This window comes from Oncorhynchus clarkii, chromosome 29 (assembly GCF_045791955.1).
Source record: "Oncorhynchus clarkii lewisi isolate Uvic-CL-2024 chromosome 29, UVic_Ocla_1.0, whole genome shotgun sequence".
NCBI lineage: Eukaryota > Metazoa > Chordata > Actinopteri > Salmoniformes > Salmonidae > Oncorhynchus > Oncorhynchus clarkii.
In genome coordinates, this window is record NC_092175.1 from 3,493,583 (window position 1) to 3,615,478 (window position 121,896).

Genomic DNA, 121,896 nt, shown 5'->3' on the forward strand with positions numbered 1-121,896 from the left:
GGACTTTGACTTGGCCATTCTAACACCTGGATATGTTTATTTTTGAACCATTCCATTGTAGATTTTGCTTTATGTTTTGGATCATTGTCTTGTTGGAAGACAAATCTCCGTCCCAGTCTCAGGTCTTTTGCAGACTCCATCAGGTTTTCTTCCAGAATGGTCCTGTATTTAGCTCCATCCATCTTCCCATCAATTTTAACTATCTTCCCTGTCCCTGCTGAAGAAAAGCAGGCCCAAACCATGATGCTGCCACCACCATGTTTGACAGTGGGCATGGTGTGTTCAGGGTGATGAGCTGTGTTGCTTTTACGCCAAACATAACGTTTTGCATTGTTGCCAAAAAGTTCAATTTTGGTTTCATCTGACCAGAGCACCTTCTTCCACATGTTTGGTGTGTCTCCCAGGTGGCTTGTGGCAAACTTTAAACGACACTTTTTATGGATATCTTTAAGAAATGGCTTTCTTCTTGCCACTCTTCCATAAAGGCCAGATTTGTGCAATATACGACTGATTGTTGTCCTATGGACAGAGTCTTCCACCTCAGCTGTAGATCTCTGCAGTTCATCCAGAGTGATCATGGGCCTCTTGGCTGCATCTCTGATCAGTCTTCTCCTTGTATGAGCTGAAAGTTTAGAGGGACGGCCAAGTTTTGGTAGATTTGCAGTGGTCTGATACTCCTTCCATTTCAATATTATCGCTTGCACAGTGCTCCTTGGGATGTTTAAAGCTTGGGAAATATTTTTGTATCCAAATCCGGCTTTAAACGTCTTCACAACAGTATCTCGGACCTGCCTGGTGTGTTCCTTGTTCTTCATGATGCTATCTGCGCTTTTAACAGACCTCTGTGACTATCACAGTGCAGGTGCATTGATACGGAGACTTGATTACACACAGGTGGATTGTATTTATCGTAGTCATTTATTGTAGTCATTTAGGTCAACATTGGATCATTCAGAGATCCTCACTGAACTTCTGGAGAGAGTTTGCTGCACTGAAAGTAAAGGGGCTGAATAATTTTGCACGCCCAATTTTTCAGTTTTTGATTTGTTAAAAAAGTTTGAAATATCCAATAAATGTCGTTCCACTTCATGATTGTGTCCCACTTGTTGTTGATTCTTCACAAAAAAAATACAGTTTTATATATTTATGTTTGAAGCCTGAAATGTGGCAAAAGGTCGCAAAGTTCAAGGGGGCCGAATACTTTCGCAAGGCACTGTACATAGATAACTTTCCAAGTCAAATTTGATCTCATTCATTGCTGTATGGTCCTGCCTGACAAAAATGAATACAGTTACAAGTTTTTTTTAATGTTGTGGGCATTGTAATCAGCTCTAAGGCAACTGGGCCCAAACACTGAAAACTGAAATTTTTTCCAGTCAAAGGTTTCTCTGTGGATTTTATATGTTCAGCCTCTACCGTTGCAATTACGTTACCCCCCCCCCCTTCCCTAGATTTGACTCCAAATCCAATATGGCTGCAACAATACAATTAAATGGTAGTTTAATAAACTGTATTATGTACACATTTTAAGTGAAATACATTTTTCAGATGTATGTACTGCACTTACGACCTAGTACGACCTAGTACTCTAGGCTATTTTTGTGTACTTCAACTATGTTAGGAATCCAATGTGCCCACCATATACACTAGAACACTTTTGTCTGGATATATAAAAAGGCAGCAGACTGCTTAGATTGGCAACACCAAGAATTCCAATTCACCCTCGCTCTAGCTCTACAACTTGCCTCCACTGTGGTATAACTTGCGCCTTAAAGATTGGGCTCTTCAGTCACCTTATCAAAGTAAGCTTTGATTCATTGCTAGTCCAATACTCCTGCCTGAATCCAATATGACCTTCTGCTGGATCACTGTATTTGTGATGCATATTGGGATGTTCAGGTGCACTCTTATCCTATTTGAGTTGAGCTGGCACATTGTTTCTTCCAGACAATCATGTCCACCAACCTGGCTGTCTGCCCCGGAGTTGCCTTATACACTATATATACAAAAGTATGTGGACACCCCTTCAAATTAGTGGATTCGGCTATTTCAGCCACACCCGTTGCTGACAGGTGTATAACATACACAAGCTTAAGATCACCATGCACAAGCATCAGCTGGGGTTGTGTAAAGCTCGCCGACATTTTAATCTGGAGCAGTGGAAACGCTTTCTCTGGTGAGATGAATCATGCTTCACAATCTGGCAGTTTAACGAACAAAGCTGTGTTTGACGGATGCCAGGAGAACGGTACCTGCCCCAATGCATAGTACCAACTGTAAAGTTTGGTGGAGGAAGAATAATGTTCTGGGGCTGAACTTGACTGGCCTGCATAGAGCCCTGACCTCAACCCCATCGAACACCTTTGGGATTAATTGGAACGCCGACTGCAAGCCAGGCCTAATTGCCCAACATCAGTGCCCGACCTCACTAATGCTTTTGTTGCTGAATGGAAGCAAGTCCCCACAGCAATGTTCCAACATCTAGTGGAAAGCCTTCCCAGAAGAGTGGAAGCTGTTATAGCAGCAAAGGGGGGGACTAATTCCATATTAGTGCCCACGATTTTGAATGAGATATTCGACAAGCAGGTGTCCACATACTCTTCGTTATGTAGTGTATGTTGACTTGGTGACATTAAGGTGGATGCAACCACACATGACAAGCTGGGGTGACTCATGCATTGGTCTGGGAAACTGTGCTTATACATTCATATAAGGACATATGCCATTTTGGCAAACAAAAGGCACCTTAGGATGGTAAAACTCAAAATCAAATTGTATTTGTCACATACACATGGTATGCAGATGTTAATGCGAGTGTAGCGAAATGCTTGTGCTTCTAGTTCCAACAATGCAGTAATAACCAACGAGTAATCTAACCTAACAATTTCACAACAGCTACCTTATACACACAAGTGTAAAGGGATAAAGAATATGTACATAAATATATATGAATGAGTGATGGTACAGAACGGCATAGGCAAGATGCAGTAGATGGTATCGAGTACAGTATATACATATGAGATGAGAAATGTAGGGTGTGTAAACATTATATTAAGCGGCATTGTTTAAAGTGGCTAGTGATACATTTTTTTTTTTTACATGTATGGCAACAGCCACTCAATGTTAGTGGTGGCTGTTTAACAGTCTGATGGCCTTGAGATGGAAGCTGTTTTTCAGTCTCTCGGTCCCAGCTTTGATGCACCTGTACTGACCTCGCCTTCTGGATGATAGCGGGGTGAACAGGCAGTGGCTCGGGTGGTGGTTGTCCTTGATGATCTTTATGGCCTTCACCACATCGGGTGGTGTAGGTGTCCTGGAGGGCAGGTAGTTTGTACCCGGTGATGCGTTGTGCGGACCTCACTACCCTCTGGAGAGCCTTAGGGTTGTGGGCGGAGCAGTTGCTGTACCAGGTGGTGATACAGCCCGACAGGGTGCTCTAGATTGTGCATCTGTAGAAGTTTGTGAGTGCTTTTGGTGACAAGCCGAATTTCTTCAGCCTCCTGAGGTTGAAGAGGCGCTGCTGCGCCTTCTTCACGATGCTGTCTGTGTGGGTGGACCAATTCAGTTTGTCTGTGATGTGTACGCCGAGGAACTTAAAACTTACTACCCTCTCCACTACTGTTCCATCGATGTGGATAGGGGGGTGTTCCCTCTGCTGTTTCCTGAAGTCCACGATCATCTCCTTTGTTTTGTTGACCTTGAGTGTGAGGTTATTGTCCTGACATCATACTCCGAGGGCCCTCACCTCCTCCCTGTAGGCCGTCTCATCAAGCCTACCACTGTAATGTCGTCTGCAAACTTGATGATTGAGTTGGAGGCGTGCATGGCCATGCAGTCGTGGGTGAACAGGGAGTAACAGGAGAGGGCTCAGAACGCACCCTTGTGGGGCCCCAGTGTTGATGATTTCTGGTTGGGGAATGTTTTAATAGTTGCTGTGGGTACGACATCGCCAATGCACTTGCTAATGAACTCGCTCACCGAATCAGCGTATTCGTCAATGTTGTTGTTTGACGCAATGCGGAACATATCCTAATCCACGTGATCGAAGCAATCTTGAAGCGGGGAATCAGATTGGTCGGACCAGCGTTGAACAGACTTGAGAGCGGGAGCTTCCTGTTTTAGTTTGGTGGAGTCGTGGTCAGCTTTTTCGAAATGAGGGCGGGGGAGGGCCTTATATGCGTCGCGGAAGTTAGAATAACAATGATCCAGGGTTTTACCAGTCCTGGTAGCACAATATGCTGATTGAATTTAGGGAGTCTTGTTTTCAGATTAGCCATGTTAAAATCCCCAGCTACAATGAACGCAGCCTCAGGATATGTGGTTTCCAGTTTGCATAGTGTCAAATAAAGTTTGTTCAGGGCCATCGATGTGTCTGCTTGGGGGGGGAATATATTCGGCTGTGATTATAATCGAAGAGAATTGTCTTGGTAGATAATGCGGTCAACATTTGATTGTGAGGAATTCCAAGTCAGGTGAACAGAAGGACTGGAGAAGGACTTGAGTTCCTGTATGTTGTTATGATCACACCACGTCTCGTTAAACTTGAGGTATGTGATCGTTTATGGTGGCTGGGGATAGACTGTTAGATAGTGGTCTCTGTGCAACATGCTTGATCAGCTCTATCTCCTCTGCAACCCTTTTACTGTCCATCAAAGCCCAAGGATGTGTGTGCCGGCGCGGCAGGGTAGCCTAGTGGTTAGAGCGTTGGACTAGTAACCGAAAGGTTGCAAGTTCATATCCCCTAGCTGACAAGGTACAAATCTGTCGTTCTGCCCCTGAACAGGTAGTTAACCCACTGTTCCTAGGCCGTCATTGAAAAATAGAATTTGTTCTTAACTGGCTTGCCTAGTTAAATAAAGTTAAAATAAATAAAATAGTCTATGACCTAGCTACACTAACTAACCTCTAAGTAACCTGAAGTCACCCTCACAGGTTCTGTCACTCTTTACAACTCCTGCATGCAACTCCTGCATGCGTGCCCCAGTCCATTATCAATGCCAACCACCCACAATTAATATTGGCCAAATGATCATCCAACCCGACTTCGAAAGGAATATAAAGAAATATATAGGACGTGACCTGTAGGAGTTTTTGCCACATTCAACATACAACAGTCATCAAAATACAACAGTCATCAAAAATGTTTAAAGGTTTTAAAAACAATCATAATAAAAATGGAACAGTTGGACAAAGATATTCAAAACTTTTTGAATTTTTATAATCCATCAGATATTGACCTAAGCACCTAAAAACATTTTACTGGCATGTACAAAATAAGTTCAAGGATTTTGGTGGGAATTCAGGTATTACATTAATTTTTTTTCTTAGAATACACTCCTAAATGTTAAATGTTAAACATAAATGTTAACATAAATTAACATAAATTAACATATGTTCTTTATTTTATCAGGTATTAAATATTTTGTTCAAATTAATAAAATTATATATGACCTATTTGCATAAATATGTTGGCTGTATTTGTATATACAGTTGAAGTTGGAAGTTTACATACCCTTAGGTTGGAGTCATTAAAACTCGTTTTTCAACCACTCCACAAATTTCTTGTTAACAAACTATAGTTTTGGCAAGTCGGTTAGGACATCTACTTTGTGCATGACAAGTTTTCTAACAATTGTTTACAGACAGAATATTTCACTTAATCACAATTCCAGTGGATCAGAAGTTTACATACACTAAGTTGACTGTGCCTTTAAACAGCTTGGAAAATTCCAGAAAAGGATGTCATGGCTTTAGAAGCTTCTGATAGGCTAATTGACATAATTTGAGTCAATTGGAGGTGTACCTGTGGATGTGTTTCAAGGTCTACCTTCAAACTCAGTGCTTCTTTGCTTGACATCAGAAAAAAAATTGTAGACCTCCACAAGTCTGGTTCATACTTGGGAGCAATATCCAAAAGCCTGAAGGTGCCACGTTCATCTGTACAAACAATAGTACGCAAGTATAAACACCATGGGACCACGTAGCCGTCATACCGCTCAGGAAGGAGACGCATTCTGTCTCCTAGAGATGAACGTACTTTGGTGCGAAAGTGCAAATCAATCCCAGAACAACAGCAAAGGACCTTGTGAAGATGCTGGAGGAAACGGGTACAAAAATAAAACTGCCAGTTATATTTTTGATGAAACAAAAATATAACTTTGTCCATAATGACCATCGTTATGTTTGGAGGAAAAATGGGGAGGCTTGCAAGCCGAAGGACACCATCCCATCCATGAAGCACAGGGGTGGAAGCATCATGTTGAGGGGGTGCTTTACTGCAGGATGGACTGGTGCACTTCACAAAATAGATGGCATCATGAGGAAAGAAAAGTATGTGTATATTTTGAAGCAGCATCTGAAGACATTAGTCAGGAAGTTAAAGCTTGTTCGCAAATGGGACTTCCAAATGGACAATGACCCCAAGCATATTTCCATAGCTGTGGCAAAATGGCTTAAGGACAACAAAGTCAAGGTTTTGGAGTGGCCATCACAAAGCCCTGACCTCAATCCTATAGACAATTTGTGGGCAGAACTGAAAAAGCGCAAGTCAGTTACACCAGCTCTGTCAGGAGGATAGGGCTGAAATTCCTCCAACGTATTGTGGGAAGCTTGTGGAAGGCTGCCTGAAACCTACTGGGAATGTGATGAAAGGAATAAAAGCTTAAATAAATCATTCTCTTTACTATTATTCTGGCATTTCACATTCTTAAAATAGAGTGGTGATCCTAACGGAGACAGGGAATTTTTACTTGGAATAAATGTCAGGAATTGAGAAAAAAATGGTTTTAAATGTATTTGGCTAAGATGTACAGTGAGGAGAACAAGTATTTGATGCACTGCCGATTTTGCAGGTTTTCCTACTTACAAAGCATGTAGAGGTCTGTAATTTGTATCATAGGTACACTTCAACTGTGAGAGACGGAATCTTTAAAAAAATCCAGAAAATCACGTATGATTTTTAAGTAATTAATTAGCATTTTATTGCATGAAATAAGTATTTGATACATCAAAAAAGCAGAACTTAATATTTGGTACAGAAACCTTTGTTTGCAATTACAGAGATCATACGTTTCCTGTAGTTCCTGACCAGGTTTGCACACACTGCAGCAGGGATTTTGGCCCACTCCTCCATACAGACCTTCTCCAGATCCTTCAGGTTTTGGGGCTGTCGCTGGGCAATACGGACTTTCAGCTCCCTCCAAAGATTTTCTATTGGGTTCAGGTCTGGAGACTGGCTAGGCCACTCCAGGACCTTGAGATGCTTCTTACGGAGCCAGTCCTTAGTTGCCCTGGCTGTGTGTTTCGGGTCGTTGTCATGCTGGAAGACCCAGCCACGACCCATCTTCAATGATCTTACTGAGGGAAGGAGGTTGTTGGCCAAGATCTTGCGATACATGGCCCCATCCATCCTCCCCTCAATAGGGTGCAGTCCTCCTGTCCCCTTTGCAGAAAAGCATCCCCAAAGAATGATGTTTCCACCTCCATGCTTCACGGTTGGGATGGTGTTCTTGGGGTTGTACTCATCCTTCTTCTTCCTCCAAACACGGCGAGTGGAGTTTAGACCACATCTATTTTTGTTTCATCAGACCACATGACCTTCTCCCATTCCTCCTCTGGATCATCCAGATGGTCATTGGCAAACTTCAGATGGGCCTGGACATGCGCTGGCTTGAGCAGGGGGACCTTGCGTGCGCTGCATGATTTTAATCCATGACGTCGTAGTGTGTTACTAATGGTTTTCTTTGAGACTGTGGTCCCAGCTCTCTTCAGGTCATTGACCAGGTCCTGCCGTGTAGTTCTGGGCTGATCCCTCACCTTCCTCATGATCATTGATGCCCCACGAGGTGAGATCTTGCATGGAGCCCCAGACCGAGGATGATTAACCGTCATCTTGAACTTCTTCCATTTTCGAAAAATTGCGCGAACAGTTGTTGCCTTCTCGCCAAGCTGCTTGCCTATTGTCCTGTAGCCCATCCCAGCCTTGTGCAGGTCTACATTTTTTTTCCTGATGTCCTTACACAGCTCTCTGGTCTTGGCCATTGTGGAGAGGTTGGAGTCTGTTTGATTGAGTGTGTGGACAGGTGTCTTTTATACAGGTAACGAGTTCAAACAGGTGCAGTTAATACAGGTAATGGTTGATTTCAACGTTTTACTGCTAACCTACAAAGCATTACATGGGCTTGCTCCTACCTATCATTCTGATTTGGTCATACCTACACGTACGCTACGGTCACAAGATGCAGGCCTCCTTACTTTCCCTAGAATTTCTAAGCATACAGCTGGAGGTAGGGCTTTCTCCTGTAGAGCACCATTTTTATGGAATGGTCTGCCTACCCATGTGAGAGACGCAGACTCGGTCTCAACCAAGTCTTTATTGAAGACTCATCTCTTCAGTAGGACCAGTAGGTGAATTTAAGTATGCTCTCTTTAATTCTCTCTTCCTTTCCTCCTTCTCTTTTCTTTCTTTCTCTCCCTCGGATAACCTGAGCCCTAGGACCATGCCTCAGGACTACCTGGCCTGATGACTCCTTGCTGTCCCCAGTCCACCTGGCCGTGCTGCTGCTCCAGTTTCAACTGTTCTGCCTGCGTCTATGGATCCCTGACCTGTTCACCGGACGTGCTACCTGTCCCAGGCCTGCTGTTTTCAACTCTCTAGAGACAACAGGAGCGGTAGAGATACTCTGAATGATCGGCTATGAAAAGCCAACTGACATTTACTCCTGAGGTGATGACCTGTTGTATCCTCAACAACCACTGTGATTATTATTAGTTGCTGACCCTGCTGGCCTTGCTGGTCATCTATGAACATTTGAACATCTTGGCCATGTTCTGTTATAATCTCCACCCAGCACAGCCAGAAGAGGATTGGCACCCCTCATAGCCTGGTTCCACTCTAGGTTTTTTGTTGAGGATACCTGTTGTAACCTCGACAACCACTGTGATTATTATTAGTTGCTGACCCTGCTGGCCTTGCTGGTCATCTATGAACATTTGAACATCTTGGCCATGTTCTGTTATAATCTCCACCCAGCACAGCCAGAAGAGGATTGGCACCCCTCATAGCCTGGTTCCTCTCTAGGTTTCTTCCTAGGTTCTGGCCTTTCTAGGGAGTTTTTCCTAGCCACTGTGCTTCTACACCTGCATTGCTTGCTGTTTGTGGTTTTAGACTGGGTTTCTGTATAGCACTTTGTGACATCAGCTGATGTAAGAAGGGCTTTATAAATAAATAAATTGAGAGTCACGTGATTTACATAAAATATGAGCAGTCCCTGCTCACTTATTGACGTATGCCTAAATAGTGCGGTCAGATAACGTCCGCCAACTCCAAGCCGATTGGACGAATGCCAGGCAGGTAGCTAGCTAGCTAACTTTGTAGCCAGATTCGTTCTTACGTTATTCTTAAGTTGTGTAGTCAATAGCTGCAATAATGAGTGTAGAGAAGGATACAAAAAAACTGAAAACTTATCATTTCCACAAGAATTGGGAGGATAATTATTTTTGTGTCAAACTCAAAATGTGTGTGCCTCATCTGCCACAATAGCATCGCTATTCCAAAGTAACATAGAACAACATTTTAAAACCATACACAAAACCCAGGAAAGAGATTTTCCAGCAAAGACTAAATTACAAAGAAGAAATGTACAATAACTAAAAAATCTAATCGCAGCGCAGCAGTCAATTTTCACAAGGCCTGTATTATTACTTTATTGAGGCTGAACACAAGCTGTTTAAGAATAAGACCGAAATTATGGCTGCCATCAATGACAGTCAGTTGTCCAGAAATACGGTGGTAAGAAAATGTGAGGGAATAGTGGAAAACCTCGAGGATCAACTGAAAAAGGATATTGACAACTGCAAGTGTTATTCCCTCCAGTTTGACGAGTCCACAGATATGGTAGATGTGGCACAGTTATGCATTTTCATCAGAATGGTATTTGACAACATGAGTACAATGGAGGAACTACTCGCCATTTTGCCACTGAAAGGACATACAAGGGGCAAAGATATTTTTCAAGCTTTTATGGAGTTTGCTAACAAATTCCAATTATCCTTTTGTAAGTTTGTCTCCGTTACTACCGATGGAGCACATGCTATGGTAGGCCGCATTAGTGGGTTCGTTGCATTGTGCAAACAAGATGATTCTTTCCCAGACTTTCTTAGTCATCACTGCGTAACTTATCAGCAAGCTTTGTGCAGGAAGATGTTAAACATAAAAGAGGTGATGGATGTTCAGATGAAGATTGTGTGATCTATTCAAGTAAGAAGCCTACAGTGGAGGCTATTTCGTCTCTGAAGCGGAGCACACAGACCTGCTGCTCCACACGGTATGCGGTGGCTGAGCCGAGGTACATTTTTAGGGAGATTCAGTGAGACATTGCCTGAAATCAACAGGCTGGCAAATGACAAAGTAGATCTCACGTCAAAGATGGTTTGGCACACCTGCTTTATTGGTTCAAACAGCAGACCAACAAGCAGCCTGTTATTGGTGCTTAGTAAACTTTTGGAAAAAATTGTGTTAGAACCAAATACAATGTTATTTTACAGAAAACAAATCAACAACAGACTTTCAGCATGCTTATAGGGAAGGGCACTCAACATGCTCGGCACTGACACAAATGACTGATGATTCGACTCCTCTGACGTCAAAAACTACAGACCGGTAAACCTACACTGAGCACGCTGTCTCTGACCAACTTTCTCGCTATCACTCTCAGAACAACAGGTCAGGCTTCAAGACATGTCACTCAACTCGTCTCTGTGTCACGGAGGCTCTCCGCACTGCCAAAGCTAAATCTCATCCTCCTAGATCTATCTGCTGCCTTCGACACTGTGAACCATCAGAGATCCGCCCCACTACTCTCTCAGGGTTGGGAGTCTCAGGCTGTGCACACTCTTGGTATTGTATCCTACCTGGCAGGCCATTCCTACCAGGTGACGTGGAGAGGATCTGTGTCTGCACCACGTACTCTCAAAACTGGTGTCCCCCAGGGCTTGGTTCTAAGCACTCTCCTCTTCTCTCTATACACCAAGTGACTTGGCTCCGTCATATTCTCGAATGGTCTCTCCTATCATTGCTATGCAGATGACACTCAACTACTTTTCTCCTTCCCTGTTCTGGCACCCAGGTGGCGACTCATATCTCTGCGTCCCTGGCAGATATCTCAGCTTGGATGTAGGCTCACCACATCAAGTTCAACCTCGACAAGAAGGAGCTATGTTTCCTCCCAGGGAAGGCCTGCCCGCTCCAAGACCTCTCCATCACGGTTGACAACGCCACAGTGTGCCCCTACCAGAGTGCAAAGAACCTTGGAGTGACCCTAGAAAACATCCTGTCGTTCTCTGCAAACATCAAAGCAGTGACTCACTCCTGCAAGTTAATTCTCATACATCAGTAGAGTACGACCCTACCTCACAAAGGAAACGACGTAGGTCCTAATCCAGGCACTTGTTATCTCCCTTCTGGACTACTGCAACTCACTGTTGGCTGGGCTCCCAGCTTGTGCCATTAAATCCCTGTAATTTATCCAGAACGATACAGCTCGCCTGGTGTTCAACCTTCACAAGTTCGTCCATGTCACCACGCTGCTCTGCACACTCCACTGGCTTCTTGTCGAAGCTCGCACCCACTACAAGACCATGGTACTTGCTTACGGAGCAGCAAGAGGAACTGCCCATCCCTACCTTCAGACTATACTCAAACCCTACACCCCAACCAGAGCACTCTGTTCTGCTACCTCTGGTCTCTTGGCCCTCCCACCCCTACGGGAGGGCAGCTCCCAAGCTCTTTTCTGTTCTGGCACCCCAATGGTGGAACCAACTTCCCCCTGGAGCTAGGACAGCAGAGTCCCTGCCCATCCTCCGAAAACATCTAAAACCCTACCTCTTCAAAGAATATCTTAAATAATCCCATTTTGCCGGGAGCTACATCATTGATGAAAAATCTACTTACTATGACTGTGATATGTAGTTGTCCCACCTAGCTACAGTGGGGCAAAAAAAGTATTTAGTCAGCCACCAATTGTGCAAGTTCTCCCACTTAAAAAGATGAGAGAGGCCTGTAATTTCCATCATAGGTACACTTCAACTATGACAGACAAAATAAGAAAAAATACAATTTCTAATTTTGTCTGTCATAGTTGAAGTGTACCTATGATGAAAATTACAGGCCTCTCTCATCTTTTTAAGTGGGAGAACTTGCACAATTGGTGGCTGACTAAATACTTTTTTGCCCCACTGTATATTAAGATGAATGCACTAACTGTAAGTCGCTCTGGATACGAGCGTCTGCTAAATGACTAAAATGTCAGTAGATTAATAAGAAGATTGTGGGAGCAGTTTTGTTAGACTTTAATACAGCCTTTGATATCATTGATCATAACATATTGCTGAAAAAACTTAGGTTTTATGGATTATCTTCCTCTGTTTTATCATGGATTGGCAGTTACCAAAGTCAAAGGAGAGATTGACTGCTTCTCTATTTGTATTTGTGCGAGGTGTTGAAGGTACCAAACTGACACTCATCGGTATCACACAGTCCCCAAGTACAGAAAAGAGGCTGGGAAACACACAGTATTAAATCGAGCCATGACTACATGGAACTCTCTGCCACCCCAGGTAACTCAAGCTAGTAATAAAACCAGATAAAATAACACCTTATACAACCCAGTGGAGACAGTGAAGAGAAGCACAGACATTTTTGTGCATTTTGCATTGTAGTATGTGTGTGATACGTGGTTGGGATACAACTTTAATATGTGGTTGTCTCACCTGGCTATTTTAAGATTAATGCACTAGCTGTGGGTCGCTCTGGATGGCTAAATTGTAATGTAAATGTAGTGTTATGTATTTTTATTGAACCTTCATTTAACTAGGCAAGTCAGTTAAGAACAAATTCTTATTTACAATGACGGCCAAGCCCTAACCCGGACAACGCTGGGCCAGTTGTGCGCCACCCTATGGGACTCCCAATCACGGCCGGTTGTGATACAGCCTGGAATCAAACCAGGGTCTGTAGTGATGCCTCTAGCACTGAGATGCAGTGCCTTAGACAGCTGCACCACCTGGGAGCCCGAGTGTATGTATGTATGTGTATTTATGTATATTATGTATTTAATTTATTTGATTGTTTCCTGTTTGGACCCGGAGTACCCGTTGCCTCTGCAGCAGCTGATTCGGGATCCTAATAAAAATGAAATATTAAATACGTCACGATGAACGTGGGTTTCAAAGTGAAAGGACTGTCTGGCATCCACATGGTGGGTTTATACACGGAACTAAAATATGAATGCAACATGTAAAGTGTTGGTCCCATGTTTCATGAGCTGAAATAAAAGATCCCAGAAATGTTCCATACTCACAAAAAGCTTATTTCTCTATAATGTTCTGCTCAAATTTGTTTACATCCCTGTTAGTGAGAATTTCTCCTTTGCCAAGATCCTCCAGTCACCTGACAAGTGTGGCATATCAAGAAGCTGATTAAACAGCATGATCATTACACATGTGCACCTTGTGCTGGGGACAATAACAGGCCACTCTAAAATATGCAGTTTTGTCAGACAACACAACTCCACAGATGTCTCAAGTTTTGAGGGAGCATGCAATTGGCATGCCTTTTTTTAATAAGGTATCTGTGACCAACAGATGCATATCTATATTCCCAGTCATGTGAAATGGATAGATTAGGGCCTAATTTATTTATTTCAAATTACTGATTTCCTTATGAACTGTAACTCAGTAAATTGACATTTTTGCAAGATGCGTTTATATTTTTGATCACTATAGTTAGTTTACAACTGCACATTCATATTAGTACAGCATTTTGCTTTATTTGAACCAACAATAGCTACCAAGCGGCTGGACCAGTTTTCCCCAAAGTGACTGATGTGTAACGTAAAGTTTTGCTTACTAGCCAGCAAATAACATCAATGCCTGTATCAGGCCAATACTACTAAGTTTACTTTAATGAAATATATGAAAATTATCATGACTAGATTTAATCTCATTTCCATGTCATTGGTTAGTCAGCATGCAAAATACCTGTATTGTCACGCCATGGCCATAGAGAGGCTTTTATTCTCTATTTTGGTTAGGCCAGGGTGTGACTAGGGTGGGCATTCTAGTTTTTTTATTTCTATGTTTTGGCCGGGTACGGTTCTCAATCAGGGACAGCAGAAAGCACTGAGCTAGGCTGAAACACATTATGAGTTTAATACAACCTAGCTTATGAAAGAAAGTTTACAACGTAGGTGCACCGGCCGAGAGAAATTTGAGTAATCATGGTGACAGACATTGAAACATTCAATACCTTCTTGCACACTCTTACCTGCATCTAGTTGATCTAGGCTGTAATCATTAGTCCAACAGTTGCAAACAAGAGTTTCTATTGGACAAATTCAGGTATGTTTATCCCCATTTCATTCCGTTTGCTTCCGTTTAAGAAAAGTTTTTCAACAGAATCGGCGGAATGAATACACCCCTGATCACAATAAAACACAGTTCACTTTCATAAGCCACATACTAACAGCATGATCCCTTTGATCGTTGTATAATTACTACTTCTGCACGCTCTCCTCCTTTTCCCTCCTTTTCCCTTAGCTTGTGGACTTCAGTGCACAACGCATCAGCTGTCTGTGACCAGGCAAAAAAAACTTTCCACGCCAAACTATCATATCATAACCACTAACGGCTACACACAGCCTACATCGTTGCCCCCATGTCAATGTCATAGTAAACATACTACTACAACTAACGCATTAGTAAACCCGCTACAATCATGCAGTACAGTGTACTGCAAGCAGTTTAGCAGTTACACCGGCGGGCACCAGTGGCAATAAATTAATAAAACCAAAAGCTTACCTTGACTAAGAAGCGTTCCCGTGTTGGATAGCCATAGCCAGCTAGCTAACATAGAATCCCTCTCTGTTGAGCAGGGTATTTGAGTAGGCTAAACTACCTGTCTGCATTCGCTAGCTAAGAATGTGAAAATGAAAAAAATACAACTAAATATAAATAAAATTAAAGCTCTCGCTTGCTTCTCCTTCATTTTTTAAGAAATGTATTTGTTCAAAACTGTTCAACTATTGTCTTTCTCTCTTTGAGTTAGCTACTCTTTGAGTCAGCTACTCAGCTACTACCTTTTACTGCAGTGCTAGCTAGCTGTAGCTTATGCTTTCAGTACAAGATTCATTCTCTGATCCTTTGATTGGGTGGACAGCATGTCAGTTCATGCTGCAAGAGCTCTGATAAGTTTGAGGACATCCTCTGGAAGTTGTCATAATTACTGTGTAAGTCTATGGAAGGGGGTGAGAACCGCGAGCCTCCTACGTTTTGTATTGAAGTCAAGGTACCCAGAGGAGGACGGAAACTAGCTGTCCTCCAGCTAAACCATGGTGCTGTTGAGGATACTGTAGACCTTCATTGCAAAACACACCCATTGTCATTACTTTACGTGAATTGATATCTCAGAATTTTTAAACAATGTAAAATTTGAATACAAAATCATTGGTTTAGCTTCTATCTATTCTGTGGCTGCATGAAATAGCAAACATAACGTGAATTCAGTGAAGACATCACCTCATCTTTGTGGCTCCCTGATGAAACGGTAACATCCATGACTGTAGTTAGGCCACAGATAGACAATGAATTAGTTAATGGGTTAGTTATAAAAAATCTTGAGTAAGTGTTTGGCTCCTTCTCGACGCTGTGTGCACACATATACACGCTGAAATCTGCGCCCATTGTGACGTATGGCACCGCCCGTGACAAGAGTATGTCCCTTGCCACTAGCCTAGCCGAGCAAGGAGTTTTTGTATGGAGGTCAATGAGAGAGTGTCGAATTGTATCAACAAAAAAATGGATGGCTTATCTGCTATGTGAGGTTTATTTGGTCGAATAGAAGTTTCGTAATGCTTAATTAAGTTGTTAGGAGTGCACTGATATAAGTAGGACATGTGACATCCTGGCAACTTTGAGAAAAATTGTTTATATCGGGGCCGCCTCAAGATGGCTATGCATATTCATGGCATGAGGCTAGTAGCATAGCATCTCTATCTATTGAATACAGGCGGTTGACGTCAACAACCCTCATCAAATATTCAAACAAATTATTACAATAATGTCATGTATCCACCAATCCAAAGAAAAGATAGGTGGGAGCTAGACAGCCCGCCGTGCCGCTTTGTGGACAACATATCCCATTGTTAGGGCGTAGAGACATGCATCCTGTCAGTATATACATAATACTTGGCCAAGAGGATAATAGGAATTTACTAAGTGGGAACCTGAGGTGGGAACTGTGGGAACCAACAAATCACAGCTTGTGAGATATTAACGTCATGGCAGCAACGTTACTGTCCTGGCAGAAACATCAAGACTTCCGGTTTTCAGATTTTACCATCAAAATAAAAGTCTGTGGTAAAACACTGTGTATGATACGAAATCAATCATTTTTTCAGCTTTGTCCATAATGCATAATGTTAAAATAATGTTACAAAAAATCTAAACCAAAGATAATTACTACTTAATACAAGATAAATCATATTATAAGGTGGAGCACATTGATAAATGGTTGAATGTAAAGAACATAATACTCTACAGACCCTATTGACGTAGCACTAGTGTCTACAGTGCCTTCGGAAAGTACTCAGAACCCTTCACTTTTTCCATATTTTGTTAGGTTACAGCCTTATTCTAAAATGGATTCAATCGTTTTGTTTTCACACAATACCTCATAATGACAAAGCAGAAACAGGTTATTAGAAATCGTTGCTAATTTATGGTAAAAAAATAACGCAAATATCACATTTATATAACTATTCAGCCCCTTTAATCAGTATTTCTTGAAGCACCTTTGGTAGCAATTACAGCCTTGGGTATTCTTGGGTGTGATGCCACAAGCTTGGCACACCTGTATTTGCGGAGTTTCTCCCATTCTTCTCTGAAGATCCTCTCAAGCTCTGAAGGTTTGGATGGGGAGCATCGCTGCAAAGCTATTTTCAGGTCTCTCCAGAGATGTTCGATCGTGTTATGTATGCAGCATTGTCTGCAGCATTGAAGGTCCCCAAGAACACAGTGGCCTCCATCATTCTTAAATGGAAGAAGTTTGGAACCACCAAGACTCTTTCCAAAGCTGGTCACCCGGCCAAACTAAGCAATTGGGGGAGAAGGGCCTTGGTCAGGGAGGTGAGTTCCTCTGTGGAGATGGGAGAACCTTCCAAAAGTACAACCATTTCTGCAGCACTCTACCAATCAGGCCTTTATGGTAGAGTGGCCAGACGGAAGCCACTCCTCAGTAAAAGGCACATGACAGCATGCTTGGAGTTTGCCAAAAGGCACCTAAAGGACTCTCAGACCATGAGAAACAAGATTATTTGGTCTGATGAAAACAAGATTGAACTCTTTGGCCTGAATGCCAAGCGTTACTGGAGGAAACCTGGCACCATCCCTACAGTGAAGCATGGTGGTGGCAGCATCAGGCTGCAAGGATGTTTTTCAGCGGCATGGACTGGGAGACAGGATCGAGGGAGTGTTATAGTGTTATACCCAAGAAAACTTGAGGCTGTAATAGCTGCCAAAGGTGCTTCAACAAAGTACTGAGCAAAGGGTCTGAATAGTTATATAAATGTGATATTTGCATTTTTTTATTTTAGTAAATTAAACTTATAAAAACCTGTTTTTGCTTTGTCGTTATGGGTATTGTGTGTAGATTGGTGAGGGGGGGAAATTATTTAATCCACTTAAGAATAAGGCTGTGACGTAACAAAATGTGGAAGAATTGAAGGGGTCTGAATACTTTCCGAATGCACTGTATCTCAACATGACTTTGTCAGATAAAGACCCTGCTTCAAAACTCAAAAGGACAGACAGTGTCTGCTCAGTTTCACCACGCTCGCCACCGGGTCTGTGTATCACCAAACAGTGGGCGTATTGGGGAATCTTTCATTTCATTTGCGTCACCTCAACGCCACCCCATGAATCACTCCTTTCGAAGGCGCTCTTCTCCGTAGAGCAAAGCATATCACAGGACTTGTCGTGACGAGCAACTCCCTCGCTTTAGGCAGAAGTAACACAGAAAATCTTCACAAGTCCATTTGAAGCTACCTTCACCTATTTAACAGTACCCACATTTTTTTGGTTTTAGCATTATTTAACTAGGCAAGTCAGTTAAGAACAAATTCTTATTTACAATGACGACCTAGGAACAGTGGGTTAAATTACGAGCCTAGTTGGTTTAGCCACAGATTAGCCATGATTGGCTGAGACATGCCGAGAGATGAGTTTGGATTGGTGCCATATCGCATGCTTCTGTCTATTTGAGCTGGTCAGTATGTGTAGGTAATCCTGTCTAACGCAGCTTTAAATTTTTTTTATTGCGTAGTAAAACTGCAGAAGCGCTGCTCTCCACTTTCTGGAGTACTGAGTTTTGAAATCAGTAGAATTCGAGTGATAGCTAAGGAGATGGAAAAAAAACCTGTCTCCAGATTAAGTCTTCAAACTAAGGGCAACCATGGCATCCGTGACAGGAGACGGATCCATCTATGATGTATACGGACGGGTAAGATAGTCTAGCTAGCTATATTTTAAGATATTATGCGTTTCTAATTTTGAGTGTACTGTTAGCTAGCTAATGTTAGCTGGCTGGCTCGCTAGCTAACGTTACTTGTATGATCTTATTATTCTTATCTCAGAGCCATTTGCTTGGCTAGTTATAGCCTAATGTTAGCTAGCTAACATTGAATTTGTTTGGTTAGCTACCTGCAGATTCATGCCGGGTAGTAACGTCATGAGTTGGGATTATGGTTCATTATTTAGCTAGCTGCATGTCACTATGCAAGTAATCATTTCGGGTGAGTTTGTCAATTAAGTCTGACCATCTACTCCGATTTCAGAGCACACTCGACTGAGTGTGCCAGAGCACAGAATAACTAACAAATTTACGGACGCTCAACAAACATTGAATATGGCCGGTGTCAGTAAACGTCAGCAAAAAAGTGTAAATAAATTGTTGCCAGCAGCACAGTTAGTAACCAACGCTCTGGATAACATGAAAACAGTCTAACCAGCTCTGCTAGGGCGAGTAGAGTGGTCAGAGTTTGGATGGGGGCTAAAGCTTAAGAGGGTGTGAACGATGATGAATGGGTGTAGACAAAGAAAAGCTCTCCAGTAGGTACCAAAACATTCAAAGGCCATTTTCTCAAAAGTGAGGTTATAAGTTTATCAACTTTCAAAGCAGAATTACTTTTCCATTGTTCCTCAAATGCAGTGTATGATATACCACTTTGCAGCTCTGAGTCTCTGCTTTTATCCAATGTAAAAAACACAATTTCAAATGTTGCTACATAAGACTGAATCAAGGCGGTCGGTAGGTCACATATGCAATTTAGCAGACACCTTTATCCAAACCGACTTAGTCATGCATGCGTACATTTTACGTTTGGGTGGTCCGGGAATCAAACTCACTACCCTTGCGTTACAAGTAGAGGTCGACCGATTAATCAGAATGGCCGATTTAATTAGGTTTTCATAACAATCAGAAATCTGTATTTTTGGTCGCCGATTTGCCAATTTTTTTACACCTGTTTTACACCTGTCCGGGGGTGTCCTCGGATGGGGCCACAGTGTCTCCTGACCCCTCCTGTCTCAGCCTCCAGTATTTATGCTGCAGTAGTTTATGTGTCGGGGGGCTAGGGTCAGTTTGTTATATCTGGAGTACTTCTCCTGTCCTATTCGGTGTCCTGTGTGAATCTAAGTGTGCGTTCTCTAATTCTCTCCTTCTCTCTTTCTCTCTCTCGGAGGACCTGAGCCCTAGGACCATGCCCCAGGACTACCTGACATGATGACTCCTTGCTGTCCCCAGTCCACCTGGCCGTGCTGCTGCTTCAGTTTCAACTGTTCTGCCTTATTATTATTCGACCATGCTGGTCATTAATGAACATTTGAACATCTTGGCCATGTTCTGTTATAATCTCCACCCGGCACAGCCAGAAGAGGACTGGCCATCCCACATATGCTCTCTCTAATTCTCTCTTTCTTTCTCTCTCTCGGAGGACCTGAGCCCTAGGACCATGCCCCAGGAATACCTGACATGATGACTCCTTGCTGTCCCCAGTCCACCTGACTGTGCTGCTGCTCCAGTTTCAACTGTTCTGCCTTATTATTCCTAGGTTTTGGCCTTTCTAGGGAGTTTTTCCTAGCCACCGTGCTTCTACACCTGCATTGCTTGCTGTTTGGGGTTTTAGGCTGGGTTTCTGTACAGCACTTTGAGATATCAGCTGATGTACGAAGGGCTATATAAATAAATTTGATTTGATTTATTTAACTAGGCAAGTCAGTTAAGAACACATTCTTATTTTCAATGACGGCCTAGGAACAGTGGGTTAACTGCCTTGTTCAGGGGCAGAACGGCAGATTTTCACCTTGTCAGCTCGGGGGACCCAATCTTGCAACCTTACAGTTAACTAGTCCAACGCAATAACGTTCTGCCTCTCTCTCGTTGCACTCCACAAGGAGTGCAGTAAGCCAAGGTAAATTGCTAGCTAGCATTAAACTTATCTTACAAAAAACAATCAATCATAATCACTAGTTAACTACACATGGTTGATGATATTACTAGATATTATCTAGCGTGTCCTGCGTTGCATATAATCTGACTGAGCATACAAGCATACAAGTATCTAAGTATCTGACTGAGTGGTGGTAGGCAGAAGCAGGCGCGTAAACATTCATTCAAACAGCACTTTCGTGCATTTTGCCAGTGGCTCTTCGGTGTGTGTCAAGCATTGCGCTGTTTATGACTTCAAGCCTATCAACTCCCGAGATGAGGCTGGTGTAACCGAAGTGAAATGGCTGGCTAGTTAGCACGCGCTAATAGCGTTTCAAACTTCACTCGCTCTGAGCCTTCAAGTAGTTGTTCCCCTTGCTCTGCATGGGTAACGCTGCTTCGATGGTGGCTGTTGTCATTGTGTTTCTGGTTCGAGCCCAGGGAGGAGCGAGGTGCGAGGAGCGAGGAGAGGGACGGAAGCTATACTGTTACACTGGCAATACTAAAGTGCCTATAAGAACATCCAATAGTCAAAGGTTAATGAAATGCAAATGGTATAGAGGGAAATAGTCCTATAATTCCTATAATAACTACAACCTAAAACTTCTTACCTGGGAATATTGAAGACTCATGTTAAAAGGAACCACCAGCTTTCATATGTTCTCATGTTCTGAGCAAGGAACTGAAACGTTAGCTTTCTTACATAGCACATATTGCACTTTTACTTTCTTCTCCAACACTTTGTTTTTGCATTATTTAAATCAAATTGAACATGTTTCATTATTTACTTGAGGCTAAATTGAGGGAGAAGAGACGGGTTGGTACTGGAACTAATGACGTCATTTTCAGTTTATAACCTGTGGTAAACTGTATCGTGTTCAGTACTCTCGTGAATAAAAGCTGCTATTTGACTTTAAGACTGGGCTCTGTCCATTTTTATAAAATAAGGGTCATACAAATCCTTATGAATTGACAGAGTGTTTAATTTTAATTGGGTGTTAAAACATAGAGGAATTAAATTCCTGTAACACCAGGTCCACAAGTTGAATTACAGCAGTGCAGACACCAAGTTGGACACCCAGCAACAAAGTAATGTAGCGACCCGCACAGACAGCTGTATGTTATGTGTTAGGCTATTCGTTGGTTGTGTTGTACTTACCAGTACCCAGTGTTCGCGGCGTCCGACATGCCAATCAACGTGCCGGGCATCCTGGTGGTTGGCGGAGTGGCGTGGAGGGGGGATGGGCAGGGGGATGGAGCATTGGAAGTTAAGACCAGGTTTAGCCATTGTTCTTTCTCTTACATCTGGGTTTCACAAGAGAAGGTCACAGGTTGGTTTGTAGGGTATCTTTCATTTATTTGGCGTTGTCTACGGCCAAACAGTAGCCTGTGTAAAGTTGGGTTAATAAACCGTCAATTCATAAGCTCAATCCTCTGTCTGGACAATTGTTCCTTTATGATCTAGTAAGGTCATTACATTGGTCAGAAGTAAAAATGTTGATAAAAGTTAGCCAGCTAGCTAGCTGACTTCTGTGGCTAGCTACCGTAGGTCAGAACGGGGGTTGAAAATGCTTCGAGAGGAATCCAAAAGTGAAGGTGGAGGTAGGGGATGATTATGGCAAAGGAGGTTTGTGTGCATGGACGTCGGAGGATCTGGCTGAGGAGATCGTCAAGGCGTCGGAGCCCAGAGGTCGCTTGAGGGAGGACATTAGAGTGATGGCAGCTGAAGCAGGCATGAGTGCTTCTTCGACTGTGCTTCACGCGGATTCTGGTGGGCGGACCGAAGGGGTGATGTCGACACGGCGGGATGGGGAATCTGGGGCTCAGGATGTAAACAAACATGGCGGAGCCCAGTTCCCGGCTGCGTATTCCGGTGAGGCGGATTGGGAAGGTTTTTCATGCTCAGTTTGAACTGTTAGCTCATTTTAGGGGGTGGTCGGATGAAGAAAGGGCACTGCAGTTGGCTTTATGCCTCACGGATGATGCTCTGGCCTGTTTGATATTGATTAGCCCCGAGGACAGACATGATTATGGTGCTTTAGTGGGAGCGCTGAGGAGGCGCTATGGACAGTGTGTACAGCCCGGGCTGCTGCACTCCGAACTAGGTAATAGACGCAGGCAGCCTCGAGAGCCTCTACGGGTGCTAGCTAATGACATTGAGAGCCTCTCTCGGCGGGCATATGCTCACAGGCCCCCCTCTGTGCAGAGCGAGCTAGCACGGGACCAGTTCATACAGGCTCTCTCTCCTACGGAGCTGCGCATACAGACCCAGCTGGCTCATCCTGAGTCATTACAGATAACCTTGGAGATGGCTTTGGAGAGGGAGCTGGTGTGGGCTGGGGCTTCAGCTGGGGATTTGGTGGGGGTGAAGGGAGACAGACCCTCTGTGCGGGCTGGGGGGCAGAGCAGCCGAGCCGGAAAAGCCTGCATGGGTGGATGAAATGACAGAATTCATTCGTGCTGTTTCGCTTCAGGCGGCACAAAACACACGCCCTGGTCCCAGGGTCTGCTGGGGTTGTGGCCAGCCAGGCCATCTGCGCCGGGATTGCCCCATGTCCCCCAGAGCTCAGGGAAACGGCTCAGGGTCCTCATAGACCGGGTAGTGCGGACCCCTGGCTTTCTTTCCCAACCACCATCATCTTCAGGAGGAGCCCACCGGCACAGATGGGGAAGCAAGGCTCCACTTCCCCCACAAGCTGATGGAGTTGTGGTGGGCCGGACCTGTGTTGGGGACTTTTGTCATCTCCCTGTCACTGTGGAGGGGGTGCCCTGATCTGCCCTGGTGGACACTGGGTCCACAGTAACCCTGGTGAGGCCGGATATTATGCCAGGTTGGACTGAAGTGCCAGGTGAGCTGGCACCCATGAAAGGGAAGGGAATAAGGACTCTGGCAGTAGGGGGCAGGTCTATGCGTCATCCTGTGTGGGTGGCGGCTGTGCAGGACCCTTGTATCCTGGGGTTGGACTTTATTTTTTTATTTTTTAATTTTGACCCCTTTTTCTCCCCAATTTCGTGGTATCCAATTGTTTTAGTAGCTACTATCTTGTCTCATCACTACAACTCCCATACGGGCTCGGGAGAGACAAAGGTTGAAAGTCATGCGTCCTCCGATACACAACCCAACCAAGCCGCACTGCTTCTTAACACAGCGCGCATCCAACCCGGAAGCCAGCCGCACCAATGTGTCGGAGGAAACACCGTGCACCTGGCAACCTTGGTTAGCGCGCACTGCGCCCGGCCCGCCACAGGAGTCGCTGGTGCTCGATGAGACTTGGATATCCCTACCGGCCAACCCCTGCCTAACCCGGACGATGCTAGGCCAATTGTGCGTCGCCCCACGACCGGGAGGGTCGCGGCCGGTTACGAAAGAGCCTGGGCACGAACCCAGAGTCTCTCGTGGCACAGCTGGCGCTGCAGTACAGCGCCCTTAACCACTGCGCCACCCGGGAGGCCCTAGGGTTGGACTTTCTTAGGAGCACAGGCTGCCAGTTAGACCTAAATGGGGGCACACTGAGCTTCCAGGGAGGGCCGGCAGTCACCATGGCCCCCCCTAATGTCACATTCACTCAACCCAACAAACCCTTCACTCCAACAGTTAAAGCAGCAGAGACTCATGGCTGCCCCCCCCCCCCCCCCCCCCACATCTGTCTGTGCCTTTTCCCCAGCCCCTCTGTCACCTAGGGCTGTGTGTTACATTCCCCCAGCTACCTCCACGACACAGCCCTCTGTGAGCCCGGGCCGCACCCCCCCCCAGCCCAGCTACCCCAGATGGGAGAGGACAGGACACTGTCTGCAGTGAGGGAGATATGGGGGAGGAACTGTGTTGGTCTTGACCCCGAGCAGCAGGAACGGTTGTGGCAGTTGCTGTTTGAATTCAGAGACAGCTTTGCGCTGAGTGAGGAAGAGGTGGGTCAGACTCATCTGGTGCAGCAGGAGATCGACACAGGTGATGACCCATCAAGATGCGCCCCCGCCGTATCCCACTGGCACGCCAGGAGGCGGCAGACAAGGCTGTGTTGGAGATGCAGCGGGCAGAGTTCATCGAGCCCTCAGACAGTCCCTGGGCGGCGCCAGTCGTCATGGTTCCTAAGAAGGGGGCAAGCTGAGGTTCTGTGTGGACTACAGGAGGCTGAATGAGGTAACCAGGAAGGACTCATACCCCATACTACGTATCGATGAGTCGCTGGACCTGGTTAGGGGGTCCTCCTGGTTCTCCTCACTAGACCTCCGCAGTGGCTACTGGCAGGTTCCCCTCTCCCCAGAGGCCAGAGCCAAAACTGCGTTCTCCACTAACAGAGGACACTGGCAGTTCAAGGTCCTGTGCTTCGGTCTGTGCAACACTCCAGCTACTTTTGAGCGTTTGATGGATAGGGTGCTGGATGGCATCCCCCTGACAGCAGTGTCTGGTATACCTCGATGACATCCTGGCACATAGCAGTGTCGTGACGTTGTATTAGTTAATGTGACGACTGTTGTTCATTGAATAATCAAAAGTTTCTAATTGCATGATTAACTGAATCAAGCAATTATTAACCTGGGGCACCATGGGAAAACTAGTTTTTATTGAGTTTCTATTTCCCAAATTAACTCAAAGAATATCAGAATACCGATTTTACAACAGCCGCTAATTAACCAGTTACCTCTACAATCTCGTTCTGAACGTCGTATAGTCCGTGAATCTGCACGGACCCAGGTCTCACCAATGAGTTCGTACCACACCAATCTTAGTTGAATATTTATTTACTAAAAAGCTAAAATGATGATATAAGATACACATAGACAAAACACAGTATAGGCTATTGATTAGAACTTAGTATAATGGGCTAACACACTATGGCGCGTGTTACCCAAAAAGGGGGATTTCAAAGAGTGAGAGAAAAAATAAAGTACACGAGATAAATATACATTTGGGTGAATTTGTCAGCTATGCTATTCTAACCCTAGCCTTGCCCCAAACTGCCGCTCTTATGGGTCAGAATATAATGATGTAATTACGTGGGGAAGGTCTCCGGCGCACCTCTCTGATCGTCCTCCCGATGTCAGTGTCCTTTTGGCTTAGGAGTCTGTTCCCTCACCCTTGCTCTGGAAGGGGTCTTCTGAGGACAGACAGCTCTGTAGCTCAGAGCTCACAGCGTTGGAATGAAACAGTGTCGATACCACGATTCGATGGGAGATGGAGGCTAGGTGGTTCGACTTGAATTCTCCCGCTTAGACACAGCTACTCATCCGTAGCTTGGGTAGAAAATTATTTTTTTGTCTTCAAACTTGCGTTGCGTTTTGGGTTCGTTGACTTTTTCGACCTTGGCTGCAGCTTGGGTCACGTGGTCTTCTCTATAAATTCTTTACTCACGGTTTTATACCCTTGGGTCAGAAGTGGGCATAACCGCCTTTAGGGCAATTCTCTGGGCGTACCAAGGTAAGAGCAAGGTCTAGGTTTTTCTCAAATCCAATTTTAGACAACTAACTTCACATTTCATCTTTACCAAAACATTCCCTTTGATTTGGACATTTTCCACACAACGTACAATGTATAAACATCAAACATATTCTAGGAAAACTGTTGATGTTACAATGTTTTCGTAATAACGTCATCTATTAACCTTTAATAACAAAACAAAAATGACATACATTTTCATATTCCATCTATCGTCATGACCACCATTGTGGCTGACAGAAACCATTGTTCCAAAGTTCCTTTATTTCATGTTTAATTAATGTTCTGAGGCTGGTTCTCCATAGTAACAGGACAAAGGAATTTGTCTGTAGCCTGAGATTTACCAGGGGCATGAGGGGTTATAAAACCCCCACATCTTCAGACCCCTATTTCTCTCCTCCTCTGTTGGGTTTGAGAGATAATCTGTAGGGTTGTGGTCTCCTGTAACCTGACCTGATCAGGACAGTCATGACAGCAGCTCCTTCCAGTCAGCCCTGGTGGCGCTAGGGCATGAGCTGGAGCGGGTGGCTGCTGCAGGTCTGAAGCTCCACCCCGAGTGCCACTTCATGAGGAGAGAGGTGTCCTTCTTGGGCCACCGAGTGGGGAAGGAGGGGATCACCCACACCGACCAGCGTCAGCTGAAGAGCTTCCTGGGCCTGGCCTCGTACTACAGGAGGTTTGTACGGGGCTTCTCAAGCGTCGCTGCTCTCCTGAACCGCCTGCTGCCAAAGGACAAGGCCTTCACTTGGACAGTGGAGTGTGACGAGGCCTTCAACATCCTCAAACGTGCACTGATCGAGGCCCCCGTGCTCGCCCCCCCTGACCTCACCTTGCCCTTTATCCTGGACACAGATGCGAGCAATGTGGCCATGGGTGGGGTTCAGGCCCAGATGGGGCCAGAGGGGGAGAGAGTGATGACGTACTTCAGCAAAACATTTGACAAACATGAGCGCCACTACTTTGTCACCTGGCGGGAGCTCCTGGCTGTTGTGGCTTCCCTCAAACACTTCTAGTACTACCTGGGTGGCCTGCCCTTTACTGTACGGACTGACCACTATGCTTTCCAGTGGCTCATGTCTTTCAGAGAGCCAGAGGGGCAGGTGGCTCACTGGTTGGAGGAGCTTCAGCCGTATGACTTCACAGTGGCGCACAGGGCAGGGGCACACCCCTCCAACGCCGACGCCATGTCCCGTCGGCCCTGTACTGCAGACGGCTGCCGCCACTGTGAGCGGAGAGAGGGACGGGAGAGAGCGCCGTGTGCAGAGGAGGGGGTCTGTGCCACAGTGTGTCGGGCCAGCAGGCCCGTCTGCTGTGAGCTGCAGACTGTCGACGTGGGGGGGCAGCAGCAGGGACGGGACACAGACCTTACAGCCAGTGCTAGAGTGGGTAGAGGCGTGAGGCCATCATGGGAAGAGGTGACAGCACTCTCACTTGCGACCAAAGTGTTGTGGTCAAAGTTTGAGAGACTGCGGCTGGCTGATGGCGTGCTACAGAGGGCATGGAAGGAGTCAGCTACGGGAGAGGAGATGTGGCAGGTGGTGGTCCCAAAAGCATTGCGGGAGGCTGTGCTCCAGAGTACTCATGGGGGGATGGGGACTGGACACTTTGGGGTCCCAAAAACACTCCGCCGCCTCCGCCAAGGCTTTTACTGGGGGCAGCACAAGAGGGATGTGGAGGACTTTTGCCGCCGCTGTGACAACTGCACAGTGAGAAAGGGCCCCCCAGGCCGCTCTCATGCTCAGCTCCAACAGTTCCCAGTGGGGGCTCCCATGGAGAGAGTGGGAGTGGATGTAGTTGGGCCATTCCCCACCACAGACAGTGGAAACCGCTGGGTGTTCACGGCCATGGACTATTTCACAAAATGGCCCGAGGCCTATACTCTGCTTGACCAGGAGGCAGAGACCATTGTCGACACCCTGACAGCGGGGATGTTCAGCAGGTTTGGAGCTGCAGAGTCCATCCACAGCGACCAAGGCAGAAACTTTGAGTCCCGTGTGTTCGCCACCATGTGTGAGAGGCTGGGTATGCACAAGACCCGCACTACTCCTCTCCATCCTCAAAGTGATGGCCTTGTGGAGCGCTTCAACAAAACGCTTGGACAGCAGCTGGCCATCGTCTCTTCCAAACACCAGCGTGACTGGGACAAGCACCTGCCTATGGTCCTCATGGCATGCCGCTCCGCTGTCCAAGACCTCCTGCACGCCTGCCCTCCTCATGCTGGGAAGAGAGATCCGCACCCCTGCAGAGATGGCGTTTGGTCGGTCCGTGGATAGCCCTCATGTTCCCCCAGGGCCGGAGTATGCCCGGAGACTCCAGGACCGCCTGGAGACAGCCCACAGCTGGTGAATGCAGGTGTGAGGCAGAAGAGGAACTATGACGTGCACACCCGGGGAAGGCACTTTGTGGCTGGGGAGCTGGTCAGGGTCTACAGCCAGCCCCCAAAGGAAAAAAGGCAGATGCACCAACTTGGACAGTCACTGCAGTGTCCTGGAGAGGGTAGGGGAGGTTGTTTACCGGGTGCAGCTTCCTCCCAAGGGGGGGAAGGGTGGCACTGCACCGGGACAGGTTAGCCCCATACAGAGGGGCCTCTTCTCCCCAAACCCCAGGGACCCCCACAATTCCCCTCTCTGGCAATGACATTCTCTAGGCACCCACCCCCAGGTGCCGCAGACAAAGCTCCAGACAGCCCACTTCCCCTGTCTCCCTCCCTGTGTCACCGCGTGGTTCCCCTGAGCCACAGACTGTATTCCCCGTTCCCGCTTCCTTGTCCCCCATATCCCTGACTTCATCCCCTGGGTCCCAGAGGGGCAGCCCCCTGCCACGGACGGAGCCCCCTGTTTCACATCTGGACACTGCGACCATCACGGCCATGCAGGCAAAGGAGACCTCTGGGTCGCTTCAGAGACTTTGTTTGTTCCCTCGGGGATGAGGGACTTTGTGGTGGGGGGGGGGGCTGTGTAGGGACCTGCACAGACTGCTGTGTGTTATGTGTTAGGCTATTGGTTGGTTGTGTTGTACTTACCAGTACCCAGTGTTCGACATGCCAATCAACCTGCTATCTGCCAATCACGGGAATGCCTGGAATGCTCTGATGCCAGGCATCCTGGTGGTTGGCAGAGTGGTGTGGAAGGGGGTTGGGCAGGGGGATGGAGCGTTAGAAGTTAAGACCAGGTTTAGCCATTGTTCTTCCTCTTACGTCTGGGTTTAGCCATTGTTCTTCCTCTTACGTCTGGGTTTCACAAGAGAAGGCCAGGGTTGGTTTGTGGGGTATCTTTCATTTATTTGGCGTGGGCTACAGCCAAACAGTAGCCTGTGTAAAGTTGGGTTAATAAACCGTCAATTCGTAAACTCAATTATCTGGACAATTGTTCCTTTGTGATCTAGTCCGGTCATTACAGTAATAAACCCCGTCTAACCTTAACCTCACTTCTAACCTTACACCTAACCCTACATTTTTGTTTTCATACATTTTATGATCTAGACCAATTTGGCTGTTGTAACTAGTGGAAACCGGTAAACACTTCCTCGAGTGGAAATTATGCGATTAGTCGTTCTGTCTGGGGCGGAGTTTTTTCCTACTTTTGGAAGGCGCGTTCTGGCGACCGTGTGTGTGCATGAGCAAAGCCTCTCTTGTTCACGACACGCGCGTTATTCGCACTCTCCACCGTTGAAGGTGGAACGTAACTTTTCTCTTCCCCGAGGAGACATCTGAACAACTGGGAATATATATTCTGTCTCAAACATCTAAGGTGTTCGAAAATCATGTCAGCCTCGGCGGCGAAAGTCGGTAGAAAGGAGAACTCGAATCATGATGGAGCGGACGAGACCTCCGGTAAGAAATGGCGGCCTCCTGTAATGTTACAACGCCATTTTCAGTTGTTTTTACCTGGCAATAGCCATGGCGTATTCATTTGTTTTTAGTTATCACCCGTTTAGTTAGCCTGCCACTAAATGCTTCTTGATGTAGGTTTTAGCCAAATAATTTTGATTGCTCGCACAGTGAGAATGGATCTGCGACCTAACGTTAGCTTACTGACTAGCCCGCTATGCTAACGTTACAACGTTGGAGGCCATGTTGTGCTTTGCACAAGCTCATTGTGCCACGCATGTTTGGGAGGGATTCGCGTTTACTTACAAATGAAAGTAACTAACTTGTTAAGGTTAACTACATTGCACATGTTACATTGTTTTACACGTTTTTTGTTATCTAACGTTAGTTGTTTACGAACTAGCCAGTTAGTAAACTAACATGCGCTAACTAGATAACATTTGTTTTCGTGAGGCCCAACATTCATTGTTGCTCCGCCATTGCGATTTGCACACACGAATGGAAATAACTCAAGAAATTGCAGTATTAGAACTGGCACGGAATGAAAGATAACAGCTAAATATTGCGTTCGTAAGATACATTCTGGCGGATGATACTAGTAACAGGCATGTCGGTGAGGGGCGAAAACAGTCCCAAGCGTGCCCCCTTCATTCAAACCACGCGGCCTTGAGAAACTGCAGGAAGCTGCATCAGTGCTTTGGCTACCTTAGCTAGCGAGCTAACTTCTTGATAGCTCAAGATACTACGAAATATGTTGGAATGCATAGCTACTTATCCCATGGGTACCTCATGCTGAAGTGTTTATGTACCGGACGTGTTTACACTGTTTATTTACAGCCAGCAATATTTTCTGCATAGAAATGCACATCCAATTTCGTCATTGTCTTTTAACAAAATTAAGACCGTATTTCATCTCTCTTCAGAAAAAGAGCAACAGGAAGCTATTGAACACATTGACGAAGTACAGAATGAAATTGACAGGTGAGTTAATTATCCTCACACATTTTCAAGACTGCCCATGTACCTTATGACTATGATCTAATAATATTTTGTGCGTGATTTTCTCCCCTTTAGATTGAACGAACAGGCCAGCGAGGAGATTTTAAAAGTAGAGCAGAAGTACAATAAATTACGCCAGCCATTCTTCCAGAAGCGGTCAGAACTCATAGCAAAAATCCCCAACTTCTGGGTCACAACATTTGTTAACCATCCACAAGGTAAATGCAGATAGTATGCTCTTCTACTACTTCACGTTCTTGATGAATGAAGACTTATTGTAAATGGTCGGATTCTGCACATATATTTTTGTATATATGCCAACCACCATTATCACAGTCTGATGGTTAAGCTGTTGGTATACAAACTGCTGCTGTCCATTGACTAATCTATGGTTGTATTTGTGTTGTCAGTTTCAGCCCTTCTTGGTGAGGAGGATGAGGAGGCACTTCATTACCTTACCAGGGTGGAGGTGACTGAGTTTGAGGACATCAAGTCGGGTTACAGAATAGATTTTGTGAGTTTTTTAATCTTTGTAGGAATTGTGCATGTTATATAATCAGAACAGTGCATTAGTTAACCAGATTCTTGCTTTATTTCTCAGTACTTCGATGAGAACCCGTACTTTGAGAACAAAATTCTCTCCAAAGAGTTTCACTTGAATGAAAGTGGGGACCCATCTTCAAAGTCAACTGAAATCAAATGGAAGGCTGGAAAGGTATGTTTACACATCTACAACCTAAAGTAAATGGTCTATAAAAAAAATTTGAATTTCAATTGCCGTCTGTCATGCTGCAGGAAATCAAAGCAAAATGTATGGTCTTACTGCTTGTGATTATTTTGTAATTTCCTTTGATCTCAGGACTTGACAAAGCGTGCCAGCCAAACGCCAAACAAAGCGGGTAAGAAGAGGCAACACGAAGAACCAGAGAGCTTCTTTACCTGGTTCACAGATCACTCCGACGCAGGGGCAGACGAACTAGGAGAGGTCGTCAAGGATGACATCTGGCCCAACCCGTTACAGTATTACCTGGTATGATTCCATGCTATTGTCTATAGTTCTTTGTTGACTCCCATGGTGTCTTGCTCTGGTAGGCCAGGTAAAGTATTTGCTGTGTTTCTTAGTTATCTAAAATCTATTTGCATTGGGGCCATGGCATTAGACCAAGGGGTCATCTGTAATAGGGTTCTAATGAACATGACTGACAACCATATCCAGCCACCTAGACAACTCAACTGGATGCCTCAATTTCAAACTGAAGATCAGCTCATGCCTACATCGTTGTTAGTTTGTGCTGTGTTTGGGACTCATTAATATATCATCTCTCAACTCTACCAGGTCCCTGACATGGATGATGAGGAAGGGGAAGGTGACGACGATGATGATGACGAAGAGGGCTTGGAAGACATCGATGAGGAAGGAGATGAGGATGAAGGCGAGGAAGATGATGAAGAGGATGGAGAGGTAACTTCCGTTAAACATTTTTTCCCACTATTGTAAAACTGTCCCTGCCTTTTTTATAAATGTTTATGTAGTGGAAGACTGTCGCTTGTAATGTAAGGTGTCTGTCACTTGTCTGGAATGTTAGTCTTTATAGGCATGTGGGTAAATGTGTATCTCTTCTACAGGAGGACGGCGAGGATGATTAAGGTTGAAAGGAACATTCCAACCTACACCTTTCCCTGTTCTTTCCTTTCAATCATCCTTCAACCCTTGGGAGCAAGAATATTTGTTTTCATTTTATTTTTGTATTTTGTGCTCTCTCCTGTTCTACAAGTGTCCGCCTGTCCATACCATGTCTATAGATGCGTTAATTTCCACACCATGCCCATATCAGAAAGCTAGTGGCAATCTGTCATAAAACTACTACACGTGTCCCCGAAGACCAATAAAATTTAAGTACTGGCATTCTGCACGTCATCGTATAGACCAATAATTTTGAATAACAATTTATATATGTATGATATATAAATAAGGTTTCTGTTAAAGTTGTGAGTTGAATAAAGAGGAGTCATGGTGCAGTGATAATAGCATCTCTAGACACCTTTAAAAAAAAATATATATATATATATACATTTTCTTTAACGCAGCGTTTGGGGGGCCTCCTGGAGTTGACAGCTTTTTTTCTTTGTCATGTGTTGTACTAATGGAAAGCATCAGCTTCTTCCTGTCAACTGTTGTAAATGTTTTGGGGTCGATATCTTGGTATGACACAGTTATTGTAGATCGTTAAATGGGGTTTGGTGGGTCGAGTGGGCATTTGGCGCATTTGGGTTTGTTGATTGACTTTTCATTGTAATGTTTTACAGACACCCATGAGGTTTGGAAAATTAAATTTTTAATAAAAACAAAACAATTTCCTCTTGTAATTTTGAGCTTGGCTAATTAACAGGTTATTTATAGAGAAAATAAAGACCATGTATAATCTCATATGGAATCTACACTGGTGTTCTTCTCCACCTTTTCTACTGGAAAACTGTTCATGTTCACATTTAAGTGTACCAGTTGCTTTGTAACGATAAATAAATGTAATACATTCATGTGTAGGGTAGTGTCTGAGTGTATTGACAGTGTTGTGTAGGAGTAAATATCCACTTTATGCTGATCGGGAAAGAATTGGGCGGTAGGTAGCCTAGCGGCTAAGAACGTTGGACCTGTGGTTTAAAGTTGACCGGTTTGAATCCTGGGCCAGGCGTAATTGATCTGGCAACTAGAGGGCTGCTAGGTTCACTTAGGACATTCACCTACCGTTTGGGCCCTTGAGCCAGGTCCTTAAATGGGAAGTTCACTATTACAGCTTGATGTTGGATGTTCTTCACCCAGTTTTCTTTAAAATGCCATTATAAACTTCATCTAACATTAGCTACCACTGGCAAAAAAATGTATGGAGGTGATGTGAGCATGTATAAAATAAAAAGTTTAAATCAACTTCATATTTGGTTTGTTCATCTGGCCATTTTAACCAAAAATTATAAATATGCTCACATGCCCCCATCACTTCTAGCGGAGTTTGTAATGGCTGTTAAAATAACTACTATGGATTACAGTTTTTCATGGCTCAAGACTATTTTCAAGGTGAAGAACCATCTAATATCAAATTGTGACATGGTGAACTTTAATAACCCCACAACATATTCTCCATACAGGGGCAGCTTGTCTCAACAAATGTGTTGTATTATGTGACTGACTGTCTACCTTCTACTGATAATCATATATTTTCAAGATCGTTCTAACCATGAAGATGCCATTTCAAGCATTATTATATAGTTAAAAGACAGCCAGTTTGTCCACTTTAAAGGGTACCTTTTAATACTGGGTTTGAATGGGGGATTCATTCATTTTCAATAGGATCTTTGTCTACTAAAAAATATTTACTGGGGGGGTCCAGAATAGAGGGTTGTCAAACTTATTTTATTTATTTTTTGCTTTGGCGGGGGACCCTTAATGTGTTTTTTCCCTGGTTTACATTTGTTCTTCTGCTCATATTTTCCCTATAAACAATGGCTTGACTTTTTATATTACCCTAATAAAGTTTAGAAAAGTTTGTGAGGTTATGGTGTGGCTATTATTAAGCTTTAGCTAATGCAGCCTATGATATGAAGGCATTGTGCCCCGGTGCTCCAACTGACTCCGACAGTTGAGTTTGAGGTGAGGAAGTCTGTTTCTAGCCTACCAGAGTTACTCCTATAATCTAAAAATATTATGCTTATCTTTATCCAAAATATTCAGCTAGAAGATTTATGAATTTACCCTCCTGTACGTCTATATTTGTATAGCAGACGCAGTAGCCATCTGACAAAGAAATGCATGTTGGAGTCATAGCATGCCACTGGCATATATCTATCTCTCTGGGGTTAGGCCTAAGCTTTTCTCCCATTATATAGGCTATATGTACTGAACTAAAATGTAAACACAACATGCAACAATTATACTGAGTTACAGTTCATGAACAGTCAACTGTGTTTATTTACACTTAACGTGTAAATATTTGTATGAACATAAGATTCAACAACTGAGACATAAACTGAACAAGATCCACAGACGTGACCAACAGAAATGTAATAATGTGTCCCTGAACAAAGGGGGGGGGGGTCAAAATCAAAAGTATCAGTCAGTATCTGGTGTGGCCACCAGCTCCATTAAGTACTGCAGTGCATCTCCTCATGGACTGCACCAGATTTACCAGTTCTTGCTGTGAGTTGTTACCCCACTCTTCCACCAAGGCACCTGCAAGTTCCCGTTCATTTCTGGACGATCCAACAGGTCCCAGAGGTGCTCAATGGGATTGAGATCCGGGCTCTTCGCTGACCATGGCAGAACACTGACATTCCTGTCTTGCAGGAAATTACGCACAGAATGAGCAGTATGGCTAGTGGCATTGTCATGCTGGAGGGTCATGTCAGGATGAGCCTGCAGGAAGGGTACCACATGAGGGAGGAGGATGTCTTCCCTGTAACGCACAGCGTTGAGATTGCCTGCAAAGACAACAAGCTCAGTCTGATGATACTGTGACACTCCACCACAGACCAAGACAGACCCTCCACCTCCAAATCGATCCCGTTTCAGAGTACAGGCTTCGGTGTAACGCTCTTTCCTTCGATGATAAACGTGATTCCGACCATCACCCCTGGTGAGACAAAACTGTGACTCGTCAGTGAAGAGCACTTTTTGCCAGTCCTGTCTGGTCCAGCGAAGGTGGGTTTGTGCCCATAGGCGACTTTGTTACCAGTAATTTTTGGTGAGGACCTGCATTACAACAGGCCTACAAGCCCTCAGTCCAGCCTCTCTCAGCCTATTGCGGACAGTCTGAGCACTGATGGAGGGATTGTGCGATCCTGGTGTATCTCGGACAGTTGTTGTTGCCATCCTGTACCTGTCCCGCAGGTGTGATCATTAATTGTTTATGGTTCATTGAACAAGCATGGGAAACAGTGTTTAACCCCTTTACAATGAAGATCTGTGAAGTTATTTAGATTTTTACGAATTGTCTTTGAAAGACAGGCTCCTGAAAAAGGGATGTTTTGCTGAGTTTATAAAGAAATCAGTCAAATGACATGAATTCATCAGGCCCCAATCTATGTATTTCACATGACTGGGCAGAGGCGCAGCCATATCAGAATGAGTTTTTCCCCACAAAGGGGCTTTATTACAGACAGAAATACTCCTCAGTTTCATCAGCTGGTCAGGTGAAGAAGCCGGATGTGGAGATCCTGGCTGGAGTGGTCTGCGGTTGTGTACTGCCAAATTCTCTAAAACGCCGTTGGAGGCAGCTTATGGTAGAGCAATTAACATTAAATGATCTAGCAACAGCTCTGGTGAACAGGAGAAATGCTCACTAATGGGGATGTAAACAAATTTGTGCACAAAATGGAACATTTCTGGGATCTTATCTTTCAGCTCAAGAATCGTGGTACCAACACTTTATATGTTGCGTTTATATTTTTGTTCAGTGTATATATATATATTAGTATATTTATTAAAATATGAATATCATACAGTGGACACCAACGCCTTTTCATAGGTTGCACCTTTGTCACTCGATCTCGTCATGCCATTGTTATGAACGTTCTCTCTCTACCGGTGGCGCAATAGTCTAATAAGCTATAGAGGCTAACGACTGTTTAGTGTAAGTTACACTATAGTGCTTGGAAATACGATGACATTGCTAAAGTAGTCAAATGTTTAGTAGGAAACAACTTTGACAGTATTATCATGTCGTCAAATTTACTTTAGACAGCTGGCAATGTCATTAGCTAGCAAAGTTATGCTAACGTTAGCTAGTTAAAACCAGGTGACCTCCCCTCAATTTTAGCTAACTAGCTAACGTTATACTGTAAAGTCAATATGGTGATATCAAGATAATGACAAAAGGTTTTCCTTCAAATTATTTGCCTCCTTTTGAATGGCATTGTATCTCCAAGCCACTGTAATGCACTTTTGATGAAATCTTCATCAGCGCTCATTGATGATGCATTAAGTAGAATGCTCAGTTGGGTGTCAGTACAACACTAAAGTTCAAAACAATATTGTGACGAAACATGCAACCCATGAATAGGCCTTTGCATGCAATGCCCTGATACATTTAGTGCTCAAATGTCTGACAGCAGAATCGTGAGGTGGACAATTATTGTTTTAGGAAAGTAGCATAACCCCCCCCCCCCCAAAAATAAAAATTGTCTATAAAGTTTTGCATATGCTATACATCGAAACACAAGGAACAGTGTTTTAGTCATTTGTTATAGGCTGTTTTTAAGGGCACATAAATGTGGCTCATTTGGCCAACATCCCTCATTTATTGATTGTGCTGGCTGCACCAGGTTGGATCTGAATGCATATGGATGTCCATAACATTTCTCAAATGTCTGGTAAATTAAAATCTTCCAGGTCATGTTGTTCGGTGTCAAATTTTCCTAAAATAAATTTTGAAATTGCATATTGTTTTTATGAAGATATTAGAATAATCACATGAAAATCTGTCGCCAATTGGATGGAAACCTAGCTATAGACACCCTAAAGACTCTGGCAAGTGCACTAGTCCAGTGTCACTTTGATTATGCACATCATGGATCACCAGCAGCCACAGACATCTAAAGAATAAGCTACCAGCCAAACAAGCTTGTAGGAATTGTACTTAAACACACCCCTCATACTCATCTGGAGGTTGAGCTTATTTTCATCTCTTGCTCTGTAATGTGTCTGTATCTATGTAATTGTATATGACTATATGTTTTAAAAAAAATAGGGACCACAATGGAATTAAGTCCCCGACTTTATTGTTCAATGTTGGTCACTTTAAGAAATATATTTCTGTGTGTATCATTTTTTTACTGACATGAAATCAATCAATCCAAACTGTGCAGTGGCCAACATCAGACCGGTTCGATCCCGGACTGTTTCACAACCGGCCGTGATCGGGAGTCCCATATGGGCAGCGCACAATTGGCCCAGCGTCGTCCGGGAAAGGGGGGGGTTTGGCCAGGTGTCAAGCCAAGCTTGGGTAAACCTGGGTAAGCCTGCAAGGTAGGGAGGGATGTATTTGTTTGTGTTTGTTTGAGATTTACATAGTCTATATTCATTGCTGTGTTGAAAACGCAAACCATGATATTGAAGTGCCCGAAGTCGGTATGCTTTGTTTATGGTTATGTGGCGCATTGCCACAGAAACTTGTTGGTGGAAAATTTGTTGCATATATTCTATATAATTATAAATATGCATGTATTTATTTATTTGAAATGTAACCTTTATTTAACTAGGCAAATCAAATCACATTTTATTGGTCACATACACATGGTTAGCAGATGGTAATGCGAGTGTAGTGAAATGCTTGTGCTTCTAGTTCCAACAGTACAGTAATATCTAACAAGTAATCTAACATTTCCCCAACAACTACCTAATAGACACAAATCTAAAGGGGTGAATGAGAATATGTACATGAGCGATGGCCAAGCAGCATAGACAAGGTGCAGTAGATGGTATAAAATACAGTATATACATGTGATATGAGTAATGTAAGATATGTAAAGTGACTAGTTATCCATTTATTTAAGTGGCCAGAGATTTGAGTCTATATGTTGGCAGCAGCCTCACTGAGTTAGTGAGGGCTGCTTAACAGTCTGATGGCCTTGAGATAGAAGCTGTTTTTCAGTCTCTCGCTCCCAGCTTTGATGCACCTGTACTGACTTCGCCTTCTGGATGATAGCGTTGTGAACAGGAAGTGGCTCAGGTGGTTGTTGTCTTTGATGATCTTTTTGGCCTTCCTGTGACATCGGGTGCTGTAGGGGTCATGGAGGGCAGGTAGTTTGCCCCTGGTGATGCGTTGTGCAGACCGCACCACTCTCTGGAGAGCCTTGCGGTTGAGCTCGACAGGATGCTCTCGGTTGTGCATCTGTAAAAGTTTGTCAGGGTTTTGGGTGACAGGCCAAATTTCTTCAGCCTCCTGAGGTTCTTCACCACACTGTCTGTGTGGGTGGGCCATTTATTTTTTATCTGTGATGTGTAGGCCCAGGAACTTACAACTTTCCAGTGCTAGCAAGTCAGTTAAGAACAAATTCTTATTTATAATGACAGCCGACACTGGCCAAACCCGGACGATGCTGGGCCAATTGTGTGCCGCCCTATGAGACTCCCAATCACGGCTGGTTGTGATACAGCATGGAATCAAACCAGCATGTCTGTAGTGACGCCTCTAGCACTGAGGTGCAGTGCCTTAGACCGCTGTGCCACTCGGGAGCCCATCAAAATGTTGAAAATCTGACTTCCCCCTAGCTAATCATTGTCTGCAGCCGGCTCTGATCGTAGTGTAATGAAACATTCAGGGAGAGTGAGCTTGTCTGCGGGTGGTCGGTGAACCCTCAACCTTCTGGCCCGTAGCCCTGCTTGGCATCGACTGTGCCACAAAAGTATGCTGAAGTGGCAAAGTCGATATCCACTTTTATAAACACAGTGTTTCTACAGTTATTATTTGTGCTCCTAAACATTATTTTAAGTTCATTCTGAGGGGTTAGGGTGTTCAATTTATTTTACAGTACAAGGGGACGGTCATGTGAAAATATATGTAACTTTGGGGAGTGGATGCATTTTTTTATGACACCTTGAGTTGGACCAGCCCCTCCCCCCAGTACATTTCGATCTGTCCCTAAGCAAGTTCTGTCACAGCTTTCAATATCCAGATCTGGCATTTCTTCAAAGTAGTCAAATCGAAGTTTATTTGACATACACACAGGATACAGTAAAGTGTACGTACACATCGTACAATGAAATTCTTACTTGCTAGATCTCTCAAACAGTGCAGCAACTTCGGCTGACTCGTGGCAGTTGAGAATTCTACCACTGAATACATATGAGAAGGTAATAGTATTCGAACACGGCCCAGAGAATGTGACCCTCTTAGGTCAGATCTAGCTTGCGTGCAAGTCTCCTTGTCACTCGTTTGTCATGACAAAAAATTGTCTTGACAATCATGTAAGTACATTTATATGCACACTAATAATTAAAGTGATTATGGCAGTAGGCCAAGTATGGCATCAGTCATGTAAACACCTTACTCTGCTTATCTTAATCTGAGTACGGTCATAATCTAAGTAAGCATACGACGATAAAAAAAACAGTTTTTTTGAGCAATCTTTCGAATTATTAGGATATGTAAACACCTTAAAGTGGCACTCCAGTCTCATTTTCACCCTGTTTAACACCTGATTTACATAACAAAAGGCCCATCTCAGTAGGTGGTCCAGGGAAGTCATGACATAGCACAAGGGGGGTGGGGCTTTCCTCTTTAGTTATCAATTGTTCCTCAAGCAAGGGAGAATGACGACATACACTACCATTCAAAAGTCTGGGGTCACTTAGAAATGTACTTGTTTTTGAAAGAAAAGCAATTTTTTTGTGCATTGAAATAACATCAAATTGATCAGAAATACACTGTAGACATTGTTAATGTTGTAAATTACTATTGTAGCTGGACATTTTTTTTAATGGAATATCTACAAAGGTGTACAGAGGCCCATTATCAGCAACCATCACTCCTGTGCTTCAATGGCACGTTGTGTTAGCTAATGCAAGTTGATCATTTAAAAATTCAAATTGATCATTAGAGACCCCTTTTGCAATTATGTTAGCACAGCTGAAAACTGTTGTCCTGATTAAAGAAGCAATCAAATTGGCCTTCTTTAGACTAGTTGAGTATCTGGAGGATCAGCATTTGTGGGTTCGATTACAGGCTCAAAATGGCCAGAAACAAATAACTTTCTTCTGAAACTTGTCAGTCTATTCTTGTTCTGAGAAATGAAGGCTATTCCATGTGAGAAATTGCCAAGAAACTGAAGATTTCGTACAACGCTGTGTACTACTCCCTTCACAGAACAGAGCAAATTGGCTCTAACAATTTGGGGACGAACAATGCCTTTTCCAGCATGATGGAGCACCTTGCCATAACGCAAAAGTGATAACTAAGTGGCTCGGGGAACAAAACATCGATATTTTAGGTCCATGGCCAGGAAACTCCCCAGACCTTAATACCATTGAGAACTTGTGGTCAATCCTCAAGAGGCGGGTGGACAAACAAAAACCCACAAATTCTGACAATCTCCAAGCGTTGATTATGCAAGAATGGGCTGCCATCAGTCAGGATGTGGCCCAGAAGTTAATTGACAGCATGCCAGGGCGGATTGCAGAGGTCTTGAAAAAGAAGGGTCAACACTGCAAATATTGACTCTTTGCATCAACTTCATGTAATTGTCAATAAAAGCCTTTGACACTTATGAAATGCTTGTAATTATACCTAAATACACTGAAGCAGCAAACTTTGTGGAAATTAATATTTGTGTCATTCTCAAAACATTTGGCCACGACTGTACATTAGAGTGTCTTGTTTGAGAAGCAGATGCCTCACAAGTCCTCAACTGGCAGCTTCATTAAATAGTACCTGCAAAACACCAGTCTCAGCATCAACAGTGAAGAGGCGACTCCGGGATGCTGGCCTTCTAGGCTGGCCTTCAGCTATTTCCAGCTACATTAGTCATTTACAACATTAACAATGTCTACACTGTATTTCTGATCCATTTGATGTTATTTTAATGGATAAAACATGCTTTTCTTTCAAAAACAAGGACATTTCTAAGTGACCCCAAACTTTTAAACGGTAGTGTACATCGGGTTAGTGCTGGTTAGAGCCTGTTTTTCATCAATAACTAGGGTACGGTAGTGCTCGGGTATCACAAAATGTATTACTAACATTTTGAAGCTGAGCATTTGCTCATGCTCTGTTGCGTAGTACAGTCATATCTGACTAAGATCTTAACTTTGTGTCAGAAGTGCTTCAACCTCGTCAATTATAAAACAGGAGAGATTCTTTTTCAGAAAATAATGTTCCTTGAGTTCTAGAGTGACGAAAAGTAGTTAACAGCTCACTACTCTCTCATGTCTTGTCATTGAGCAGAGCAGCCCAAGTGGAGCTGTTGCTATGGATGGATACTCACCAACTCAGAGCTGCCACAGTGTACCGCAGTATGAGTCACAATACCCATAAAACATAGTGGTCAAACAAGGAAGTATTTCCAATCGTTTCTCCACAATTCTCCACATTTTTCCCCGTAGGGGATTTTAGAAACACAATAAGTGCTTGACATTTTGATAATTGTGTAAATCTCTCTAGAAAAAGTTGACTTTTATCAATATATTCTTGAACTGTCTTGTGCAAGTTTTAAATTGACACAATACCTGTTAGCAAAGGTGTCAGCTAGAGATGATGTGCAGGAGCTTGCAGGGATTTGTCGTCTTGCATGATGTCTACTTTGATGCTAAATAGCATTTACGAATCTGAGGGTAAATATAGATGAATGTATTGATAAAAGTCACCTTGTCCGAGAGAGATTTACATGGTTATCAAAACATCACACCAAGGTGAACCTACACAAAACACACTCCTTAATGTAAGTGTTTCTAAAATTCCCCCTGGGTAAATGAATGGTGGAAAAACAATTGGAACCATTTCCCTGTTTCCCCACTAGGTTTTCGGGTATTATGACACCTTCACTGTGGGGCTCTATGAGCAGGAAGCGAGTGACAGGCAGAGAGGAGCAGCTAATGGATTTACTAACGAATTAAGTTATTTCTGATTTAGGGCAGGATGTGTATTCATGGATGCCAAGGGAATCCAGGCTTCCCCCAATCTGTTGTCTCTGCGTTTCATAATTGTCCTTACATTCACCAGAGGATGATTATATTTTACCGGAGAAAGCATCCGAGAGAACAAAACAGCACCCCTCTGTATCTGTATATGTAGGCCATATATCTGATGGTGTATGGTCCAAAAGAGTAGGACATTGTCGTAGCATTGAATGCAAGGGAAGCCAGCAAGCATTTGGCCTCCCTTGATCATTTTTTTTATCAGCATTGTGCTAAACTAAGTGAGCTCAACTGTAAATGGTCCTGGCGCTCCAAAAAAAAAGCGTCAAGAGAAGTCAGTTTTGATTTGGCTTCACTCCAATCATATAACATCGAGCAGTACGTCATTGACAGAAACAACTTGAATTGTTGTGTTGTTGTCCTCCGGAAAATGGGCCCTATCCTAAATTTGCCATGGATGGAGATAGGGATTTGGACTTGTGGTTTTATTAAATTCTCTGTACTAGCCAATGATTATAATGGCAATGCTATTCCAACCATAAATTCATACATTGTGCCCCTGGTCTGAGAAGATGGAAATTCAATATGTAGTTAGATGTAGAAGGCTAATGTTAAACTAGTTAACATTGCCCGTGAAAGGAAGTTAGGCTAGCGAGCAAGCATTTTAGCCAGGTAGCCTAGGGAAAGGTACGAAGACACGCGCGCACACACACACACACACACAGATAAATCCAAACCATGGACAGCCACATCATATTTAGCTTACGTTGATTGGACTAAGTTGTTTTTGGTATCTTTTAGTTGCCACTGTATTAGACTAAGCCTAGGTGATTTGATGATGTTGAAATGTTGAAGTTGAAATAGTGCTGAAACAGTGGAGGCAGCAACTGTTTTTTTTTTTTTGCGACTTGGGTTCTATGGTTATAAAAGTTGTTTGGTAGTCTGAAAATGTTGGAAACATTAACTTGCTTGACCATGCTGTAGGTCATGTAACTTTGTTACATGCAATATGCTTTGTGGACTTCACAGGACAGAGGTTGCTCTCTGGTTTTGTGATGAAACAAAGGTGTGGGTGAATTTATTCTGCCACTTTGTCTTCTTATTGTCTCGGCCTTAGGCCAATATATCACAGTCGCAAGGCATATGAACTAACAAGTTATAGAGCAAACAACACAATTATCACAACACATCGCTACTGTACATTTGGCAGAAGCAATCAAGCCTGGGTAGGGTAGGGCCTGAATGTCGCAGGCAGATCAGTTAGCTTAGTAGCCCAATGACTGGCAGATGTCAATATTGAGTCGTTTCAATATCGCCATCTGTCGGCCTATGGGCTATTAGCTAAGGTTTTAACTCCAGTGTCAATATTCATGTTTACATTTCATAAACATAACATGGACACTGGAGTTAAATGCTTAGCTTACAGATCAGCAAGGTATCACCCTATTGCTCTCACCAATACAACCAAATCATATCAGTGATTACTTCAAGGAAGGGAAGAATGAAGGGTGCATTGTAAAAGTATTCGAACAGGGCCAAAACGACAACTCTGGACCAATGAAAGGGTAATGCACATGGCGCTTAGAAGGGAACAGATTATTTTAATCAGTTTCAATTGGGGACTTTTATTTTGAAGGTTAACCGCTGATTACACTATTGTTGCTCACACTACTGTTCACTACACATTGGTGCGATACCGTGATAAACGGAAGTCCAACTCTAAACATGGCTGTCTGTCAATACGTTGGGGGAAAATGGCGGAAGCAGGTGTTCTGTTTGAATCAGATGAAGTGTTGAGAGGAGATGAGAAGAATTGGATTACAGTGGCGAATGCAAAAGGAAATAAGAGAAGTAAAGTGGTAGTGGAAACTAGTAAATCCAAACCTAGTTCTGATTATTTTTTGGTTGGAATATGGGTTTTGGATCGATTAGGTTACCTGGGAGATCAGTTTGAAATCTCTGTTGAAATTGCGGATGCATTTGGATGAGGTGGTGTCGATGAGAATAATGAGAAGTGGGCTAATTTAGTTTTTTTCTGTGTTTCTATGGAACAGAAGGAGTGTGCTCTGTGCCCCAAGAAGATCTTCGAAGCAGGGCGCCTATCAAGGTTGTTACCTCTGGGGTGGCGCTAGAAGTAAATGCAAAGGATATACGTGAAGAATTGGATCAAGCAGTTTGGATCAAACGATTGACCCGAATAGTAGGTGGAGTGCCGAAGCCCACTCCATCCATTCTATTGTTTTTTGATGAAGTCTCTCCCTTTTCATGTGTATTTGGGCTATATGCGATTCCCTGTCAGAGCCTTCATGCCCAAACCCATGCAGTGTTATAAATGTACATTATTTGGTCATGTGTCAAGTGTATGTAGACAGGGAGTGTTATATGCCAGCTGAATCTAAATGCTGCAATTGCGGTGGTGAACGTGCACCCGAATTTCTAAAGTGTCCTGTTAGGGTGAAGAAGACGGAGGTGGTAAGAATAAGGGCTGTCCAGAACATTTCCTATCTGGAGGCGTTGAGAAGAGTGGAAGAAAGGAGTGAAGTTAAAGAAGCAATGGCAGTAGTAGCGACACCAGAGAATATTCCTTTTCAATTGAGGGATCCTGATCCTGTTGCATGTCAAGAAGGTGGACTTTGTAGCGTTTATTACTTTGATTATCAACAGCACAGCGCAAACGGAGAGGAAATCTGACCAAATAGGCATCGTCGAGCGCCTGAGTGTTTTTTTGGACAAGGAGATTTTTCTGCAGAGGCATTACAAGGAATCCTCTCGATGAATGCTCAGTCCTCATAAATCATTTTGTTTCAATAACCCGTAAAGTAGGTGGCGCAAAACACACATAGGTGTAGTTTGCCATAACACTTTAAAGAAGAAGAAGAACATGGCTGTCTGTGTTGAAGAAATACAATTAAGGTCATTGATATTTAGCTAATGTCGTAGCGGAGATTATTAGTGTGCTCCTATCTAGATAACTATGTCAATGTGTTACTGTAACTTAATTATTCCAATATGTTTTCATTAATTGAATTCCCTTAATCTATTTTATGAGAATTTGTAAGATTCTTGTTTGCATAAAATAGACGGAGACCAATCTTATCAATAATAGATCAAATAATTTATTCTCGGAGCGAGCTGCCACGTTACCATGAGCAACAGTTTATATACAATAACATGATGTCATTTCATTGCTTCTAAAATGAATCTCCTCCTCTCGACTGAGACAAAGGGAACTTTAAAAGTTCATTCAAAGTTAATTCTGACCCACTAGCACATACACAGGACACACAACACAACTAAATTAACTTTTGAACCCTCATCATTATCGATCACCACTTAGCTGACAGTTCTAATTAACAGAAAACCTAGGAATGCACTCACTGCCTTATCTAAAACACCCCAGAGCTCAGTTTCGTCGGTTCAACAATAGGTTAATGACCCTATCTGCTTTCTTAACCCACTCCTCTCCAGACTAGTTTTGGAATGGTGTTCGTTATATTTAATTACTCCTTGTCCGTGTCACACAATCCCTTCTTATGAACTCATATTGTTAACCTGTTCATTTTTTGGAAAAATAACGTTCCCAAAGTAAATGGGATATTTTGTCAGGACAAGATGCTAGAATATGCATATAATTGACAGCCTAGGATAGAAAACACTCTAAAGTTTCAAAACTGTAAAAATATTGTCTGTGAGTATAACAGAATTGATATTGCAGGTGAAAGCCTGAGAAAAATCCAATCCGGAAGTGACTCATGTTTTGAAAGCTCTGCGTTCCGATGCGTCCCTATTGAGCAGTGAATGGGCTATCAACCAGATTACTTTTTCTACGTATTCCCCAAGGTGTCTACAGCATTGTGAAGTAGTGTTACGCCTTTATGTTTAAGAATACCTGTAAGCGGTTACATTGTGTAAGTGGTCACCTGATGGCAGCCATTTTTCCTTTCGCACCTACTGAAAAACCAATTGTCCCGGTGGATATATTATCGAATAGGTATTTGAAAAACACCTTGCTATGTTTCTGTCGATATTATGGAGCTAATTTGAAATATTTTTCGGCATTTTCGTGACCGCAATTTCCGGTTGATTTCTCAGCCAAACGTGAAGAACAAACGGAGCTATTTCGCCTACAAAAAGAATCTAACTGGGAGTCTCGTGAGTGAAAACGATTTAATTGAATTGCTTTTCTGATTTTCGTGACCAAGTTACCTGCTGCTAGCTGGTCATAATGCTATGCTAGGCTATCGATAAACTTACAGAAATGCTTGTCTTGCTTTGGCTGTAAAGCATATTTTGAAAATCTAAGATGACAGGGTGATTAACAAAAGGCTAAGCTGTTTCAATATATTTCACTTGTGATTTTCATGAATAGGAATATTTTCTAGTTATATTTATGTCCGTTGCGTTATGCTAATTAGTGTCAGTCGATGATTACGCTCCCGGATCCGGGATGGGTAGTATCAAGAATTAACAACCTAGCTAGAGGTTTCGCTGTGGCTTCTTAGTAGGCTGCAACCCTTCTAATTTAGCGCACAACCTATGTGGAATTCTGGATCTCTGGCAGCATTTGGAACTGCGGATCTGCGGTCAAGAATGTCAAGTTCATCTTCAGTCCCTTGACTTTTTTTGCCCTGACGGCGACATGGATCACCCCAGAGAACACTGCTAATCCAGCTGCTCTTTCTTCATCTGACTACGTTTTATTTCATTGCCCAAGAGTAAATGAGAACTTGTTCTCAACTTGCCTACCTGGTTAAATAAAGGTAAATAAATAAATAAACAAGAGCATCTGGTCGTCACGGTGGTGGAAAACATCTCCTCATTTGTCCTAAGTAGAGATTTTCTCATTTCTCTCAGTTGTAAAATCTCCTCATTTGAATTCCATGCTGTCACTGTCACTTGCACACTCAAGCTTAACATTATTGTTATCTATCGCCCACCAGGTGCCCTCGGAGAGTTCCTCAGTGAGCTTGACACCTTAATAAGCTAATTTCCTGACGATGGCTCACTGCTCTTCGTACCTGGCAACTTCCACCTCCCAATGTCTGTCTTCGATTAATTTCTTTCCAACTCTCTCTTTCCCAGCCTTGCCTTTTTTGACCTCACCTTTTCCTAATCCCCTTCAACTCACAAGGCTGACAATTTGCTTGATCTCATCTTTACTACAGGCTCTTTGCCTACTAATCTCACTGCAACCACCCTCCGGGTCTCTGATCACTACTTTGTTTCCTTTTCTGTCTCCCTTTCCTCCAACCCTAACCACTCAGCCCCTATCCAGATGGTCGTCACAATCTTCGCTCTCTCTCTCCCAGTACTCTTTTCCTCTTCTATCCTATTATCTCCCCCGTTTGCTAAATCCTTCTCCCTCCTGTCTCCTGATTCTGCATCTTCAACCCTACTCTCCTCCCTTTCCGCATCCTATGACTCGCACTGTGCCCTTTCCTAACGGCCGGCTCGGCCCTCCCCTCCTGCTCCATAGTTCAGTGACTCATTGCGAGCTTACAGAACAGGGCTGCGGGCAGCTGAGCAAAATGGAGGAAACTAAACTTCCAGAGGACCTATCATCCTTTCACTCCCTCCTCTCTACCTCCTCTTCATCTGTATCCGCTGCTAAAGCCACTTTCTACCACTCTAAATTTCAAGATTCTGCCTCTAACCCTAGGAAACTCTTTTCCACCTCCCCCCCTTAATCCTCCACCTCCTCCCCTCCCTCACTCCTGTCTGCGGACGACTTTGTCAGCTTCTTTGAAAAGAAGGTTGACGACATCCACTAATCATTCACTCAGCCTATTGAGTCCACTGGTCTCACTCACATAGAACTATCCTACGCCTTGACCCCTTTCTTCCCTCTCTCTCCAGATGAAATCCTATGACTAGTGAGGTCTGGCCGCCCGACAACCTGCCCACTCGACCCCATCCCCTCACCCCGATCACTGGCTGCGTCTCTTCTGACTTCAAAATGGCCCTAGTCGCTCCCCTCCTCTGACGTCAAAAACTATAGACCTGTATCCCTTCTTTCCAAAACACTTGAGTGTGCTGTCTGTGATCAACTTTCTTGTTATCTCTCTCAGAACGATCTTCTTGACTCTAACCATTTGGCTCCGTCATAACCTCATATGGTCTTTCCTATCATTGCTATGCGGATGACACTCAACTACTTTTCTCCTTCTGACACACAGCTGGCGACACGCAATTATGCGTGCCTGGCAGATATCTCAACTTCGATATCGGTCCCACCACCGCAAACTCAACCTTGACAAGACAGAGCTGCTCTTTCTCCCGGGGAAGGCCTGTCCACTCAAAGACCACTCCAACTCCACAGTGTCTCCATCCCAGAGTGCAAAAAAACCTTGTCTTGACCCTGGACAACAGCCTGTCATTTCAGCATTTATATGAAGCCTGACACATTTCAAAACATACTGAGACCCTTGGGTTAACTGCTGTCAAACATTTGTGCAATGGAAAATTCAGAGTATCATCTTGACTGACATTTTCAACCTGTCCGTGATTGAGTCTGTAATACCAACATGCTTCAAGCAGACCACCATAGTCCCTGTGCCCAAGGGCTTGTAAGTAAGCATTGCACTGTTTTATTCGGCACGTGACAAATACAATTTGATATGATTTGATTTAACTAGCTACAGATAATATTATATGATATGACATATCCAAAGATTTGTTTGTGTCCTTTACTGGGCTTTAGAGGAAGCCCCATACAAACCGCCACCATAGATTTTTCAACTAACCTGTTCTTGGGGATACTTTCTTTTCTCTCGATTTGGTGAAATAAGTAGAAATGTCAGTTTCCAGTTGCAGGAGGTTCTAAAAAAACCAAGAAAGATATTAAACCCATGTTTTATATTGAGTGAGATATGCCTCTTGCATGTGTGTAGATCTTTGATAGGTCACACACAGTAGGGTAGCCAAAGATTCGTTAGTGGGTGGGCCAGCAGAAATTTGGGTGGAAAAACTGCTAACTTCCTGCCAAGGTTGGCTAGGTTACTTTCTAAATGTAATCCATTACAGTTACTAGTTAACTGTACAAAATTGTAATCAGTAACGTAACTTTTGGTTCCCCAAACTCAGTAACGTAATCTGATTACATTGTTACTTTTAGAGACATTAGAGACATTAGAGACCTTAAGAGACATTAGAAGAAGACAAAAATGTGATTCATCAAACACATTTGGTGTGTCATCATAGTTGTCTCTGACTTGTGGTCAGACTCGCTCAGGTGGAAAAAAATTCTATGCTAATTTGAACGTGAAAAAATCCCTTTCTGAATTTAAAAGTAATCCTCAAAGTAATCATCTAGTTTTTCAAAAGTATCTGTAATCTGATTACAGAAAAAGTTGCAGTTTCAAAGCTATTTTCATACTATTCTACACATTTGGCCATGAGGCTGAGAGAAAATGTTGCTGTTTAAAAGCACATTTCCTGCAATTCTACACATTTTGACATGGGGTAGAGAGGAAAATGTGCAGTTCAAAGCTAATTTCATGCTATTCTACACATTTGCCATGAGAGAAAAATAATGTTGCATTTTTAAAAGATAATTAAAGCTAAAATAGGTGATTTGACTGTGATAAAGGCACTGGATTATGAGCTGATTTATGAAAGGACTCCAGACCTTGGCGGAACACCAGGATCACTCTTTCAATGCATTGCTGGAACAATTTCGCGGATATCTACTAGGCAGCAAGCCACTACGGTAACCCGGCAGATTCTTAATAACCCCACTAAGCGGCGCTTCTCCCCAGCCTACCCCGACTTCACGAGATCCCCGCTTACCTGCTCCAGAGTGCTACGCTGGAGATCCAGGAACCTGCCGGCCGTTTCTCTCCCAGTGCTCCCTCATATTCGAGCTGTATACCTCTTAATTTCCCTCGGATCGCTAGAAGATAGCGTACCTGATAAAACTGATGTCCGGGAGGGCACTCGCCTGGGCTACAGTAGAGTGGGAGCAACAATCCACAGTTTGCCTCAGTCTGGTTCCTGACGTCTCTGCATTTGTCGCCGCCTGCACTGTGTGTACACAGAATAAGACTGGCCTCCTTCAACCACTCCCTGTTTCTCACCATCCCTGGTTTCATATATTCCTGGACTTTGTCACTGGTCTCCCTCCGTTAGATGGCAACACCGCTATCCTTACGGTGGTGGATAGGTTTTCTGCCAAGGAGACGGCCCATCTCATGGTGCAACACATCTTCCAGATCCATGGACTTCCGGTCAACATGGTCTCCGATCGCAGTCCTCAGTTCTCGTCCCGGAAGGCGTTCTGCACCTTCATTGGGTCGGACAGACTGTCCTCCGGGTCTCACGGCCAGTCGAAGCGAGCCAATCAGGACCTGGAGATGGCTTTTTGTTGCTTCGTCTCCGCCAAACCCACCACCTGGAGCCAGCAACTTGCGTGGATGGAATACCCTTCCCTGCTCGGCCACGGTTCTCTCAACCTTCAAGTGTTCCTTGGGATATTAGCCCCCACTCTACCCCCGAGTAAGAGGAAGAAGTCAGCATACCCTCTGCCCAGATGTTCGTCCGTCGCTGTTGCTGTACATGGAAGAGAGCCCGGTCCACTCTTCTCAAGACCACCTCCAGGTATCGGAGACAGGAACGGACCGCCACTGGAGCCCTGCTCCACGCTATCGTCTTGGGCAGAGGGTATGGCTTTCCACTCGGGATCTGCCCCTCCGTATACATCCCACTTTTCATGTGTCTAGGATGAAACCTCTGTCTCACAGCCCTTTGTCGCCTGTTTCCAGGCCTGCCCTCGACATGCCTTTTGCCTGCCCCTTTGTTATATACAGTTGAAGTCAGAAATTTACATACACTTAGGTTGGAGTCATTAAAACTCATTTTTCAACCAAGCCACAAATTTCTTGTTAACAAACTATAGTTTTGGCAAGACGGTTAGAACATCTACTTCATGCATGACACAAGTCATTTTTCCAACACTTGTTTACAGACAGATTATTTGACTTATACTTCACTGTATCACAATTCCAGTGGGTCAGAAGTTTACATACACTAAGTTGACTGTGCCTTTAAATAACTTGGACAATTTCAGAAAATGATGTCATGGCTTTAGAAGCTTCTGATAGGCTAATTGACATCATTTGAGTCAATTGCAGGTGTACCAGTGGATGTATTTCCATGGCCTACCTTCAAACTCAGTGCCTCTTTGCTTGACATCATGGGAAAATCTAAAGAAATCAGCCAAGACCTCAGGAAAAATAATTTGACCTCAACAAGTCTGGTTCATCCTTGGGAGCAATTTCCAAATGCCTGAAGGTACCACGTTCATCTGCACAAACAATAGTATGCAAGTATAAACACCATGGGACCATGCAGCCGTCATACCGCTCAGGAAGGAGAAGCATTCTGTCTCTTAGAGATGAACGTACTTAGGTGCGAAAGTGCAAATCAATCCCAGAACAACAGCAAAGGACCTTGTGAAGATGCTGGTGGAAACAGATACAAAAGTATCTATATCCACAGTAAAACAAGTCCTATATCGACATAACCTGAAAGGCTCATCAGCAAGGAAGAAGTCATTGCTCCAAAACTGCCATAAAAAGCCAGACACATGGGGACAAATATTGTACTTTTTGGAGAAATGTCCTCTGGTCTGATGAAACAAAAATAGAACTGTTTGGCCATAATGACCATTCTTATGTTTGGAGGAAAAAGGGGGAGGCTTGCAAGCAAAAGAACACCATCCCAACCTTGAAGCACGGGGTGGCAGCATCATGTTGGTCCAAGAGATCGCATAGCAGTTCAGACGTCTTTTGTCCTCGTCTTGTCGTGTCCTGTATATATATATATTTACAACTTTTTTCACATACATTTTATTTTTATTTTCCATCAGCTCATCTTCTAAACACTCTCCTGCAACCAGCCTCACCAATTTATATTTATAAAAAAGTATTATTTACCTCAGATCTGTAATCCTCCAAGAAGCTAGCCAGAAACTCCAAGAAGCTAGCCAGAAACTAGCCAGAAGCTAGCCAGGAGCTAGCCCAGAAGCTAATCCAGAAGCTAATCAGAAGCTAGTTAGCTTCTTTACTGGCAAATCGTTAGTATTCAGCTAACCACGGTTTGTGGTCATCAGCTATCCTTTAGCTCGAAAATCCATCGAAAATCTATCGGCAGTTTTGTACGGCGCAGCGCGGCTCGGAACGGAACATACCGGACCAATTTTTCTCTCCATGTCCCTGGATTTCAACTGCTCTCTGGACATTCATACCCGGATCTCACAGCTAGCTATCTGCTATCCGTGTGACAGTCGGCTTTCGTCGATTCCGGAGCAAACATCGATTGTTCCGGTGCTAGCCAGCTCCGTCAATCACTCCTGAGTTCCATCATTCACTCCTGGGCTGCAGTCACCTATCTGGACCCGTTTCACTGCCTACGCGGAGCCCCACCGGGCCTTCACAACTGGACTGCCGACGTTATCTACCTGAATGAGATCCGGCTGGCTCCTCTGTCGCGACGTTACCTGAACGCCCATCTGCGGCCCGCTAACCGTTAGCTGTCTTACCGGCTGCTATCTGAATAGACAATCGGACAATTTATTTATTTTTATTATTATTATGTTTTCTTCTCGGGCCTCTATAACTATATCTATTGTTCTTATTTTTGTTGTTGTTGTGTGATTTGGATTAATCCCCTCTACCTCACGGAACCCCACTAATCTACTGACCGAACGCAAGAGGTGGCTAACAACAGACTCCATCCTATGCTAGCTTGCTACCGGTTGGCCTGGCTAGCTGTCTAAATCGCCGTGACCCTCAACCAACCTCTCCACTCACTGGACCCTTTTGATCACTCGACTAAGCATGCCTCTCCTTAATGTCAATATGTCTTGTCCATTGCTGTTCTGGTTAGTGTTTATTGGCTTATTTCACTGTAGAGCCTCTAGTCCTGCTCACTATACCTTATCCAACCTATTAGTTCCACCACCCACACATGCAATGACATCTCCTGGTTTCAATGATGTTTCTAGAGACAATATCTCTCTCTTCATCACTCAATACCTAGGTTTACCTCCACTGTATTCACATCCTATCTTACCTTTGTCTGTACATTATACCTTGATGCTATTTTATCGCCCCCAGAAACCTCCTTTTACTCTCTGTTCCAGACGTTCTAGACGACCAATTCTTATTGCTTTTAGCCGCACCCTTATTCTACTCCTCATATGTTCCTCTGGCGATGTAGAGGTGAATCCAGGCCCTGCAGTGCCTAGCTCCACTCCTATTCCCCAGGCGCTCTCTTTTGACGACTTCTGTAACCGTAATAGCCTTGGTTTCATGCATGTTAACATTAGAAGCCTCCTCCCTAAGTTTGTTCTATTCACTGCTTTAGCACACTCTGCCAACCCGGATGTTCTAGCTGTGTCTGAATCCTGGCTTAGGAAGACCACCAAAAATTCAGACATTTTAATTCCAAACTACAACATTTTCAGACAAGATAGAACTGCCAAAGGGGGCGGTGTTGCAATCTACTGCAAAGATAGCCTGCAGAGTTCTGTCCTACTATCCAGGTCTGTACCCAAACAATTTGAACTTCTACTTTTAAAAATCCACCTCTCTAAAAACAAGTCTCTCACCGTTGCCGCCTGCTATAGACCACCCTCTGCCCCCAGCTGTGCTCTGGACACCATATGTGAACTGATTGCCCCCCATCTATCTTCAGAGCTCGTGCTGCTAGGCGACCTAAACTGGAACATGCTTAACACCCCAGCCATCCTACAATCTAAACTTGATGCCCTCAATCTCACACAAATTATCAATGAACCTACCAGGTACCTCCCCAAAGCCTTAAACACGGGCACCCTCATAGATATCATCCTAACCAACTTCCCCTCTAAATACACCTCTGCTGTCTTCAACCAAGATCTCAGCGATCACTGCCTCATTGCCTGCATCCGTAATGGGTCAGCGGTCAAACGACCTCCTCTCATCACTGTAAAACGCTCCCTGAAACACTTCAGCGAGCAGGCCTTTCTAATCGACCTGGCCGGGGTATCCTGGAAGGATATTGACCTCATCCCGTCAGTAGAGGATGCCTGGATATTTTTTTAAAATGCCTTCCTAACCATCTTAAATAAACATGCCCCATTCAAGAAATTTAGAACCAGGAACAGATATAGCCCTTGGTTCTCCCCAGACCTGACTGCCCTTAACCAACACAAAAACATCCTATGGCGTTCTGCATTAGCATCGAACAGCCCCCGTGATATGCAGCTGTTCAGGGAAGCTAGAAACCATTATACACAGGCAGTTAGAAAAGCCAAGGCTAGCTTTTTCAAGCAGAAATTTGCTTCTTGCAACACTAACTCAAAAAAGTTCTGGGACACTGTAAAGTCCATGGAGAATAAGAACACCTCCTCCCAGCTGCCCACTGCACTGAAGATAGGAAACACTGTCACCACTGATAAATCCACCATAATTGAACATTTCAATAAGCATTTTTCTACTGCTGGCCATGCTTTCCACCTGGCTACTCCTACCCCTGTCAACAGCACTGCACCCCCAACAGCAACTCGCCCAAGCCTTCCCCATTTCTCCTTCTCCCAAATCCATTCAGCTGATGTTCTGAAAGAGTTGCAAAATCTGGACCCCTACAAATCAGCCGGGCTAGACAATCTGGACCCTTTCTTTCTAAAATGATCTGCCGAAATTGTTGCCACCCCTATTACTAGCCTGTTCAACCTCTCTTTCGTGTCGTCTGAGATTCCCATAGATTGGAAAGCAGCTGCGGTCATCCCCCTCTTCAAAGGGGGGGACACTCTTGACCCAAACTGCTACAGACCTATATCTATCCTACCATGCCTTTCTAAGGTCTTCGAAAGCCAAGTCAACAAACAGATTACCGACCATTTTGAATCTCACCATACCTTCTCTGCTATGCAATCTGGTTTCAGAGCTGGTCATGGGTGCACCTCAGCCACGCTCAAGGTCCTAAACGATATCTTAACCGCCATCGATAAGAAACATTACTGTGCAGCCGTATTCATTGATCTGGCCAAGGCTTTCGACTCTGTCAATCACCACATCCTCATCGGCAGACTCAACAGCCTTGGTTTCTCAAATGATTGCCTCGCCTGGTTCACCAACTACTTCTCTGATAGAGTTCAGTGTGTCAAATCGGAGGGTCTGTTGTCCGGACCTCTGGCAGTCTCTATGGGGGTGCCACAGGGTTCAATTCTTGGACCGACTCTCTTCTCTGTATACATCAATGAGGTCGCTCTTGCTGCTGGTGAGTCTCTGATCCACCTCTACGCAGACGACACCATTCTGTATACTTCCGGCCCTTCTTTGGACACTGTGTTAACAACCCTCCAGGCAAGCTTCAATGCCATACAACTCTCCTTCCGTGGCCTCCAATTGCTCTTAAATACAAGTAAAACTAAATGCATGCTCTTCAACCGATCGCTACCTGCACCTACCCGCCTGTCCAACATCACTACTCTGGACGGCTCTGACTTAGAATACGTGGACAACTACAAATACTTAGGTGTCTGGTTAGACTGTAAACTCTCCTTCCAGACCCATATCAAACATCTCCAATCCAAAGTTAAATCTAGAATTGGCTTCCTATTTCGCAACAAAGCATCCTTCACTCATGCTGCCAAACATACCCTTGTAAAACTGACCATCCTACCAATCCTCGACTTTGGCGATGTCATTTACAAAATTGCCTCCAATACCCTACTCAACAAATTGGATGCAGTCTATCACAGTGCAATCCGTTTTGTCACCAAAGCCCCATATACTACCCACCATTGCGACCTGTACGCTCTCGTTGGCTGGCCCTCGCTTCATACTCGTCGCCAAACCCACTGGCTCCATGTCATCTACAAGACCCTGCTAGGTAAAGTCCCCCCTTATCTCAGCTCGCTGGTCACCATAGCATCTCCCACCTGTAGCACACGCTCCAGCAGGTATATCTCTCTAGTCACCCCCAAAACCAATTCTTTCTTTGGCCGCCTCTCTTTCCAGTTCTCTGCTGCCAATGACTGGAACGAACTACAAAAATCTCTGAAACTGGAAACACTTATCTCCCTCACTAGCTTTAAGCACCAACTGTCAGAGCAGCTCACAGATTACTGCACCTGTACATAGCCCACCTATAATTTAGCCCTATCAACTACCTCTTTCCCAACTGTATTTAATGTATTTATTTATTTTGCTCCTTTGCACCCCATTATTTTTATTTCTACTTTGCACATTCTTCCATTGCAAAACTACCATTCCAGTGTTTTACTTGCTATGTTGTATTTACCTTGCCACCAAGGCCTTTTTTGCCTTTACCTCCCTTCTCACCTCATTTGCTCACATTGTATATAGACTTGTTTATACTTTATTATTGACTGTATGTTTGTTTTACTCCATGTGTAACTCTGTGTTGTTGTATCTGTCGAACTGCTTTGCTTTATCTTGGCCAGGTCGCAATTGTAAATGAGAACTTGTTCTCAACTTGCCTACCTGGTTAAATAAAGGTAAATAAATAATAAATAAAATGATGTGGGGGTGCTTTGCTGCAGGAGGGACTGGTGCACTTCACAAAATAGATGGCATCATGAGGTGGGAAATTATGTGGAAATATTGAAGCAACATCTCAAGACATCAGTCAGAAAGTTAAAGCTTGGTCACAAATGGGTCTTCCAAATGGACAATGACCCTAAGCATCAAATTAAATCAAAGTTTATTAGTCACGTGCGCCAAATACAACAGGTAGACCTTACAGTGAAATGCTTACTTACAGGCTCTAACAAATAGTGCAAAAAAGGTATTAGGTGAACAATAGGTAAGTCAAGAAATAAACCAACAGCATACTTCCAAAGTTGTAGCAAAATGGCTTAAGGACAACAAAGTCAAGGTATTGGAGTGGCCATCACAAAACCCTGACCTCAATCCCATGGAAAAGTTGTGAGCAGAATAGAAAAAGTGTGTGCGAGCAAGGAGGCCTACAAACCTGACTCAGTTACACCAGCTGTCAGGAGGAATGGGCCAAAATTCACCCAACGTATTGTGAGAAGCTTGTGGAAGGCTACCCAAAACATTTGACCCAAGTAAAAAATGTAAAGGCAATGCTACCAAATCCTAATTGAGTGTATGTAAACTTCTGACCCACTGGGAATGTGATGAAAGAAATAAAAGCTGAAATAAATCACTCTCTACTATTATTCTGACATTTCACATTCTTAAAATAAAGTGGTGATCCTAACTGACCTAAGACAGGGAATTTTTATTAGGATTAAATGTCAGGAAATGTGAAAAACTGAGTTTAAATGTATTTATGTTTATTTTCTGTCTTGGTAAAGTTGTTTTTGCGGACCAAAACCTCCCTGTCTCTGCACGCTCAACCCAACACCCCACGGTTTACCACAGTATATAAGGACGTCCCTGTCGTCGGATGCTACAGACCGCACCCGGGTTCAGGAGATGCACTTAACCCGCTGATGTCCTGCGCAAGCTAAATTACCTTCATTTCATTTGTTCAGGAGATTAGGAGGCGAATGGCATCTTAAATGCACTTGATTAAAAGCAGCATTGTGCTGCTCTATTTGTTGACCATGAATGGTTGCTAGCTAGACTTAGTAACATTGGTCTCAGTGAAGTGGCAGTAAATTGGTTTAGGAACTATCTTTCTGACAGAACACTGTGTATATTGCTGACAATCGTAAATCTAGCTTTCTTGAGATTAATAGAGGGTTCCATCCCAGGGTTCCATTTTAGCTCCTGTGTTGTTCTCAATTTTTATTATGGAAATGGGATACAACCGTCAAAGTTGCATCTATGTACAGATGGTATTCATATTCTCCTTCTCTGGTTCAGGCTGTTGAAGAGCTCCAGACTGCTTTTCAGTCACTGCAGGCCTCTCTTTATGGTATCAAACTGGTCTTGAATGTACAAAACTAAAATTCATGACCTTTACCAGAGCTAGAACTCTGCCAGAGAACGTTAGTATTGCCACATCTGATGGCTAATCCATTGAAAAAATTTCATCCTATAAATACCTAGGTATTTGGTTGGATGACAAGTTGTCCTTGAAAGTTCATATGGATAATCTTGTAAGGAAGCTTAAATTGAAATTGGGTTTTTATTTTTGTAATAAGGCTTGCTTCCCACTTCTGACTAGAAAGCTTGTTCGGGCCACTTTTCTCTCTAATTGAATATGGTGATTTGTGTTTGAATGTTAAATGACGAGACAGAGGCATTGATGCGAGTAACCAGTCTTGTTCAGTACATGACAACACATCCGGGTATCTCAAGCACCCCGGTAAAACACAAGAGTTGCAGTAATGAACATTTACCAACAGATGGCATCACTGTGCCATCTTACACCCATAACAATTTGTTGTATATGCAGTTGGGCTGTCTTACAGAGACTGGACTGCTTATCATGCATCCTTGCGCTTTATTACAAATGCCTAGTCACTCACCCACCAAATGGTGGGTTGGACTTCACTTTTTATGCTCAGAAAGCTACATTTGTACATGTTCATCTACAAAACCCTTTTGGCTAAACTCCCTTGATGGTCTGGTGTCCACCACCAGCAGTTACCATACCTGGTCTGCTAGCTGGTTGCTTATATTCCCCAGGACATTTACAGTATTAGGCAAGACTGCGTTCTCGTCTTGTGCACCAGAGGCATGGAATAGTCTACAACTAGATATGTTAGTGCCACTGAATTAATACATTTTTTTGATGGAAGGTTGTTAAGAGTGTAAATGTTTTTTTTTTTAGGCTGGATCATGTTGAATTGTATTCTAATATATTGATTGTTTCTGCCTTCTTGGCCAGGTCTCCCTTGAAAAAGAGACTGGGTCTCAATGGGCTTTTCCTGGTTAAATAAATACGAGTTAAAATGCTTTTGAGATGTTGAAACAGCAAATGTGTATTTATTTATTACTCCATAGGCACTGAGTGGTTATTCAGACCTCCATTGGTTGTTCCTTTTTATACTGAACTGAAACAAAGGTGGATTCATGTTGTAATAGAAAAGGTACAGAGAAGACCTGTCCAGTTCTAACCAGTAGCGTTTATTAAGCGCACAACAGTCCTTATTGTGATGTTACAGCAGATCGTCTCTGGGTTCTTAAATCTAGCAAAAGCACAAACATTCAAATGCAGACAGATTCACTAGGCAGTGAAGCACAAAGAGTGAGAGATATAGGTACAGACAACTATGGAGTATTCTAGTTTCAGACATGTATTTGTGTGTGTGCGGCAAATGCATCCCGATTGGTTACTGGCAGGCAAGGGATCAGTTGACGAAAAGCGAGCGGGTGAATTCAACAAAGTCGAAGGCCGAGGGCATTTCCCGGCCCTTGCTGTCTAGGTAGGGCTTCATGTGCGAGATGCAGTAGTCTGCCTGTTCCTTGCTCAGGTTCTAAAAAAGGGGGAGAAACAAGAAGATATTGTAAGTTAGGAGATGGGCAGTTATTTCTTCAGAGGTTTTATGCAAGTTTTGATGTTATTTCAGAGCCATTTATAAAATGCACAACTTTTATGGCTGCAGCTCATATAACATTCTGGTCCTATTCATTAGCCACTGTGACTGAGAAACAGTCGAGTCAGAATGTGGTGTAAGGAAGGTCGGCGTATAAGTACCTGGTAGAGCTCCTCCTTGGTGACGTAGGGCTTGGCATCGACGCTGAGGGCTCGGAAGGCGCTCTCAATCTCCTCGCTGGACTTTACGTTCTCTGTTTCGCGGCTGATCATGAAAGCCATGTACTCCTGCAAGGACACGTTGCCATCCCTGGAACACACAAAACCAGTTAGCCATAAGAAAGCAGCTAAAGGAAGCCAAAGAATCAAATAAATATAAACATCAAAATATGAGGCAAACCACTAACACACCCATTCTGAATATAATAAAGTAACATTCTTGGGAAGGTTTAATCGTTTTTCAAATACTATTCCAACAAGTGATTGGCCAGATGAAAACCCCCAAGTAAAGTTGACTGAATCTGAATAGAGCTCGGGTTCCTGACCTGTTGGGATCGACAGTGTCGAGGATGGACTCAAACTCGGGGTCTGGTTCTCCCTCCTCCACCATTGGCAGGTCGTAACCCAGCGAGCGCAGACACGACTTGAACTCTTGATGGTTTAAACGGCCAGACTTCTCTTTGTCAAAATGCCTGGGGAGTAAAGGGAAAATGGTTGAGGTTATTAAGTTCCTTCACCTAACTAAGCGCAAAGGGAGAGCTTCTTTGCATTTCAGCCTTGCAAGCTCGCTCCCCCCCCCCCCCCCATACTAAGGTACAGTGAAAATGGCCACCACTCACTTGAACATCATGCTGAACTCCTTCAGGGCATCCTCTGTCACTCCAGTGGTGTTCCTGCAGTGAACAGATATGACCAGATCAGGAGTGAAGGAACGCTTTGGCCAAAATAGGTTTACTGCTTGAATATCTATAAGGGCTATCAACATGGGAGTTTATAGTGTGTGTGTGTGTGTGTCTCCCTTTCTCTGACCTGGCCTGGATCTGCTGCTCCAGGTTGTGCTGCATCCTCATTCCTAGTTGGTCTAGCTGGTCCCACTGCTGGGCCAGGCCCACCGTGCTGTGTTCTGTGTACTTGTTGTCCAGGATCAGGGCTTCCTCCATGGCCGCTCCCAAATCCTCTATCTTCTTCAGCTGGCTGCGCATGGCCCGGATCTCCTGGTGCTTACGCTACAGAGTGCGAGTGACACACAGGTAAGGCTATGCAATGAAATAGCCAAAATGGTTGTCTCCAGCATAAATGACAAGGGTTTCTTTCTTACCTTGGTTGCCTCAAGCTGTGATTCCAAGGTTCCGGACTCTTCTACCATACAGGACCTAGATGTATATACACAAGTGTCAGGGGAGAGGAGAATTCTAGGCTGATGAAATATTGGGATAAATAACATGCCATAGCCATCAAGATCAGGTGATCCAGTCAGTCACATACACACAGACAGACAAATGCACACGCACTAATTTGGTAGTAGGAACCAGTGGTGTAAAGTACTTGTAGTTATTTTGGCTATCTGTACTTTACTTTTTATATTTTTTTAAACTTTTACTTTACTACATTCCAAAATAAAAATAATGTACATTTTCCCTGACACCCAAAAGTACTTTTTTTCTTTCCACAGGGAAATGGTCCAATTCACAAGAGAACATCCCTGGTCATCCCTACTGCCGCTGATCTGGCAGACTCATTAAACAGAAATGCTTGGTTTGTAAATTATGTGTTGGAGTGTGCCCCTGGCTATTCGTCTTTTTTTTTTTGTGTCATCTGGATTGCATAATATAAGGAATTTGAAATGGTTTATACTTTTGATACCTAAGTATATTTAGCAATTTTATTTTATTCTGATACTTAAGTATATTCAACTTACTTGAGTCATTTTCTATAAAAAAAAGCATCTTTACTTTTACTCAAGTATGACAATTGAGTACTTTTTCCACCACTGGTAGGAACCCTTGTTTTCTTAACCACAGATCCAACTTCATTCCTACTCTGAGATTCATTCTCATTTTGAATATACTAAGTGGCGTTTCAAGAGATTCCTAACAAATCTTGCAATTTACTAATTGAAACAAATAAATCAATATTTTTGTGAAAAAGAAAGTAAATGTTTTTATGAATCATCAAAAATAGCAAACCATCTTCAAATTTCAGAGAACATAAAGCTGGAAACATTTGGTAAATTTAAAAAAGTAGGGAAACAGAAGTACAAAACAGTAGTAAAAAGAATAACTGTTTCCTTACACTCAAAATGTTCAAAGCCATCCATTTCCCTAGAAATGTCACTGGACTTACCTCAAATGGTGGAAAAATGACTCAAAGTACGAAGAAAAACTACAAGAAATCCCAAAATACACTGTCCTTTGCACAAAGCCAATCAATCCATGCCAAAGAAGCTAACTGATAGCTGTGGTAATCTATACCATGGTTAGGACTACAGTGCACAGCGTTGGAAACTACATTTTACTCTGAATCTGTTGCGAATGAATTAACAAATTCAGCTCTCCTTTAAAAACAGTGCTCAATGTAGTCAGACTTGAAAAAAAGTATGCAGACCAATCACGAGGTTGATCTTAGTTTCAGTGAGCTACATTGCAGTAAAGTTAGTAGAGATGAAACTGAGCACACCGAGCCCAAATGGTTGGTTTTTAAAAGAGCACGAAGACACGCAACCCAGAGGGCATGATGGAAGTAATGATAGGAGAAAAAGGAGAAAGGAAAAGACCTTCCGGAAAGATCATCACTGACTTCATACTGAAAGACACGGACAACCCTTCGATAAGCTATGCTATTCAGAGAAGGAGGATAGAAAAAGAGAGTAAATAAGAAAAGTAAAGGGAGCACCATTCACAAGGAAATTATACAAAGATGAAAACATTTGTCAAAAAAAAAGGACAAGGCATACAGAAACACAAAATATAGATTCCCTAAAGTGAAAGTGGTCCAGTTGTACCTTCAATTTCTTCACGTGGAGACAGTTACCTGGTGGTTCTATGTAAACAACATGTATGATGCAACATTTTACCACCGACTTGATACCAAACCTGCAGTGGCTCAACAAAGCGCCATCACTCCAATCTACCCATCTTTCAGATCACAGACCTTGATTTCATCATCTTCGCATTATGTTGATTTGACCCCACTCACACAGTCAGACACACACACACACACACACACACACAAGACAGTAAAATGTGATATTAACCCATCCAGAAGATATGTCCTGATAAGCAAAGTGATTCCCAAGCATCAGCGAGGTAGCAGCAGGAGAAAGTGGGAAAGGGGTGTGGGGGGGGAGAGAAAGAGACAATGGTTAGAAACACTAAGCAGGGGCACAATGGTCATTGCGTGATTGCCCTCTGACAAACACAGAAATACAGTGTGAGCACAGGTACATCCGCAGTATGATCCATTTTCAGTTTTAAACATTCACAGATCACTTGTGTGGTTGTGTAGAAGTTGTAACAGTGCTCCCCATCCACCCACAACCCAAAATACACAAATCATGCTTTGCCTGTGGCCTATTCAGTGAGAAAAAACATTCAGAGCATTGCAGACACAAGTGTGTTGTGTACAATTGACAAGAAAACGGTCTCTGGTGGAGTCGAGCATCATGTCAGTTTCATACAAATCTATCTGCAACTGTTCACTCGTTGCGCCGATGAATAGCACCATGTTTCCTTATGGCCAGAGAACAACAAAGTGGCAGAGAAAGACAGGACATACATTTCTGAGCAGCATGCACGTTTAAAAGTTCAGGTAGCTCCATTGATTTCTTATTGGGTAAGGTGATGCATGTACATTTATCTGGGTTTTAAAATGGAATGGTATTAACATTCTCCCATCCTATTCCTAGAATATACCTACATATCAAATTGCAAGTGCACTGCCTTCCTAGCACAGCAGGTCCAGACCCTACCTGGTCTCCTGCAGCCACTGGTGGAATGCGTTGGCATGCTGAGCAAACTCCTGCCGCAGCTTGTCGTTCTCCTCCTGCCTTCTCTGCTCCTTCTGCAACTCTAGCTCTCGTTCCTATATAGATGGATGGATGGATGGATGAAGTGCTTTCCAGACAAAATGCAGATTCCCCCCTGTATTAAAATAAATGTTTCCCAAATGCTCTGTGTGATCACCCGCCAACGTGGCTACTGAAAATCTACCCACATTTGGCAAGTGTTAATTTCCCACCCTGTTGGAGATACAGCACAAACAGATCTGGGACCAGGCTATCTCCCACCCCTCTTCACCTTGATGATCTTCTGCAGGTTTCTCCAGGTCTCCTCCAGGGCCTCCATGGTGAACCAGGTGTAGGGGTTGGACACCACCTGGTAACTCTTAATCTGCCGGTCCAGCTCAGCTAGCTGGTTGAAGTCGGCCTGCGCCGAGCTCAGCGACGAGCGGAAGGCCTCGTGGGCATCGCGCAGAGCCCGGATCTCCTCCAGCGAGTTGCAGCGCACCGGGTCCGTCAGGTCCTCCTCTGCATTCTCAAACCAGCTATTGAAGGCCGATGCCTTCTTGGCAAAGGTCAGGAACAGGTCTTCCACCTGGGGGGAGGGGGGGGGGGCTCGATTCAGTGATGTTTGACGGACTATAATATGAACACCAATGATAATAATCTATGAATTGTAGTCATTAAGATATCCTACCTTCCTGAAGTGATCCTGGGCCTCCAGCAGCTTCTTCTTGCGAGCCTGTGAGTTGTCTAGCAGCTTGTTCCAGCGCTTCATGAGGGCGGCGTGGCGGGCCTCAATGGCCTTGGACTGGACGTGCTTGGCCGCCAGCAGCTGGTCCTTGAGGGCCGTGATGTTGGTTATGCCCTCCTGCTGGAAGGCCTGAAGACCAGCGTCAAACGTCTCCTGTAGACCCGAGGAGGGAAGAAGGAACATGAGGCATGGGAGAATGTGTCTAGCTGATGTGAGGTGAGATTTCTGGCAGAAAATGGCGGCCGTGGCATCCCTCATTTGGGAGATAGACATTGCTACAGCGTACCTGCTTAGTGAGCAACGTCTGCACAGAGGAGAGATCTCGTCCGTAGTCATCAGTCTTCAGGCTGTTCTCCTTCTCACCTGCACAAACAACCGGACCGTACAGATTGAATAATGCACTCAAATACACATCCTTTCATCTTTTGTGAAAACTTCGAGTTAGTTCACCCTCAAGAAAGTGAAGAGCTTAAAGACTGAACACAACAGTAACAGTATTATTGAGAGGCCCCTCTCGCGTACCGATCCAGGACTCCACCACGTCGGCCTTCCAGTTGAACTGCAGGAAGGCAGAGTTCTCGTCCAGCTTGGCTTTCCTCATGGCAGCGGCCCTCTCCAGCTCAGACACCTTGCCCCGCAGGGACGTCATCTTGGCTGAGATGCTGTCCACGTGGTGGTTGTTCTAATTTAAGGACAGGGACACAGACACACAAAATATGCATTTAAAATCAGTCTGGGACAACAGCCAGTCTAGTGAAAGTGTAAATTGTAAAAAATTAAATAAGTCAACACGTTCAGTTGGTACCTGGTCTCTTAATCATAACATATCATTTGTGCGGTCAGTGTTTGGCTGAGACGTACCTTGTTGATGAGCTCGTCTCCGTTGGAACACACATCATTCACTCTGTCCCTGTGCACGGTGAAGTCAGTCTCAAAAGCCTCATGCTTCTTCAACAGGCCCTGCACGGCGGCCAGGGTATCCCCGTAGTCTTCACTTCCCACCAGATTCAGCTTCTCGTTGATCCAGGCTTCCTCCTCTTCAACATTCGCAACAAACTGCTGGTATTCCAGCGACTCCTCCAGCCTCTGTCCCCTGATCACACATACACAAAAAAATACCATTATCAATGAATGCCCAAGATAATGGGGTTCCACCGGTGTGTGGTGTGCATGTTCATTTGTTTTTGCATCAGATTGGGCTGGGACGATACCAGCATTGCGATAGTATCAGAGTGTGTGTCAGAATGTGTGTGTGTAAGTGTATGTGTAGCAAAATGTACCTGTGTGTGTGTGTGTGTGTGTGTCCAGTCTCACCTTGCTGCAGCCAGGTCCTTCAGCTCCGTCCAGTGCTCCTCAAACTGGCCCAGCCTCTGCTCAATCTCCTCCTGGCCGATGGTGTTGTCATCAGACAGCTTCTTCCCAGTGTCCTGCACAGACTGGATGGCTGGCTCGTGGGCCCCCAGCTCAGCCTCCAGCCTCTTGTGTTTCTTCCTTAGATTCTGCACTCCTGTCAAATCACGTCCATAGTCTTCCGAACTCACCAGCAATTTCTTTTCTCTGAATGGAGATTAAAGAGACGGAGAGAAAGAAAAAAAGAGAGTGGGTGTGTTAGTAATTGACCTCAATGTCTCAACACCAACAACCCTCCAAGACATTGTCTTGCATCCATTCCTCCACAACTCCAGGGGGCGCTCTTACTTTATCCAAGACTCCTCATCGTCCAGGTCCCTGAAGAACTGGTGCAGGCGGTGAGACTCGTTGAGCTTGGCGCGGCGGCCGGCAGCCATGCTCTTGATCTTGGCGAAGCGTCCGTTGACGGCGTTGCGCTTGTCCTTGACCTGGGTGGGGTCGAAGGCTGTGCTGGCCGTCAGGCTGTCGGCCTGGCCGTTCAGGTCCTTCAGGCGATCCTGTAGACACACGGAAAGACATTCAGCGCAAAGCACAAACCTGTACTGGTGGATATCTTTAGTGATTTGTACAAAAAAACATTAAAAGACAGACGTTATGTAAGAATAATAAGTTCAATAGGCGATGCTTGACCAGCGGTTTCAATGTCGAACCAAACTGAGGCAGTGTCACCTTTCAGCCAGTTATCATTTAACACGGAAGTGTACAGATAACAGATTTCACATATAGCATTTCTCACATTAAGTACATCAAGGACCCCAGCTGAGGCCAGACTATCATTCAGCCAACTGAAGAAGCTCAGTCCCATGATGGTGGTGGCTGTAGTTTAACAGTGGGATATGTGGACGTAGGATACATTACCTCATGAGCAGAGATGTCGGCTTCCAGAAGCTGGTGTTTCTTCAGCAGGTTGTTGACGGAGGCCAGGTCTTTGCCATAGTCCTCAGAGGCAAGAAGGGCCTCGACCTGCAGAGAAAAAACAAAAATTATTTTGTGAACGGTAGTTCCTCATTGTCTTTGTTTTCAGAGAGCATTTTCCCCAAAAGTATTTCTCAGCATCTTTTATTTTTTACTATAGCACAGGTAGGTGAACGAGTTAACGCGTCAAATCAAACTATTTTAAGCCCATTTAAAATCTGTCTAACATTAACTAAATTGCTGGAAACAAACTCAGAGGTGATGTCTTTTTGGCTGTCTGTTCAGCAAATCAAACCTCTCCTTTTCTAATCTTACTGACTATCTGTGCAGGTCTCAGATAAATCCTATTAAACATCAGGGTTTTCAGTACATGATTTCTCATGATAAACCTAATATCAGCATCTTTAACTTTGAGAATTGTGTGGTGGATGGGAACCTTTCACGAAAGTGATCTAATTTTTACATCTAGATTTGTTTTAGTATTTTATTGTCATTTGTTTTTACCTCAGATAGCCAGAAGTCAAAGTCCTTGATGCCAGTGTTGAAGTTCTGCTGCTTGTTGGCTTCCTTGAGCTTCTGGCTCTTCTCTGCTGACTTGTTCACCAGGAACTGCCACTGCTCATCCAGGGCACCGAGACGCGACTAAAGAACACATGCACAGGTTAGATACCCAGTTTTGGACTACTGACAAAAACAGTAGACGTTGAACTAGGCAAGAATCCGTTCACGTTGCTTGAATTGCATAGAAAGAGAATGTATTTAACATTTGTTTGCAATGTGATCACCATGTTTTTCTCAAAGGCTTTTGTCCTTGAAGTGGATTTGTATGTAAATAACATTTTTATACTTACAATTATAAGGTGTGTGTATAGGACAAGTAAGATGTTTAAAAACTGTGTGTGTACCTGAACTGCGTCCTCACTGCCGGCGCAGGCCCCTCTCTGGATGAGGGCGTTTCCTGTGTCGATGACCCCACGGATGCGGTCTGCGTTGGCGTGCAGCTCCGCCTCAAAGGCCTGGTGCTTCTGGTGCTTACTCTGTGAGAGCAGGCAGGGGAAGGAGGGAAGAGACAGGGGAGAGAGAGGGAGTGAGAACCATGGAGTATAGAGAGCTAGTGGTTTGGTGCTGGATGGGTGACATCTTCCCTTGGATTGTGTGAAAACACAATCCGGTAGGCTACTTAGATACGTGTTGGTAAGGGTTGATGTACAATTGAAAAGGCAATTCAGTAATTTAGCAGATGCTCTTCTATAGAATAAGTGCATTCAAATAAGGAGGCAAAGTATACAGTGAATTTGGAAAGTATTCAGACACCTTGACTTTTTCCACTTTGTTACGTTACGGCCTTATTCTACAATGGATTCAATTGTTTTTTCCCCCTCGCTCATCAATCTACACACAACACCCCATAATGACAAAGCAAAAATAGTTTAGACATTTTTATTCATATAAAAATAAACATTTACATTAGTATTCAGACCCTTTACTCAGTACTTTGATGAAGCACCTTTGGCAGCAATTACAACCTTGAGTCTTCTTGGGTATGACACCACAAGCTTGGCACACCTGTATTTGGGGATATTCTCCCATTCTTCTCTGCAGATCCTCTCAAGCTCGGTCAGGTTGGATGGGGAGCGTTACTGCACAGCTATTTTCAGGTCTCTCCAGAGATGTTCGATCGGGTTCAAGTCCGGGCTCTGGCTGGGCCACTCAAGGACATTGAGACTTGTCCCGAAGCAACTCCTGCATTGTCTTGGATGTGTGCTTAGGGTCGTTGTCCTGTTGGAAGGTGAACTTTCGCCCCAGTTTGAGGTCCTGAGCACTCTGAAGCAGGTTATCATCAAGGATCTCTCTGTACTTTGTTCCGTTCACCTTTGCCTCGATCCCGACTAGTCTCACAGTCCTTGCCGCTGAAAAACATCTCCACACCATGATGCTGTCACCATGCTTCGCCGTAGGGATGGGGCCAGGTTTCCTCCAAAAGTGACATTTGGCATTCAGGCTTGGTTTCATCAGACCAGAGAATCTTGTTTCTCATGGCCTGAGAGTCTTTAGGTGCCTTTTGGCAAACTCCAAGCAGGCTGTAAAGGGCCTTTTACTTAAGAGTGTCTTCCGTCTGGCTACTGTACCATAAAGGCCTGATTGGTGGAGTGCTGCAGAGATGGTTGTCCTTCTGGAAGTTTCTCCCATCTCCACAGAGGAACTCTAGACCTATGTAAGAGTGACCATCGGATTCCTGGTCACCTCCCTGACCAAGGCCCTTCTCCCCCGATTGCTCAGTTTGGCCAGGCGGTCAGGTATAGGAAGAGTCTTGGTGGTTCCAAACTTCTTCCATTTAAGAATGATGGAGACCACTGTGTTCTTGGGGACCTTCGATGCTGCAGAAATGCTTTGGTACCCTTCCCCAGATCTGTGCCTCGACACAATCCTGTCTCCGAGCTCTACGGACAATTCCTTTGAATTGGTTTTTGCTCTGACAACTGTGGGACCCTTATATAGACAGGTGTGTGCCTTTCCAAATCATGTCCAATCAATTGAATTTACCACAGGTGGACTCAAATCAAGTTGCAGAAACATCAAGGATACTTGCACCAGAGTTCAATTTTGAGTTTCATAGCCGAGGGTCTGAATACAGGGCCAGTTTTATTTTAGTTGCAAACATTTCTAAAAACATATTTCACTTCATCATTATGGGATATTGTGTGTAGATTGCTGAGGATTATTATTTTTTAAATGCATTTTATAATAAGGCAGTAAAGTAACAATGTGGAAAAAGTCAAGGGGTCTGAATACTTTCTGAAGGCACTGTATATATTAGAAAGGCACTTTTTACAATACGCTTCATAAGTGTCAGTCCTTTTTGACACATGTTTATGTTTGTGGAGAGTGAATATCTCCTATTTGGGGCTCATGATTATGCAGGGCTTGACATTAATGCTTGTCCGCTTGCCTGGGGCAAGTAAAATAAAATGTTGGACTAGCAGATTATAGATTTCAGTTTGAACAAGTATAAAAATCAAATACAGAGAAAAAAGAATTTAAAAAAAAATGTACAATATCAAACAATTAGGCTACTCCGATCATAACTGGATGCGATGTTTTGCTCACTGTCTCTGCAGATCGCATTGGAGTAGAATTATTGTAGGCATCGACAGGCACGAGTAGTCTTTCAATCATGCACTCACGAGATATGTTTTGGAGATCAAAGCGAGCTTAGCTGCATTTGCACATTTGTTGATAATAATAATAATAACAGCTAGTGAGTTATTTGCCCAGTTATAGATCATTTTTGGTCAGCAATGAAAAAGTAATGGTGTGTGACAGTGGGCCGTTGCCACGGGAGAGAAAAAGCTCGCTAGAGAGTAAAACAGACTAACTAGATAACCAGCCAAAACTACACTGTGTTTTTTTGAATTCTCTTTCGTTAGTTAACTATTAGCATGCATTAATGTCATTGTCATGTCTGAAGTCCTAAAGTAACTTTCCACTGGCAAATGGCCAAAACGCAGTTTATACGTGTATGCAGTTGATGAAACCAATGCTACATTTTACAGTTGTAAAAGTCTCTCAAGGACTCAAAATTGGCTATGATTCTCCTCTATGCAATACTGGCCATGTAATTCTGACAAGGTAAAAAAAAAGTTCAAACACCACCAAATGAGGACAGACGATGTGTCGAACTGACTTCTACAGGACAAGACACACCAAGGTGACAAACAAAATGGAGATGGAACGGACCCACAACGGGGCCGCGACAAAATATATTTTTGAAGATACCTACAAGATGAGAGGGTCTTTTAAAAACTCATTCCACACTTTGTTTTTACATAACCAGAGATTGAGAGAGGTAGAGAGCAGACAAACACTTATTCGAGGTGTCGGCGCTATCCTTGATGTTACTGTGTTTGCGGCTAAAGTGTGGTTTTTGGTTACAACCATGAATGCAGCTCGCTTGCAAAAAGGCAAGGCACATCAATCTCATGTTTAAATACATTTGGCAAGATTTATAGGACTACTTTTTAAAACAAAAAAATGTGGAGCAAGTTTGAAGACTACCTAACTGCAGACAAACAAAAAAAAAATATATAGAAGCCACAACCAGCAACAAAATGGAAACGACTGCAGTCATATACAAACATGTGCATTGATGGCACAAGACGGGGAAAATTAAGACATGAAACCCATACAACAACAAAAAAGGCGGGCACTTGCGAGTGCAGATGAACACGTAAAATACGGGATGGCATTCTACACACGTGTCTACAACAGACAAGGCGACAGAAAACCTACGTTGGGTGTTAGTTTAGCAGACACACTACTCAACTTACCAGCAGCTTGGACAACTATAAACGAGATAAAAACAGAGGAGAGATTCAGTCCCATATAGACACACATGGGGGTTGGTTCAGTAGGTACAGGTAAGGGGGCATTGTAGTCATTAACAGGGAGCAACAATACATTTACACAGTATTAAACTGCAGTATTGAAACCACTGACAAGTTAGATGTAATTTATATTAACAAAACACTCACCCACCCTCCCCCAAAATGGGTTTACCCTTTTTTGAAACCAAATTAAATGCCTTGTAGGCCAGGTTGTGGAGGAATTAGTGGGGTTGCCAACATTTGTAAATAAATACATGTCTAAAGAAAATGACAGTACAGAATTATGGCAACACACACGTTTGAGACAGATCATTTGAAGAAAAAAAAAACATGTTAGAGTGAATGTATTTATTGGTTTTAATATGAATAAGGTTATTTGTTGATGTAAAAATCGACATTTATCCATTTTAAGGTTAAACCGTTAGATTTGGGGTGGGGTCACCAGAAATTCTGAAAAAAGGGTGTTTCAAGTCATTATTTGATCATGATCTTTTGATCAAGTCAAAGTATTTCAGATATTTGTCATCCCACTAATGGTTATGGGGTAAGGTAAACTGACCCTAGATCAGTGGTTAGGGGAAGCCCTTCGAGATGCTGAAAGCCCTCTATGGCGCTACCGATTGCTATCGGTCTTTTGTGGCAAGTGTGCCCACAATCCATCTCTATGGTTCAGCCTTGAAACTCCAAGGATGGAGCCTGTCATTGTGATATTCTTAGCCAATCCTGTACCTGGATGTTGGTGGGGTCCTTGTAGGACTCGTCGGTGGCCGTCTGCAGCTTCTCGCTGATCCAAGCCTCAATCTCATCCACATCACGGCTGAACTGCTGCAGGGTCTGGGACTCGCCCAGCTTGGAACGCTTCTCAATCATCTGGGCCTTCAGACGGCGCCACCTACAGACCGGGAGGACAAACGCAGGCAGGCAGTTACACTATGGCAATTCCATGGTAATGGAATTACACTGAGACTTTAAAAAGTATGCCAAACAAAAACCATTGATTTCAAAGTTTAACAAACCATATATTTTAAAGTCTCAGTGGCCAATTCCATGGTAACAGTATAATGCTAACAGATACGCACATGCAAAGTTGCACAGATGGTCATCTAAAGAGAAAGCTAGAGTGACCTGTCCAGGACTTCGTTGCGACGTTTGGAGATCTCAGGCTTGGCGTAGTGGTCAGCGCCGACCAGCTGGTCAGCAAAGGACTGCAGGGCAGCGATCTTCTCCTCCTGCACATTGATGGCCTTGTCAAAGTCCTCGTGTTTCTTGATGAGGGCCTCCACGCTGTCCAGGGAGTCGCCCTTGTCGTCGCTGGCCAGGAAGGCCTCGCGCGCTGCCATCCAGTTCTCAGCCTGCTCACAGTCACGGTTGAACAGCTGAGGGAGGAGTGGAGAGAGATTACTCACTAGGATAAGTTGTATACTGGCTAGGCTAGTAATTGACTTAGTCTCGAGGTTGTGTGTAGTATAATTATTACATTTTTTATTCCATGGGTTGGCAGCACACAAACTAGATTAGGCCTAGTTCATCAAAGGCCACACTGTCAAGTCTGAAGCAAAGGAAACTAAACTAACAGACACACCAACTTGTCCTTAAGTTTAAATAACCAAAAGCCACTGAGACGAGGTGTTTGTTTTTACAAGGCTTAAGGAATGATCTGCCACCCTTTCGTGCCCCAGAAGGTAAGCAACAGGGGGGTTTCTAAGACTGCATCATTTAAAAAATATATTTCTATTGAGGTTTTATGCTGTGTAATTTCATTTACTTAAATTAAGTTGTAGTTAAATTACGGTCAAACATTGCCAATTTGCGAGCTTGGTGTGTGTGCTGTGTCCCTGTATGGAGTCAAGCTCCGTTTCATAGTTTGTTCTACAGTGTTAATGATTGAATGAATGTGTCTGTCGGAGTCTGTGTGCGCGCATGCGTGTCTCCAACCTGGAGCTCCAGGCACTGGTCGAGCATCATGCGTCTCTGGACCCAGGCCTTCTCCAGGTCGGCCCTCTCGTGGTCCAAGGCCTCCAGCTTCTGCTGGATCTCCGGACTGGCATAGTGGCCGCGTGCCAACAGCTGCTGGCCAAACTGCTCAAAGGCCTGGAAGGTCCCCGCACGGGCGTCGATCTCAGTACGGTGCTCCTGGAAAGAGGGAGAGAGGATGGTAAGATTACAGGTGTATATTGGATGGACTAGATGTTTGTGTATGTCCATATGTGGAATCTGGTTCACCTGGTATGTCCACAAGATACAGGGGATGGATGGTACAAGTGCTTGTGTGTGCATCTGTGTATATACCAGTACCTGGTGTCTCTCCAGCAGGGCCTCAGCCCCGGTCACATCTTTGGCCAGTTCCTCTGAGGAGACCAAGCTTCGGATGCCGTTAATCCAGGACATCAGGTCCCTGAAGTCGGAGAGGAAGCGCTGCAGGTCGTGGGAGTTGCCCAGCTTGTCCTTGCGCTGGTCGGCACGCGCCACTAGGCTGCTCCAGGCCGTGTTGAGCTCTGTGCACTTCTCCTGGATGTCGTCCACAGCCTCCGGGTGGGACTGGATCAGACGCTCCGCCGTCTCCCCCAGAGATTTCACCTGGAACAGGAAGGCAAAGATCCGCTAAGGATTATTACATTCTTCAACCTTTTTTTAGTCCCTGTGTGTTTGGCTGGTCCTGCTCTTACTGAGACGTAGTATCGACACAGTAGATAAATGCATGTGTCATCATCTTCAAGACTTTGATCAATACTGACCATCCGCTGATCTAAATGGCAAGTGAAAGTGTGTGTGTGTGTTTCCGCTCACCTTGTCTCCCAAGGCGGCCAGGTCTCTCTCAAAGCCCTCATGTTTGCGCTGCAGAGCCTGAACGCTAGCCAGGTCGTGGCCGTAGTTGTCGGTGTTCAAGGCCTGGTTCTTCTCCTCGATCCACTCCTTGGTCTCATCTGCATCCCTGACGAAAACAAGCAGCCATTTTGTTCAGTGTGTTAAAATATTAATGTCCACCAACTTTCTCCTTGAGGTGATCTTGGTCTTCATCAGGAACCTACATGGGCTAATACATGTGTCACCTTAAACACAGATGTCTGTGTGCAGACTTTAATATGCAGGTTTCTTCTGCATCTGTTTGAACATAGTGTGTATGTGCACTTCATATGCCTTCTGTGGATGTGTGCTGTGTGTACCTGTGGAACCTCTGCACCTCATGGGCACTCCCCAGCATGTTGCTCCTCTCCTCAGCCAGCTGCTGCAGGGACCTCCAGCGGTTGTTCAGCTCCTACAAACACACCCCCGGACACCGTTATCACCCAATCACAGAGCTAGACAGAGCTTCTCCAGGATCCAATAACTCCCATGAGGCCTTTGCCAAGGTTTCTTGAACCCAGTGCTCCAATTTAGCCGATTTAAATTGAGTGAATGTTTTAATGAATTGATTAACGACTTATTTTCCGGATATTATTTGATATATAGACTCTTGGTTGCATATCCTTCCAGGTTGGGATAAATTATATTTCAACTCAATGAATCAAAACAAAATGACTTAATTTTTTAGATGAACTTGAACACTTCTCTGAATTGACTGAGTTACAATGGAGTCCAGTGGAATGGAGCCCAATACTGGTAATCTTGAGCAATGAGGGTCTTAAACTGATATCAGTTGTGAATATAAATTGTGAATCAGTAAAGTGCTCATTGATTCAGGTTGTGCTCCATGTGTGTTTGACAGACAGACTGGTGGTAAAGGAGGCTGTTGGATAAAAGGGGTTGGTAACGAGGAACATGGAAAGTCAGACTGGGAGATGGATGAATGTCAATGACAATACACAGGATGGAGAAACAATGGAGAAAGAAATGACAAAACGCTAGGGTAACAAAATATGGTGTTGAGGCATATTTCAATGCCTTTTGTACCAGCCATCCTTCATTTAGAAAACAAATAACAATGGTTAAACGAGAGGGGGATGAGACAAATGAAAACAGGAATGAGGGACAAGGCCATTCAATGACATGAGAACAAAAATACAACGTAAGGACTGTAGACACGGACAGAGTCCAGACCGATGATGGACAAGACAATGGATGACCACGTTGATGGAGGGGTTAGTCTCCAGAACGAACAGGATGCAGGTATGAGGCCAGCCAGGAGGACATAAATGCGAGGGAGGAGGGGGGCGGGATTTGGGGGGGGGCTAGTCTTTAAAAACCTTACCTTGATAGTATTAAAGTTAGCCGTCGTTTGAACAGCCAAGCGTACATTCTACAATCAAAGGTGGGAAAAAATCAGAGCAGAAAGAAGGGAGGATAGGAAGGGGGGGGGGGGGGGGGGGTTGGGACAAAAACACCACACCAGTCAAAAGAGGAACCATATTAGCACCGCAGGGGGTAAAGACAGACCCTGTCTTTACACTGTTGCCCAAAAGACAGCCGGCACCATCAACATGGCGATAGAAGACCAGCAGGCCCCAAACCACCACCATTACCATACATGCAGTGGAGACGGAGACTTAAGCGCTGACTAAGTTACTACAGCTCAAGGCAAAAGTTAATATTGGGTTTATGTGTAGGCTGCGTCAACAAAGATGCATATAATACCGTCTTCTAGCTAAATCCACCTATGGGTGTGTCAACATGTGTCTGCCATGTGTTTTCACCTGTTTTAGCTGTAATGAGAAAGTTTTTAAATAGGTCAAAATTACCATAACACATTTTTGTTTACCCAAAGAAATGAATACCTTATAAACAGGTAGCTAGAGTAAACAAGTAAACAGGTTCACTAGAGTAGCTAGTGAACAGCAGAATACTTCTAAATATAGAGTAGAATATATTGAATGGTGAGTGGTAAGTGCCAGGTCTACCATTTGTAACAGGGTTATATTGGTGATTCCCCTTGCCACTTTATTGTTAAGCCAATGGGTTTTTAGTTTGAGTTTGTCTTGCCTTCACCTACTCAACATGGCATCTTATTGGCTGGTTTGCGTAGCTTGCTTACGAGGGGGGATGTTCCAGTTAGAATCGTCCCAGTGAACAAGCACCAAACCAGCGGTAAGTTGTTGGTTGCAAAGCACTGTACATCAAAAGTGATTTTTATACTCTCAAGTGATGATTTAAATGTACAATTTATATCAAATTGTTTGTAAATGTTATTCGAACATCACACATAAGATGCAGCGGTTTTTGGAGAATATTTGTTGTGCATTTTGTTGTAGAGAATTCCCGCCAGTACTAGCTAGCAACTTACTGTGTCTGGTGGGGGGGGGTTCATATATTTTGTACAGTGCGTGAGTGCAGAGTTGGATGGTGAGACGTGCATTGCATGACGTGCAATTTTGTGCCGTTCCTAACAGGTACATTGTTAAATATATTATATTGTATATTGTAATTGTATTATTTTGGTAACTAGCCCAGTGAACAAGCACCAAACCAGCGTGCGTGAGTGCAGAGTTGGATGGTGAGACGTGCATTGCATGACGTGCAATTTTGTGTCGTTCTTTTCAGAATAAATCTACATGACTGGTGCTACATGTTGGAGTACCGTGTCGATGACTGATAGTACTCTTCTTGCGTTGTGTACAGTTACACATTCATTTCTTTATCTCTGGTTTGTTAACAAGTACTTATTACATCAACTGATACAAGGTCCTATGTACAAGGCTGAATTACTGGGCATGAATCCAAGATTCAGGTTCATTTAAATATTTTTGACAGGCAACATGCTGTCCAATCTTTTATGGAGGGAAAAAAAAGACATGGTCACACTAAAAGGATATAGTTTGGGAGACAAAATGCTTTGTTTGGATATCCATGAGACTAAGTTGATTGGTCAAGACTTTCTTACCTTCCATGGTGAAGCATTTTTGGAATCGGTATCATCCTGTTGGAACAAAGAGGGGAATTTGGGTTACATACGTGACAGAAATAAACATTCTAGATACATTATACTGTTAATGAAATCAAAATGTATTGAAACTCAGGAGTCGTCTTTACCTTGCCAGGAACGGAACCCACCATTACTTGTTCCTGGAGTAAAAAAGTAAAGTTAAGAATGTTTTACACTGGCATCCCTGGAAAGTGAATACCTTACAGGGGGTACCGGTAGAGAGTCAATGCTATATTTCAAACCATGTAAAATACTTCACACAAATACTCACGTAAAAACAATTGCTTCATAGGCTTTCATCTTTGACAAATGAAACATGACATAGCTCTGCATTAGCGGGCTACATTACCTGAGCTTGGACCATGTGTGCCTCCTCTGCCATTAGGCCCTCAGACTCCAGCTCAGATGCCACCTTGTTGATGTCCCTCAGACGAGACTCGTTGGCCTTCAGGTCCTGGTGGACACACAAGGAGAAGAAAGACCGTGACTACACAACTCACACACATTTTATTCACCAAGGTACTGGTCGAGATGGGTATGGTATAAACGAAGAAGGACTGCAGTGCACGTCACATTCCCACGTGTTCTAGCATGCACACATTATTAATGGCTCTGCAACCGGAATATGGAAGCTAATTGGAGTCAAATCAAATTGTATTTGTCACATGGCCCGAATACAACAGGTAGACCTTACAGTGAAATGCTTACTGGCACGCCCTTAACACTTATTCTTCTTAAAACTGCATTGTTGGTTAAGAAAGTATTTACTCAAATAAACAAAATATTAAAGAGCAACAATAAAATAACAATAGCGAGGCTCAATACAGGGGGTACCGGTAGAGAGTCAATGTGCGGGGGCAATGGCTAGTCGAGGTAATTTAGGTAATATGTACACTACAGTTCAAAAGTTTGGGGTCACTTAGAAATGTTCTTGTTTTTGAAAGAAAAGCAACTTTTTTGTCAATTAAAATAACATCAAATTGATCAGAAATACAATGTACATTGTTAATGTTGTAAATGACTATTGTAGCTGGAAACAGCTAATCCAAGTTTATCATTTTAAAAAGGCTAATTGATCATAAGAAAACACTTTTGCAATTATGTTAGCACAGCTGAAAACTGTTGTCATGATTAAAGAAGCAATAAAAACTGGCCTTCCTCAGACTATTTGAGTATCTGGAGCATCAGCATTTGTGGGTTTGATTACAGGCTCAAAATGGCCAGTAACAAAGACCTTTCTTCTGAAGCTCAGTCTATTCTTGTTCTGAGAAATGAAGGCTATTCCATGCGAGAAAATTCCAATAAACTAAAGATCCCGTACAACGCTGTGTACTACTCCCTTCACAGAACAGCGCAAACTGGCCCTAACCAGAATAGAAAGAGTGGAAGGCCTCGGGGCACAACTGAGCAAGAGGACAAGTACATTAGTGTCTAGTTTGAGAAACAGATGCCTCACAAATTCTGAACTGGCAGCTTCATTAAATAGTACCCGTGGAGTACCGATACGTATTGTGATTCTGTATGTATCACGATTTATCACAATTCTATATTTGTGATTTCGATACTACTACAGAGGGAAAAGAGCCATGAGACAACGAGTTGATCAGTCATAATGAAAACATGTTGGCTCACCAAGATTGAGGCCAAGCCACAGAAATACCCGAGTTTTGACAGCCGACTAGCGCAAGCTGATATTACCTATCTAGCAGAGAATCGATACTTAGAATATATCGTCAAAAATATTATTGCGGGGGCGTCCCGGGTGGTGCTGTGGTCTAGGGCTGTGCCACCAGAGACTCTGGGTTCGAGCCCAGGCTCTGTCGCAGCCGGGAGGTCCATGGGGCGACGCACAATTGGCATAGCGTCGTCCGGGTTAGGGAGGGCTTGGCCGGTAGGGAAATCCTTGTCTCATCGCGCACTAGCGACTCCTGTGGCGGGCCGGGCGCAGTGCAGGGTAACCAGGTCGCCACGTGCACAGTGTTTCCTCCGACACATTGGTGCGGCTGGCTTCCGGGTTGGATGCGCGCTGTGTTAAGAAGCAGTGCGGCTTGGTTGGGTTGCGTTTCAGAGGATGCATGGCTTTCGACCTTCGTCTCTCCCAAGCCCGTACGGGAGTTGTAGCGATGAGACAAGATAGTAACTACTAACATTTGGATACCACCAAATTGGGGAGAAAAAGGGGGTAAAACCTATATTATTGCGATACTCTACTGTATTGATTTTCCCCCTCATCACTACTAAAGCCTAAAAGGATGAAGTACAGTAAGTCAGCTAGTGCCCTCTCCTACTCCCGGCAGCCACCGTGTGTGCGGGGTACCTTCTGGAAGTCGTCAAACTTCTTCTGCAGCACCTCCACCTGCTCCAGGTCAGAGCCCACCTCCTCGTTGGTGAGGGCTCCCTCCTTCTCGTTGATCCACTGCTGTAGTTCGTTAGCCTCGCGGAACAGCATGAACTTCTTGCAGCTCTTTTCTAGCATGTCCTTGCGTTTCTCGCCCAGCTCCAGGAGAGTGCCGTACCTAAAATTACAGGATGGAGATTTTAGAATCCTCTTTGTGTAGAGCGAGAGAGCGAGCACTGGAACCAGTCACAAGGACCACAACATTGAAATGGGTATTGATTGAGGGACTGGCAGGAATGGCAATGGCTGCGTTGCTCGTGGGAATGCGTGGTGGCTTCACAAACATGACACCTAGAGGGACACTCTGGTCCTACTCACAGTTCCTCCACCTGCTTCATGCGTACAGACACACTGCACGCCTCCTTTGCGCCCGGCCTACTCAGTCACAAACATGACATGCGCAGGCAGGCATTAGCAGTTAGGGAGGGAAACAGAGAAACAGACAGAGAGAAAGGCAAGGCCGTTAGTGACAGAAAAGTTTAAGTGCTGCTGGCTCACTGGACTGTATTGATAAGGAAGAGACTAAAGGGAGACTAAGAAAAACAGACCGAAAATTTGAGGGAGGGGGAGAGAGAGAGAGACTGGGACATTGAAGAGGTTAATTGTTAATTAGCTAAGATAGGAACGTACATTTGTTAAAAACAGTTAATTAAACCAGTCAACAGGTTACGTTCTAAGTTAGAGGTAAAAAGGTGGTAAAGAACCACAGGAGTGGACTGAAGATGAGTACTGAGGCATGTAAGAGCAGAAGTCAGAAATTACAGTGGGAAAGGGATGGTAATTTGGAAGTGGGTAAGGTAGGAGGCCCTTACTGGTTCTCGATCTGGTCCTGGCGGAGGCCGATGCTGCCCTGCTCGTCCAGCAGGTTCTCCCTGGAGGAGGACTGGGTGGGGTCTAGCTTCTTGACGTAGGCCGCTGGCACAAAGCCCTGGCGGTCATTCACCTCCACCTTCCACCAGTCCTTCAGCAGGCGAGAGAGGTCAGGAGAGAAGACACACATGTTATTTTTGTCCCCCATAAGGGATGAACATGCATCCCATTCAGTTCATACTATCTTGCTTATACCTATCAAATTATTTCCGTTCTACATCAAGTGCCTGATCATGGGTATGGGCTAGCAGCAGTTATTTGTGGACATGGCCCTGCTTGGAGCAATACTTTTGTTCATCTCGCTAAGATGCACGCACGCGCACACACACACACACACACACACACACACACACACACACACACACACACACACACACACACACACACACACACACACACACACACACACACACACACACACACACACACACACACACACACACACACACACACACACACACACACACACACACACACACACACACACACACACACACACACCTTGTTGGTACTGTTGAGCAGGGTGAGGATGTCTCCCTTCTTCATGGTGACCTCACGGGGGCTCTTCTCCTGGTAGTCATAGAGGGCCAGCACCAGCTCCTTGCCCGTCTCATCATCGGTGGGCGCAACTTGTTGCTGCAGGTGGAAAGGAAACAAGTGTTAAAGGTGCAATCTAGACAATAGCAACATGAAAATATCCGTTTGTGTCTATAACAGACCAGGAATAGTAAAGAAATTATTGATTTGTTGGTACTCAGGTTCTCAGATGTTTGCAAAGATGGAAAAATAGTTGAAATGTTCATAGAATGTTAGCTAGCTAGTTTAGGCATTTATAAAAGTTGTAAAATGGTGCACATTCATTTCACGATAAAGACTAAAGATGCAATGTGGGTTCCAGACTTACCCTGCAGGATTGGGCCTGCTCCTTCAAAGCCTGGATGCTGGTGCCATAAGCACTCAGGTCAGACATCAGGGCTTCGTGCTTCTTCAGCAGGGCCTCAGCCGAATCCTCATCCTTGCCGTAGTCGGGACTGCCCACGATGGGCTCTTTCTCCCTCATCCAGGACTCTGCCTCGTTGGCGTCGGCGAAGTACTGCTGTGCCTGCAGTGAGTCCTCCAGGTCCTGCCTGCGCTGCCCGGCCTTGCCTTTCAGGGTGTCCCAGCGGCCGTTCAGCTCCCCCAGCTTCACCTTAACCTCCTCCCCAGCAAAGTGGCCTGGTGGGGGACCACAGGGAGAGGGGGGGTTGTTTATTTACAGCGCCTTAAGAAAGTATTCACACCCCTAGACTTTTTCCACATTTTGTTGTGTTACAAAGTGGGATTAAAATGGATTGATAATTTTTTGTCAACGACTACACAAAAGACTCTCAAAGTGCAAGAAAAATTCAAACATTTGTCAAACATTTATGAAAAATATAACATTTTTCATGTTTTGTTTTCATGTCCAAACAGTATTGGATAAGTATTCACAGCGCTGAGTCAATACCTTTGGCAGCGATTACAGCTGTGAGTCTTTCTGGGTACATTTCTAAAAGAGCTTAACACACCTGGATTGTACAACATTTGCCCATTAATCTTTTTCAAAATTCTTCAAGCTCTGTTAAATTGGTTGTTGATCATTGTTAGACAACCCTTTTCAGGTCTTGCCATTGGTGGCAACCCACTTGTTTTGAGCCCCACCTGTTTAGCAAACAAATAATAATCATCTTTGAGTCAATAAAGCCGCATACAAACATGGTCTCTTTTTTGCTATCTTGAGTAAGGCAGCTCCAAAATGCAGGTGTTTCAGCTTAGCTCAGTGCTTTCTGTGATGGTGGGGCAGCCAGTGGAAAATATGGAGTGTAGGGTTTGGTAATGTTCTCTAGTTGTGCCAATCATGAGGACACTACATCACCACAAAATCTACTGGGAGAGCTTGAAAATTCAAGCCCCTTGGGTGCTGCCTGCCATCAATTTACATTAGAAGTGCCCATCCAAGAAGGCTTAAGGTCATTGGCCACAGATCAAATGGACGTCAAATCATGTTATATCTACAGTAGTTTTGATTGGACTGATCATGTTAACATCATACTTTCAAAATCTTAGCTAGCTGGCTAGACACACAGTGAATGAATCAAATCTGGCAAATTCTTTTGAATCCCTGTCATATGAAGAGAAATATTACAAAAAACGTATCGGTGCTCATCAGCCATTACACAATAAGTTGGAAATCACAAATTCAACAGTGAGAGGTTTGGAAGGAATCAGTGGCCAACTGGAAGCATTGCAAATCAATCACTAGCCTGCTATTCCGTGGATTGGGTCTGTGGTCCAATTCTGGGTTTAAGGGTCTCTATTCCAAGCTTAAAAAGGATAAACATTCACACGCATGGGCCAGAAACAGTCAAATACATTGTCCATGCTGTCAATTCAGCATGACTTCTGCCGTGGTCAAAACAACTGGAAACTCGGAGCTCCGACTGGGGAAGAAAACAAAAGTTTCATCCAACTCGAAGTCGGGAACTCGGGCCTCTTTCCAGAGCTCCGACCTGAAGATCACTGACGTCATGATTCAACCTCGTTTTTCCCTGAGTTCCCAGTTGTCTTGAAAGCACCATAAATCCAGAGAATGGCAGACCATGATGACAAAATGTGAAGGACCACCACGCCACCTTCCTGTTCAAGTGGGCACAGCACAACAAGGGGAGTCCAAAAATGTACTGTATGGTGCAGCATAAATGATGTAATATGCCAGGGAGATATGTATATTGTAGCTGAGAAAGTAATACTAAGCGTACGTTGTGCAGTAAGCTGTTAGTTGCCCATGTGCCTCACTATTCGTGTTTTGTCCCTTTCCCCCTCAAAACTTAGCCTACTTTTCTGACTTGGTGGTGCACATGTAGCCTATAGCCTGTCTTAGAGAAATCATTGAATATTGTAAGAGCTTTCATTGTCTGGTTATATTGCACCTTTATTTATCCTACGGTTGTACGGGAGAATACTGCAAGAAACGCCCATGTTCTAAATTCTGTCGCTGTACATTTCAAAAGTGCTAAACAAATGCAGTACCAGTCAAAAGTTGACACAGCTACTCATTCAAGGGGTTTTCTTTATTTGTACTATTTCCTACATTGTAGAATAATAGTGAAGACATCAACACTATGAAATAACACATATGGAATCATGTAGTAACCAAAACAGTGTTAAATAAATCAAAATATATTTTAGGTTCTCAAAGTAGCCACCCTTTGCCTTGATGACAGCTTTGCACACTCTTGGCATTCTCTCAACCAGCTTCACCTGTAATGCTTTTCCAACAGTCTTGAAGGAGTTCCCACATATGCTGAGCACTTGTTGGCTACTTTTCCTTCACTCTGCGGTCCAACTCATCCCAAACCATCTCAATTGGGTTGAAGTCAGGGGTGATTGTGGATGCCATGCCATCTGATGCAGCACTCCATCACTCTCCTTCTTGGTCAAATAGCCCTTACACAGCTTGGAGGTGTGTTGGGTCATTGTCATGTTGAAAAACAAATGATAGTCCCACTAAGCCCAAACCAGACGGGATGACGTATCGCTGAAGAATGCTGTGGTAGCCATGCTCGTTAAGTGTGCCTTGAATTCTAAATAAAACTCTAACAGTGTCACCAGCAAAGCACCCCCCACACCACCTCCTTCATGCTTCACGGTGGTAACCACACATGCAGAGATAATCTATTCACCTTTTCTGCGTCTCGCAAAGACACAGCGGCTGGAACCAAAAATCTCAACATTTGTTCTCATCAGACCGAAAGGACAGATTTCCACTGGTCTAATGTCTACTGCTCGTGTTTCTTGGCCCAAGCAAGACTCTTCTTGCTGGTGTCCTTTAGTAGTGGTCTCTTTGCAGCAATTCGACCATGAAGGCATGATTCACACAGTCTCCTCTGAACAGTTAATGTTGAGATGTGTCTGTTACTTGAACTCTGAAGCATTTATTTGGCCTACAATTTCTGAGGCTGGCAACTCTAATAAACGTATCCTCTGCAGCAGAAGTAACTCTGGGGTCTTCCTTTCCTGTGGCGGTCTTCATGAGAGCCAGTTTCATCATATCGTTTGATGCTTTTTGCAGCTGCACTTGAAGAAACTTTCAAAGTTCTTGACATTTTCCAGATTAAGACATGAAGGTCAGTCAAAGTATTGGACTGTCGTTTCTGCTTATTTGAGCTTTTCTTGCCATAATATGGACTTAGTATTTTACCAAAAAGGGCTATATTCTGTATACCCCCCCTACCTTGTCACAACACAACTGATGGGCTCAAACGCATTAACCTTTTGCGTGTAGGGGGCAGTATAAAAAACAGACCCATTTGAAACTGCCCATTTCTCAGCCCCAGAAACTAGAATATGCATATAATTGTCAGATTACGATAGAAAACTCTAAAGTTTCCAAAACTGTAAAAATATTGTCTGAGTATAACAGAACTGATATTGCAGGCGAAAGCCTGAGGAAAATCCAATTAGGAAGTGCCTCTTATTTTGAAACCTCTCTGTTCCTATGCAAGCCTATCCTCCATTTAAAGGGATATCAAACAGATTCCTTTTTCTATGGCTTCCCTAGGGTGTCAACAGTCTTCAGACATAGTTTCATGCTTTTATTTTTTTATTTATTTTTTTATTTTTTAAAATGAGCGTGAAGGATCACATTGCGTAAGTGGATAGGTGGGGGCTCTCAGAGTGAGTTTTTGCACAACTGAGTAAAGCGGCCATTGTTCCTCCCGCTGTTATTGAAAAAGCTACACACTCGGTTGATATATTATCGAATATATATTTTAAAAACAACATGAGGATTGATTATAAAAACGTTTGACATGTTTCTGTGGACATTATGGATATTATTTGGAATATACGTCTGCGTTGTCGTGACCGCTCTTTCCTGTGGATTTCTGAACATAACTAGACAAACAAACGTTGGTATTTTGGGAATAAAAATAATCTTTGTTGTGTACATTTGTTGTGTAACTGGGAGTCTCGTCAGTGAAAACATCGGAAGATCAAAGGTAAACGATTAATTTGATTGCTTTTCTGATTTTCGTGACCAAGCTTCCTGATGCTAAGTGTACATGATGTTAAGCTATGATATCGATAAACTTACACAAAGGCTTGGATTGCTTTCGCTGTAAAGCATAATTTCAAAATCTGAGACGACAGGTGGATTAACAAAAGGCTAAACTGTGTTTTGCAATATTGCACTTGTGAGTTCATGAATATGAATATGTTTTAGTAATATTATCTGACTGTTGCGCTATGCTATTCAGCGGTTGCTGACGAAAATGATCCCGCTAACGGGATGGGTAGCGCCAAGAATTAAGGAAAGAAATATCACAAATGAATTTTAACAAGGCACAACTGTTAATTGAAAGGCATTCCAGTTGACTACCTCAGGATTGAGAGAATGCCAAGAGTGAGCAAAGCTGTCGTCATTAAAAATCCTACAATGTGATTTTCTGGATTTTTTTTCTCATTTTGTCTGTCTTAGTTGAAGTGTACCTATGATGAAAATTACAGGCCTCTCTCATCTTTTTAAGTGGGAGAACTTGCACAATTGGTGGCTGACTAAATACTTTTTGCCCCACTGTATATAGACTGTTTGTCCTAGCACGCTCATTTATATGTCTTAATCTAAATTAGGGACTCCCTCTTATCTGCTCATTGTCCCGTTATGCCATAGCTTGTACATCTCAATTGTCAGTAGAAACCACATTTGTTTAAGTAAGTCAGGAATAAGCTATGTTTTTTTTAAAGGCAATAAATGAAGTTGAATGAAAGGCTCTGCTGATAGCCAGGTGTAGCAGTGGTAATGATTCACTCCATGGTGCTGAAAAGAAAGCTCTGCTGTTGGGACAGCTTTATGTAGGCCCTAACAGTTTGTGGGCACCGTTTGTCACCGTTATAGTGCCATTAATGTATTGTTTAGTGGCTTTGCTGGCATGCATCTAAAAAAAAAACATTTTTGTTTGCCAGACCAACATTTACATGGTAAAATCGCCACGGCTTGCCATAGATTTTCAAGCCGATTTAAGTCAAAACTGTAACTCGGTCACTCAGGAACATTCACTGTCTTCTTGGTGAGCAACTCCAGTGTAGATTCTCCAGTGTTTTAGGTTTTTGTCCTGCTAAAAGGCAAATTCATCTCCCAGTGTCTCCATGAAAGCAGACTGCACCAGGTTCTCCTCCAGGACTTTGCTGGTGCTTTGTTCTGCTCAGTTTCTTTTTTATCCTGAAAAACTCCTCAGTCCTTACCAATTACAAGCATACCCATAACATTATACTGCCACCGCTATGCTTAAAAATATAAAAAGTGGTACTCAGTAATGTTTTGTATTGGATTTTCCCCAAACCTAACAAATGTTTGGCTGTAACTTTAGTGCTTTGTTGCAAACAGGATACTTTTTTTTTGGACAGGCTTCCTTCTTTTCATTTAGGTTAGTATTGTGGAGTAACTACAATGTTGTTGATCCATCCTGTTTTCTCCTGTCACAGCCATTAAACTAACTATTTTAAAGTCACCATTGGCCTCATGGTGAAAGGGTTTCATTTCAATTCAGGAATTAAACTATAATTAACTGAATTGAAATTGACCCAAACCTGCTAGATAGTGAAAAAAGGTGACACTAGGGCCTATGCACGTTTGTATGAAACAACTCACCTTCCTCCACCATAGCCTCTCCTTTCTGGGTGACGGCCTTGATGCGGGGCTCATGGCCAGCGATCTCCGCCTGCAGGGCCTGGTGCTTCTTCAGCAAGTTCTGGACGCCGATCAGGTCTTTTCCCCGGTTGGTGGAGGCGGCGATGGGCTCCTTCTCCCGGACCCAGGTTTCCTCGTCCTCCACGTCCCTGAAGAGCTGCTGCAGCCGCAGGGAGTCTGACAGCTTCTGCTTGCGGGCGGCCATGGGGTCGCGGAGGGCATCGTAGCGCGCCACCAGCGCCTCCTGCTTGCGCTTGATGTTGTCGCCGTCAAAGTGACCGGCTTCCTGGAACTGACGCGCCTGAATGGTGATGCCATCGATACGGTCCTGGAGAGAGAGGGAAAGTCAGTCAGCCAACTAACTACCTGGTGGCAGTAAAGGCTTCCGATCTGAAACAGTTCATGCATATATTAATGACTTTTTTGTTCGTTTTGGTCTTCGGCAAGGGTTTTCTCAGCTGTTCTTGCACAGTACATTTTTTTCTTGAGGGATGCCGAAGTATGTAGCAGAAGTCTACATCCCATCGTCGGGGATTGGTCAACAGTAGGGATACTTCAATGAAGTGTGTTGACATTCAACGATAGACTAATCGTTCTCATGCGAATGTTTTCAATTGAGAAATACTTTACCATCCTGGCTGTAAAATTGTGCGACAAAGATCTCCTCTCCAAAAACGTCAATGAATGAGACGCTGTGGCGTCTCAAGACGAAGACACAGTACTATTGACGCTCTCTCGTTTTTAAAGGGAAGGTCATTTTAAGGGAGTTTGCGAGCACACTAGTTCAGTCCGCCTAGGTCTCAGCCGAACCAAATCATGCCGACACCTTAAGTCAGTCAGCCAGTCTTACCTTGTGCGCAGCCAGACCACATAATTCAACACTACTATTTGAATGCCTGAATATTATAGACCATGATGATGTCACTGCAACCAGGCTATGGAGGCTACATGGAGTGGCAGCTCTCATGCATAGAATCTGAGTTTATTTGTGTCTGTCAATCAAAGACACCACCAGGCATGGATGGGATTCTTATGAGGAGATACACTGTCTAGCAGCTGGTCCCAGAGGTAAATGCAACAGTGTCTAAGTAGTTAACTTTTTGGGTCTGAAAACATCTGAGCTGGAGGCTACTGGTGATGTTCTCCAGTTACCTGGTAGCTGTCAGTCAGTTATCTTGTGGTGATATGGAAGTCACTGAGCGCGTTCGAGCAGATCAAAAACGTGGTGCATTGTGGGTAAATTGTGACTTACTGACCTACAAATGATAATAAGTAGTTATATATGACTTGTAGATCAGTCAGCAGTTGCCTGCACTGTCGACTGCAATGTCAAACAAGCCCTGTACCTGGTGGGCAGCCACGTCAGCCTCCAGCAGGGCGTGCTTCTTCTGCAGGTTCTGGACGCTGGTCAGATCCTTGCCGTAGTCATCTGAAGCCAGGTGGCCCTCGACCTCATACAGCCACAGCTCAATGTCCTCCACGTTTCTGTTGAACTGCTGCTGCTGGTTGGCCTCGCGCAGCTTGATGCCTGGGGGAGAGGAGAGCATGGTGAGGAGAGGTTTAGGAGTGGTTGAAATTAAGATAGAAATACCCTTCCTCCTTAAAAAAGGTTCAGAGGTTTGGTTTCAAATCTTGGGGCGCCAAAATGACCTTGTCTAGTAACTAACAGCTAGTCACATTATAAGATAACAAAAGCACCTTCACTTTGAAATGTTACTCTCCAATAGATGCGGTAGAAGTCAATGACACTCGTCCAAAATAATGTAAATCCCATGGAAATGGATGTGGGAAAGATCCCAAATTTCCTCATTGCCCCCCAGAAAAATGTGCCTACATATAGGCTATTGTTAATATGTGTATTTCACACTATGAGATAACAATGGGAGTATAATGCTTGTATGGATGTCAACCCCAATACATGTTCATGTCATCGTCACCAATCAACTGCATTAGTTAAAAGCGACTTACCACCACCGATTTCTCTAAGATAGCTATGGGAAAGAGGGATGCCTAGTCAGTTGCACAACAACGCATGCAACCAAAAATGTGTCTTCTGCATCCAACCCAACCACTCTGAATCAGAGAGGTGCGGGGGGCTGCCTTAAATCGACATCCACGTCACCGGCACCCAGGGAGCAGTTGTTAATGGAGGTTAACTGCCTTGCTCAAGTGAAGAATGGCAGATTTTTCCACCTTGCCAGCTCGGGGATTCAAACCAGCAAACTTCTGGTTACTGGCCGAACACTTAAGAGCTTAGCTACCTATGCTACCAGCTTTACAAACGAGTGTTAGCATTTAGCAGGCACTTCTTCTAAACCTGAAAAGTGACTAGTTCTAAAATGTTATGCAGAAAAACCAGCCAAATATATCCAAACCAGATTTTAGTAACTACATTGTGGGCATGTTACAAGGCATCAATCACGACGGATTTGACGAATAACCACTTTGTTAGATCAGACTTGTTGAATATGCACCAATCTGGCGCCCTTCATATATCCTCCATGATCTGCATTCCATTGATCTTTTTACCGCATCTATTCACTAGCATTGCCGCCATTTTGTACTACTTCCACTTGCTATTATAATATAATAATAGCCACACACTTCATCTGAACTTCACCTCTCCTCCACTCTCGTCGTCTCACCTTTGAGTTCGGTGGCCTCCAGCAGCTTCTTCCACTGGGAGCTGACCTCGTCCATGCGTACAGACACCTCGTCGGCGGCGTAGTGCTTCCCGTCTAGGAGCTCCTGGCCAGACTTCTGCAGAGCATCGATGCGGCTCTGGTTGGCTGACAGCTCCGCCTCGAAGGCCTGGTGCTTCTGGACCTTGCCCTGCAGGTTGGACGGGTCCTGGGGACAACAGAGAGAGCAGAGAGATGGTGTAAGGAACGTGTTGCTATTAGGCCAGAGTACTGTGAATAATAATCTGTGTGGTTCACAGTGGTACTGCATCCTAATGGGATCTCGTAGCAGTCTAGGAGAAAGCCATGTTGAGCATTGAAACTCCATTATAAAAACCTAGCTAAAGTATACCACTATAAAGTAGCTGGTTCCAACCGTACCTTGTAGGCTTCGTCGGTGGCCGTCTTCATCTTCTCATTGATCCAGCTCTTGAGTTCGTCCGAGTCACGGAAGAACTGCTGCAGGTGGAAGGAGTCCTCCAGAGCGGCGCGGCGGGACTGAGCACGCTCGTGCAGGGCGTTGCGGCGGCTCAGCAGCTACAGGGGGAAACACAGATGTGTATAAAATGTCATCCCTAACACCCAGAATATGATATAAACAGATAGAGAGTTCAAAGTGCTGCAAACATAGGACACATTCCGGTTCTTATCGTATTCATGTGTATGTGCAGAACGTTTCCTCTCTGTACTTACAGCATCTCTACGAGTAGCAACATCCTCCTTGGCATAGTGGTTGTTCTGGATCAGTTTGGTGGCAAATTCATCCAGGGCCTAAAGAGAAAGAGGTCAGTGGTTAAGTTTAAGATTTGAGGAATGAAAGCGGATTCTAGATCTATGGTTACGGCTAGGACAGGTACTCACAGTGATCTTCTCCTCCTGGGCGCTGAGGGACTTCTCAAAGTCCTCGTGTTTCTTAAGCAAGGCCTCCACGCTGTCCAGAGAGTCACCAAGGTCCTCGTTCAGAAGAAAAGCCTGGACATACACAAAAAAGCATACTTACTTAATTACTTACTAGGATCACACACCCCACCATTTTAGAGAATCATTTTTGGGTGAGTATATTGTTTATTATTATTGTGTGTGGATGGATATACCTCTTGCTTGCTCATCCAGTTGTCGACCTGCTCTGTGTCCCTGTAGAAGAGCTGCAGGTCCATGCACTGCTCGTACTGCTGCCTGCGCACCTCCCACAGCTCCAGCAGAGACTCCTTCTCTTCAGTCAGGACACCCAGCTACACATAAAAATAAACAAGGTAAAATGAGGTTCAATGAATCTGTGTGGAAATCCATGTTAAAAAGTATGAAGCCAAAACCAAGGACAGAAACAACGGGAGACAGAAAGACCAGTCCTACCTTCTCCTTGACCTCCTCTAAGGCGTAGTGTCCGGTGTTGAGCAAGGCCTGACCGGCTTCGTCCGTGGCTTTGAAGCTGTCCTCATGGGCATCAATCTCACCCTAAGGACCCCACACACACAGTAAACATCAGCAACATTGGAGGAAAAACGAGCATCACTGATTGAAGATCTGAGAAAATGTACTTTTCAACTGCTAAAATAAAGTTCATTAATTTTTTGTGTTTCTGTACCTTGTGCTCCTGGTGGCGGTCGAGAAGAGCCTCGGCTCCGGCCACGTCGTTGGCCAGCTCGTCAGCGTTGATCAGGGCCTTCATCTCCGTCACCCAGCTGGTCAGGTCACGGAAGTCTGCAGTGTAGCGCTGCAGCCTGCAGGGGGCCAAACACAGTCAGAGAGGGTTCTACATACTTTCAACTAAACTGGGCCCAAATGGCTGATATAGGAGTTTTTGACCATGCTATTGTTGGGTGGTTGCTGTGTTGAGCACAGTGGTGTTGACACAGTAAAGCTACAGTGTTGACACAGTAAAGCTACAGTGTTGACACAGTAAAGCTACAGTGTTGACACAGTAAAGCTACAGTGTTGACACAGTAAAGCTACAGTGTTGACACAGTAAAGCTACAGTGTTCGCTGTTAGGGCAGCCAGAGTGGTACCAACCTGTAGGAGTCGTTGAGGTGGGCATGGCGCTCGGCGGCCAGCGTGCGGATCTGCTCCCAGTTGGTGATGAGCTCGTCCCTCTTCAGGTGGATCTGGGAAGCGTTCTGGGGGTGGGTCTGCTGCAGACGTTCAGCCTCTCCGCCCAGAGTGTTGACCTTGTCCTCCAGGGCAGCCAGGTCTCTCTCCAGGCCCTCGTGCTTGCGCAGCAGGGCCTGAACGCTGGCCAGGTCCCGGCCAAAGTCATCGGACGCCATGAGTTGCTCCTTCTCCTTGATCCAGCTGATGGTCTCGTCCACATCCCTGGAGGCCACATAACACATACACCCAGTCAGAAATTAAAATTTCTTGATTCACTCAGGTCTTTTGTGGCTTCTCTATCACAGACACCCACACTCCAAAAAACTCACACCCAAACATACAGTCCGTCCTGGACATACCTGTTGAAGCGCTGCACCTCGGCGGCTCCGAACAGCCTGCCCTGCCTCTGCTGTGCCAGGCCCTTGAGCCTCTGCCAGGCGGCGTTCACCTCCTCCTGCTTGCGGACGATGAGCTCCGCCTCGGGGTGGGACTCCTGGCTCAGCTTGCCCGCCAGCTGGTTCACCTCGTTCACACGCTCCTCGTGAGCCGCCAGGTCCGTCTGGAACTCCTCAAACTTCTTCTGGAGCACCTCCACATGCTCCAAGTCCTGGCCCAGCTCCTCTGAGGTGGCCATGGCCTCCTGTTAAACACAGCTTTGGATTAGGATAGGTTATCTAGCAGGATCCTGTACACATGGTTAAGGGAGGCTAATGTTTAGGATAGGTTGTCTTTCAGGTCCTATGACAATGGTCTCCTGTTGGACATGATTTAGGGTAAGGCAATGTTGTCTATTAGGGTCCTGTAGACATGGTTTAGGCCATGGCCTCCAGTAGATATGTGTGTGTGTGTGTGTGTGTGTGTGTGTGTGTGTGTGTGTGTGTGTGTGTGTGTGTGTGTGTGTGACTAACTACAGGTTGAGACACTGACCTTGTCACTAATCCAGTCCAGGGCATCCTCACACTCGCGCAGGTACTGCACCAGCTTCTGGGCCTGCAGCAGACGAACACCTTTCTCCTTGGTCTTCTGCAGCAGCAGGTCCCAAAGACGATGCAGCTCCTCCAGACGAGTCTGTTGGACAGAATGGGAGACCATTTGCACCACGGAATGGAAGCTGATCCAAGACCAATAATCAGCCTCTCAGAGTAGGCGTGCTGATCTAGGATCAGGTCCCCTCTGTCAATATAACCTTACTCATTATGGGAAATCAGGGCCTGTATTCATAACGCATCTCACGGAAGGAGTGCTGACCTAGGATCAGGCTGCCCTATCAAAGTGATCTTGTTCAATATGATCCAAAAGTTCAAACTGATCCTAAAATCAGCACTCCTACTCGAGACGCTTTATGAATATGGGCCCAGTACTTGCTGAGGTTGTAGTTTGAGACCAAGATAAGTGCTTATCAATGGAACAAAATGTTCCTTTTAGTCACACAAATCATGCACTTTTCATGAAGTATTCTTAAATATGGCATAACCACACAACAAACAGAACAGTGGATATGCCAGAAGTGGAGTGGAACCTAAAAGTGAGAGAAACAGAAGAGCCAGGAGGTCGACAGCACTCAAGCATCTACTTTTATATACGCCGCCATATTGAAACTTGAGACTATGGGTCTCTGGAAAGTCCGGTAGGGCGTGAAGGACTGAACCAGACATGATTGGGTTAAAAGGGGTAGATTGTGTAGTTCCATCTTGGTTAAGCATATAGCTCAGCGGACTGTGTGTATGTGTGTCTTACGCGGATGGTTTCAGAGGCAAAGTGACCCTCGGAGGTCATGAGGTTGCCAGTCTCATCAAGCTTGATGATGGCTCCAGCGTTGGCCTGCACCTCCGCCTCGAAGGCCTGGTGTTTCTGGAGCTTGCCCTGTGGGGAGGAGGCATGTTAGCGTGGCACAAAGACTAGTGGATAGGACAGACATACCTGGTCAAGGGTCACAGTAAAGAGGGTTTTATGACGTACTGATAATTCTGTGTGTGTGGTTTTATGGCCACGCTGTTTCGTTTTGAATGGCCACCGGCAAGCCTTAAAGCCAGTAAATTCACAACAAGTGGCTTGTGCGTCATAAAAGCCAATCAAATCAGGATCTTTACTTCAGTATTCACTTTCTATGCCCTGCTTACAGCTCCACCCAAGTCATAATATATTTTATTAGCCTCAACTGGCTTCCTATCCATCTGCACTGACCTGGAGGTTGGTGGGGTCCTTGTAGTTCTCATCGGAGGCGATCTGCAGCTTCTCCTGGATCCACTTCTCCAGCTCATCGGCATCGCGGCGGAAGAACTGGAAACGGTAGGAGTCCTCCAGCTTCTGCCTGCGCACACCCGACAGCTCCTTGAAGCGCCGGTAGCGATCCAACACCTGCTGCCGGCGCTCCTGGATGTCATCGGCAGACTCCAGCACTTTCACCCCACTGGTATCCATTCTCTGATGACAGAAATACAGGGGTAAATTAGGATTTAGAACGTTTTATAATATTACAGGAGTAGCCCATTGTTATCCATAGAAAATAGAATTACTGATGGGCTTTGCCTGTTCTAGTAATTATATTTCCGTTGTAGGCCAATCATTATTACTACTTTCTATTTGCAACAATGTTTCAGCTGGAACCTTTGTTTTCTAGTTGTCAACATTAATAGTTCCTACAATTGGGATGAGTGGATGAGAATGTTAAGATGGCTGCTGGCAAATGCATGAGTGTATGAACAAGATGGCTGCTACCATTTGTCCATCTCTTTGAATAGAACAAAAAAAAAATGGTCCAACTGAGACTGCCATGGTTACGCTAGCATGATCACATTGAGTATTACTTATTTTAATTTACCCCTTTTTCACCCCAATTTTGTGGTATCAAATTGGTAGTTACAGTCTTGTCCCATCTCTGCAACTCCCGTACGGACTCAAGAGAGGCGAAGGTCGAAAGCCATGCGTCCTCAGAAACTCAACCCAGCCTGCTTCTTGACACAATGCCCGCTTAACCCGGAAGCCAGCCGCACCAACGTGTCGGAGGAAACACTGGCGACCGTGTCAGCATGCACTGTGCCCGGGCCACCACAGGAGTTACTAGAGCGCGATGGGACAGGAACATCCCTGCCAGCCAAACTCTCCCCTAACCCGGACGACGCTGGGCCAATTGTGCGCTGCCCCATGGGTCTCCCGGTCGCGGCCGGCTACAACAGAGCCTGGACCCGAACCAGGATCTCTAGTGGCACAGCTAGCACTGCGCCACTCAGGAGGCCCACATTGAGTATTTCTACTTGCCCATCATCCGATTTCTCTCATCATTAGGCTTTTAAAAACACAAGAGCTCATAGACACACAATACATGTGGAGGACTTCCAAAAGGGGTTCCAAATATTACACAGTGCAGTTCATTCTTTTCTCTTTCCCTGGGGGAAATTGAACACAGTGCAGCACATTATGGATCGCTACTCACCACACAAGAACGGATCTAGAGGATATACCATGTAACTTTGTGGAAGAGAACCAGACAAGGCTAACTATGCTATGAATTAACAAAAACTCCCCAGTGAAGTAGCCAGCTCCTCTCAAGCAGCTAAGACGACAAGAATGTCATGGGGGGAGGGGAAATAGGCAGAAATTCCACACAGCTCTGAACAAACAGAGACCAGGCTCCCATGCACAATAGGACTGCTGCTGTCAGCCCACACAGTGGCCCTCACACCCTGCCTATACACCCCAAACCCAACCCATCCAACCATACACCAGGGGAGAGTGGAGGCCTGTAGGGAGATGAGTAGGGTGAGGTCAACAGACAGGGTCAGTGTCACCCACCCTGTATTCTTGTCCCCCAGCCTGGATAGCAAAGAGGACCACACTCTGGGTGGCTGTTACTCAGTTGCTGCAAGGCAGGCATACCCCAAATGCTTCCTCTCACACATGAATGAGAATGTGGGGGGTGGGCTACACATATGGTCCTATTTAAGGAGTGTGTGTGTGTGTGTAACACCACAAATTCCTGAATTACCATCCAACGATTTAGGCCTTTGTGGCTGATGTAACAGTGAACTGTATCATCTACATTGCATTCAAAATGGCGAGTTGGACCATTTTCCATCACTGAATATTTTAAATAGACAACATTTTGCACGTGAGGCCTCCAACCATGAGAACGACTAAGATTTTCACACAAAACTATAAAGTACCAGTCAAAAGTTGACACACCTTCTCATTCAAGGTATTTTTTAAAACTATTTTCTACATTGTAGAATAATAGTGAAGACATCAAAACTATGAAATAACACATGGAATCATGTAGTAAACAAAAAAAAAGTTATTCAAAGTAGCCACCCTTTGCCTTGACAGCTTTGCACACTCTTGGCATTCTCTCAACCAGCTTCATGACAGTCACCTGGAAGGCTTTTCCAACAGTCTTGAAGAAGTTCCCACACATGCTGAGCATTTGCATCTGCTATTCCTTCACTCTGCGGTTCAACTCATTCAACCCATCTCAATTGGGTTGAGGTCAGGTGATTGTGGAGGCCATGCCATCTGATGCAGCACTCCATCACTCTCCTTCTTGGTCAAATAGCCCTTACACAGCCTGGGGGTGTGTTGGGTCAATGTCTTGTTGAAAAATAAATGATAGTGGGACTAAGCCCAAACCAGACGGGATGGCGTATCGCTACAGAATGCTGTGGTAGCCATGCTGGTTAAGTGTGCCTTGAATTAAAAAATAATAATAATAATCACTGACAGTGTCACCAGCAAAGCACCCCCACACCTCCTCCATGCTTCAGTGGGAACCACACATGCGGAGATAATCCGTTCACCTACTCTGCGTCTCACAAAGACACGGCGGTTGGAACCGAAAATCTTACATTTGGACCAAAAGGACAGATTTCCATTGGTCTAATGTCCATTGCTCGTGTTTCTTGGCCCAGGCAAGTCTCTTCTTATTATTGATGTCCTTTAGTAGTGGCGTCTTTGCAGAAATTCGACCATGAAAGCCTGATTCATGCAGTCTCCTCTGAACAGTTTACGTTGAGTTGTGTATGTTACTTGAACTCTGCGAAACATTTATTTGGGCTGGCAACTCTAATGAAGTTATCCTCTGCAGCAGAAATAACTCTGGGTCTTCCTTTCCTGTGGCGGTCCTCATGAGAGCCAGTTTCATCATAGTGTTTGATGGTTTTTGCAGCTGCACTTGAAGAAACCTTCAAAGTTCTTGACATTTTCCGGATTGTCTGACCTTCATATCTTAAAGTAATGATGGACTGTCGTTTTTTTGCATAATATGGACTTGGTCTTTTACCAAATAGGGCTATCTTCTGTATACCAACCCTACCTTGTCACAACACAACTGAATCAAACGCATTAAGAAGGAAAAAAATACACAAATTAACTTAAGGCACACCTGTTAATTGAAATGCATCTCAGGTGACTATGTCATGAAGCTGGTTGAGAGAATGCCAAGAGTGTTCAAAGCTGTCATCAAGGCAAAGAGTGGCTACTTAGAAGAATATCAAATATATATATATATTTTTTACTTCTAATGGATAGGGGGCAGTATTTTCACATCCGGATGAAAAGCATCCGGTTACTCAGGCCGAGAAGCTAGGATATGCATATAATTGGTAGATTTGGATAGAAAACACTCTGAAGTTTCTGAAACTGTTAAAATAATGTCTGAGTATAACATAACGGATTTGGCAGGCGAAACCCCGAGCACAAACCATCCAGGGGAGAAAACAAAATTGGAGGTCATAGTATTTCCCAATGGTTTTCTATGGGAAGCCCTATTTAATAGGAACCTGGTTGCAGTTCCTATGGCTTCCACTAGATGTCAACAGTCTTTAGTAATTGGTTGATGTTTTTCTTTTGAGAAATGAAGAAGCATGGCTGTTCTTTGTAAGTGTCACTCCATGTGGACTCTACTGTTTGGTGAGTGTGAACTGGAACGCGCTTCACGTTGTTTTTATCCGGTATTGGAAACAGTTTATCCCATCTTAAATTTTAGCGATTATCTTTGTTTTAGGATACCCGAGGTTGGATTAGGAACATTGTTTGAAATGTTTGGACCAAGTTTACAGGTAACTTAGATACTTTGTAGTCATGTTGGGCGAGTTGGAACCGGTGTATTTCTGAATCAAACGCGTCAAATAAAATGAACATTTTGGGGATATAAAGAAGGACATTATCAAACGAAAGGACCATTTGTCTGGGACATTTTGGAATGCCTTACCTTTGAAGATCTTCAAAGGTAAGGCATTTATTATATTGTTATTTCTGACTTTTGTGTCGCCACCTGCCTGGTTGAAAATTATTTGTGTTTTTATGCGGGGCGCTGTCCTCAGATAATCGCATGGTCTGCTTTCACCGTAAAGCCTTTTTTGAAATTTGACACAGCGGCTGGATTAACAAGAAGTTAAGATTTATTTTGATGTATTACACTTGTATTTTCATGAATCTTGAATATTGATTTAGTTTGAATTTGGCGCTCTGCAATTTCACTGGATGTTGTCAAATCAATCACGCTAAAGGGATTGGCGCACGAAGGGATCACTACCAGATGAACACTTTTTTGTTATTTCCATCACTATTATTCTACAATGTACACATTTTTACTATTTAAGAAAAACCCTTGAATGAGTAGGTGTCTCAACTTTTGACTGGTACTGTAAATTCAAATTAATTCTATGTCGCCCCAGCCCTAAATCTGGAGTCTTTCTCAGGGCAGCGTTACCTACACTGTGGCTTATCAGGTCACTGTGACCTCTGATACACCCTGACCAGGCCATGGTGGAGGGAGGCCAGTCCAGCTGAACACCATAGCTAGAAAACTCACAGCCCCTTCATCTCAGGTCAGGAATGTGTGAGCATGAGTCTCTCACCCAGTTCCAACAGACCATCTCATTCCGCTTTCATACACTGGCTTAAGACATTGTCAAAATAAATTGTCTTAACCATTTTACTTCCAACTTGTTCAAGTGCTTCCATAATTAAAGATACAGACATGGTGTCTCACAACAGATAAGACAATGTGATATGATGAAAATGAACAGAATTCAGTGAAACGTAAATCCTAATTACTTTCAGTAAGGAGGGACAGAACATTGATCTGTCAAGTGAACACCATGAGCAAAGGGAAACACACACAGAGAGACAGAAACAAAATATCACTGACAGTCAATCAGTCAAATGGGGACAGGGGACTGCTAGACCAGATGAGAGGCCCACTGTTAGAGTACAGCTCCCATTCAGACCGAGAGAAAGAGGGATGAGAAAGAGATGGAAGGTGAAAGAGTGAAATGGTCCCTATCTGACAGTAGGATTAGTGGTGTCAGCAGTATGGTGGCTTTCCATTCAGACCGAGAGAAAGAGGGATGAGAAAGAGATGGAAGGTGAAAGAGTGAAATGGTCCCTATCTGACAGTAGGATTAGTGGTGTCAGCAGTATGGTGGCATTCCATTCAGCAGATCCAGGAGACACTGCCTGGTCTGGTCCACAAAGGGGCTTCTGAGCTGGCTGGCTCTCCTCAACACGCAACAGACCAGGCCTGATTCCATTTCTCCCAAAAAAACAACCTCCATCCATCACACCATTAAGCTAACCCACGGAGGAGACACCACCAGCGCTAACATAGGAAACTGGTGAGTGTTCTGAATAGCTCTTGGGAGTACATGGCCACTGCCATCAAAACAAACACAGCTACATAGAGATAGAAATGGCAGAAATAACGGACTAGATTGTGAAAAACAACACGAGTCAGGCTGTCTGACTAAGCTGATTACTAGCCTCTCTACATTGGCCCAAAAAGCAACCGACTAGTTGATATCCCCCCCCACATCCCCTAACACCAGTCCCAATTCATGTCGGTTTAAATCATCCCAGAATTTAGCTAACCGAGACACGTTCTGCTCTGATATCTGCCTGAGTATAAATGCACACACTTTCTTGACTAGTCTGCTACCTGGGCTGAGGGACAGCTCTCTGGACCAATGAGAAAACAGTCTTTGGAACATATGTCTTTGGGGCACCGGCCTCTCCTGGGAGAGACTGTGCTGCTCTTTGACACAATGCGCCAAAGTTATTGTAGAAGGAGTGACAACAACATCTGTAAAATTTGCTGCTTTGGTGTAAACTTGAAATCACACAACCTGCAAAGAGTTTGGCCTCTTTGACGAGTGGCTTAAAAGTCCATTTAATCTGTGTGCAGTTCCAGGTGTCAAGTAAATGGCTACATTACAGACCAAAATACATTTGGTAATATTTATCAAATTACATGAATTAACTTGTGGTTGTACAGGTTGTATCTCTGACCGCCAGAAGGGCCTCTAGCACAGTGCTTCTGCAATAGCAGATAGCACTCGACTCCGAATGGTGTGAATGGTAGATAACACCAACCTCCTCCATCTACCACCTCCCTCTCTATGACACTTTCCCTCCTTCACACACACACACACACACACACACACACACACACACACACACACACACCACTACTAAACAGCAGAGCGGAAGACTTCCTAGAAGCTCACTGTTTATGTAACCCTTGCTCTCTCTCCAACAAGCACATTCAATTTTAGTGTTAAGAGGAGACTGAGAAACACCATGCACAAATTCCATCCGCAAGGCGATAGGTCAGTCAAAGTCCAACCACCTGATTTCTAAACAGTGCAAGCAGCAATAAAAATAAAAACCGCTCCATGGTGGTTAACACCTAACAGTGTTTAGGACTGGCCTACTGTACACATACAGAGGTTGTTTCTTGAGGTAGTGGACCCACATCCTGTTGTGGTGAGGCCACTAAACACACTGTACTAGACCACATGAAGGATGGATCGTCTTGCTAACTATAGGCCTTGATAGCAGGTGAGATATATGGGTTAAATACTGACCCTGGTAGCTGGCTAAATTGCCACTTCAGTACCAAGTTCATAGGACATCTTTTGAAAAACAAAGACATTATGTCAGTACTCAAGCACAGGCCGGCACACTTGAAGCGTTATGTAATCTTAGCCGTTTCAAGGTTCTCTAGAAGACTCATCGTTCCCTCACGTCCCCCCCTTCAGTCATTTTAGCAGAGGTGCATTCAACTTCTGTGTTTTTCAATGCAAATCTAATTTTATTTGTCACATGCGCCAAATACAACAGGTGTAGGTAGACCTTAGAGTGAAATGCTTACAAGCCCTTAACCAACAATGCAGTTAAGAAAATATTCACTAAATTAACTAAAAGTTAAAATAATAACAATAACGAGGCTATATACAGGGGGTACCGGTACCGAGTAAATGTGCAGGGGGACAGATTAGTCGAGGTAATTTGTACATTTAGGTAGGGGTAAAGTGACTATGCATAGATATTAAACAGTGAGAAGCAGCAGTGTAAAAACAATGCAAATAGTCCAGGTGGCCATTTGATTAATTGTTCAGCAGTCTTATGACTTGGGGGGGTAGAAGCTGTTAAGGAGCCTTTTGGACCGAGACTTGGTGCTCCGGTACCACTTGCCGAGCGGTAGCAGAGAGAATAGTCTGACTTGGGTGACTGGAGTCTTTAACAATTTTTTGGGGCCTTCCTCTGACACCTCCTAGTATAGAGATCTTACTGGAGGAAGCTTAGCCCCAGTGATGTACTGGGCTGTACACACTACCCTACGCAGCGCCTTACGGTCAGATGTCAAAGAGTTGCCATACCAGGCGGTGATGCAACCAGTCAGAATGCTCTCGATGGTGCAGCTGTAGCACTTTGAGGATCTTGGGACCCATGCCAAATCTTTTCCGTCTCCTCGTGCCCTCTAAAGGACGGTCTTGGTGTGTTTGGACTAGAGGTCGACCGATTATGATTTTTTTTCAACGCCGATACCGATTATTGGAGGACCAAAAAAGGCCGATACCGATTAATCTGCCATTTTTTTACAAATGTATTTGTAATAATGACAAGTACAACAATACTGAATGAACACTTATTTTAACTTAATATAATACATCAATAGAATCAATTTAGCCTCAAGTAAATAATGAAACATGGTCAATTTCGTTTAAATAATGCAAAAACCAAGTGTTGGAGAAGAAAGTAAAAGTGCAATATGTGCTATGTAAGAAAGCTAACGTTTCAGTTCCTTGCTCAGAACATGAGAACATATGAAAGCTGGTGGTTCCTTTTAACATGAGTCTTCAATATTAACTAGTGATTATGATTGATTGTTTTTTTATAAGATAAATTTAATGCTAGCTAGCAACTTACCTTGGCTTACTGCATTCACGTCTCCTTGTGGAGCGCAACGAGAGAGAGGCAGGTCGTTATTGCGTTATTGACTAGTTAACTGTAAGGTTGCAAGATTGGATCCCCGAGCTGACAAGGTGAAAATCTGTCGTTCTGCCCCTGAACAAGGCAGTTAAGCCACCGTTCCTAGGCCATCATTGAAAATAAGAATGTGTTCTTAACTGACTTGCCTAGTTAAATATAGGTATAAAAAAATAAAAATTGCCAAATCGCCGCCCAAAAATACCGATTTACGATTGTTATGAAAACTTGAAATCGGCCCTAATTAAATCAGCCATTCCGATTAAATCGGTCGACCTCTAGTTTGGACCATGATAGTTTGTTGGACACCAAGGAACTTGAAACTCTCGACCCGCTCCACTACAGCCCCGTCAATGTGAGTGGGGGCGTGTTCGGCCCTACTTTTCCTGTAGTTCACGATCAACTTCTTCGTCTTGCTCACATTGAGGGAGAGGTTGTTGTCCTGGCACCACACTGCCAGGTCTCTGACCTCCTTCCCTATAGGCTGTCTTATCGTTGTCGGTGATCAGGCCTACCACCGTTGTGTCGTCAGCAAACTTGACAGTTTTGGAGTCGTGCTTGATCACACAGTCATGGGTGAACAGGGAGTACAGGGCACTCGTGTCACTGGGCAGCTCCTTGCTGGTTTTCCCTTTGTAGTCAGTAATAGTTTGCAAGGCCTGCCACATCCGACGAGCACCAGAGCTGGTTTCGGATTCTATTCAATCTTAGTTCTGTATTGGCGCTTTCCCTGTTTGGCGGTTAATTTGAGGGCATAGCGGGATTTCTTATAAGTGTCCGGATTAGTCCCCCACTCCTTGAAAGCGGCAGCTCTAGCCTTTAGCTCAGTACGGATGTTGCCTGTAATCCATGGCTTCTGGTTGGGATGTGTACATTTGGTCACTGTGGGGACGACATCGTCAATGTACTTCTTGATGAAGCCGGTGACTGAGGTGGTATACTCCTCAAAGCAATTGGATGAATCCTGGAACATATTCCAGTCTGTGCAAGCAAAACAGTTCTGTAACGTAGCATCCGCGTCATCTGACCACTTCCGTATTGAGGGAGTCACTGGTACGTCCTGCTTTAGTTTTTGCTTGTAAGCCGGAATCAAGAGGATAGAATTATGGTCAGATATGCCAAATGGAGGGCGAGGGAGAGCTTTGTACGCGTCTGTGTGTGGAATAAGCACGTTGCGGCCCCTGTATCTCAGTCTATTCTTAATGCAAATGACGGGGATTTGGGCCTGGTCCGGAAGCAACAGTATATCCTTCACGTCAGACTCATTAAAGAAAGAAATCTTTGTCCAGTTCGAGGTGAGTAATCGCTGTTCTGATATCCAGAAGCTATTTTCAGTCATAAGAGACAGTAGCAGAAACACAAAATAAGTGTAAAGAATACAGAATACAGTTAAGATACAGAAAAAATATATTAAAAAATAGCACAATTGGTTAGGAGCCCCTGAAACGGCAGCCATTCACTCCGACGCCTGAATGAAGGGAATCAACATTATCCTAAACGAATAGCCTATTATTTTGCTATTCCTGACAATATTTACTCAAAAGCAAATATTTTCACATAGTTACTGTCTGCCATAGCTCTTCGTCACTGAAGCAACCACTTGTAATCACCACACACACTACCTTTTCAGACATAGCTAATGTTATGAAGGCATATTATATAAAATATATGATCGGCAGACTTAAACAGCTTGCTGAATAGGGGTTAGGGTAAGGACAAGATGGTGGAATGGGCTATATCTGGTCTAGAGTGATATGATATTTCTCCTAGTAATGGAGGACAGGAGACAAGGAAGGAGCAAGTCTCCAAATGAGGTTTGGCTATTATCTCTGTATTATAGAGATGTCTGGGCCTCTCGAGTGGCGCAGCAGTCTAATGCAGTGCTAGAGGAGTCACTACAGACCCGGGTTTGATCCCAGGCTTTGTCACAGCCGGCCACGGCCAGGAGACACATGAGGCAGCACACAATTGGCCCAGCATCGTTCGGGTCCGGGGAGGGTTTGGCCTGTCCAGGATGTCCTTGTCCCATCGCGCTCTAGCAAATCCTTGTGGCGGGCCGGGCGCATGCCCACTAACTTCGGTCGCCAGATGTACGGTGTTTCTTCCGAGACATTGGTGCGGCTGGCTTCCGGGTTAAGCGAGCAATGTGTCAAGAAGCAGTGTTTCGGATGATGCATGACTCTCAACCTTCACCTCTCCTGAATCTGTACGAGAGTTGCAGCGATGAGACAAGTCTAACTACTAATTGGATATCACAAAATTGGGGAGAAAAGGGGTAAAAAATAATAATAATAAAAAAAATTAAGAGTCTCATATTCCCACCACGGCAGCGATGCTTTGACAATACAGTATCTATTCCCACCCTCTCACAATTTTAAAATCAGGTCATTCTCATAAGGATATGCCACAGATTCCATTCAAGGAGGCCAGAGATATTTTTAGAGCCCTGTGTGGCTCCCATCGCTGCCCAAGTGTGCAGAGAGAAATCGCTCTACGGAGAGAGAATGCAAAATGTGGGTGGGTGGGAGTGAATGAGAAGGAGGGGAGGCGAGGGGTATCAATTTGCTCCATTAGAATTACTGCCACGCATAGTACCACGACCTAGATAATTAATTTTAGCGCTGCGAAGTCCTCGCTGGCTTCCTGGCATAAATTAATTAATTTTGATTTGATGGAGAACAAATAAGGATTCTACCGAGGAGGAAAAAAAGTTGTTTTCACAGTTTCACTTTGACATCCCTACCTTATATGTTCAAATTTCCACAGGCAAGTGAGAAAAACTTGAGTACCAGCTTATGGAAAAGCTTTTTTTTATTTTTTATTCTTGACCATGTATGACTGACTTGTCCAAATGATTAGGCTACAGAATGAGATAAAAATTAATAAAAAAGAGAATGAGGAATGAAGTTAAGCTTGGGTGTAACCTTGAGAATAAACAGTCCAACACAAGAACCCTTGCCAAATGAACTCCATTCGGTAGAGTAGTAGAGCACTCTATCCTAAAGGCCTAGTCTCATTCCCAAAGGGAGTCCTGAGAGACAGTGGAAAACCGATGAAGTCACATAACAGCCCCTTCCTGGTTCCCGTGGAAACATAGCTTCTCACTAACATATGCCATACTGGGAGGATGCTGGCCGGAAGTATTTACAGGAAACGGCAGGGCGCTCCCACAGTACAGGCAGAGTTTTCTAAACCCAAAGGCGCAACTTCGCGAGCTGTCCAAGAATGCTTGCAATGCAGACTCGGCAGACTTGGGGTTTTGCAAGCCAATGGGAGAAGTGAAAAATGTGTCCTTAGTTAACTTTCTCAACATCTAAATACAAAACCTAAAAATTGGTAGCTGAAACTGTCATTACTACAAACTTGTGAAAGTGACCAACACGTTTTCATTAAAAACAACTTTACATCAAAAGGAGTGCCTTTGATTTGAAGGCTTTCAAAAGCACAGTTCAGCATGACACGATCGTTAGATCTGATAACATGTTTCTGCGAATGAGCTAACATTGCCATGACATCACCTACAAGCGTGATCAGGAATTTCTATCGGAGAAGCAGATTCTGCCCATCTTCATACTGTATCATCTTTGGTACATTCCATATGATTTCAATCACTTTGACTACACCCATCTTAAATCTGAACGAAACCTTCCATACAAGTTTGCCCATGTTAGAAGTGGTCAGAAAGGGACTTTTTGGACCTGGATGCCAAAACAAGGTGCTCAAAGTAAACCCATTTTGCATACCACACCCTAACACGAGACAGCCATGTCTTCATCACTGAAAAATATAAACGGTTTAGTGTAATGTCATTTGAAAGCTTACAAAGGTTGTCAAACTGATTTATTGAGAAAACTGTTTGCTTTAAAAATGTGTTTTTTGCTTAGACTCTATTTTACATTATCTGAGGTGTTTGTGCCTGCCATCGGTTGATTCACAGCACACTTCAATACAGGGTGTCGTGTTTTGGCTGATAAATATTTACATTTTAGTCATTCAGCAATGCTCTTATCCAGAGCGACTTACAATTAGTGCATTTATCCTAAGATATGATTGTGAAGTTGTCTCACCTAGCTATGTACATTTTATTTCATTGGCGGCGCCATGAGAGTTATTTAAGTTACTAATCAAATCGGTAAGGTTTCAGACGTTTTCGAAAGATGGGCAGGGACTCCACTGTCCTGACTAACTTTAAGGGGAAAGTTTGTTCCACCATTGTACTAAAACGTGAATAAAGTTGAAATTTCAACTTTCAAATGGTACCACAAAGATGGTTGCAGGTCCACACAAACAATTTTGACTTGAGTGGGAATATCCACTGTTAAATGGAACTGTCAATCTTCCATAGGAAACCTATTGAATCATAGAAATACAGATAATAGAATAGACATACCCATTCAAGTTGACATTTTGACGGTGGGTGGACCGGCAGACATTTTACTGGTAGTAATTGCATGTTGAAGATTCAACTAAATGTAAATGTCAAAATGGTGTAACCAGCTACATTGCAGGGTTCTGAAGGGTTAAGTCCATTCTGTTAATTATATTTCTATGATTTAAATGACACCCTGCATTTTTAGATAGGTTTTTAGGTTAATGTCTAATGTCAATTTCTTCATTACATTTTCGAGAAATTATAGAATAGTTTGACAACCATGTTTGTAAGCTTTCAAATGATATCAAACTCAACCGTTTATCTTTTTCAGTGATGAACACATTGGAAGTCTCATGGAAGGGTGGGGTACGCAAAATTGGTCAACTTTGAGCACCTCCATCTCCTGAATGCTTCATGAATTGTAACTTCATTACCACTTTTACTATGGGCAAATATGGCAAATCAAAAGGGGTGCGGTCAGAAAGTTGAAATCATATAGAACGATACACAGTCCAGACGCATGTGCAAAGAGGAAAAGCAGCGCAGCAGAAAGGAAAAGGATATGGGCCCAACAATGCTTCAGTTCCCTTCCCTCGAGTGAACCTTGACCTCTTACAGCTCCCTCAGAGTCCTGGCCAATCGACACCATGCCCAGGGGGGATTCAAATTCATTCGCAAACCCACCATCCACTGTTAAAACTATCTACAAGACTGAGATTAGGCTACATGACAAAATATTGAGCTCTATTGTTAATCTTTCTTCCACAAACCATCACAAAAACAGTCATACAAGTCCCAAATCCTACTCTGGAACATTACCAAGACAATCATGTCTGGATTAGGCTAAATCAAAATGGCTGTCATCCAGTCAATGACACATTGGAAAGCCTGTGTCAAAACATTTGACATCTGTGGAGGTTTACCATGCCAAATGCAAACCTGACTCTCTTGCATGTATTATTTTTCATAAATAGTCAGTGCCATTAATTTCATCCAGCTCAGTTCAAGTAACACAAACCCTCGGTTTCATGAACACAACCACACACAAATCTAGTCGCACAACGCATGCAGTACACAGGCCTGAATTCAGTGATTCAATTACCATGGAGTCCAGTTAAAACTAATCAAATTTACCAAAGAACCCAGTCCTTCAAGACAAAAAATAAATGTCTTACACACAAACAACGCATGCCGGAATTCAGTGACTAATTACCATGAAAATAAACTAAAATTAGATTAAGTTAGATTAACAGTCCACCATATCCAGCTACTCAATTGAAATTCTCAAAATGAGAGGACATAGGCTAACCAGCAAACTGAAACCCAACGTTAGTTATAATCAGTGAGTCAAGGTGTTCTAGGCTCCTTATCCAGAGCCTTGTCTGTCCAACTGTCTTTGCTATGTCCTATCAGTACCTGAGGAGAGGTGGTGGCCAAAGTCTCCCTAGGCAGACGGCTTGTCTCCCGCTGTTGCCCTAGGTCTTGGATTTCAATGGTGGCCATGAAGCCAGCAGCAGTCACTCCGGTCTCGGCTCCCGATACAAATCTCAACTGATAAAGGAAGAATGAGAAACTAAACGCCTCTTATTCTCTCTCTCTCTCTCTCTCTCTCTCTCTCTCTCCGCTCTCTGCAGATCAGACAGACGCATTGCCCCTGCAGTGGCTCGGCCGTGTCGGGAGCAAGCCAAGATAACGCCCAGCCCTTGCGTCTTTCCCTCTCCCTCCCGCCCTCTCTCCTCATGGCGCCTCCTTTCTCTCAAACAGTCCGCCTGACTACTCTCAGCATTCTAGAAACTTCGATGAACACCCCAGCACACCCTTCTGATAGGAAAACAAACAGCAATGCACACACCACGCAGACACACATAGTAGTGACACACGTTAACTTCAGTTTTGTTTTAATAAACTGGGACATGATGACAGGTGTCTGTGCTGGCTAAAGTCAACAACAGTGAGCACACGCCACAGTTTCACGTCAGATCAAGGGGTTATTTTCAATCATTCAAAAATAGATCATTCAATTAACATAACTTGACATTATGACGGACAATTGTGATGCATTAGAATAATATGAATTCAGTCACATGACAAAGTGTCCGTTATTTGCTTTGTGTCGAGTGTGCATGCCCAAAGTGTAGGGTGAGTTAGGACAGCCAGCAGCCTGACAGGACAGAGGCCAGGGTAACAGCATTGTCATGACAACCAGAAAAGGGAGACTCCTCAGTGTGTGGAGTATGGGGGGGATAATTAGATAGGCTTAAAGGGGAAGGCAACCTGAAACCAGTTCATATGCCGTTAGGCTACACAAAATTGACAAACTGAACAGAACATAGACCGCTGACAGTATAACTAAGTAAGAGTGGAATGTATTGTCATGCAAAAGACTGCCGGCCTCATGGTAATTGACCGTTAATTAACATCTCCAGGCCTCCATGCCTACAAGCCACTGATGCGCACCTTTGGAAAATCTACATTTAACAAAGTCTAATAAGTCAATTTAATATACATCCATTATTTATTTTAGTCCGGTCTAAAGAAACATGATATGAAGAAAATGTATTTCCCAATAACAGAATGTGTTGGCCTACCGTATGTTATCTGGCTATGTTCCATGCCATAGGCTTGTTCATTTAGCAGACAAGATATGCTTACAAGTCCTGTGCCATTATTTTATATACATTTCATAGTAAGAAGAATATAACTAAACTTTGCTGAATGAAATAGAAAGGATATTTTTACCATTCCGGAGTGAGTGCGCATATGAAGTGGCTATGCTGAGCATAAAATGGATCATTTACTATATTTAAAGAGTTATTTGGCAACTTTAGTTGCGAATGATACAAACCTTAGAATGTCTTAGAAATCAAAACATATCATGGGCTAAATGATGCGACTACAGGCTATTGATGAGTTGAGAAAGTCGCAATAAAAGCTTGCCTCAGGCTGCACAGCTGTTCTCTCAAGTGATCATATTTTCACGCATCAGACCATTCTCAATTTAATCTCGTCTTTACTAATATGTCAAATTTGTTTAGATTTAGAATGGCCCATTATCAAATGGTCAGTAAGAGCGGCAGGGAAAAAATATGTCATCTGTATGCACTCGAATAGAGAATGGTTGCTGCCCGACGGTCCGTTTTTTAACGATGCCTGGTAGGATACTTTGGTTTTATAGCGGAGCTGTGCTTAATATGAGCACCTGAGAACTAAAATATGAATACACTTATTACATGCATCAACCACTGTTTGAGGAGCATGCTCTCGCTGCACGACAGGTGATATACCGCCCTAACTCCATATGCCATGAGCTCTCCAACCCTGTTCCTGGAGCTACCCAGTGGTTCATTTTGGAAACCAAATGAAATCTGGTCGGGAACGTCGATAGTAACATGTTTTCGCAATGAAAAATATCACTAAACTGTTGACAGCGCCTCTGCACACTCGAGAAAGGAATAAAGGAGAGAGAGGAGATGGAAACGCATGGTGGTGAGACATTATGTTTAGCTAAAAGGTAAATTGCCACCTAATTAATTATGAAAATATATTTTTTCAATCCCTATTACTATGCAACTCAAAATCAAATTTACTATAATTGTAGGCTACCTGTAAGCCTCCAATCACAATCAATGAACCAACAGCATCACCTAGGGATATAGGTTCTCTCCTAGATATACATTTTGGAGCATAGCATAAGGTAACCAGTCCATCCAGTATGCGTAATACAGTCCACACTGAAAAAGGTGTTTACTCAAATTTGTAAAAATGTTAGAGTATAGGCTAAACCAATTATGTACCAAAGATATCGAAAATCAGTTTCATGTTTTTCTGCCATGTGTGATATGCGGTAGGATATGTACAGTCGTGGCCAAAAGTTTTGAGAATGACACAAATATTAATTCAAAGTCTGCTGCCTCAGTTTGTATGATTACAATTTGCATATACTCCAGAATGTTATGAAGAGTGATCAGATGAATTGCAATTAATTGCAAAGTCCCTCCTTGCCATGCAAATTAACTGAATCCCCCAAAAATCATTTCCACTGCATTTCAGCCCTGCCACAAAAGGACCAGCTGACATAATGTCAGTGATTATCTCGTTAACACAGGTGTGAGTGTTGACGAGGACAAGGCTGGAGATCACTCTGTCATGCTGATTGAGTTTGAATAACAGACTGGAAGCTTCAAAAGGAGGGTGGTGCTTGCAATCATTGTTCTTCCTCTGTCAATCATGATTAACTGCAAGGAAACACGTGCAGTCATCATTGCTTTGCACAAAAAGGGCTTCACAGGCAAGGATATTGCTGCCAGTAAGATTTGACCTAAATCAACCATTTATCAGATCATCAAGCACTTCAAGGAGAGCAGTTCAATTGTTGTAAAGGTTTCAGGGTGCCCAAGAAAGTCCAGCAAGCGCCAGGACCGTCTCCTAAAGTTGATTCAGCTGCAGGATCGGGGCACCACCAGTACAGAGCTTGCTCAGGAATAGCAGCAGGTGGGTGTGAGTGCATCTGCACGCACAGTGACAAGAAGACTTTTGGAGGATGGCCTGGTATCAAGAAGGGCAGCAAAGAAGCCACTTCTCTCCAGGAAAAACATCAGGGACAGACTGATATTCTGCAAAAGGTACAGGAATTGGACTGCTGAGGACTGGGGTAAAGTAATTTTCTCTGATGAATCGTCTTTCCGATTTGTTTGGGGCATCCGGAAAAAAGCTTGTCCGGAGAAGACAAGGTGAGCGCTACCATCAGTCCTGTGTCATGCCAACAGTAAAGCATCCTGAGACCATTCATGTGTGGGGTTTCTTCTCAACCAAGGGAGTGGGCTCACTCACAAATTTGCCTGAGAACACAGCCATGAAAGAATGGTACCAACACATCCTCCAAGAGCAACTTCTCCCAACCATCCAGGAACAGTTTGGTGATGAATAATGCCTTTTCCAGCATGATGGAGCCCATTGCCCTAAGGCAAAAGTGATAACTAAGTGGCTCTGGGAACAAAACATCAATATTTTAGGTCCATGACCAGGAAACTCCCCAGACCTTAATCCCATTGAGAACTTGTGGTCAATCCTCAAGAGGCGGGTGGACAAACAAAAACCCACAAATTCTGACAAACTCCAAGCATTGATTGTGCAAGAATGGGCTGCCATCAGTCAGGATGTGGTCCAGAAGTTAATTGACAGCATGCCAGGGCGGATTGCAGAGGTCTTGAAAAAGAAGGGTCAACACTGCAAATATTGACTCTTTGCATCAACTTCATCTAATTATCAATAAAAGCCTTTGACACTTTATGAAATGCTTGTAATTATACTTCAGTGTTCCATAGTAACATCTGACAAATATCTAAAGACACTGAAGCAGCAAACTTTGTGGAAATTAATATTTGTGTCATTCTCAAAACTTTTGGTCACGACTGTATTGTAAAAGGCATAGTCATAATTAAGTTTTTATCCCCCCCAGGCTTAGGCTCATAAGCCTATGCATTAGCTCTGTGTATGGTGTTTTGAATGAATCACCACATTAGAAATCGCTGTCTGTTGTGTTAGGCTTTGAAACATTCACAACCATGTTTTACACTCAGTTTCAACCTGCTGTTGAACTTTTCTTCAAATGGATCATCATATTGTGAGTTTTAAAAGCAGGATACTGTTTTGATAATTGTTTCATGTAGTTATCGATTTAATTTGCATTGATGTTAGAGTGGTTAGAGGGACAATAGAGCCCTGAGTACCAGGCCATTAGGACCTGATGGTCATTAGCAAGTCGAGTACTACCAAAGTATGTCCAGAGTGCATAAAAGGAGATTACTAATGACTCAACGGTCACGTGGAGTTTTACTGCGGTCATGACTCATGACTGCCGATGTGGTGGTAATACAGTCACCGCAACAGCTCTACTTATTCCCTCTGGTGACACCAGTGATGACCTCAACCTTGTTTTTGATCCCATCAAGAATGCAAAACAAAAACACACACACCAGCAAGAATGTAAAACACAGACATGCCAGGAGGAACTTCAGTGTTTTAAAAGTCTTATGGTTGGAGCAGTTTAATGTCAAGCCACACCCAAACTGTCAACCTTCAATAGAAACACAATGTGCATCAGTTATGAAGGGAAGTGGGTGGTGGTGGGTCGATGGGCTTAGAAAATACCCATTTCTGTTTATTAAAGCCCAACCGATTTATCAGTTGACCAATATTATTAAAAAATATATATAATAAAATAAATAAATTATACATTTAAAATTTTTATTTTTTTTACACATAAATAAAATACTTTGCCCGATATTAGCCTTTTTACAGATGTATTTGCGTCATCATTTAATCCCCCGAAAAGGACCGATATAAGATGCGGGGAAAACACTGAAAAAAGTGTTCAATGAATTAGACTTTTTTTTTTGCATTACATTATTTGTCTGAAGAGGGCGCGCTTTACATGGCAATTAGCCTATTTTGCCTTGGCGCTATAGCAAGACTGGACACGATCACCCAATGCAACTACACCAGTCGGAGAGGACAGAACTACTGTGAACTAAACTGTTACTGCTTCTACGGGGAGTGCTGAGTAGCTAAAAGCTTGCCAGCTCAAACAATGGATGCTATGCCCAAATGTAAAGCAAGTGCCATTCAACTCTGGTTACGTTAACGTTACAGCCCTTTAGTGAAGCCTGCAAAATCTGGTGTTAAATTCTCTTTGTGAAGTCTATTCCTCAACCTCCGTCTTTCAAATGCATTCAGAGACATTAAAAAAAAGATAGTTAAATTAACAAAACTATGCAAGTCAGCTAAGAACAAATTCTTATTTTACAATGACAGCCAACCCCGGCCAAACCCTAATCCGGACAACACTGGGCCAATTGTGCGCCGCCCTATGGGACTCCCAATCACAGCCAGTTGTGATACAGTCCAGGATCGAACCTTGGTCTGTAGTGATGCCTCTAGCACTGAGATGCAGTGCCTTAGACTGCTGCACCACTCGGGAGCCCAACCATTTTGATGTATGGCTTGTCACTAGTCAGTGACTGGTCCAAATTCACATTTTGCCACCCTCATTTGCATCACGAGTGCTAGCTACCTAACCTTAACCTAACCCAAACCTTAACCCTCGCCATTTAAAATGTAAATGAGGTAGGGACATCCCAAGGATTCCGGATAGTAAGAACCATTCACCGAGACAACGTGTCAGGCGAGAGGCACCAGAATTGGACATAATTATGACATAACATTGAAGGTTGTGCAATGTAACAGCAAACTTTAGACTTAGGGTTGCCACCCGTTCGATAAAAAACTGAACATTTCCGTATTTCACTGAAAGAATAAATGTTTTGTTTTCAAAATTATAGTTTCCAGATTTGACCATATTAATGACCAAAGGCTTGTATTTCTGTGTTTATTATATTATAATTAAGTCTTTGATTTGATATTTGATAGAGCAGTCTGACTGAGCGGTGGGTGGTAGGCAGGAGCACGCTCATAAGCATTCATTCAAACAGCAATTTACTGCGTTTTCCAGCAGCTCTTAACAATGCTTGATGCACAGCTCTTTTTATGACTTCAAGCCTATCAACTCCCGAGATTAGGCTGGAAATACTAAAGTGCCTATAAGAACATCCAATAGTCAAAGGTATATGAAATACAAATGGTATAGTGAGAAGTCCTATAATAACTACAACCTAAAACTTCTTAACTGGGAATACTGAACCACCAGCTTTCATATATTCTCATGTTCTGAGCAAGGAACTTAAATTTGGCTTTTTTTTTTTACATGGCACATATTGCACTTTTACTTTCTTCTCCAATACTGTGTTTTTGCATTATTTAAACCAAATTGAACATGTGTCATTATTTATTTGAGACTAAATAGATCTAATTGATGTCTTATATTAAGTTAAAATCATAATCGATGCTTGGTTCCCAAGTTTCTAAACCATCTTTGGTATAGTGTCGCCATAATATGTGTGATCATAACCTTTAGGATATTTTAGCGATCTGCAGTAGACGTCCTAAATGCCCCCAAGCCTTCAGATGTGAGATAAACAGTGCACTTGCACTGCATTTCTAGGCTATGGATGTGAACTTTATCATTTCCAAACGTTTAAGTCTGTTTTATGCTGCTTTGCGATCTATTAACAGCAAGGGTTACATTAAATAGCCATAATATTTTTTTACTGGTGCATTTGGCAATATTCAATTCATACACACAAAACATATGAACAAAAGCATTCACTGTGTACGTTAATACACGTAGGCCCTTCATATATAGGCTGTGTGTAGCCAATTCTATGGCGCACCGAAGATTGTTTCAGAACCATGGACAGCAACCATGGACAGCAACAATATCCAACGCGGGAGAAAGCGCATGTTATAAAATAATATTTGATTTATTAGTGTTGCACAATTATTTTCCCATAATATAACCATATACAATTTCAGTATCACATGTCTTAGAGTGATGGACTGTGCCATCCCCGTGGCCTACACAATGGATTATTAGTCCACTGAGACTGTCGCAAAACAGACAGGTGTCTTGTACACCATGAAAAATAAATATGGCTGCTCAACTAAAGAAATCTCGGCCGACCAACAGCCTATCGACCAAACAATCGACCAGTTGACTAAATGGAGTCAGCCCTAAACATGACCTAGTCTAATTGTGGCACATTTCAACAATTTTTTCCATTAGCATCAGTTTCAATGGGGACTTTTATTTTGAAGGCGACCCACCATTCCACTATTGTTGCTAATGTTATTCACAGCACACTGGTAATTTGTTCAATGGCATTCCACCAAATATATTTAAGTAATAAGGCCCGAGATGGCTAAGGGCTGAGATGGCTAAGGGCTGTTCTTATGCACGAAGCAACTCGAAATGCCTGGACACAGCCCTTAGCCATGGTATATTGGCCATATATCACAAACCCTGGGGTGGCTTATTGCTATTATAAACTGGTTACCAACGTAATTAGAGCTGTAAAAAATAAATGGTTTGGCATACCCATGGTATATGGTCTGATATACCACGGCTGTCAGCCAATCAGCATTCAGGGCTCGACCCTCCCAGTTTATAATGGTGGTTCGAGCCCTGAATGCTGATTGACTGACAGATGTGATATATCACGGGTATGACAAAACATGTATTTTTACTGCTCTAATTAAGTTGGTATCCAGTTTATAATATCAATATGGGACCTGGGAGGGGTAAATGGCCAATATACTCACCGTTGCCTCGTGCTTAAGAAAAGCCCTTAGCCGTGGTTTATTGGCCATATACCACACCCCCTCGGGGGGCCTTATTGATTCAATAACTAACCCTTCTTACCAGTTCTGTCTGTGATGCCACTATCATATTGCGGTGATGCTACTATCATATTGCGGTGATGCCGGGCGGGTCCTTCGGCTATGGCCGACAACAGAATATTTAATGTACCATGTTTTAAAATGTGCCATTAATTTATAAAGATTTAATAGGTGCACATTCTGCTGTTGAATGGGTGGTGTGACCTCACGCTGTCAAAGTCAGCGTAAGGAAGCTTGTTGACTTAGCCAGAGATGGTTTACGACTCAGCTAATGTAGCTAGTTAACTAGCCTCCTCCAATAATAAGGTTTTTGCTCAATAAGATAAGCAAGCTTGTTTTCAACCGAGGAGGAGATGACGGTGCCCTGGCAGTTATGTTGTCGGGCCTGCATCTTCTCTAAGAAAACGATGCAAGTAGCTTGGTGAGGCTAGCTGTGAGTGACGAAATGCTAGCTAGTAGAGCCTACACAAGTTACTTTATAAGTAGAAAGTGCAAGTAAGTAAAGCCGTTTTTATTCAAAGCTACCATGTGCAAAATAACTGTTCTAAATAGCACGCTTACCTCTACTGTGCAGTGAGCTTGGGTAGCCTTCTAGAACTGGATCGAAAACGGGGCCAAACTCCCGGAATGAAATAGCTGTCGCGCTTTTTGAACCATCGTCTCGTCAGCAACACTAAGACAGAGCACGGAATTTCGAAAATGTTAAAAATAAAAGTTTCCCACGTAATAGTAGAAGTATCATTACCTGTATTTATTAATGATATGGAAAATTGTGTAAACATGAACAACGATTCATATTTGTTCATATTTAATTGACATTTACATTAAATGTGGGTTTTAAAACACGTTCCAAGGTAAAATACTGTATATGCCCCCAATACAATACACTCTATATGAAAAACACTGGATTTACCAAACACCTTCATAATATTGAGTTGCTCTATGCTTCCAACAGCTGTGTCAAGTTGGTTGGATGTCCTTGGGGTAATGGATCATTGAAATACAATTTTATTTGATTCACCACGGACTAGCAGAATCGTTTTTCTTCTTTCACGACTCTGACGAGCCTGCCGTGGATGATATACGGCTCCATTGGGAACAGGCACCGACTGTTTGAATGTTAAATGACGAGACAGAGGCATTGATGCGAGTAACCAGTCTTGTTCAGTACATGACAACACATCCGGGTATCTCAAGCACCCCGGTAAAACACAAGAGTTGCAGTAATGAACATTTACCAACAGATGGCATCACTGTGCCATCTTACACCCATAACATCTTCCATTTAATAAAATAGGACAGGAGGTGTCAATTCACTAACAAAACAAACCTAGTAATAATTTCCAACATGAACAGTTTAGTTTATTTTTTTATTTTTTTTTCAGGTAACAACAACACATTTTGATATTCTCTTCACTTTTATCTCTGTCAACAATCCTTGATGGGAAACCTACAGATTAAGTATTTTTGGTGGCTGGGACAGACGCCCGCAGCGTGAAAAGACAGGGGGCTTGTCTGCGGGTTCCTGCACAGGCGTGTCACCTGAATGTCTAAGGGGAGAATTGATGGGCGAGGGAGCGGCCGACCTGTGATCCCCTGGCTCTTCGCCCAGTGCCTCATGCCCCATGTGACTTGCTGGGGTTCCGTCTTTTGTCATGCGACCCCTTTGGCCATCAGGGTTCTGAGTAGGTGCTGGCTCAGCAATCCGAAGGTCAACCCTGTTACGACGGTACAGTGATCCATTCACTTCGACCAAGTAGGAGCGTGGTGCCACTTTCTGTACACAGGATCCGAGTCTCCAGAGGCCCGTCCGGTCCCCTGGTAGTGGCTTCATTCGCACCGTTTCACCCACCCTGAGCTCAGGTAAGTCTTTTGCTGATTTGTCGTAGATGAACTTGGAGACCTGTCTTCTGTGACGTAGCTTCACCAGCACGTCTGTCACCACACATGGCTCCAGGAGAGTGCTCCAGGAGAGTCCCCACAGCCCACTACGAGGATGTCATCTGCTATGGGTTCCACGCCACTGAGTCCCATCAACAGCTCATGCTGTTTCCGCTGATACACCTCTGGAGCCACGGAGACACCAAACGGAAGCTTCAACCACCTCTTCCTGCCCCAGGGTGTCCAAAAGGTGGTCATGTAGCTGCTGGGCTCATCGAGCTTGCACTGCAGAAAGGCATCTCTGGCATCCACGAGCGTGAAGACTCTGGCCTTTGGGAGCTTGTAAAGAACATCCTCCAACGTGGGCATAATGTAATGTGAACGTCGCAGAGCCTGGTTGAGGTGTTTAGGATCAATGCATATCCGTAGCTTGTCTGGTTTCTTGACGATAACCATATTACTTATCCAGTCTGTAGGCTCGGTGACGGATATGATGTGGCCATCTGCTTCGTATTTGTCAAGCTGAGCCTTCGTAGCTGCTTTCATGGCCACTGGTACATTGCGGGGTGCACACTGGACAGGCTGGATTGCTGCGTCCAACTCAAAGTGGACTTCTCCAGGAACTGACTCGACCGGTGCGTTGAAGACATCATGGTACTTGCTTAGGAGTGTCTCCTTGCTCAGGGGCCCAGCCTGGACTTTGTCTATAATGTTAAGATCAGCTGGGATGGTGAAGTTAATAAGTCCAAGGCGCTCGCATGTAGAACCTGACAGTAATGGCTGTTGACTAGCCTCAACTATTTCAAACTCACGGGTGTATTTCTGGCCACGTAAAACACACTCTGTCACAAACAGGCCTAAAGAGGTCATGAACTGGCCTGAATACAGTTTCAGCTTGGTGCTACTCTGTGTGAGTTTCCTTTTGCCCTCACTGCCCCTATGCACTCGCTAGCATATACATCCTCTGTGCTGCCGTTCCCTTCATCTGTGTTTGTTTCCATGTAGTGCACTTTACCCTCCTTTCTCTTGCTTTTCATGCAGACCCTTGCGAAGTGATTAGCTGTACCACAGGATTTGCATATTTTTCCATAGGCTGGGCAGTGTTCTTTTCCTCGTCCATGAGAAATGCCACAATATCGGCATGTATTGGGGTTGTCTACGGCAGAGTTTGCTGCAGTATTAGCATTAGCTGTGGCAAAGGGGAATTTCTTTACTGGCTGCCTGAATGTAGCATTGACATTGTCCGTATGTTGCCTTTCTAGCTCCATGGACCTTATCCGTATATCAGTAAGCTCTGCTGCACGGCATGTCTCCACTGCCAAGGCCAGCGTCAGGTCACGTTCTCTCAGCAAACGTCTGCGGGTGCCCTCATCAGTTATGCCAAGCACAATCGTATCTCTGATCAGTTCATCTCTTAAAGCACCATGGTCACATGTAGCTGCCTTTTCCCTTAACCTAGTGACAAAGCTGTCAATGGACTCCCCATCCTCCTGTTTGCAACGACAGAAAACATAACGCTCGTAGATGACGTTCTTTGCTGGCGTAAAGTAATGTTCAAGAGCATCAAGAACAGCTACAGCGTTACCTTGCTGAGCTGCTGTTAGGTTCAGGTTGTGTTTTTATACGTGTCGGCATTCAGTTCCCATTATAGTCCTCAAAGTGGCAGCCACTACCTCATCTTCCTTTTCCAGAAGTCCCGTTGCTAGCGCATAGTCCTCCCATTCACCTCTAAACGTATCCCAGTTTGTGCTCCAATCCCCGCTGAGCTTCATAACGGCTGGAGGGGGAATGTTCGCTGTCATGTCTAACCGGTGCTAACAACACTGAAGCTAACTAGCAAACTCACTCTAGCTTAAGGCCAATTCTGGGCGAAATTTTACACAAATAAGCATTTGTTTGTAAACCAGAGCAGGTGACTCTAATTTGCGGAAAGCATGGTTAGTTATCCGACTCTGACACCATGTTTGAATGTTAAATGACGAGACAGAGACATTGATGCGAGTAAACCTTCTCGTCAGCAACACTAAGACAGCACGGAATTTCGAAAATGTTAAAAGTAAAAGTTTCCCAAGTAATAGTAGAAGTATCATTACCTGTATTTATTCATGATATGGAAAATTGTGTAAACATGAACAACGATTCATATTTGTTCATATTTAATTGACATTTACATTAAATGTGGGTTTTAAAACACGTTCCAAGGTAAAATACTGTATATGCCCCCAATACAATACACTCTATATGAAAAACACTGGATTTACCAAACACCTTCATAATATTGAGTTGCTCTATGCTTCCAACAGCTGTGTCAAGTTGGTTGGATGTCCTTGGGGTAATGGATCATTGAAATACAATTTTATTTGATTCACCACGGACTAGCAGAATCGTTTTTCTTCTTTCACGACTCTGACGAGCCTGCCGTGGATGATATACGGCTCCATTGGGAACAGGCACCGACCCCAGTGATCTGCGTGAAGAGGAGGCAGAGAAAGAGAGTCCGACAGGCAGGCTGCCTTCTGAGGAGTAGGAGGCGTTCGAATAAACCCACACTCGCCTCAATTCTGCTCTCAAACATGCAATCTTTAGACAATAAAATGGCCAAGTTATTGGGAAGATTAAACTACCAACGGGAAATTAAAAACTGTAACATCTTATGCTTCATGGAGTTGTGGCTGAACGACGACAATATCAACATACAGCTGACTGGTTATACGATGCACCGCCAGGATAGAACAGCGGCGTCTTGTAAGACAAGGGTCTAAGTATTTTTATAAACAGCAGCTGGTGAACGATATCTAAGGAAGTCTCGAGCTATTGCTCACCTGAGGTAGAGTTTCTCATGATGAGCTGCAGACCACATTACCTTCCGAGAGAGTTTTCATATATATTCTTTGTAGATGTTTACATACCACCACAGTCAGAGGCTGGCACTAAGATAGCATTGAATGAGCTGTATTCCACCATAAGCAAACAAGAAAACACTCACCGAGAGGCGGCGCTCCTAGTAGCCGGGGACTTTAATGCAGGGAAACTTAAATCAGTTTTACCAAACTTCTATCGGCATGTTAAATGTGCAACCAGAGGGAAAAGAACTCTGGACCACCTATACTCCACACACAGAGATGCATACAAAGCTCTCCCTCGCCCTCCATTTGGCAAATCTGACCATAATTCTATCAACCTGATTCCTGCTTACAAGTAAAAATTAAATCAGGAAGCACCAGTGACTAGATCAATTTAAAAAGTAGTCAGATGAAGCAGATGCTAAGCTACAGGACTGTTTTGCTAGCACAGACTGGAATATGTTCCGGGATTCTTCCAATGGCATTGAGGAGTACACCACATTTGTCATTGGCTTCATCAATAAGTGCATCGATGACGTCGTCCCAACAGTGACTGTACGTACATATCCCAACCAAAAACCATGGATAACAGGCAGCATCCGCACTGAGCTAAAGGCTAGAGCTGCCGCTTTGAAGAAGCGGGACTCGAACCCGGAAGCTAATAAGAAGTCCTGCTATGCCCTCCGGTGAACCATCAAACAGGCAAAATGTTAATACAGGACTAAGATCGAGTCGCACTACACTGGCTCTGATGCTCGTCAGATGTGGCAGGGCCTACAAACCATTACAGACTACAAATGGAAGCACAGCCGAGAGCTGCCCAGTGACACGAGCCTACCGGATGAGCTAAACTACTTCTATGCTCGCTTCGAGGCAAATAACACTGAAACATGCATGAGAGCACCAGCTGTACTGGAAGACTGTGTGATCACGCTCTCCGCAGCCAATGTGAGTAAGACCTTGAGACAGGTCAACATTCACAAGAACGCAGGGCCAGACAGATTACCAGGACGTGTACTAAGTGCATGCTCTGACCAACTAGCAAGTGTCTTCACTGACATTTTTAAACTCTCCCTGTCCGAGTCTGTAATACCAACATGTTTTAAGCAAACCACCATAGTGACTGTGCCCGAGAACACTAAGGTAACCTGCCTAAATGACTACCGACCCGTAGAGCTCAGGTCTATAGTCATGAAGTGCTTTGAAAGGCTGGTCATGGCTCACATCAACACCATCTTCCCAGAAACCCTAGACCCACTCCAATTTGCATACCTCCCCAACAGATCCACAGATGATG

At 43.9% G+C, this 121,896-nt stretch overlaps 2 protein-coding genes across 10 annotated transcripts; one reads left to right on the plus strand and one right to left on the minus strand.

Annotated features, from left to right (window-relative positions):
* Positions 1-29,436: 29,436 nt before the first annotated feature.
* Positions 29,437-33,229, plus strand: LOC139387975 (protein SET-like). Its single transcript, XM_071134426.1, has 8 exons — positions 29,437-29,805; positions 30,726-30,783; positions 30,877-31,019; positions 31,212-31,315; positions 31,403-31,516; positions 31,661-31,831; positions 32,138-32,263; positions 32,428-33,229. The coding sequence occupies exons 1-8, from the start codon at positions 29,736-29,738 to the stop codon at positions 32,446-32,448; spliced, it is 807 nt and encodes a 268-aa protein (XP_070990527.1). The 5' UTR covers positions 29,437-29,735; the 3' UTR covers positions 32,449-33,229.
* Positions 33,230-59,454: 26,225 nt separating this feature from the next.
* Positions 59,455-116,535, minus strand: LOC139388569 (spectrin alpha chain, non-erythrocytic 1-like). 9 transcript variants are annotated; one of them, XM_071135310.1, is made up of 49 exons: positions 116,437-116,535; positions 94,131-94,370; positions 93,684-93,809; positions 92,874-93,014; positions 92,306-92,586; positions 91,869-92,168; positions 91,443-91,578; positions 91,211-91,312; positions 90,952-91,089; positions 90,719-90,829; positions 90,551-90,628; positions 90,239-90,394; positions 89,822-90,026; positions 88,523-88,704; positions 87,138-87,504; positions 81,375-81,685; positions 80,972-81,106; positions 80,413-80,561; positions 79,520-79,718; positions 77,552-77,656; positions 77,310-77,342; positions 77,161-77,196; positions 75,535-75,582; positions 74,510-74,601; positions 74,133-74,277; positions 73,641-73,922; positions 73,281-73,478; positions 72,471-72,721; positions 72,075-72,237; positions 71,289-71,303; positions 67,866-67,997; positions 67,465-67,602; positions 66,904-67,008; positions 66,334-66,542; positions 65,950-66,192; positions 65,497-65,728; positions 65,158-65,317; positions 64,922-64,998; positions 64,579-64,788; positions 64,180-64,476; positions 63,852-63,964; positions 63,138-63,155; positions 62,658-62,720; positions 61,203-61,257; positions 60,914-61,110; positions 60,724-60,777; positions 60,430-60,576; positions 60,047-60,194; positions 59,455-59,825 (listed from the first exon to the last, which is right to left on the minus strand). In XM_071135310.1, exons 2-49 carry the CDS (start codon positions 94,365-94,367, stop codon positions 59,700-59,702), a joined length of 7,446 nt encoding a protein of 2,481 aa, XP_070991411.1. In that variant the 5' UTR covers positions 94,368-94,370; positions 116,437-116,535; the 3' UTR covers positions 59,455-59,699. The 9 variants fall into 9 exon arrangements, with proteins under 9 accessions (XP_070991411.1, XP_070991405.1, XP_070991413.1 ...); XM_071135304.1 differs by lacking the exon at positions 116,437-116,535 and adding an exon at positions 107,998-108,332; XM_071135312.1 differs by lacking the exon at positions 75,535-75,582.
* Between the last annotated feature and the right edge of the window lie 5,361 nt (positions 116,536-121,896).

Excerpts from the sequence above, each read along its gene's own strand:
- LOC139387975 (XM_071134426.1), top strand. The coding sequence starts at position 29,736 with ATGTCAGCCTCGGCGGCGAAAGTCGGTAGAAAGGAGAACTCGAATCAT. Across the intron at positions 31,316-31,402 it reads CGGGTTACAGAATAGATTTT|TACTTCGATGAGAACCCGTA; the intron begins GTGAGTTTTTTA and ends TTTATTTCTCAG. Across the intron at positions 31,832-32,137 it reads ACCCGTTACAGTATTACCTG|GTCCCTGACATGGATGATGA; the intron begins GTATGATTCCAT and ends CAACTCTACCAG.
- LOC139388569 (XM_071135304.1), bottom strand. The coding sequence starts at position 108,084 with ATGGCCACCATTGAAATCCAAGACCTAGGGCAACAGCGGGAGACAAGC. Across the intron at positions 94,371-107,997 it reads TGGCCACCACCTCTCCTCAG|AGAATGGATACCAGTGGGGT; the intron begins GTACTGATAGGA and ends TTCTGTCATCAG. Across the intron at positions 93,015-93,683 it reads TTGCCTCTGAAACCATCCGC|ACTCGTCTGGAGGAGCTGCA; the intron begins GTAAGACACACA and ends TCTGTCCAACAG.